Source organism: Pangasianodon hypophthalmus, chromosome 24, assembly GCF_027358585.1.
Source record: "Pangasianodon hypophthalmus isolate fPanHyp1 chromosome 24, fPanHyp1.pri, whole genome shotgun sequence".
Classification (NCBI taxonomy): domain Eukaryota; kingdom Metazoa; phylum Chordata; class Actinopteri; order Siluriformes; family Pangasiidae; genus Pangasianodon; species Pangasianodon hypophthalmus.
In genome coordinates this window covers 17,379,366-17,523,544 of record NC_069733.1, presented here as the reverse complement: position 1 = coordinate 17,523,544, position 144,179 = coordinate 17,379,366, and the positions used below count along the sequence as shown (strand labels likewise).

The 144,179-nt window shown below is 38.3% G+C and overlaps 2 protein-coding genes across 3 annotated transcripts; one reads left to right on the top strand and one right to left on the bottom strand.

Annotated features, from left to right (window-relative positions):
• Positions 1 to 87,332: 87,332 nt before the first annotated feature.
• On the top strand, positions 87,333 to 100,017 carry tbx1 (T-box transcription factor 1). 2 transcript variants are annotated; one of them, XM_026931488.3, is made up of 8 exons: positions 87,333 to 87,918; positions 89,526 to 89,982; positions 93,385 to 93,486; positions 94,448 to 94,619; positions 95,384 to 95,539; positions 97,152 to 97,219; positions 97,646 to 97,746; positions 99,006 to 100,017. In XM_026931488.3, the coding sequence occupies exons 1-8, from the start codon at positions 87,777 to 87,779 to the stop codon at positions 99,383 to 99,385; spliced, it is 1,578 nt and encodes a 525-aa protein (XP_026787289.1). In that variant the 5' UTR covers positions 87,333 to 87,776; the 3' UTR covers positions 99,386 to 100,017. The 2 variants fall into 2 exon arrangements, with proteins under 2 accessions (XP_026787289.1, XP_026787290.1); XM_026931489.3 differs by having other exon boundaries at positions 87,334 to 87,918; positions 89,577 to 89,982.
• Positions 100,018 to 104,833: 4,816 nt separating this feature from the next.
• On the bottom strand, positions 104,834 to 143,207 carry gnb1l (guanine nucleotide binding protein (G protein), beta polypeptide 1-like). The gene is made up of 8 exons (XM_026931272.3): positions 143,067 to 143,207; positions 140,817 to 140,893; positions 128,743 to 128,898; positions 127,896 to 128,021; positions 127,630 to 127,792; positions 125,119 to 125,211; positions 116,988 to 117,197; positions 104,834 to 106,380 (listed from the first exon to the last, which is right to left on the bottom strand). Exons 3-8 carry the CDS (start codon positions 128,850 to 128,852, stop codon positions 106,114 to 106,116), a joined length of 969 nt encoding a protein of 322 aa, XP_026787073.3. The 5' UTR covers positions 128,853 to 128,898; positions 140,817 to 140,893; positions 143,067 to 143,207; the 3' UTR covers positions 104,834 to 106,113.
• Between the last annotated feature and the right edge of the window lie 972 nt (positions 143,208 to 144,179).

Below are 144,179 nucleotides of genomic sequence, written 5' to 3'. Positions count from 1 at the left end.
GAGGTTTGTTCATCTATTCACACTAGGTAATTCATATATCAGCTCTTTTTTTTTTTTTTTTTATAAAAATCCTGTTAACATCAGTGTGATGGTGTGTGCTGGTGAATGCTGATGTTTGCCGACAAACATTGCCGATGATGTTGGTTTAGTCATTGTATAAGGACCTTCAAAAGGCCCTCAGCACTTCTGGTGTTGAGGGAGAAGCAGGAGTGAAGAGATGAGTCATTAGCGGTAGCTTTTGCTAAGACTTAGGAACATGGTTGAAGGGGAATACCTGTCATTGCCACAGGCTTGACTCGGCAAGAGTGAGTTTGAGTGTGTGGGTGTCAAACAAATTGGGGCAAATCAGCGCAATGACAGACGAAGCGCTGTGATAGCATTTTTTGTTGAAAAACAAGAGGAAGAGTTTTTTAATGAGGATTTAAAGCAGGAAGCAATTTTACTCCTACCCTCTGGCTTTCTTAAACTATTTTGATGTGTAATTTATATATGTGATTTTGAGTAGGTTTAAGATGTAATAAAAAAGAGAAGCAAATAGATATTGCACCAGTCTAATAAGATATAGTACATGCCCTAATACTACAGTTACACTACATTGTATATTTTTGTATTAATTTCCACAAACAGAAGTGGCATGATGTGGTAAAATCATTATTCACAATAACTTCTTGCAACTTCTTTTTAGTCTCCAGGACTCAATGCAGAGTGTTTTTTTTTTCCAAACTCATGATGTAATTATGAACCATTACATGGATTGAGAACCACTGAGATAACACTATCAACTAGTAGTGGGATTGAGAACCACATCAACTGAGATAACATCATCAACTGATACTGGGACTGAGAACCACTGGGATAACCCTATTAACCACTTCTAGGATTGAGAACCACTGGGATAACACTGCTAACAAATAGTGACATGGATAACACTACCAGTACTGGGAATGAGAACTACTGGGATGATGGTATCAACTGGTAATGGGATTGAGAATCGCTGGAATACCAATATGCCCAAAAGTGATGGAATGAGTTTTTATTTTATCCTGACTCAACCAGGGCGGTAACTAGACTTAGACTGGATGAGCTGGAAGCAGTGTAGGCCCTCTGGGATGTACAGACCACAGGCCTCACAGCTTGTGACAGGTGTCTTTCAAATATACAGCTCTAGACAAGAAGGTATTCCCTTGGGGATTCATAACAGGATCTTATTACATGCCTCTATCCTCAACATCTCTTTGAAAGTGATGCAGAGGTCATACATTACAGCTTGTAAATGACAATTAGGAAATTCTGTTCACTATCACATGATGTATCAAAATATTGTCCATATAACCATATAATCTGTTGGTGGTTCTAAAACCTTTTTGTCCCAGGAAGAAAGGAAGGAAGACATAGCTGCTGAGTTCTTCTTGACCTCCAAACATCCAGCTCCCATTAAAAAGTCCTGAAGTCCTTGTAGGCCTCCCAAATCATCATCCTCTCCCTGACCCAGACAGTTGACATCCAGGGACAGATGCATTTGTTCCTGCCCCTCTCTGCACCTGTGAGGCCCTGAAACCAAATCTCTAAGTCCAGTCATGTGCCACCCGAGTTTATAATATGGCTATCTACTTCTGGCTGCACCGAGTTGCCCTGGAGACCAAATGTTTTGAAGCGGCACTTTTATTTTCCAGCTGGAGCTGCATCAGTAAGAAGCATTCAGATCCATCGGCCATGCTGCAGCGGGAGGCCCTGCCAGCTGCTACATACATAGACTTTTTGGTGTATTTGCACTTTTACTTTCTCCTTTATACTCCTTAGTTTCATGCTGGTTTTTTTTTTTACTCTTCCTTTTTTTTATTTTTCCCTCACAGACTCTTCTTACTCCACACCTTTTTCATGATTTTTCCCTGCCTTGGACAGTGTCTTCTTCCCCTACCACATTAACTTTCTTTTCCTCATTTTTTTCACTCCATCACTCTACCAGACCCATGCCATACCCATCCATCTCAATGTCTGCCCAGTGGTAAGCTGCAGCCGGGCCTGTGTTCTGTGGCTAACCAGAGAGATGATTGATCTCAGCTGAGAAGCAACTGGCTGTATTAACCGCTGGGATGTGTGATAAAAGGCTGATGCTTTGCTGCCTGGCTCAGCTAGAGGCCCAGCGGTGGGGATGAGCCTACTGAAAGCTTTAGTCCAACCCTGCTGGGCTTAAAAACAGACAAGGCCGATCTCCAGGAGAGCTTCAAAGGCCTGTGTGGACAAATTATGATGACGAATCACAGAGAAGTTAACCGAAACAGTATCAATCCTATCCATCATGGCACAGCAGGGATAACGATGGGAGAAGGCTTGCATGAGGTTTTTGTGTGATCTTGCTCCTTTGCAAAGGAAATATGAAATATGACTCGAGATCACAGCACAGCCACCACCGCACAGCCACCAGCTTGCCTCAAATCATAACATCCTGTTTATATTGTTAAGAAAAAATAAACAGTTTTAAAGGTCATAGCTGGGTTTTAATGAATTGCAGCTTTCAAATGCATTCCAATGCTTTGAGATTTGATTTAGTACTATGAGTTCCAATGGTAAACTACTCTCTGAGAATAGTTTTTCTATTTAAAATATTACTTTTCAGTCTGCAACAGAAGAAGTGTGAAACCCTGGAGGGGAAGGGGGGGAGGGGGCAGAGAAGAATTGTAAAAAAAGGGGGTTCCCCACAAAGATGAAGGGGGGAAGGGTCATAAAAAGAGGGTTCCCCACAAAGCCAAGAGGAGAAAGAAGACAAAAATTGGAATATACTCTGTAGAGCAAAGCAGATGAGGTCAGAGGTAAATGAATCCCTCCATTAATGGAGATATGAGAGAAAGCAGCTGTTGGTGGAGCCCATGGCAGGTCACAGCTGTGTGGGAGACTAGGACTGTGCTAGGTCATAACCAGGATAACCTAGCCCATTTACAACCAGCAAAAAATAGGTGGTGGCATAGATTGAACCAAGGAAAAAGGGAGCCAAACAGGGTCAGAACCTAGGCAGAACCTGGGCATAAAAATGACATTGGACCAACATTGGCAGCCGACATTGCCTCAAAAGAATAGACTTTGGCTCAATATTGGTCAAATGTCAGTTTGCTATCTGGGTAAAATCAGTGCTTAAAAAAAAGTTGAATCATCACTAGACAAGAACCAGAACTCATCTAGGTTTGAATCATGTCTTACATTGGACTAGACTTGTTTCACCGTGGGTTCAAACAATAGTGATGTGGATCAGCAATAATAAAGTTACAAGAAGATTGAACTGGACCATCTTGTAACTGGGTCAGAACCAAGATTGAACCATGAATGAGCCTCGCTTTACTGGTTCTAGCCAGTTTTACAACTCCAACCTTCCTACCCCACGACTAGTACAGTAACAGGGGCCTTTATTTCTTTTCTTCTGAGGAATGCAGGAGGGAAAAAGAATCAAAGTTGTGAAGACATTCACTTTGCATTCAGCACTACCAGACCCTTATAAAGGAGAAGGAATAGAGGCAGCTTGTCTGACACTGGCCTGACCCGATTCATAGTGGCACTGTATGTCAGAAACAATGCCAGACTCTCGGTCAATCTTCCACAAAGCTATAGAATCAGATATTCTCATGGGCCATTACACCGATTTGCTTGCTGTGTAAAACGTGTACACATCTCATAACGTGTCCATGTCCAGTAAGTCTCGGAAAACTCAATACACCAAGGTGTCAGTTTGCCTCATGAAAGTTCACCATGCGTCATGCAGCAAGCGTCCAACAGCAGCACCACTGAGAGAAACATTACAGATTTCTTACAGCTAGCAGGGGGGTCTAACACGGGTGGAGCACCCCAGATCATGTTCCTGCACAAGGCTGGGGTGACGAAAGCAGACAGAACATCAAGCTTTTTACAGCTATTTAATGCCAGTGTGGCATGTGAGTGTGTATGCTGGCACCAGAGACTTTTTATTTCCTTCTTATCAAACCTCATTGCTAATGTCAGTGTGCAGACAATGCTTCCTATTTTGTTTAAACGTATTGCCTATTTTCAGTTTTATTTGTGTAACATGTTAAACAATAGATAGTATCATAAAGCTTTTTTGCAGAAATGTACGTGTAAATTTAGCTCCGTATTGAGCAAGCCAGAGGTGGCAGTGAAATGACACAAGGATTAACCAGAGATTAACCAGACTCAAACAGGAACCCATCCTCTTCTGAGTGACACTGGATAGTGAAATCATTAGAGTATACAGGTGTAGAAGAATAAAGACATACAATACTGATTGTGTTGAAAAGATGAAGGGATTACTGCACTGCATTGACTGCTGGTGATTTCTGTCTATTACTGTCTATTACTGACTACTTGTTCATTTTTACTTGATTAAGTTCCTTACTCCAGTCTTTCTTAATTTTCACTTCTTGTTTGCGTTTTTATTTAATGGCTGATGAATACATTGATACTTTGGAAACGTGATATTTTTAGACAAGGTTATCATACCTGTGGTAGCCGAGTGAGATTGGGGGAGTCTTGAAAAAAACTGCAAATTTTCAATAATGCAAGGGCCTTTCATTTTAAGCAAGTACCTCAACAAGAGACAAAATGAACAATTGTGCAAAAAAAACTACCATGCCAACACTAGAAACCACTTGCAAGTTCCCAAACTGTTTGGGGAAAAAAGTGGATCACAATATTTCAGTGCTAGTTCAAGGACCCCACGAACAGGGAAGACAGAAGCTGCTGAACAAAAAAGTAAAACCTTAAAAAGTGTCGTGGACATCAGGAGAAAGATTTACAGTGATATTGAGCTTGCACTTGTATTAGCTATATCTCTGTCACACAATTTCAACGCAGAGTATGAAAACTGAAATCTACTTGTAGCCAACCATACCACTAATGAAACACTTCAGTCGTGAGAACCAAGTCGCTCTACCGGATTCATTCCAAACCTTAAAGCCAGTGTGTCAGGGCATCAGCAGCAGCGAGCTGGAGTCCTGGTTCAGCATGTCAGAGCCAACAGTACACGCCTTTATGCGAACTGACAGCTTCCTCCCCTTTCTTCAGTCAGGGCCTTGATTTTTCAAGCACTCTTCCTAACTCATGACAGATGACAAATTGCCAATAACCCTTTTCAAACTCAGTCCCAACTAAAATAAGAGGAGATTCTTCTTAAGTGTATAATCCTGTTACTATCAAACCTCACACACATATCATAGACTGGCAGAATCCCCTATATGACTTCATATCCTGTCCTTCATCAGAACACAAACACTGCACAACAGTAAGACAGTGTAATCGCTTCCTCCTTCGCAAAATAAGGGCGGAATGAAGACTAATGCATGTCCCAGGTTTAAAAGAGTGTGCACTGTACTACCAGGTGATGACACGAACAGCAGGTACCAACAGTGTTCCAGATTGAAAGTGATGATATATGGGAGCGTTTGACATTATTACTAACCTGACAACTTCTGCTAAAGGGTCTAGTGGATCTAATGTTGTTACAAGTCCTGGAAGTGCTCTGAGGGGCTGCCAGTTTAGCGGTACAAGTGGCCCACTTTGGTGGGACAGAACAGATAATCAGGTAAAAGTGGTCTGCTAAAAATGGCCCTCATTTATTGCACTGGATACGAATGGTTTTATTCATGAATTGTTTTCAGGAGTTTTACACAGGAAAGGTGGTATTCAGGTAGTGAAAATCCAGGTAGCCTACCCTATGAGATTTTACGTTAAATTCCATTTAAAGAGACTCACTAATGTGAACCTCGTTTGAGTGCCTTCATATTGTATAATTGTCAATAGTTACTGCGGATATACGGATAATATACGGATCATCAAGTTTCAAACTTTTTTATTTCAGTTCATACAAATTTAGTGAAGTCGTTTCATATTAATGACTTGAAAGAAAGCGATTCAAAACAAATCCTAAATTTAAGACAAATAAGATGAGCCATTCAGTTAGGACAAAAGTAATGGCACCTTATAAAAGGAAGAAGAGTTAGTGTGTGTCTATGTTAGCTGATGCGCTGCAATGGCTAAGCTGCATTACTGGAAGATTTATCTCACACCACGTTAAGGAGGCACTTTTTTCACCATTTAGTCATGATTTTATTTAGCTCTCTGTGAGCTCTCTGTTCTGGAGCTTTGCAGATGTGGCTAAATGTAAATGTGCAAATGTAAATTACCCTTGGTAATTTATGAATGATCGGCATTCATCAACAAAATCAGCAAAGCTTTTAGAAATATGGCAGGAATGTTTAGTTCAATTTGGCCTAATGAAACATTTATGCACAATTTTACCAAAAGATAAATGTAACTAAAGATAACTGAAGTGCAATGTGTCTACTTTATGTCTAGGATTGATAAGTTAGAATGAATGCATACATTTCAGGGTGCACAATCACAATTTTCTTTCAGTTGATACATTATGATGGATCGCCAACTTGCTCTTCTCTCTCAATCTGAGCTTCTCAAGTGACATTTCTCAACAGGTAACATAAACCAGTTTCTCTCCCTGTCTATCTCTCTCCTTCTCTCCCTCCTTCTGTCTCAGCAGGAATTCTCACTTCTCCTCTCTAATCCTTCTCTCCTGTGTGCCTCTTGCAGTTTATGACAGCGACCTGACAGCCCTAAGCCCTGTCAAAATACCAGCCAACTTCAGTCCAATGCACACACACACACACACACACACACACACACACACACACATGCACGCTTGGCCAGCCGTGGAACCCTGCCAGCAGACACCCAACCGGGTGATGACGGGACATGCTGTTTTATGAGTTTTCAATAGAGTGACTGATGGAGCTTACTGAATCAATTCAGGCTGCTCTGAAAGAGAGAGAGTAAGATGGGGAGAGAGAGCGAGAGAGAGAGACGAAAAGAGAGAGATATACAGATGGTATGTAATTGTGTGTGGTATGTATGAAACAAGCTGCGTTCCAAGAGCAGGATTTGAGTTATGTTTAATGTTATGAAACAAGAAAGCAAAAGATTAAAGCTATACTCAAGGCTTTGACTGAAGTTGCTGGAAAATATGAGAGCATCTTTGATTTATTCGTTCTGAATGCATTTCAGACTCCCCCTTTTGTATGTCAAAATCCAGGCAGCTTTTCTTTTTCTTTCGCCCTCTAACAGGTGCTGTGACTTCAAAAGCAATGTGACATACTGTAAAAGTTATAGGTTTATTTCTGCATTAGTCAATTTATGATGGTTTTTGCAGTAGGCGTGTTAGTCCAGCAATTACGGTCATTAAAATGGCATTAAAATATCAATGAAAATGTAACCAGAAATTTGGACTGTCATAGTGTCCAGATAACCTATGTAAAATACGCACAAAACCTACAGACTGCCTTTGGAGGTCAATAATTAATATCTAAATATAAAATTATTAAATAAATTATAGTATAAATACACTTCTACATTACTAAAAATTACTTTATTATTTTACTATATTACTATTATTATTTTTAGAATTACTTTGTAATACCTATTTTTTTTATTTTTTGAAATAAAAACTCTAACCGTCATTACGATATTTCATTATTTCTATCTTCACAATAACCGTGTCTTTTGGAAATATTTTTGGTGTCGTATTTAAAACGAATGAACAAGATAAATGTCTTATTAGCTCAGTAGCTTAAATGACTGTATCTATTGATCATGACATAAACATGACACCAGTACTGAAAAAAAAAAACATACATTTCCACCTATATCTGTCTGAATAACTGGATAATTCAAGCCATTATATTAACATGATTATAAGGAGATCATTTTGATGTTTTCTTTTTATTTAAATAGCGTATGAGTCTAAAGATGTTTTTTTTTAAATGCTCTGTTGCTTATGTTTCTTTTTGTTGCATCTATCAGCATGTTTCACTCATGAAATGATCTGCTTTATCTTTTTATCACTCACTCACTTCTTTTGGGCTTTAAGGCAAGTAAAAGAGCTGGTCTAATAGCATCTGAAAAACTTGTTCCCCGAGAGCGCTACACAAGAAAAACCTGTTGACCTCAAAGGCATGAACTGCATGCAGACAATTTCAGTAATCTGATTACATCGCCTACAAAATCAGCTTGACGATTTACTTAATATACATCAGGAATATGGATAATTTTCCTGTCCATTAACATGTTTTGAACTCAACCTGCTAACTTGGAGTACAACCAAAGTGAATGAAAAGGTTTTAATATTGATATTTATTCCACAGTGCTCCTGAGTTCTTGATTCAGAAGGTGTTCATTCATTTTCTATAACATCAGGTTTTCAGGACATTACACCTCCCTGCCAGCAGAGGTCCCTCTCCCCTGAGCACTGAACTCCTTCACAAGCACTTCCTGTTTACAGTGTATAAAGTGAACACAAACTCACAATCATTGTGAAGTCTTGCCACCTCTCAAGTGCATGTAGGTTCTGAGGATCTTGTCTTTTTCATTGCTCATTGTTTGTGCTTCATGCTTGATCGTGTTTTGACCACTACCCTCTCTACGGCTTTGAGTTTTGGATTGTGTATTGGACTGTCACCTGATAAAACCTCCATCACATGGATCCTCAAACCTCTCCCGAGGCTCGTCTGTTATAAATAACTCATTCATGTGGACTTGTATGGCAGACATGTCACATAAACAGATTTTTTTAAAAGTACGGTCATTGACATGGTGGAAGGAGTCTCCAGTGTCAGCGATTTGTAACATTCAGAGGTTTCAATCAGAGGTTCCCGTTCTCACTTGTTATAGATACTAGAACATATAAAATTGTTCCTCTCTCTCTTTTAAGGTTAAAAAGACAACAAAAAAGCAGCTTGTCATATTACTGAGAAACCACAAAGTGTTAACTCCCCTGTCCTGGAGATGTCAGAAAACATAAAGCTACAGCTTTACCTCTGTCTGTTACAAAGCATTGACACTGGAGACTCCTTCCATAAACATTAAATAAACATCACCTTTCAGAACACTTCACCATATCTACGACTGCACACAATTTTTAAGACACGATAATTTACTACAACTATTTTCTTTGACTCCGAACGTTGTTTGAATGCACTGTTATACATATTATCCACAAATTATTTCCAATTTTTTACTGCTATAAATAATCTTATAGTGAGTCTAATATATATAATAAAAGATCCCTGTCCATTTGGGATTACATTAAGGACATAAAAAATAATAAATAGCAAGATAAGATTGCATTCTCTCTACTGAAAGGTCATGAAAAATGAGCAGATCTGTCCCAAGTGATGGTGCCATTATTCATGTGGAAAAGCTTTGCGGCTTAGCTGGCAAACATGCTAACATGGCCTAGATTTAGCGAGTACAGTCTGTCTGTGTTTATTTACAGAGCAAGCGGCTGCCAAGGATTCGAGAATCCTGAAGCGGTACTTTCAAATAGCCATCGATCTCAGGTGTGCTGACCTGAAAACGGCAACTTTGATTTGGCAGTGAAAAAAAATCCTTCACATCGCAGTGTGTGATTAAGAAAACGCAGTAATGTCAAGAACCGAGAGTAAACAAGGTCAGTTTTCCCCTCCATCACTTCTTTGGGCATCAAAACCTCCAGCTTTCTGAGTTCTCTGGGTTTTTTATGGTGTTCTTATCCTGCAGTTACATATTTGTGTAAAAGGTGAAAGAGCTGTGTGGTGAGAGACAGCATGCAGGCCCGGATGATGAATGGAAGGATGGAAGATTGGAAATGGTCTGGAAAACTGGTGCAGGTACGGCCTGTGGAACCACCTTACCATACATACACCCCCTGAGTTCTGTAGCACGTTCATAAATTCCAAACATGACGAACAACACAGCCCATTTTATCCACTTTATAAACAAGTCAATTCTGTTGGATTTTTCAAAACGAAAGTTTATAGCTGTGTCCAAAATGGCGTCCTATTCCCCATTCACTACAATGTTTATGTAGATTTGAGGTATTCTCTACTTTTCTGCTGGAATTCGTTGATGGGAAACTAACAAACTGAAATGCATTATGGGATTTCACAAGTTCACTGTGGATAGATGGATAGTGGTTTCAGACAAACTCATAACTAGGCATGTGATGATAGTAATTTACACCTGATAGTGTGATATTCAACATACTATTGGTATCATGCAAGCTTTAAAATTGCAACAATTTCAATACTGAAATTTAACTTTAATTTTAATTTAGCTAGCATTATTTAACTAGCTGCGTAGTTAAAAGTTAGCCTGATGTTCAAAGTAAAAGCTAATTCTTTTTAAAAACCAGCATTTCTGGTCTAAACAGAACAAAAACTACTCCAGTGTGTATAACAGATGTATGATGTTTGCTGAGGGTGAATGATGGAAAAATTGCTGAATAATGAGATCCTGTTGAAAATCTGACTACATACTATACTAATGTACTGTATATGCTGTACATCTATTATATTGTTTATTTAATTATATCTTTACACGTATTCAATGGACCTATTCCATCTCATGGATTTCCTCTGAAAATTTGTCCAAAATAAGAGTCTTTATTAAGTAAACAGCTGTCTCTATGCTTCCTTTCAAATGATGTTTGTAAAATATACTGCTATGTAGTATGAAATTGAATTCAATTTCAATGTATTATTACTTTTTTATATTTGTGAGTTTATATGCGATATGTAATGTGATATTCATTACAATACAGGGTCGTCTATGGACCTTATGAATTCTTCTCAGCGCTTCCATGACTAAGTTTTAAGAAGTTAGCTCCTGGTATTCAAAAGTATTTTTATGTCTGCACTCAAAGAACTTTCCTTCATGTAAGTGTGTGTATAAATGTGTACCTGACATCCGTCCACCTGGTTCAGCTGAAGATTACAGTGTGAGTGTGAGGGAAAACAGCTACTTAATGCTGAAAGAGGATGTACAGTAAGTGTACAGGTGTGGGAGAACATATACACAGCTAGAATATAAATCCTAACACAGGAGATGGAACTGAAGGATGATCTCTACCACTATACAAACACAAACCTGTCCCATGGTTGTTGTTTTTTTTATGGTGAAAGATAAAGCCAGGACGCCCCCCGTACACTCAGAGAAATTCCCCTCTGCCTTAACGTACAGGAGATTAGCCATAATCTCTCATTACTTAAGGTTGGGTGTGGAGGATTCAATGCTAGGTGTCTTAAAAAATCAAATTCCACTGTCAGACCGGATTAGGGAGCATATTGCTCACGGATTTCCATCTGAAGGCCGACATGCCCGCGTCCGCTTCGGGGACAACCGTAAAAAAGCTTTCACACAGCCTTTAAAAAGATCTTACTGTCAACAACACTCACAAAGACAAAAAAAATGAGGCCGTACTGTCCCCGAGCCTCAACTAGCTGGCTGAGGAATGAAGATTAGCTTAAATAGACAGATAAATGTTCAAGCTGGATCCAATATTAAACCTTCCACATGCAAATATGGAAAACATCAGGAGTGAGTTTCTCTGAGGCTTTTAAGCCTTTTTAGATCAGTGTATCTGTGTGGATCTTTGGTTCAGTCCTGCAGTCACCATGCACCAAGATTCCACTAGTTTATTTACATTTATACCAAATATGCTAACTTTTTCTATCTCTAAATCTCTTTCTCCAGGCGGTGGTAAGGCAGTTTTTTGCATAATTCGCAAACCCGTGCTGCTCAAGTGGTTAAAGCAATAAAAACAGAGTTGCTAGGCAACTGGGAAATATGGGCGCCAGGCATAAACTAGCTAAAGGCTAGGAGTAATGACTTGCATAGCCAACACGTAGCTGCTAAACTGTAATGAGAAAGCACAGTGTCAGTGGAAATGAGACACAACCATCAGGAAGGTCGACATTTACCTCAGATGTGCTGACAAATTACTCAGAAAAGACTTAGTTCTAATAAAACTACACTTAACATCAACCACTACCTGAACTTTTATGGCTTCAGCCATTTTCAGAAGTGTCAACATTGCTTACTCTGTAAACTCATAACTGTCAGAAAAGTAGTATTGGTGACAGGCAAATATCCAACAACATCCATATAGCAGTAAATACAGTGCATGTAGAATAAACCACTCCAGGGAGTGCTGTTACAATGCAAATAATCAACGACGTGTGGTGGGATGGTGGGATGAAGCGGAGTTACCAGCCTGACGGTAATTTTCTCCAATAACCACATGTCCCCGAGTGTTTTATTCCTCTTATGCCACAGCAAATTGCCACAGATGACTGTGTATTTAATGTGTATTACCCTAATTAAAAATACTTAACTGCTTCTATATCTTTTACTGCTTTTATCTACAGTATATCTGTTAATATATCTATATCTGTTAATAGATCTACAAAGTTTCAAGTTTTCCATTTGTATTTTTTATTTTATTATCAAGGTTTTTTAATTAAACCTACTATAAAGCTTTTGAACTATATAACCTAATTATTAATACATTGTATAAAATGTATTTTAAACTTTATGCAACAATTATTCATGAATTAATCATTACTCTTTAATTAGTAAACTGCTTATTACATGCTTATAATCAGTTTATTAACAGGTCTAAATTAAACGTTATCAGAACAGCTTTACCTCGGGCTGTTACAAAGCGCTGACACTGGAGACTCCTTCCAAAAATGCTATAAACAAAGAAGAACGTACAGAAAGCATCATCATATGGATTATTAGAATGTTTTATTTTACTTGTAAATGTGGACTTTTATCATAAAAACAATGAACACACGAGCACATGACCATAAGAAACATAAAATTGGTGACTGGCAAATAGTCAGTATCATCAATATAGTTGTATATACATATGTAAAGAATAAAGCACACAAGTGTTTTATTTGCTAAATAACAGATAATTGATAAGAATTAAATTGTACACGTGTCCATTATATAAGACTTCCTGGATTGGTTGTTGCCGTAGAAACTTTAACATATTAGAACGAGCACTTTAACTTAAACTTATGACTTGCAGCTGCACTACTGTCAGAGCTGCTGTTATAGACAATGAATCAGTCGAGATCGGTCAGATGTATAAAACGTTATTCGATTGTGTGTGTCCATTTCACGTAGTTGATGTGACATACATTTACGGCAGGATATCTGGGAACACAGCACCAGAAACCTCTTAGCTGTATGACGATTTTATCAATTGAAAAATCAAATATAAACTCATTAACGGAGCTTTATGATGAATCCTGTGTATGGGTGAAGGATATCAGCCCCTCAGCCGCTCTCACTGGCCGCTCTGAGAGATGGAGTGCAGAGCACGCCGATAGTGTTGACGTTTTAGACTTTAAAAATGATGAGCTGATACCCCAAGAGCTCCAGGCGAATAAAAAAGTCATTAATAAGCCAGTGATAAAATGTCGAGCTGAGGCTCAGCAGATGCTCTGGCACCTCTCAAACCCACATTTCAGTCAAGAACTAATGCTGTTTAGAGGTGACTCAGAGGTCAGGGCTCTCGACGTTCTGACTTCTGGTTGATTTCACAATTCAGAACTGACCGTAAATGATAAAAGTTCTGGAAGTATGCAAAAACGATATGTGATTTTTATGTGATTTTTTTTTTTTTGGTAGACAACTGGCTCAAATATGGAAATATAGAAATATAGCTATTGAGAGAAATAAATGACTAAGTAATCAGTGCTCTAGTTTTGCTTGACCATAATCAGTGTTTATACAGATATATTAATATCAATACAAGACTGGACTAATGTATCCAGTTTAACAAACAGTTACTTGATGAAATTTTGGTCTATAGTGGGTCAGATACAGAAAATATCAATTGTCAATGTCAGTGTGATTTTTCAAAAAATATGAGTGCAATGTTGAAAACATGCCAGTAAAGTGGTATTGTAACCCTGTATGGTCTCCATGGTACCAAAAATAGTATTTTCCTTACTTCAAGCATTCGATCACAACCTGTAGATGTCATCAATTTTCTGCAACAGGATGGCTCAGTGCTATTACATTCTCAATTCTGATTGGTCAGAAGGTGTTGATTCTGCTCATTTTCTATAATGTCATGGCTCAGACACTTTCTGTACATTATCATTTCTGTTGTAACAGCTTACACAGGGACTTATATGGCAGACACTCCACATAATCTAAGCCTAATAATAAACAGATTAAAAAACGTGCTGTTACTTAACAACATGTGCATTATCGTTGAAATTTCCTGCACAGAGACATTTATTAGCATTTATGGAAGGAGTCTCCAGTGTTAAAACATGGTATACGAGGAATAAATCATTTCGGGATGTGCTGTTATAGGAAAATCAACAACTTCAATGTGGTAACAGTAACCCCGCTTCATCACAGCACCACGCTGTTGATTCCTTTCCTGTAACACCATGACATGGAATGTTTTATTCATTACATATTTCGTAAGAAACTCCACAGAGATGCTGTGTGGCAAATGAGAGCTAATTTTATTTCTTTCAGCACAAAAACAGTGAATATGATGGACTGAGATTTGGACAGTGGACTGAATTCCAGGTTTAGCACAGTAAATTAGGAGACAAACTAATATTTCAGAGATTCTGTAGGTCCAGGATGGAGAATCAACAGCAGTCTAAATTCTTGCGCAGACGTGCGACTGTGTCAATATTAGTGTGAACTAGTGAACGTCAATAAATCCCATTTTATTAAGGATAATTGCTGTTTGCTTCGAGTATAGTCTGCTTTTATATTCTCAACCACCAAAGAAATGTTCCTCGAAGGTAATCTTTTCTCATTCCAGCTTTTTCTCAGAGCGTAAAATGGAGAGAGAAAAAAAACCCCACAAGGTTTGGATTTACTAAGGAGAATCTTAAAAAAAAGAAATGTTTAAAATAAAAATAAATAATTATCACCAACAATAACATGCATTAGGTTTATATTATCATGAGTTCCACAACTTCTCTAAACTTTACCGCTTTAGAATTTGTAAATATTTTAATAGGGTGCATAACAGTGGTTTCTCTGGATTTCTTTGTTTTCAGTCTAAACACTCGATGTGGAGTCTGAGAGATGACCAGGTTTGGGTCTGAAACAGTTTACCAGAGGTCAAGCTGCCCTCGTGCCAACCTTTAGACCATTAAGAGCTTTTTAAGGAGCTGATAAGAGCAGAGCTGCAGTCAAAGCTAAGAAGAGAGCGATAGTCTCAAGATATTGGGACTTGGATGAACGCATGTCAAAGCTAATGGGCTCAGAAACGTGTGTCTATGCTATGAAGTTGTGGAGAAGAGAAGGAGGAGATGGACATCTGGGTAATACCTCATCACTCTTCATCACTTTATCTGAAACTGATGCGGTTAGAGGAAATGGCCTACAGAGCAAAGACACTGTGTTTAAAGGGATACACAGAGGTGCCAACATTTATGGTTTAGCCGTAGCTTTTCTGTTTATTGAGTCCTTGCTATGGCAATACTACACTTTTCAGGTTTTTCCTCTAAAACTGTATAAAACAAATAAAATAAGCTCCACTCTTCTGGGAAGGCTTTCCACTAGATGTTGGAGCGTGGCTGTGGGGATTTGTGTTCATTCAGCTACAAGAGCATTAGTGAGATCAGACACTGATGTTGGGATGTTGAGGTCTGGGGTTCAGTCGGTGTTCCAGTTCATCCCAAAGGTGTTCAGTGGGGTTGAGGTCAGGGCTCTGTGCAGGACACTCGAGTTCTTCCACTCCAACCTTCACACACCATGTCTTCATGGAGCTCGCTTTGTGCACAGGGGCATCGTCATGCTGGAACTTCTTATGAGTGGCATTAATCATGGTTCATGAATTGTGCAATTCATACAATCATGGAGGTTACATATGAGTTGATAAGAATATTTGTAACTGAAGATTAAGGTCTAATATTAAATATTTATTCATTATTGTGTGTAAGAATGTAAAAAGGGTTGCAGATGCTGCTGTTGATCCTGTGTTCCTCACAAAACTAGGTGAGAGCTCACGCCTAGACCACTGAACCACTGGTGCCATCAGAGACCAGAGCTTACATAGAGACGTTTATCCTCCACATCACACCACATGCAGACAAAGAAGTGTGTTTATTTGAAAGAGTAAAAAAAAAACCTCTTTACTTGTAACAGTTTTAGTTTCACCTGCCAAGCCTCAAACATCACACTGACACATTTAGGCTACACACTTACCTGTCCACTGAGCCACCACAGGTATGGTGAGATATGGATGAATAAAGGTAGTAGGGTGTCAAGCTTGGTGCATGTCTTATTCATGATACAGGCTTTAAAAAAGAGTGTGTTCTGTATGAGGCTTCATGGCTCTGTAAGAATGTGTTCACCTCCCATCTCTGAGGTTGCTGGTTCAAATCTGGCCTTTTGTCTTTTTCCCTTGGGGTTCAAGTCTGGTTTTGAATGATAAATATGCAACAAAACAAAACAAAAAAAAAAACAGCAGCAAAAGGAAGCTCGCACCTTTGTGTTAACACCAGTGGTTCAGTAGGTATGGCAGTGTGTGTGAGATGGTGTGGCGCTGATGCTCAGGGTTCAAGTCCCAAATGGTTGTGTAAAGCAAGGTCTTGAGCCTGTGTGAAGAAATACTGGGTTATGCTAATGTGGATTAAAATTTATTTTAATTTTGAAATTTAGTATAGTATGTAAATATGGTCGATAGAGAGTATAGTAAATAAATGTAATAAAACATGATAGTATAGTAAATATATGTGATGTGATAGTTGGGGGAGAATGAAAAAGGTAGTATATATATATGAAATTAGGGGTAAAGGGAGGAAGAAGAAGAGATATATATATATATATATATATATATATATATATATATATATATATATATATATATATATATATATAGCCCAAAGCAGCATAACACCTCCTTTCACCTCCCCCAGAGCCCCAGGTGGGACAGTCTGGACTTTCTCTCTCTTTCACTTTCTCTGCCAGATTTATTGCCCCACCTGGTTCCAGCACCATGGGCTCACCCGCAGGCAGTCTCAATCCTGTGTGCCCTGCAGTGACAGCTGAGACCTCACCTCCAGACCACTGAGCCACTGGTGCCTTCAGACTACACAGCTTTTTTTAGGAGGTTTATCTTTCACTTCACGGCCAAATATGAGTAACTAGAAAGAAAATGCACACCTTTACATTACTCACCTGAGTGAAGCCTTGAACCAGGAACTTCATATGGAGCTGCATGTGTACCTGCCCACTGAGCCACCAGGAACTTCAGAGAAGTGGCTTTATCTTTCATTTTACATCAACAAGCCATATTATAAAAGTTGAGGCGCCACCTGTAACAAGTCTCAAACCAGGATCTTCACACTAACACACCTGCTTACCTGCAGACTGAGCCACTGCTACTGTCAGGCAGCATTGTTTTTTTTTTTAAGGGGGTTTAGCTTTTACTGTACATCTGCTACAAAAAGTTATGAGTGCTTATAAAGAAAACTACCTTTTTGCCATTGAAGGCCCATCTGAACTAAACCTTACACCATGAGAAACCTCTTCACCTGCACAGTGAGCCTCCAGAGCAGAGTGCGTGCACACACACACTCACACACACACACACACACACACACTGTTTTAGTGATGTTTATCCTTCTCTTATGTCCGTGTGTATCCTTCTCTTCTCTTCTGTTTATAGAATTATATATTGGCTTGGCTGTAAACTTCCCCCTCTGTGGTGTGATCTTAAAGGTTTGACACTGTGGAGTTCAGAAGCAACACCAGAAAGGGCTGAAAAATATACTCTAACAGGGTGCAAGCATGGTGGTGCAGTGGGTTGTGTCATCAGTTTACAGGTCAAGGGACCTTGGTTCAAGTCTGTGCTTAGATCTGGACCAGGATGGTGTGTTGAATGGAATGGAAAAGTCACATGCATGACCATGACCTAAGGGTGTGGCTTATTTGATTCACTCTGATCTCAGACCTTAATTCAATCACTTTTGTTTTGTTAGCTATATTTCCTCTTATTAATGTTGTTTTATTATTAAAACATCACCTGTAAGCTTTTTTCTGAATTGATTAGGCTTTTATTTTAACTACAGCATGTCACCATACAACAAATCAATCAAAGAGTGACATTGACTGTGGGAGGAAATTGTACTTTTTCATTTCTTTGTCATTTCTTTCAGAAAACAGAAAACATAAACTCTGTCCTCTCTCATTTCAGGAAACTTACTGACTGACTGTTACAAAGCACTGACACTGGAGACTCTTTCCATTAAAGTGAAATAAACATCTATTCACAAAAAAAACCTTCATCACATCAATGATTATCTGTTTATTAGGTTTAGGTTATGTAGAGTCCCTGTAAATGTGCTGTTACTATAGAAACGATAACATATTAGAACAAGCACATTCATATACTGTAGATTTATAATTTATGGTACAGCCAAGACTATTGTCAGAATTTAAAATTATATAAAATCAATCCGCACCTTCTGACCAATCAGATTTGAGAATTCAACCACGCTGCTGTAAGCCTAAAGGGAATATCATCATTATTTAAAAGAAATTTTTTTAAAAAATCAAACCTAAAAAATTATGGAGTAGATGGAGGTGGCCTTTATGATGGATTTGGCTCCAGAGAGAGAGAGAGAGAGAGAGAGAGACTGTGTGTGTGTGTGTGTGTGTGTGTGTGTGTGTGTGTGTGTGTGTGTGTGTGTGTCTGCAGCGTTGCAACACTGAATCCCCACCACATCTAGCGTACATGATATCTCCATAACAAATCCCATTTGAATCAAAAGTATTTTCCTAAAAGACAGGGAAGTTTTAAAAGTTGGAGTACGTGCAAAATTTAAAACAACACTTCAGGAATGATTCATGGAATTGCACCAGCCTGATCTCACTACGAATTATTTTCATAAAAAATAATATCGCCTTTTATTCCATATTAAATTCCAATTCGGATTATATCAGGTGATAAAGTGGTCATTGGATACTTATTCACTTGCACTCCTTCCATAAATCACACACACACATACACACACACACACACGCACTGAGAGATTACAGTAAGATATTACAGTAAGAAAGAGTGTGTCAGCGAGCAGATGTGTGTTGGTTTTGTCTACTGTTAACCTCAGGAGAGATATTTCTCACAGTAATGGCGGGTGGAGGGGGTTTTGTTTGGGGTTGGAGGAAGACCACCTGGAGCAGCGCCATAACTCAGGAACTTTCCATTTTTAAACCACCTCGAGGGACAAGAGAGAGAGAGAGAGAGAGAGAGAGAGAGAGAGAGAATATGTATGAGAAAGCCAGTTACAAGTGTTTGATGTAGATAAAGGCTTTACATGGAGAAGTAGATGGAGGTCGTACATAGATGAATAGGTGGAGGGTTGAATTTCTGTATATGTACAGGTAGATGGAGAAGTCGATGGAGGTTGTAGATGGAGGCAGCAGACAAAGAAGTAATTGTAGGCTGGAGGTAAAGAATTAGATAGTGAAGTAGTTGGAGGTTGTAGATGGAGGCTGTAGATAGTAAAGTTGACAGAAGTTGTAGATGGAGATTGTAGACAGAGGTGTAGACAACGAAGTTAATGGAGATTGTAGATGGATAAGTCGATGGAGATTGTAGATGGAGGCTGTAGATGGAGGCTGTAGATAGAGACAGAGTAAAGTTGATGGAACCATTACATAGTGGCTGTAGATGGAGAAGTAAATAGAGGCTGTAGATGAAGGATTGGATATTGAAGAAGGTGGAGAAGTAAATGGAGACTGTTGGTACAGAATTACATTAGTGCTTTATCTAGAAGTAGAAGTGAAGTGAAGTAGATGGATTCTGTAGATGGAGGTTGTAGGAAGAGAAGTTGATGGATCTATGAATAGAGGCTGTGCATTAATTGGACGTTGTTTTAGGTGTAGAAGTAGATGGAGGCTCTAGATACAGAATTACATGAATGCAGTATACAGCGAAGTAGATGGAGAAGTTTATGGAGATTGTAGATGAAGGCTGTAAAAGAGAAGTAGATGGAGATTATAGGCAGAGGTATAGAAAGAGGTGTAGACAGAAAAGTTAATGGAGGTTGTAGATGGAGAAGTAGATAGATCCAGAACACCTTTAGTACCAAGTGGGTGTTGATGGAGAAGTAAATAGATGCTGTAGATAAAGAATTGGATGTTGATGTAGAGGCAGTAGATGGAGGTTGTTGGTAGAGGTTATAGATGGAGGTTATAAAAAGCCTTGCTGAAACCAAACATAATGAACGCTATGCTAATTGCAGTAGCAGAACCAGCTTTACCAGTGTGTTATTCCTAGTCAAATAGCATAGCAATGAACAGACTAGCAGAATGTGTGTCTTTCTGTCTGTGTGGTGTGTTTAATTGCTTTTTTTAAACGTATGCCAAAATATCAAACCTGTAAGAGACAGTTTTGCCCCCTGGGCAGATCTCTCTCTCTCTCTCTCTCTCTCTCTCTCTCTATCTATCTCTCTCTCTCTCTCTGTGTCTCACTAGAATTTCAACTGAAAGCAAAAACACGTGTTGTTTTTGTCCATTTCTCTCTACCTTGCACCACTTAACCAAGTGTCAGTTTAACGTGGTGTGTTTCAGTAGTCCTGAAAATCTCGAGCTGTAAAACTCTTTAACTGATCTGTAAACATTTAGAGAGACCAAGTGGAGTCTCACATTAAATCAGTAGCGCTCAATAAGCGTCCCGGCTCCGGAAACACGCAGCTAGATCCCAAACGAGCCAAAAAACCAGCGCTTTGTCTTCTGTTTCAATGTTGTGAGTGTATTTCTTTACAGGCAAAGCCACAACAGACATGATCTGGCATCCAGTTAGAGAAACAAAACCCTGCTGTTATTTTTAAACACTGGGCGGTCTGTGTGTGTGTGTGTGTGTTTTACAACATGGGCCTCAACGCCAGACAAAACAAAACAGCCGCTGGTCCCACCCTCCCTCCCACGTCCTGCATCTCAAGGACAGAAAGATGAAAAGATGACACAAACACCGGGACATGCAGCCTGCGGCAGGGAGAGGAAAAATACCGAGCTCGCAGGTGAGAACACTGAAAGAAAAAAATGAAGACAATACAAAGGATGGTGGTCTCTGCCATCGTTATCTTTCAGTTATGTCCCACCACCAACACGAATGTGAGCATCAGACCCCCTGGGCTTCAAAAGACAGCGAAGAAGAGATGAGTTAAATCCCAAACTGGCAACCCGATACTGGTATTAATCACAGGCTGAGGTTGGAACCTCCCTCAATTACACAACGTCATTTATCTTCTGCCACGGTGGCCATTTGTCAGACTAGAACTCAGGGTTGCCAGATTGGGCAGGTTGCTGAGTTCAGACAGGAAGTTGTCCTTAACTGGCTAGTTCATATTTAAAGGAAGGCACAATTTTCCACTTGGCCACAATCACATCAAGATCTTGAGACTTGTGAATATCATTCAGGACATAGACACAGAGTTACGAGAAAGCTGGAAGTTATGTAAAGAATAAAAGGTGTCATGCTGTTATAGGAAAATAATCAACAACGGGGTGTTGTGAGGAAGCACATCTCGAAGTGTTTTACTTCTCTTATACCACAGCAATTTGCCAACACTAAATAGATAAAAAGTCATTTTTTATCTATTTATAGCTACGTTTAATGTTGCGGAACATCCATGAAACAAGTTCCTGTTTTCACTTGCGTTATAGCAGCTATAAACAGTCGTTCCCTCATCAGCCTCTCTTTTTCCTCTCTTAAACCTAATAAGACAAAATAAAAAACACAGCTTGTCATGTTACCGAAGTATAAACTCCAGTTACAAAGCACTGACACTGGAGACTCCTTCCATAAAAGTTAAATAAATGTCTCCTTACAGAAAACCTCGACATATCAATGATTACACAGTTTTTTTTTATATATTCTGTTTATGTATAGCTTCCACTTTGTCCCTGTGAATGAGCTGTTATTATAAAAACGATAACGTATTAGGACGAGAGCATTAATATAATATAAACTTGTGATTTGCAGCTGCACTACAGTCAGAGCTGCTGTACAGTAGATTAATCAACATCATCTGACCAATCAGAATCCAGAATACAACAGCGTTGTGGGGTAGTGGATATAAGGTTATGTGAGAGTGACCAGAGAGCCAGCGTTGGGCTTTTGAGCAAGACTTGTATTCAAGCAAAATGAATGAATCTAAAGTAAATCCACGTTTCCTTAAACACACTCTCAGTCCAGTGGCACTGCTGAAATAGTCATCCTTCCACTCATTACTGCTACTGGGCTTGGAGTAATTACACCGGCGGATGCACAGCATTTCGGAAGACGTCTATTAGCAGCCATCAGCCACTCTAAACCTTACCATCACACCCTTATCTCCATCCTGCATTCAGCTCTCAGAGAGACGAGCCGTCACACACCAAGCCTGCCACTTCTGCCTTTCATTAAACACTAAATAAAGGGCCGTTTGCAGGTTTGCAGCCTGCCATTGTCCCAAACGCCTTTTGTTTTCATGATCTCATCACATGTTTAGAGTAGAGAAGGAAGTAAAGGATGTCAGAGACAGCAAGATAGAGAAAAAGAAAGAGAACCAGAGTGAGGGAGGTACCATAAACAGAGAAAGAGAGACAGCAAGAGAGAGAGAGAGACACACAGATAGGGAGAGAGACAGAGTGGGAGAGAGAAAGACAGATAGGGAGAGAGACACAGAGAGAGAGAGAGACAGTGAGAGAGAGAGACAGTGAGAGAGAGAGAGAGAGAGAGATACACACAGATAGGGAGAGAGACAGAGTGAGAGAGAGAGAGACACAGATAGGGAGAGAGACACAGAGAGAGAGAGAGAGAGAGAGAGAGAGAGACAGATAGGGAGAGAGACACAGAGAGAGAGAGAGAGAGACAGAGAGAAAGAGAGAGAGAGAGAGAGACAGCGAGAAAGCTATAAATATCTCTTTCACTTCAGAGCGGAGCGGCACAAGACTCAGAGAGGTGATGACAGGTGTCAGGTTTCCAGTGAGGATGTCTTTTATCAACAGGTGTGAGGATGAGAATGAAGATATGAGGAGAGATAATGCGGCTGCTATGAGCCATACTGGAGCTGACAGACAGGAGAGACAGAGAGAGAGAGAGAGAGAGAGAGAATTTACTTTTTACTTTTATTTATGTTTATTGATTAATTGATTGATTGATTGATTTTCAGAGACTGACGATTAATAATAACAACAATAATAAAAATTGCAATAATATAAATAAATAAAATTAATTAGAATAAGTAAATTTTACAAATTTTACTTTATGTTTATTTTATATCTTCTGCTTTGTTTACATATTTTACTATATGTTTATGTATTTTACTTCATTTTTGTGCTTGACAATGTATTTTACTTCATCGTTACATACTTTACTTCATGTTTATGTATTTTATTTTATTACTTTAGAACTTTTATTCTATGTATTTTACTTTATACTTACTTTACATATTTTACTTTTATGTTTATGTACTTTATGTTCAGATTATGTTCTCTGTAGCTGGGCTTCTAGTTTTTCTACAAAATTTACCAATGGAAATTATGGCTAGCTAGCTAGCTTAGCTAACTGAAAGTCAGAACCTTTCCGACTTTTGTATTTAAAATAAAAACCTCTAGTCTACTTTTGATGTTGTTTCAAATAGTTACAGGTAAATTTGTTCACATTGGCAATTCCCCAGCTGATAGGCTCAAGAACACGTCTGGGATTTTAACCATTCCTCATATTTTACTTTTGGAGTTGGCACTGGAACAAACAAAAATGTGCTGCAAAATCCACCATGGTTCCTCTCAGAGTTCCTTCCTCGTGTTATCTTGTGAAGCTTTTCCTTATCACTGTAGTCATTAGCGATCTGAGCCAGGAAGTGGACTTATGTAAATGCCTTGGATATGCTAACGTAAGTAGCGTTTAAGTTCTAGTCCATTGTTTTCCCAGACAATAGGTCAATAGTTTATTTAATTATTTTATTTTTGTTTTTTTGTTAAAAATGACTTGGAAGTGCGATAATAGGGAGGTGGGTGCAGCGTATACATTATTGATGGCATTTTTTAATCCACTATCAGCTTTAATCTTTACTCTTTTTATGGACACGGCACTGAAGCATGGCCAAACACACAATCAACAGGCGTCATAACACAATTACAGAAGAGACTTATTGTGTTCCGCTTGGCACTGAAATGTGTCTGTGGGGACAGTGGAAGTCTGGCATACTGTAAAATCTATTGTGCCTATAGAGCTGCTAGCATTTCACTTGAAGTCGAGCGCCTGAGGGTTTCTGTAGCTTCTGTTTCATCTGTTAGTGAACATGTGTGTTATTCAAAATAACGACGAGTTAATCTGCTAAGTACGATAGCTGTTTTTATTGCATCCTTTCATTTATTTAATACACAATAATGGTGTTGTGTGTTTTCTTGTTCTTGTTGTGTTTGCTGTTGTTTTAGCTGTTTAGCTGTGTCCATGCTAATACAGTGCGACGAATGGTTATTTATTTATTTTTTAAAGAAAGCTCATTTAGTGTTTCCTTTTAAGTGAGCTGCAAATTTAATAACACTCCGTGTCATGCTGTTATAGGAAAATAATCAATGGCAGTTACTGTTGCCACACTGAAGTTGATTATTTAGCTAATAACAGGATGTATGAAGTGTTTTATTCTTCTTATACCACAGCAATTTGCCAGCAATTTCAATTTGTTATTAATTAAAGAACAACATGTAATTAATTTTTATCCATTTATAGTTACATTTAATGTTGTGGAATGTCTATGTATCAAGTTAGCTCCTGTTCTCACTTACGTTATAGCAGACATAAAAAGTTGTTCCCCACATTACTAGAAGATTTAGTGCACGTCACATTTAGGAGGAGCTTTTTCACCTTTTAGTCACCATTTTGTCATTTTCAGCTCTCAGTGAGCTTTGCCTTTTATGGGAATATGAATCTAAATGTAAATTTGGTTATTTATTGCTGTCTTCATTGCTATGAAGAAAATCAGCGAATTATTGTAAATCTGGTTGGAATTTTTAGTTTGACCAAAAAAAATTTACACACAAGTTTTCTAAAACTTTAGGGTTGTTTGTTACTGCTGAAAGCTAAAAGTAAGATTGCAGCATGTCTTTAAAGTCTGAGGAGCAGCTTTAGCATTTTCCTTTGAATTTGAGTGCACTGTGACCCAAACATCCGTCTCTAAGAAGCAGCTGGGAATAAGAGCCACCTGTCACTGAACTCCAAAACAAGCATCTCCATCATCCAGGAGCAGATCCATCTGGAGTAAAGACTGCTTGGCCTGAAGGAGAAGGTTCACCTAAATCTCTGTGGTGATCCCGTGCCCTGCTTCCATCAGTGTTGTGGCTGGGAAGGCCAAACGTTCTCAGAGGACTGACACAATGTTGATAAGTGATATCAAGCAACAATGATTTCAGCCCAATAGTGCAGCACCATATGTTCTACCACATGTTTGGAAGCCATAATAAGGAAGTAAAGGGAATGTTTGGGTGCACACTGGGTCCAGTTTTGGCTCGAGTTCTCCTTTTAGGTCTGTCATGCCGTAGCAGCTGCTGACAGTCAGGTTAGATGGAACAAGGGCAATAGAGGCTATGATCTGTGGGGCAAGAGTTGGTAAGGTGATGAGTGACGGGTTCAGGATGAAGGGGTGAAGAACTGCCAGAACAATTTATCCAAGTTGAGAGTTACTTGCTCAAAGGCTCAAATTTGGCTTTCGGGAAATTATGGGCTTTGATTTTACAACCTTTCACGACCTTTACAGTTGGTCAGTGATTTGAGAAATGAAGCAAAGGATACCATGTGAGGCCAGCTTCCTCTGCTTCCTCTGCTTTCCCCAGTTTTATCTCCTGACATGACTGAAACAATAGAGCTCAGTTCCTCGTTAGGGGTTCATTGGATAGTTAAGTTCTTTGCTTCATAAATTGAGAACACTTTCTAAAGAAGGAAGTAAATGGAATGTTTGGGTGCACTCTGGCTCCAGTTTTGGCTGGAGTTTACATTTCAGTTCTCGCTCGGGTTCTTCAGAGATCAGGCAGCAGCTGCTGACAGTCAGGTTAGATGGGACAAGGGCAATAGAGGCTGTGATCTGTAGGGCAAGAGTTGGTAAGGTGATGAGTGAGGGGTTAGGGATGGAGCTCCTGCTGCTCATTAGCACCCAGCTGCTGGTGAGAAGAAAAACAGAATTGGGATGAAGATTTGCCAGAACAATTTATCCAAGTTACTTGCTCAAAAGCTCAAATTTGGCTTTCTGGAAGTTGTGGGATTTGATCTCACAACCTTTCATGACATTTACATTTACCCAGCGATTTGATAAATAAAGCCGTGCAAGGCCAGACTCCACCTACTTCCTCTGTTGTCCCCAGTTTTATCTCCTGACCAGTGAATCCCTCCATGAAGTTACCCCTCGCGCCTCGTCTGTCTTCAGGAGTGCGGGAGGACAGGAAGGGGATGAGTAGGGATTACAGAGATAAGGCAGGATAGAGGGAACAACAAAAGGCGAGAGAAAGAAGACCACCGGTGGCTTGTTGCTCATGAACGACGCTTTTTCTCTGATGTTCTGATTAATGGCCAAAGTGCTTCCTGAGTTGCGGCTGCCGCAATTAATAACAGCGTAATGTGGTGATTATCACGGGTGACGGGACCTCACGCTAACACTCACCATCCTGTGCTGAAAGAAAACGTCCCAGCAGGAGAGATAGCGCAGGAGGGGACAAAGCATGTTCCTCAGAGGTTCTTTGGATAGTTAGGTTCCTAAATGGAGAATGATTTCTAACTATCCGAAAAAAGAAGAAGTTTGGGTATAAATTTCTTCTTCAAATTCGAGCCACTGTTGTAGGGTTCCACAAAAAAAGATTTAACCGTTCCCCAGAGGAACCAACTGAAGAACCCTTTTAGGGTCCTAGAACTATAACAATTACAAGCTCTGTATTATTTATGATTAGCTGACAACTATATTTTGTTCATGAAACAAAATTATTAATTTATTTTTTCTTTAAACTAAAATGTCTGTCTTATTCACCATTAATTGACAACACCATGTCCCAATGAACCTTTTACGCAACATCAGATTTAATCATGAAAAATCTTTCCCATATAATACATACCGTATATTGCAGTATAGCACAGGATAACTTTATTATTCTGTACAGAATACATGCAAGGGGCCAGTAAAAAAAAAGCATTAAGCATTTTTAATATGTTCTTTTGTTTCCATATTGTAGTTTTGCATGTTGACCTGAAACCATTCGCACTGAGAACAGCGTGCCTTTTCTGGACGTTTCAGTAAAAGCTGACGAATGCTCTGAACTCATGATGAGCTTCCTGTCACAGCAGGACTTAAGCCTGAATCAAGGACAGGTCACAGAGCTCAGAAGCGAGGTGTTGAGAACATTATTACACATTACGACTCTCGAGGTAATATAGAGGAAATATCACCATCCTGCTAAAACAACAACACGATAGCAAGTCAGTGATGTCATTACAGCCGGTCATTCCGTTCAGTACTGGCGTCAGAACACACATCTACAGTATATACAGTGTTCTAGACCAATTTAATGAGGTAAACAATAATAAAGTTAATGCGCATATCAGTCTCTAAATACACATTCACACTAGCAAAAGAGACATGGTGACAAGCGAGTTCATTTCTTTGTAAGTGTGCGACGAGAAGCCTCAATTTCACGGAAAAGCAGCATTTTTTTCAGCTTTATGGAAATCAGTTATCATGCTGTAAAGCTACAAATCCAAACTATTGGCTTGAATGATTCCTTGCAAAAATCATATGGAGCGTGTGGTCCGACGTTTCTTCAGTTCCCTGCTCACAATTTTAGTTCCTACCTGCATTTAGTTCCCATTTACTGTTTGAGGCACACAAACGGAAGGGTGGTTTCACCTTATCCTGTCATATATGAAGTAGCATTAAGTGTGTATAGAGGAAGTAGCAGAGATCGATGGTGCCTCTGGTGAGTGTACATAGCTAGTGGCTAGTAGCCTAGCATGTAATTTCTCTCAACGGAAAAAATAAACCCTTGACAGAAGGTACACACCCACAAGTGACAAGAGTAGCGCTCGATATACAAATCTAATGTGAAAATATTAATCACTTCTAGCATATAACCCCACCATCAGTCTTTAGGCCACGCCTCCTTCTTGTATCTGATGCTAGTATAGCATGACAGCAAACTCTGTGGTGAGAAGCAAAATAATTCAGCTTCAAGACAGAGGTTCACTGCAAAAAATAACATCTTAGCAAGTGACACTTTCTTGAATATAGTCAAGTTTATTTTGTATTTCCTATTATAAGATTATACTAAACCAGATTTTATAGGATAAGGTTCCTATTTCTAGACATTTTTATTCATTTCAAGCTTTAAATTGTCTAAATTTATTGGCAGATCATTTTGTTTCTGTAAGTCAAAAACGTAAAAAAAAGCAAATTCAGACAGCAAACACGTCATGTCTGAGACATTACGGTACATTTGGGAGAAAATTTGTGCACATTTTGTTTTGGCTAATTCTTCTACGGTAGATCATCACACCCGTATACTTACAAGGGAAAAAAAATAATTAACACCAGAGAATGTGGGTACAGTGTGTGTTTATACCAAAACGGCAGAGAGACGAAGAGAAGAGAAAGACACACACACACACACACACGTATACACTCATGACTCATATTTCAATCCTCCAGGTCGAGTCAAATGTATATCGCAAATTCAGATCAGGCTCCACGTCAACACTGTTTACAGAAATTTGATTTATGATTCCACCATTTTTTCTTCTTCCTCCTGCTGAAGGCGGGGCGTTTGCAGAATGCTTTTCTCTCCAGCAGCAGGCTCGCATTCATCACACTCATTAATCTGGGCGTTCGTTTATGAGGAATTATGAATTACATGCGTGGGCTCCGTCAATCTCTGGCGTTTTAATCACTACGTTGAGAGAGAAATACATTAAACACTCGATGCATGTTGGAAATTCGTCTGTTACTCTCTTTATCTCACTTCCTTTATCCAGCTCTCCTCCTCCGTGTACACTCACTCATCAATATATCCAAGGTTAAATCCACTGAAATGCATTTAACTAAAGATAAATCACACTTTCAACCCTTCCTGCTGTTCCACAATAATTCAGCTTGCTATATGAATTACTTAATAGTGCTTTATACTACAGCTCTCTTGAATTCTCGATTCTGATTGGTCAGAAGGTTATTGTTTCTATAGCAACAGCTTGCACAGGGACTTGTACAGCGGACTATTGAAAAAACGAACATGTGTAGTCGTTGATATGATATGGTGAAGTTCTGTAAGGAGATGGTTTTGGAAGGAGTCTCCAGTGTCAGTCTTTGTAACAGTCAGAGGTGCAGCTGTAACTTTACGACATCTTCAGGACAGAGGAGTTTACGCTTTAAGGTTTCTCTGGAACATGCCAAAGTGTCTTATTAATTTCAAGAGAAAGGAAGAACAGAGGGTGGTGAGGGAACGACTGTTTATAGCTGCTATAATGTAATATATACATGTGTAACTATAAATGGATACAATGCATCGTGTGTCGTTCTTTAATATATCGTTGGCAAATTGCTGTGGTATAAGAGAAATAAAACACTTCAGGACATGCTGGTATAGGAAAATAATCAGCTTTGTGGTGATAATTGAAACATAGATAGACTACTTGGCGGCCATGTTGGTTTTTTGTCTGTGCTGTAAAGTGATTGGCTGTCTCTACGGATATGGACATTAATTCAAACATAACAAAAATGTTGTTCATTGCCTTGAAGTTAATTATGACTCAGTTTTATTGGAAAAAAGATCTTATTTTCTGAATTTCTAATTACTCAGATACTTTCTTCATTTAAATATGTAAACACTGGAAAAGTCACATCACATGCAAATGAGTGTGTGATGTCATCTGGAGACATCCTGTACTGGTATTTTAATACTTTAAATAAAAATGTTTATTGTGAATTTATGAAGCGATTCTTAAACTTGTGAACTAAATTACGAGGGGAGGAAGACACGCTTCGAAAGCGCCATTTGTCTCAGAAGTGTTTTTATTTTTTAATGGAAGGCAACCTGCAGTGAGTGAAAGTGAACAGAAAGCTCCTGTCAGCTGGTCATGTCGTGCTGAGCAGCTCACTTTTTTTTGGACAGGAATCCTGGCCCCTCGCTTTAAACGGCCGCCCAAAATAAACTGTCCCGCTCGTCTAATCCGTACAGTCCGATAAAAACCACATGAGCCATCTGCGAGCTGAAACCACATGAAGCAAAAAAGGCCAATGTGAGCCAGATAGGGCGCATTCGAACATTTGGAACACGGCAGCCGCCCTTTTAAACAAGGAAAAAAACTAAAACAGGGGAAAAAAGAGGGGAAGGGACCACCCCGAGACCTCGGCGTGGCACAAGACGGATGGATGAGTGGAGCTCACCGCATCATAGGAAAATAGATCCGGTTACAGAGATACACGAAATAATTCAATCATGTGATACCCGCGGGGTTTCTCTTTCCTCTGCGAGAAAACATTCAGTTTCCCAAACATCCCAGGAATTTGGAAAAGGAAAAGAGAGAAAGACAGAGAAAGAAAGTAAACAAGAGCAAGGAGAAAAATTTACATTCGCTTTAACACTGATTTAAAAGTGAAGGCCGAGGAGAGAGAGAAGAATTGAAAGAGAGGAATGAAAAGGAGAACAGCAGTGCGTGCAAAAAAGTGTCATAATGGTGGAAAAATGGCTGACACACACACACACACACACATACACACACACACACCTGCAACTATGCACAAGCTTGATTATAATCTGTCATATGGACTTTATATAGTAAATACAAGTAAATCCAGAAATATTGGCACCCTTTAAGAAACCGGGCAAAAATAACTATATATAAAATAAACTGTTATTTTCCCCCAAACATCTGAAGAAAATACTGTACATTCCTTTGTTCTAATAAAATATATTCTCATAAGACCTTTGAAACATGATTATCAAACATGAACATGTGGTGGCAAAATTAATTATTATTACTATTATATAATAAATCAGTTATTATTATTATTATTATTATTATTATTATTATTATTATTATTATTATTGCGGTGCTAATTATTTTGAGTCCAGCTTTCTAAAGAAATAAAAGTTGTACAGTACATAAGAAAATGTTTCAAAAAATAAAAAAATAAAAAAAATGAAGGTACAGTTTGCCCAGTCCACATGTCAGTTTGCAGGATTCTGAGGTCACTCTCTCTCTCTCTCTCTCTCTCTCTCTCCCTGTGTGTGTGTGTGTGTGTATTTACTGGAAGACTATGGGATCATTATGCGATGTTTATCAGCACCAGACCGTGTGCAGGTCAGATGTGTGCACTGAAACATACCAACCTGACAAATCATCTGATCAAAGTGTGTTAAAGAGAGAGAGAGAGAGAGAGAGAGAGTAGAAAGAGACAGAGAGATAGAGAGACAGAGAGAGAGAGACAGACAGACAGAGAGAGAGAGAGAGAGAGAGAGAGGCAGACAGAGAGAGAGGTGATACCAGCATGCTGGCAGTGTGAAGTGGAGATATATTTAACATGCTGAGTGAAAAGTAAACATGGTATCAGAGCTTCATGCTCACACACACACACACACACACACACAAGCATCATCTCAATTCCATGAACAGTGCATGATGAGGAAATTGGGAAATAATTATTTTGCAGAACAGTAGGCAGTAGCAAAGGGGGCGTGGCCTCTGTACCTGTCAGTCTCAGTCAAGGGGGTGTGGCCTCTGTACATTTCTTGTTCCCTTTAATTAACATGAATCACATGAGGAAATATAGCTACTGACAATTGATCCTAAAAATAAATTATTTAACACAAATTTTAAGTGCACACTAAATGCTAAGGAGGTTTAGTCATGTATAAAATCTAACCTCCATAATTTAAAAATAAAATTTAATAAAACTGATAAAATTATCTTCTTACATGAGCACCATAATCTACGCCCATGCTTCAGAGAATAAGGATTAATTCAGCTAATAATAAAGAAATCAAAACACATCATTTTATAGAGTTTGGGCTCGAAAAGCAGGTCCAGATGGCACGAAACACACACACACACACACACACTTGCTTCCTTGCAGGATGGATCTAGTCTGGGGCACAGGGCAGTGAGGACACTGATACATCACAGTAAGAGGCTGTCTGATGTTTTACACACACACACACACACACACACACACACACATACACACACACACACACACAGACAGAAGCAGCTGTAGTGAGTGGCTGTGATGGAATCCAGATGGACTGAGACTCAAAAGTTCATTAAAGATGAAGTAGTGCAGAATTTCAGCCTCATTTTGTGTGTGTGTGTGTGTGTGTGTGTGTCTGCTGCATCTTAAGGTCAAGTTGGAAAAGCACATTATAAATTAGGGTGTAAACCTTTGACATGATCTGCAGCTCGGTGGAATTTGAGAGACTTCGCACCTTGTTCCACCTTCCTTAAGCGGCTGTGATTTTACACACACACACACACACACACACACACACATAAGGAACAGCTGCATGGTGGTAGATCAGAAATATGTTTAGAACAGATCCAGAGATGTTCATTTAGACCTGATTCACATGAATCACGCACTCATACGTAACACTGACATATGAATGGGAGATGTTCATCAGGGATTACTGGCTCGTAAAGAGTGTGTGTTTGTTGTGTCTATATCTGCAGTGTTTATAAGTTTGTCTCAAACTTCTCTGACGCTCGGCAGGTTAGAAAAATAGCGGCTTTCACTTTAATGTGATGGATTGCAAAATAGAGAACTTCTGCAGTTTCAGTCCAAACAGCCTTTAATCAAACGTGTCACAAGGTTTCCGGGAGTTTACGAGTCATCCCGATGAAGAAGTTTATCAAACACACACACACACACACACACACACACAGTTGCACTGACTTTTAAAGAGGAGGCAGACACAAACGAAAACACAGCTAAATGTTAGCTAGTGTTCTTATTAGAACATCACCTACTTTATGAGACATCCCATAGAACTTAGCCATTATTTTGTTTATTTATTTATTTTATTTATTTTATTTATTACGTCTTTATACAGTTGTTGAGTCGAATGACTATCTAGCGAAAAGACTAATGCTCTCTTCAACATAGCTCGACATCTCGTTTTTTTCTGTCTGCAAAATGTGCTGTATGCTAGCAGCTTAGCTTCGCCCCGTGTCCTGTAAAGACAAAGTTAATATCTAACGAGAGTGTTCAAGTGCTACACACTTCGAGGTCGTCCTGACACTAAGGCACTTTTGGGAAATGTGTCCTCATCTGTCATGAGAAAGGACCTTAATGTTTTCGAAAGGTTCAAAGGTCAAATGCTTTGGGCACTTCGGGACAGTTATATCAGCACCAAGTGACCTCTGGTGTGACCTTTCTGCAGGCGAGAGATAGAAGAAACTGCAGAATCTTTGCTAGCTCTACAACAAAAAGTCTACAGCAATTAATTTACACACTTGCTGATGTTAGCATGCGACTAACTGAAGGATATGTAGCATAAAGCGCAAAGTAGGGATGTATCCGAAACTAAATAAATATTCGGAATAAACAGGTAATGTGGTCTAAATGAATAAAAATACAGATGTGAAAAAAAAACAAGAAGGTTGTGCAAATGGGAGGTTTTTACTTTTTCCCTCCCATTTCCTCCCTAATTTGGTCTTGGTCAATTCCCACCCACCAGCCAGCTCTTCCCTCTCACATGACAGCTCCCAACCAGAGAGGGTGAAGGATAACACGTGCTTCCTCTGAGATACGTCAAGCTACATACATGCTGCATCACAGGGCAGTGGAACACACTCAGAGGAGAGCGCTATCTGCCCTCTTCCACATACATGAGCTCACAGATACCTATGATTGGCTAGTGTCGCTGTGATTGACAGGGGAAAGACAGTATGCCCCTCCCACCCAGAGAGCACAGCCAACTGTTAGCGTCAGATACGAAGCTCAAATGAAAAGTTTATTCATAACATGAACGTTCGCCGGTCCTCAGTAGCTGGTTAAATTACAGTACTAGTTTGTTTCTATTTTCAGAGATAGCACCAATCAGAAATTCAGAAATGATCACTAGCAGGTAATTGGTCTAGTTGAGAGCAGTTAGGAGTTCGATTGGTGAGGCGCGGAGAATTCACACGAGAAACCATGCTGACAGTGCCAGTATTTCTACCTCTGTTTTTTTTTTTTTTTTTGTTACGGGGACATAGTGGAAGTTTCCAGTGTAGGCCACGCCCACTTTGGGTTATAATTTGAATGGAGATACAGATACTGATACAGATACAGAGGTTCAGATATGATGGTAGTATGATAGTATGCAACATCTTGACCGCAAATGCATGCCATTTCACAGTGGATACTTGTTACTAAAGTTTAAGCTAATAAATCATGTTTGTTTGTTTATTTATTTATTTATTTATTTATTGGCATTTTTAGTACTTCTGGATTTGTTTTCATTTTGAGTATCTAACTGTAAGTATCTGTTCAGTGTTTATGACTTCTGTATAAAAGTAGGCCACAAAAACAAACCACAAACAGAGAGGGAATGCAGTGGCACAGAGCCAGATATGAGGAATGCACCCCTCCTTCTCTCTCTCTCTCTCTCTCTCTCTCTCTCTCTCTCTCTCTGTCTGACTTCCTGACACTCCCTCTCCAGGTGCTGATGGACAGCTTGCTCGTTTCATTGCCATCATTTGTACACCAGCTTGTTTTTTTTTTTCTTTTTATGCAAAAACTGGCATCTTACCAAGTGAAAATATCTTGAATATAGTCGAATTTATCTAGAATTTTCTATTATAAGATTACTATAAACCAAATGTACGATTATTAAACCTATTTTAAGACTTTTTTACTCATGCAAAAGCTTTACATTTTATAATTCTATTGGCAGATAATTTTGCTTCTTTCTAGAAATAAATGATAAAAATGAGCAAAATTATCTGCCAATAGAACAAGACTATTTGATGCTTGAAATTTAAAAAAAAAGTCTAGAGTTAGGTTTAATAATCTTATATTTGGTTTGTGGTAATCTTACAGTTGGAAATACTAGATAAATCTGACTATATTCAAGATATTTTCAGTTGCTAAGATGTCATTTTTAGTGCTGCCTAGCACTTAATCATTTGTCAGTTGGTATTTACAAGAAACTCACACATTCACACACACACACACACACACACACACACACACCTGTGTGGCAGTAAACACAATTATCGGCCATTTGGATGAAAACATGTTTCAGGAGTAGTAGCATTAATTTTTGTCCAACGTCTCACCCATATATACCACAACACAGATGAATTTGTGATGAACAGCAGCTCTGACAGGAGTTCCACTGCAAATCACAGGTTTTTATTAATGCACTCGTTCTAATACGTTTCTATAGTAACAGCTCATTGAGAGGGACTGGCATAGCAAACGCTCCACATGAACGGATAAAAAACGAGTGTAATCGTTAATAGGGTGAAGGTTTCTGTAAGGAGACTTTTATTTAACATTTATGGAATGAGTCTTCAGTGTCAGCCTTTTGTAACAGTCAGAAAGTTTTCTGGTCTTCAGGACAGATGAGTGTATGTTTTTTGCATTTCTTGGGAACGTAACAAGCTGTTAAAGTGAGGAGTATTTATAGCTGCTGCAGTATAACGTAACTGAGAACAGGAACTGACTTGCTTCTTGGATGTTCCACAATATTAAATGTAACTATAAACAGATAAAAAGTACAATGCGTCATTCTTTAATTAATTAAAAGGTATACTGGAAAATTGTTACAGCGTCAGAGGAATAAAACACGTCGGGACGTGCTGTGATAGGAAAGTAATGAACTTTGGGGTGGTAACAGTAACTCTGCTTTGTGTTGTTGATTATTTTCCAATAACAGCCCAACACTGACTGCTTTATTTTTTACTTAACCAGTAGCGAGGGTGTAAAATGGGATGTTCAGGTTCCCATTTAATGCCAAGCTTGAGCAGTTTAGGGTTTAAAGGATTTGAACTCCTGCCCTTCCAGCCTCCAGTAAAGCTTCCAGTGCACTAATTGCATGATTGCAGGTTCAGTGTCAGTGAGGCTTTGCATTGAGGAGTGGCAGGTTCTCGAGAACTCTTTCATGATTCTGATGCATGCAGGGTCGCACTCTTTGCCAAAACCATCACCCGTTAAAAAAAAACAGATCAGACACACATGACTAAACATTCCTTTTTGTTACTCTTTATTGTTGTTTTATCAAATGTCACTGCAGAGCCTCGTACCTCATGGAACCAATAAATCAAAGGTAAACAGGTAAATCAGCTTCACGCCTGGTGACTTGGCATCCTGACCCACTGAGCCAGATCCAGAACATTCACCCAGAAATGGCGTAACGTTAAACTCAGCTCCGAGTATACACTCACAGTCAGCGCCTTTCATCCTGCGCAGAGATTTAAACACAGGTACAGCAGCTATGTCGAGCATGCGACGCCTGTGCATGCAGCAGCCCGCGACTGTTAATGGTCTTTTAAACTTTCCTCATATGAGGCAAACTCTAGAAAACAAACTTTGATGATCGACTTAAAAGGTCATTAAGCACAAATATGCAGGACAGATGGCTGAAACGAGAGAGAAAGCGCTGGAGCTGTTAGCTTTTTTCTCTTTTCTTGGGTCTTTTCCAGCCAGGCTGTAATGCTAAACTTCTGGAGTGAGTGAGAGAGAGAGAGAGAGAGAGAGAGAGAGACCGCAGCATTCAGGATAAGCCTTCGAAAAATCCCACCCTACATGTTGTCAAAGCATGAGGAATTTATTACAAATGTTAGTCAGCTGCAGCTCCTTTTTTTATCCTGAGCAACTACAGATGAGAGAGAGGGAGAGAGAGAGGGAGAGGGAGAGAGAGAGATTATTTCCCTCCATTCTGCTTCATCTGTCTACTTCTAGGACACACGCTAGGTTATTTTCACTTAAGAAGTACAATTTACCGGTCTGCTGCGGTGATATATAAATTATAATAAATTCAAATAAAAATACATACATATTTTATTTATTACTTTTTATTATTTATTTAATGTGATATTTAAATAGTAAATTTATTTATTTATTTATTTATTAGTTAATACAACAACCAATTGAGTTTCATTTTATATAATGCTAGGTTAAGTTTTTTCTCCTGATCTTTGTTATTGTTGTTGTTAATAATAATAATAATAATAATAATAATAATAATAATAACTAAATAATCCTTTATTTATTTGTTGGTTTTTTTGTTTGTAGCAAAATACTAAAATAAAAATAATTAATTGAAATTTGTGTTAATTATAATAAATAGTATATAATATAAAAATGAATAATAAAAAATCTGTAATGCTGATATTTTTTCGCAAGGGCATGTGTATGTTGATTAACACCAAATAGCCGTAAAAGACCAAGCACATTTGCAGCACATCGATATTTAGCCACACCCACAAAGATCCATAAAAGGCAATGCTTACAGAGAAAACAACAAAATGGCAACTAAATGGTGAAATGGCTTCCTAAGCTCTGTTGCACTAAATCTTCCAGTAATATGGCTCGGCCATTGCAGTGTGTCAGTTACCATTAATAAATCTTAATGTTAATAAATTAATAAATTTAGTACCATTAATAAATTTTAATGTTATTTGTTTGTTTGTTTGTTGTTACTGCTAATGCCCTTTGACACTGATTTACTCTATGCTTGGATTTTAGCTTCACTTAAAAGTCACTTTGGCTTAAAGCATGTGCTAAGTGAATAAATGTAAACATTAAGAGGAACAGGGTGTAAAGGCTGATTAGCCTGCTAATGTGCTAATGCTAATAGTCAGTGAACTGATTAATTGGACAGGTGTTTATTTCTTGCTCATTCAGAACCCATAAGAACACATTTTCAGGAACTGGAATAGCCTAATTTACATCCTGAACCTGATCTCAGACCAATAAGAAACTGTATTACTGTCACTTTAATCTAAACAGATTAATCATCACATACCGGTGATGTTAGCAAAAGTGTAAACAATCTAAACACGTCTGGTGCTATGTTAGTTTTAGCTAGGGAGAAACAACAATATTTTATTATGAAAATAAATAGAAATAATTAACTGGAAGGAAATTTTTACATTTTTTAGACCACAAATTTAACATTTTTTGTCTTTTAAACTGTTTGGTCTTGTTAGCCGCTAGTAACAAACATCTGTCAACCAAGAGACACAACTAGCTACATATCTATACTGGATGGATGTAGATTAAAAAAATGAAATGTAGCATTTATAAGCAATATGTGAAGCTAAAAATGTTTAATTCATTACAATATACTTTATTTAAAACCCACCTGAATAGTGGAAAATACAGTTAGTCAAACTAGCTAGTCTTGCTAATTTCTTAGGAAATGATATTTTCATTGTGTGTTCCCAGGTGTTTGTAGGTAGCTAAAGTAGACATTGTGACTGAATCAGCCAATCAATCATCAACCATTTCCACCTTCTTCTCCAGATTTACACACGAGAAGTTGATCCTTTCGAGATAATTCTCATCACACCGGTATTCTGAGAAGTCTATGATTAGGTAAGACGCAGCTGGAGAAATAAGGAGGAAAATTAGTGGCCAGGTGCAGTTGAGGACAAGACGTTCAGTACAAGTCCCACCTGAGGGAACATCAAGATAACAACACACATCACAAAACGACCAACAAAACAGTCGAAATATATACAACTTATACAATATATATATGGAATGTTGGAATTTCTACGCAGCAGACATTAGAACAGCTGCAAAGTGTACAAATCTGGTTTAATTATGATATTGTAGCATTAAAGCCAGGTGTTAGCAGGGATTAGTGGCAAGCATTGTCTGCGTTAGAGCGCTGATTATCAGGCTCGCCCTGCATTCAGTAGTGCTGTTCACTGCTGGGAAGAACTGCTGAGGAGTGCTCCTCTTACCTGCCAGGTATGTGGCACTCAGCCAGGTGTGTCAATCAGACAGGTGAGCTGATTGCGCAGTGCACCAGCGCTTTCATTAGCTTTGGCAAAGAAGTGCGCTGTGTCACGCTGCCAAGTCTGACTTCTGCGTGACGGGAAGAGCACTGTAAATCTCAGCGCACCTAAATAAATCCGGAGTCTTCGTGATTAAACACACCGGCTCGAACTCGCACCTACAGTCAGGGGTTGTCCTTGTGCTTTTTGACAGAATCCAAAACAACAAGTTTGGGCTCAAATCTCGGTCAAGCAGTCTCCAAAACAAACCAGAGAACGATTAATTAACATTTTTTCTCAAATAAAAGGAACAGGAGTCTACCAAAAAAAAAAAAAAAAAGCAATCCATCTTGAGCAACTGTCGTGTCAGGCATTTAGCTCACGGCGAGGTTGACTCAGCTTCAGACATAAATCACAGCCACGACTACAGACACTGCCACTCACACTTTGTTTCAGAGAACAAATTCCAAACCAAGCATCAATTCATTATACAACAGTCGAGGAAGCAAAAGCATAAGTGAGCTTAAAATGCAAATCCCTTAAATGCAAATCAGAATAACTGGGAGAGAAATCAGTGCAAAACACGTGATAACAAAAACACCTCAGTCTGCGGTAATTAAATTCAACCTGCGGAAAAATGTAGTGTGTAGTGTGTAATGTGTGGCGTGTAACATGTAGTGTGTAATGTGTAGTGTGTAAGGTGTAGTGTGTAGTCTGCAATGTGTAGTGTGTAAGGTGTAGTGTGTAGTGTGTAAGGTGTAGTGTGTAATGTGTAATTTGCAGTGTATAACGTATAGTGTGTAGTGTGTAATGTGTAGTCTGTAATGTGCAGTGTGTAACGTATAGTATGTAATGTGTAGTCTGTAAGGTGTAGTGTGTAATGTGTAGTGTGTAACATGTAGTGTGTAGTGTGTAGTGTGTAAGGTGTAGTGTGTAGTCTGCAATGTGTAGTGTGTAAGGTGTAGTGTGTAGTGTGTAAGGTGTAGTGTGTAATGTGTAATGTGCAGTGTATAACGTATAGTGTGTAGTGTGTAATGTGTAGTCTGTAATGTGCAGTGTGTAACGTATAGTATGTAATGTGTAGTCTGTAAGGTGTAGTGTGTAATGTGTAGTGTGTAGTCTGCAATGTGTATTGCGTAGTGTGTAAGGTGTAGTGTGTAGTCTGCAATGTGTATTGCGTAGTGTGTAAGGTGTAGTGTGTATTGTCTAGTGGGTAGCGGGTAGTGGGTAGTATGTAATGTGTAATGTGTAGTGTGTAAGGTGTAGTGGGTAGTGTGTAATGTGTAGTGTGTAGTGGGTAGTGTGTAATGTGTAGTGTGTAATGTATAGTGGGTAGTGTGTAATGTGTAGTGTGTAGTCTGCAATGTGTATTGCGTAGTGTGTAAGGTGTAGTGTGTAGTGGGTAGTGTGTAATGTGTAGTGTGTAATGTATAGTGGGTAGTGTGTAATGTGTAGTGAGTAGTGTGTATTGTGTAGTGGGTAGTGTGTAGTGGGTAGTGTGTAGTGGGTAGTGTGTAGTGTGTAATGTGTAGTGCGTAGTGGGTAGTGTGTAATGTGTATTGTGTAGTGAGTAGTGTGTAATGTGTAGTGTGTAGTGTAGTGAGTATTGTGTAGTGGGTAGTGTGTAATGTGTAGTGTGTAATGTATAGTGGGTAGTGTGTAATGTGTAGTGAGTAGTGTGTATTGTGTAGTGGGTAGTGTGTAGTGGGTAGTGTGTAATGTGTAATGTGTAGTGCGTAGTGGGTAGTGTGTAATGTGTAGGGTGTAGTGAGTAGTGTGTAATGTGTAGTGTGTAGTGGGTAGTGTGTAATGTATAGTGGGTAGTGTGTAATGTGTAGTGTGTAGTGTGTAATGTGTAGTGTGTAGTGTGTAAGGTGTAGTGGGTAGTGTGTAATGTGTAGTGTGTAGTGGGTAGTGTGTAATGTGTAGTGTGTAATGTATAGTGGGTAGTGTGTAATGTGTAGTGAGTAGTGTGTATTGTGTAGTGGGTAGTGTGTAGTGGGTATTGTGTAGTGTGTAATGTGTAGTGCGTAGTGGGTAGTGTGCAGTGGGTAATGTGTATTGTGTAGTGAGTAGTGTGTAATGTGTAGTGTGTAGTGTAGTGAGTATTGTGTAGTGGGTAGTGTGTAATGTGTAGTGTGTAATGTATAGTGGGTAGTGTGTAATGTGTAGTGTGTATTGTGTAGTGGGTAGTGTGTAATGTGTAGTGTGTATTGTGTAGTGTGTAATGTGTAATGTGTAGTGTGTAATGTATAGTGGGTAGTGTGTAATGTGTAGTGTGTATTGTGTAGTGGGTAGTGTGTAATGTGTAGTGTGTAATGTATAGTGGGTAGTGTGTAGTGTAGTGAGTATTGTGTAGTGTGTACTGTGTAATGTGTCGTGTGTAATGTGTAGTGTGTAGTGTGTAGTGTAGTGAGTATTGTGTAGTGTGTAATGTGTAGTGTGTAGTGTGTAACATGTACTGTGTAATGTGTAGTGTATAATGTGTAGCGTGTAATGTGTAGCGTGTAATGTGTAGTGTGTAATGTGTAGTGTGTAATGTGTAATGTGTAGTGAGTATTGTGTAGTGAGTACTTTGTAGTGTGTAATGTGTAATGTGTAGTGAGTATTGTGTAGTGTGTACTGTGTAATGTGTAGTGTGTAGTGTAGTGAGTATTGTGTAGTGTGTAATGTGTAGTGTGTAATGTGTAATGTGTAGTGTAATGTGTAGTGTGTAATGTGTAGTGTGTAGTGGGTAGTGTGTAATGTGTAGTGTAATGTGTAGTGTGTAATGTGTAGTGTGTAGTGTAGTGAGTATTGTGTAGTGTGTAATGTGTAATGTGTAGTGTGTAGTGGGTAGTGTGTAGTGTGTAATGTGTAATGTGTAGTGAGTATTGTGTAGTGTAGTGAGTATTGTGTAATGTGTAGTGAGTATTGTGTAGTGAGTATTGTGTAATGTGTAGTGTGTAGTGTAGTGAGTAGTGTGTAATGTGTAGTGTGTAGTGTAGTGAGTATTGTGTAGTGTGTAATGTGTAATGTGTAGTGTGTAGTGGGTAGTGTGTAGTGTGTAATGTGTAATGTGTAGTGAGTATTGTGTAGTGTAGTGAGTATTGTGTAATGTGTAGTGAGTATTGTGTAGTGAGTATTGTGTAGTGAGTATTGTGTAATGTGTAGTGTGTAGTGTAGTGAGTAGTGTGTAATGTGTAGTGTGTAGTGTAGTGAGTATTGTGTAATGTGTAGTGTGTATTGTGTAGTGAGTATTGTGTAGTGAGTATTGTGTAATGTGTAGTGTGTAGTGTAGTGAGTAGTGTGTAATGTGTAGTGTGTAGTGTAGTGAGTATTGTGTAATGTGTATTGAGTATTGTGTAGTGTGTAATGTGTAATGTGTAGTGTGTAATGTGTAGTGAGTATTGTGTAATGTGTAATGTGTAGTGTGTAATGTGTAGTGTGTAGTGAGTATTGTGTAATGTGTAGTGTAGTGAGTATTGTGTAATGTGTAGTGTGTAATGTGTAGTGTGTAGTGTGTAGTGTAGTGAGTATTGTGTAATGTGTAGTGAGTATTGTGTAGTGTGTAATGTGTAGTGTGTAGTGTGTAATGTGTAATGTGTAGTGTAGTGTGTATTGTGTAGTGTAGTGTGTATTGTGTAATGTGTAGTGTAGTGTGTATTGTGTAATGTGTAGTGTGTAATGTGTAGTGTGTAGTGTAGTGAGTATTGTGTAGTGTGTAATGTGTAGTGTGTAATGTGTAATGTGTAGTGTAGTGTGTAGTGTGTAATGTGTAATGTGTAGTGTAGTGTGTATTGTGTAATGTGTAGTGTGTAATGTGTAGTGTGTAGTGTAGTGAGTATTGTGTAGTGTGTAATGTGTAGTGTGTAGTGTGTAATGTGTAATGTGTAGTGTAGTGTGTATTGTGTAATGTGTAATGTGTAGTGTGTAGTGTAGTGAGTATTGTGTAGTGTGTAATGTGTAGTGTGTAGTGTGTAATGTGTAATGTGTAGTGTAGTGTGTATTGTGTAATGTGTAGTGTGTAATGTGTAGTGTGTAGTGTAGTGAGCATTGTGTAGTGTAGTGTGTAGTGTGTAATGTGTAATGTGTAGTGTAGTGTGTATTGTGTAATGTGTAGTGTATAGTGTGTAATGTGTAATGTGTAGTGTAGTGTGTATTGTGTAATGTGTAGTGTGTAATGTGTAGTGTGTAGTGTAGTGAGCATTGTGTAGTGTAGTGTGTAGTGTGTAATGTGTAATGTGTAGTGTAGTGTGTATTGTGTAATGTGTAGTGTATAGTGTGTAATGTGTAATGTGTAGTGTAGTGTGTATTGTGTAATGTGTAGTGTGTAATGTGTAGTGTGTAGTGTGTAGTGTGTAATGTGTAATGTGTAGTGTGTATTGTGTAGTGTGTAATGTGTAATGTGTAGTGTAGTGTGTATTGTGTAATGTGTAGTGTGTATTGTGTAGTGTGTAATGTGTAGTGTGTAGTGTAGTGAGTATTGTGTAGTGTGTAATGTGTAGTGTGCTTTTCCACACTCGAGTCCGCACCCAGGATTAATTCCGGGCTTCGTTAGGGGCGGGGCTTATAATGCCAGGTTTGCATTCATGTTTAAGAATTCCTACTGAACTGGAAAGATGGATCGTGTGCACAATTCCATACGTCACACAGATTTGCAAAATGGTCAGCACTAGTTTCAGCAGTTTGCTGCTGTTTATTATTTACTTTAGTACCAACAATCAAACAGTGAACACAGTGTTTCCCTGTTGGATTGGATTCCCCTGTTGGATTGGATTCCCCTGTTGGATTGGATTCCCCTGTTGGATTTTATTGGATAAGATTTTTAGCCACGCAGATGGCAAAAAATTGTAATTGATGGCAAGGTGTTCTTGTACAAGAGGAATAAAACACTTGAGGACGTGCTGTTGTTTGAAAATAATCAGCTTCTGGTTGGTAACAGTAACTTCGCTTCATCACTCCAGTCTGCCGCTGATTATTTTCCTGTAACAGCACGATACGGAGTGTTTTCTTCTTTACCTTTCACCCAGCCTTTAATTGTTATGTAAAGGTTGGTTTGTGTCAGAGTCAATATAGTGCCTTATACTGTAAAATCTGATTTGTTTATATTACATCACACAGTAAGGTGAAATGCTTAGATGATTAATGAACAATGCAGAGATTGGGAAATTCCTTTCACTCCTCAGCTGAAGCAAAACACGAGTGAGAAACAAAAAGCTCATCAAAGCTATTGGAGACGAAATCGAAGGCGGAGAACGATGAAAACCGTAGTGATTTCAGGCGCTCGCTGTCGTCCCGCTGGGGTTCATCTCCGAGCACAACGGCTACGGCCTGGAATGTTTTAATTGGCACGCTCGACAGATCTGAAAGGAGCTGCCATGCCACACTCATTCCACAACTGACTTACACAATCCTCTCAACCTATGCACACACACACATGCGATACCTATCGGCTTACGTTTATGAAAGGTGTCGCGGCGGGAGAACAATGGGCCCTTCCTGTCAGACAGCGTGCCTGCGTGATGGCTCTGCTCAGACAAATGACACGGCAGAAGCCAGAGAAATGTCACTCACTGGTATTTACATAATCACCTGCCATTTCTGGCGAAGTGTAGTGTGTGTGTGTGTGTGTGTGTGTGTGTGTGTGTGTGCACGCTGTAATCTGATCTCTTCTAGTCAGACCTGAACATAGTGCTCAAATGAACTACTGTTTCCCTCAACCCATCCCCCTAACATACCACACACACACACACACACACACACACACACACACACACTGTAAACCGTATTTTGCTGCTGTGCACAGTTACAGTCAGCACCTTGAAGGTGATTACTTTCCTATAAAAGCATGTCCCGAAGTCTTTTATTCCTCTTGTACCACAGCAATTTGCCAGTGCTAACGATTTTTAATTTATTAACGAACAACACATCGTACTTTTTATCATACTGTTAGTTCCTGTTCTCACTTACATTATAGCAGCTAGAAACAGTCGTTCTCTCACAAGAAGTCTTTTTTTCTCTCGCTAGAAGTTGGTAAGACAAAAAATGCAGTTTGTCAGAAGACTATAAGTTACAGCTTTACCTCTGACTGTTACAAAGCGCTGACACTGGAGACTCCTTCCATAAATGTTACATAAACACCTCTAAGTCCCTGTGAATGAGCTGTTACTATAGAAACGATAATGTATTAGAACAACTGCATTACTATAATCCTGCATTACTGTCAGAGCTGCTGTTCTAGAAAATTAATCAACACCTTCTGACCAATCAGGATGGAGAATTTATCGAGAGCAGTGCTAGTTTCACTTGATAAGGTGTCTTAACTTTTTGTCTTAACTTCAAGAGAGAGATATAAAGAGATGCTGATGAGGGAAGAACTGTAAATCAAATCTAATCCAAAGTTGTAATCATGGCAAGTTGCTGTGGTATAAGAGGAATAAAACCTGCTGAAATGTGCTGGTTTATAGAAAATAATCAACTTCATGGTGAAAACAGTAACTCTGCTTCATCACACCCGCTCGATGTTGATTATTTTCCTGGAACTGCATGACACGGAGTGTTTTATTTCCTAGCACACTGGTTGCCGTCGTCTCTCTCTCCTGTGGCCGTCTCTGTAAATTAGCCAGCTCTCTGTCCAAACACACTTTCACTCTAATGTTTCCTGGACCAACAAATTAACGCCCCTGTGTGAGAGGCTGAGCCTGACCGCAGCCTCAGGCTATGCCTGTGTGTTATTGAGCCAAGTTTGGAATTAAAGCCGTGCTACACTAATCTCTGAGTTCGCTTACAAAACAGCCTCCAAGAATTCACACTTCACATTTAGCTGATCTTTATCAGTTAGAGCGATGGAAAGAAAAAAACATGACATGGCTTTTCCATTTTCTCTGGAAGGAGAAATAGAAGATGGTTTGAAGTGTGTGTGTGTGTTAAAACTCTTGTCATACTGAGTGCATATGCATGCACACACACACACACACACACACACACACACACACACACTGTGCAGATAACTGTAGATAGCACAGATGACAGGTGTGTGGTTACACACATGCTCTTTCCAGCTCAGTTAAGCTGCTATTAATGACTCACTCAGGCTTTTATTATACTGTAGAACATAAGAAAGTCTCATCTCTAACGCTTTGTAGTTTATCAGCCAATTTCCCAAATGTAGTAGCCAATTTTCACTAACCAACAATACATCAATACACCAACAACCAACCATCATTTTTCCCCATTTTCTCCCCAGTTTGGTCACACCAGCCGGCTCTCACCTGTCACATGACAGCTAACAAGTGCTTCCTCTGAGACACATGAAGTCAGCCGGCCTTATCTTTTCAAACTGCGTCATTCGTGTTGCGTCACACGCTCAGACAAAAGCGCTATCCACCCTCTTCCACATACACAAGCAAGACAGATTGAGCTTATGATTGGCTAGTGTTGCTGTGATTGACAGGGGAGAGAAAGCATGCCCCTCCCACTCAGACAGCACAGCCAATTGTGCTTCCCTGGACTCCTGAACATGGATGTCTGTGTCATTGCCAGGATTCGAATTCGTGATCTAGTGGTGATTGGAACTACGATCATTATTTAAGACTATCCAAATGGTGCCACAGAAAATCTTTTGCTTTTACTCTATGACTGAGAGATCATGAGTTTGATCAAGCCAGTGTAATTAGCCAATCATGTGTCATGTCATGTATACAGATGTTCTGCTGTCCTGTGACTTATAAATGATGTGCCAGAGGTTTCAGGTGTCTCGGAGGAAGCATGTGTAATTCAGTGCTCACACCAGAAGTGATTTTTTTTTACATCAAATCACCGTACACTGGTCTTCACCGTCTTTAGTTTGCTGCCAGTTGCTGTGGATTTAATGATAGCTACTGTGATCCTCTACCACGGCAAACTGCTTCAAAATATGCTGAAACAGGAAAATAATCAACTTCTGGGTGTAGTAACTCTGCTTTATCACACCACCTTATCACTGATTAGTTTCCTATACCAGCATGTAGTGAAGTGTTTTATTCCTTATGTTAAACAGTCCAGTAATCCAATTTGACACATTATCACACATGACCATGAACAATAATTCAGAGTGAACACGCTGCATTACGGAGTTCATGGTAATAAAGTCTTACCTTCCACATGTGCTGTGTGACCGGTGGATGGAGCGATGACCTTCCCAGGATCAGGGGGATCCTACGTTTGATTAGCATGCAGTCCAAAACCGAGCATCTCTGGTCCACCCAAGATCCACAGCTGCGTTCAAGAGATCACTCATGCAAAAAAAAAAAAAAAAAGAGGGAAAAGAAATGTCATGAGGAAATTTAGCCACGACGGCTCAGCGGATTACAAGCCAAGTTGTGATGAATGTGGGAGCTCTGCTTGACTGTTAGTGATGTCATCGTGCACACATTTGTGTAACCAAGGGTACGGTAAACACCAAGAACCAAAGACTCATGTGGTAACTGGTAGAAATGTGATGATTTATTTGATTCATATGCAGGAATGTTACAAAACCGTGTTATTTTTGGTGAATGTTTGTGAAAGAGGGAGATCATTTATCACCAAGCTCTCTGGTGGGCTTTGGAGTCACATGGGACCAGAAAACATAAAAGTGGGCATCATTTCTGGAGGGAAAAAAAATGTGTGTGTGTATGTGTGTGTGTGTGTGTGTGTGTGTCTAGGATTTGGCTCGACGTCAGGCGTGAATTCAGCTCCAGTCAAGAGAAGATACCTGCAATTTGTCATCCATATAAAATACCACTCCTGATCCATCCACTTTCCTTCCTGCAGGCGTCCTTACCTCGCTTTTCCCTTACAATTACCTCCCTCCAATCGACTCGCTTTTTACAAGCTGACAAGAAGCTGGAACGTTCTGAGGCAACGTGTAATCCTTTCCGACTGCATCGCTTTCATATCGCTCGCTCGCAGCAGAAAGAGGCCAGAGGGCCGTACATTATTCACTTGCTGCTCCAGTTTGGACATGAGCCAAAAAAGTTGGTTTTTTTTATCCTATATGTGTATGTTGTAGCTTAGCCTCACCCACACACACACACGCACACACACACACACACACACAAACCCTTGATTACATGCACACACGGATTTCTTCACTTGACAGACATTTTTATGCATAAAGTTCACAAACAAATCATTTTTGAACGAATCATTAAAGTGAGTCATTTACGTGTTGAGTCGTTCTCTCTTCATTCAATTTTTAAACATTTATGACTGCACAAACATCTAGGCCTCATTTGTTCATACAGTGTTACAATTGTATGTACAGAGAACCATAAACAGCAACAAGTTAAATTCAATTCATTTCAATTAAACAGCAATGCACCAATTCAACTTTTTTCTGTAAAAATGTCTCTTTCTGACTTTCATTATGCTTTTTTTTTTTTTTTTTTACCAAATTTTTGATGCATTCCCTAACCCCATAGTAAAACATTTGCAGGTTACATGTCCTGATTATATTTTTGAACAAGAAACTCGTCTGTCATCTGTACATCCTGAAGCACTAAAAATACCAGAATATATCACAAAGAATTATGAAATATAGAAATTTTAAATAAATTTTTAAAAAGAAATTTCTTTTAACCATTTTATAAACATGTACGCAGGCACAGACAAGAAATGATTTAGTTTTATATCTGTTATGAACAGAAATGGATTATTTTAAAAATATCATTTCAGTAGTAATGCAAATTTATGTGCTAATGCAGAATCTTTTAAGAGTCAGAATGACTCCTCAGAATGAATCACCTGAGGAAACAGAATTGCTCATTCATTTTGCTTCACGATGGCAGATTTTAATCCATTTGCTTTGTACACCAGCCAGCACTATCTTATTATAGCACACTTTTGTCGTGGTAATGTTGACAGAGTGTGCGTTGAGCTTTGTACACTCTTCGACTCTTTGTCGTAGTTTGATTCTGAGTCGTGAACAGGCGTGACTCACGTGTTGGTTCAGCGTTCGAGATGCTCGACTGAATTTCTAATACACGTTTTTCAGCAGCGTTGCTTGGGTTTGAATGCGGCAGGCTGCAGCCGGATTCGCTGCGCGTGAAAATGATAAATGAGGCGACGTTTGCAGATTAGTTGAGTACACTACAGGTAGATTTGTCACCAGTAATCCTGCAGGAAGTTTGCTCTTGTTGTGTAATGCTAGAATTCCTGACAAGCTACGATTCTTACTAGACGAGAACTTCATTACCTGAAAGGAAAAGCTATATAGTATTTCAAAATCTATTTCTAGAATATATGCAAATATTTGAGAAAAGATATACTTTCCCTTATATTTAAGAATATGATGGAATAAATAACATTTATTCCATTCTCAAATCCAATCAAAAGGTGTTGATTAATTTTCTATAACAGCAGCACTGACGTTATCATTTCTACAGTATACACACACTACAGACACTCGACATAATCTAAGAGGAGAAGAGTGTTGATATGACTGAACCATATAATCAGTGATATAGTGATGTTTTCTTTAAGGTGACGTTTATTTAACGTTAATGGAAGGAGTCTCCAGTGTCAGATGTAAAGCTGTAACTTTTGCGTGTTCTCGGAAACATGACAAGCTGCGTTTTTTTTTTTCTCTGATTAAGTTGAAAAGAGGCTGGTAAAGAGAAACATCTGCTTACAGCTGTAACATAAGCACATCACTGAACCTAACTACAAACGGATTTAAAAAGAACATGATATTAATTTATAAATTAAAAATTGTAATCGCTGACAAATTGCAAACAAAACACTGTGGGACGTGCAGTTATGGGAAAATAATCGTCTTTAGGGTTGTAACAGTAACTCCGCTTCATCACAACACCCTGCTGTTGATTATTTTCCTCTAACAGCATGATGCGAAGTGTTTTATTCCTCACAGCGAGCTTTTTATTTCAAGCGCACATTTCATTCAGCGAAAAGGAATGCCAGTGGACAAGTTTTGCATTTCTGTTTTTCTGCAGCAGAGATAGATAGAGAGAGAGAGAGAGAGAGAGAGAGAGAGAGAGAGAATGAGAGAATGACAGAGTAGGGAGCTCTGGGACGGCGATTAGCACTGCTGGGGTTCAGGGAGTTTCAATAAACACATCGACTGCGCTGAGAGAAAAGCATGCACGAGTGAGAGAGAGTGAGAGAGAGAGAGAGAGAGAGAGAGAGAAGCATGTGCGACACACTGCACTGAGAGCCAAAGATAGAGAGCGAGAGAGAGAGAGAGAGAGAGAGAGAGAGAGTGTGAGAGTTATAGAGAGAGAGAGAGAGAGAGAGAGAGAGAGAAGCATGTGCGACACACTGAGAGCCAAAGATAGAGAGCGAGAGAGAGAGAGAGAGAGAGAGAGAGAGTGTGAGAGTTATAGAGAGAGAGAGAGAGAGAGAGAGAGAGAGGCATGTGCGACACACTGAGAGCCAAAGATAGAGAGCGAGAGAGAGAGAGAGAGAGAGAGAGAGAGAAGCATGTGTGACACACTGAGAGCCAAAGATAGAGAGCGAGCGAGAGCGAAAGAGAGAGAGAGAGAGAGAGAGAGAAGGAATTGTTGAGAATAGAGAGCATGGGAATATCTTAGGGAGACAGATGAAACATATTTATCAATGCCAGGAAAATGGCTGATACACTCTGTCACAGAGATTTGGCTCGCAATCATCAACGTGTGTTTAACAGAATCATATTTTATCACACAGGAGAATGTCTTACTTAATGCTACAGAGTTTGTTTATAGAAGTAATAGAGAGAGAGAGAGAGAGAGAGAGAGAGAGAGAGAGCACATTTTAGACAAATACCACAAATATTACAATAATGACAGTGTAATTTTAATAACACACTGTTGTTTCTTAGTAAAAACCCATCTGAGATAAATGTTATCATTGCTGATGGCTTTGTCTCGTTTCCAGTCATTCTGCCTTCACGTTGTTGTAAAGAAAGACTGAACAGCTAGCTAAATTGTTTAATTGTAAATTGCCTTTTAGAGTCATTTGCTAGTTTACACTTAGCGTCCATGTTTCCCAGTTGCCAAGCACTTTAACCACTTAAATGTCTTCTGTTTTTGAAGCACAAATTTACACATTTTAAAGTATTTTATTGATTACATCATTATTCTAGATCTCTGTTGTTCTGGATTCTGATTGGTCAGAATTCTGATATGTTGATTAATTTTCAGCAGACACTCCATGTAATCATTTTTTTTTTTTGTGTGTGTGTAATTGTTTGTAATGGTGAAGTTTTCTGTAAGGACATGTTTATTTAACATTTACGGAAGGAGTCTCCAGTGTCAATGGTAAAGTCATGGGAAAGTAACTATGTGTAAATATACTGTAACTATAAATGGATAAATAAATAAAAATTGGAATAAAAAAAGAGGAATAAAAGACTTTAGGACATGCTGTTATTGGAAAAAATCAACTTTGGGGTGGTAAAGGTAACTCTGTTTAATCACACCACAACATTGTTGATTATTTTCCTGTAACAGCACGACATGAAGTGTTTTATTCCTCACATCAGACATTCCTGCAAGAGCTGACCATCCCAAATGGAGAAAACCGTTAATAAAGTGGATTTCGGCTTCTCTCTGACTGAATAACGGCGGATTTAGGGGATCTTCAGGTCAAAGGTCATACACGTGCATTCGCCCCACACTCAAAGTCCCATAATCCACCTGGAGTGATCAGGTACGCTGTGTTTGGACAGCTTGGACAGGCCGCGAGGGCTCGTTTTAGTCCATCCAGAGAACCAGAATAAAAAAAAATCACCACATCTGAAGGAATTAATATCATGTTATGTTTTAACACAAAAATCACACAGGACAGATTGCACAATTCATTGTATTTTAATTCTGAGCTCAATTGTTTTTGGCTTTCTAAACCTATCAAACATAATCAAATGTCATATTGTTGAACTTGGATAAAGGTAATAAAGAAAATTACCAAAAAATTAGCACATTAACTTTCTTTTACTTTAATAAATAAAAGAAAGGAAATGACTTGTTCAAATTGGCATGCTCATCTTAGCTAACATGTAACAGTAACAACATAACGTTTAATTTTGAGTTCTACTTTGTTGGTCATTGTTATATATATATATAACTTGAACATATATATATGTATTTATATATAATATATATATATATATATATATATATATATATATATATATTTTTTTTTTTGTTCCTAAACTGGAAAAATAATATATAAATAATGATATAATTTTGTAATTTCAAAGTGGAGCAAATTAGAGACATTAACGGGCAGTGCTGCAGGACATACTGACCAAACAAACTGACAAAAAGAAAGAAAGAAAAAGAAAAGAATTGTAATGGACATTTCTCTTGGACTGCAGAGTGGATGACTATGTTGAGAAACTTTGGGCCTCGTCATCGGGGATCGGCACTAATGGCCTCCGGAGGAATTCGCTCGTAAAGTGATATCGCAATTAGGGATTATTGTCTTTGCATAAATTTGGAAAGGGAGCGGACGAGGGGAGCTCCCTCAGGAGGGAGGGGAACAGACGGGGGTTTATAAGAGGCAGCCAGGCCAAGGAAACAGACTTAAACACACACACACACACACACACACACACACACACTTGTCCGGCCCTTCCTCAACCTCGGGACCACCTATCAGGGAGCGACTGAGACCGGTGTCACTTTTCTGAGAGCCCCTAATTCGACACACACCCTCTAAACACTCTAATCTGAGAGTGTGTGATTCCACACACACACACTTTCTCTTTCAGAAGTGTGTAATGTAGACTCCATACTCACATATACACAAGTGAGGACACATTCTTAGAAATATGAATAAGATGTATAAAAGCAAATAAGTAAAGAATAAAACAGTGTGTGTCATGCTGTTGTAAGAAAATAATCAATGACGAGGTGGTGTAATGAAGTGGAGTTACTGATATCATGCCAAAGTTGATCATTTTTCTATAACAGAATGGCTCAAAGTGAATTATGTCTCTTATACCACAGCAATTTTTTTTTATTAATTTAAGAATGACAAGTTGTACTTTTCAGAAATCAGAATTACTAGCTATGCTAGCATCAGGAGACATTGCTAGTGCTAGTTCTACAGTAATGGATGCTAGCTTCACCCCTGAAAACAGTCAGCACTGTACATCGTCATGGTGGATCAAATATATTTTCATAAAGATTGAATACTGAAAATAGCTTAAAATAAAAGCAAATTCTAACTTTGGTGGATAATTTCAGCATTAGCATTAGCATTAGCAACACTAGCATGTTTGTTCAAGTCTTTCCTTTAAACATAAAGTCTAGCTGTTAATATAATGATATTACATTTTTATCCATGACGCCCACTTCTATCCAGACATGTAGATAAACAGACACACAGACACACACACACCTGAAGTTGCATATCTGTGGCTCGACTCCAGGAAACAGGATTTTAATAGAGTGTGTTTGTATTGTACAGTGCACGTCTGAACATGAATCCAGTCAGAAGCTTGCTTCCATTCATGAGAAGAAAAAGACGAGCCCTCTTCAGCCATCCCTCATCGGGAAAAATGTAAAAAGTATATTTTAAAAAGTGCATTTATGTTGAAACACATCAGACATTCGAGTCATCTGGGAGCTGTACTTGTTAATGCTAGGTGTGTTGAACGCACTCTTCTTAGTGTTTTTCTCTTCAAAGGCTCCCTGGCTCTCATACAGTACATGAGGAGGCGACTGAAGCATTTCACACACACACACACACACACACACACACACACACACACCTGATTTACCGTTGCACGTTACACTGTAAAAACGGCAAAGATTCATGAGCTATTAGCTAGCCATCTGCTAAACGATGTTGAAATTATGTCCTACAACTCGGTCGTAAATCACTTTTCTCACTCTCTCATGCGTAGGAACGCATACTGTTTCATACATACACACACACACACACACACACACACAGTCTCACATTGTTGCTTTAAATGATCAGTAATTTATGGAGGGCTGTAGTTTAAGCTGACAGGGGCACGCTGTACACTAAACACTGCAGTCAGAGAAAGAGCCAAACTCATAAATCAAAGCTGGAGTGGACCCAAACATGTATCTTACACACATATGCACACGCGCACACACACCCACACACACACACACACACACACACACACACACTAAAACTCACCAGTCTGGCCTGCTAATTGCACCAGTAAGGTTAACAGACAAGCACTAACTAGCATAAAACTAGCCTAGCCTATATCCAATAGTCTAGCCTAGCTATCTATGAACATACTAGCAAGGCATTAGCTTTAGCATTGCTAGCTAAGTTATGAGGTGTTTAGCTAGCTAGCTTATAGCCATTAGCGAGTTAGTTTATATTCTCCAGTGGCAATTGGGTAGCATAGCTACATTTCAAAGCAAGTAGGTTATAATTAATTCGGAAGGTGTTGATTAATTTTCTATAACAGTAGCTCTGACAATAGTGCAGCAACAAATCAGGTTTGTATTAATGCGCTCGTGCTAATACGTTATTGTTTCTATAGTAACAGTTCATTCACAGAGACTTGTATGGCAGATGCTCCATATAATTAAAACTAACATACACAACATACACATGGGTAATCATTGATATAGTGAAGTTTCCTGTAAGGGGGTGTTTATGTAACATTAATGGAAGGAGTCTCCAGTGTCAGCGCTTTGTAACAGCCAGAGGTAAAGCTGTAACTTTAAGTTTTCCGACATCTTCAGGACAGAGGAGTTTACAATTTGTGGTTTCTCAGTAACATCACAAGGTATAAGTGGTATAAGAGGAATAAACACTTTGGAACATGTTATTATTGGAAAGTAATCAACACCTGGGTGGTAACTGTGATTACACCACACTGTCATTGATTAGTTTCCTCAAATCACTTCCATCAAATTATCCTCCATCTTGTCTTTTGAATAAAAACAAGGTAAAAGACTCAAGAAATTACCTAGGTGCTAATAAGTTAATAAGTTAGCCTAATAAGCTAATAAGTTAGCCTGTTTGCAATAATTTTATTTTGTGTCATAGCCTGTTCATAATGCTTGTTAATTACCTAGCCTATTTACTACAATGTTAGCTTGTGTTTTAGTCTGTTGACTATATAGCTAGTTAATGATAATAAATATAGTCCTAGCTAGCTTGTGCTTTATCCTTTTTAGTACAATGCTAGCTTGTGTTTCTATGTTGACTATTATGCTAGTTAATTAGTTAGCTTGTTGACTATGATGCTAGGTATTAATTTAGCCTGTTTATAATGCTGGTTAATGAGCTTGTTTACTATAATGCTAGTTTTTGTTTAGCCTACAATGCTAGTTGGTGTATTATTACATTTAGCTTGATTACTGTAGTTCCTGGATTAGCTTGTTTAACACTAGTTCCAGATAGTGTCTTGGTGTAATGCCAGATTATTTAATACCCCATTTTATTGAATGGTTTGATATGTTTAGCTTCCCCAGTGAAAATTCCTTCATGTAACACTAGCTAGTAGCTATATTCAATACCTTGCTGTATGTAATAGCTTCATTAGCTTGATAGCTATTTCCTAACATACTCTGATGAGGCTGGAACAGTTCAAGAGAAGGGGATACGGCAGTCAGCACTGCTTGAACAAAATGGCCGCCAGGGTTTATGTTCACTTTGTTTATAACAGTGACAGACAGTGTGTTTATTTACATAGCCCTGATTTTGGATCTCTGAGAGGACCGGAAGCGTAATGTGTTTTCTGCTTACTGGTATGGTGATGTCATGAGTGCATGGGATCATGGGATTGGCCTGGAGGACTGCCGGCGGCTCCGATGCCAAATGCGGGGTCAGTGATGGATGAGACGTCGGCTGTGGCTCTAATGATCATTCTGGAAAAGTAACAAGATGAATTCAGCAGTTATAACTCTTAATTACTGCGTTTTCCTGCGAAATTCTCAGCTGACTGAAGATCCATTAATCATACGGCCTTATGGAGTATTGCAAATGATTTGATTTGTAAACTTGGTGAACGTGTGTGTGCGTGTGTGTGTGACTCAAATCTTCTGACTCCTACGCTGTGTGTGGGTGTGTGTGAAGGCTGTAGGTGTTTATTAAAGTTATGGAGTCGTGTTTCACTTTCAGACATTTCAGAGAACACACACGCGCACACACACACACACACACACACACACGCACGCACGCACAACAGACTCTTATAGAAGTCTCATAATCCTGCTGAGAAATTCAGGCAGCTGCTACTAAGCACACAAAAAAACGTGTGTGTCACAGTGTGTGTGTGTGTGTGTGTGTTTCAGAGTGTGTGCAGCTGCAAGACGAACACCTGCAGTTTGAATAATATCTCATTCTTAGCTTTCCTAAATTAAAAGTGATGTTAGCGTGTATCTTTATGTCAATGTCTCTTCTATATCTCTATTTGGAGCTGGACTTCTGTGAGATTTCATCAGTCCTGCACACTGTCGCTCTGTCTCACACACACACACACACACACACACACACACACACACAGCACTTCTCAGTCCAGAAAGTCTTAACTAATATTCCACATTTCAGAATATTAGATGTCAGATCTAAGAAGTTTTGACTCGCTAGAAAAGATAAACTATAGACAAAGAACAGCTGAAGCTGCTAACTAAGCAAACGATTACGCACCTGTCTCTGCTAGAAGAAAAAGGTGTACTATCATGCCACATTTGTATTTTAGCCTGTTTACTATAATGCTAGTTCATATTTTAGCCTGTTTACTATAATGCTATTTCATATTTTGGCCTGTTTACTATAATGCTATTTCATATTTTGGCCTGTTCACTATAATGCTGGTTCATATTTTAGCTTGTTTTCTCTAATGCTATTTCATATTTTAGCCTGTTTTCTATAATGCTATTTCATATTTTAGCCTGTTTTCTCTAATGCTATTTCATATTTTAGCCTGTTTACTATAATGCTGGTTCATATTTTAGCCTGTTTTCTATAATGCTATTTCATATTTTGGTCTGTTTACTATAATGCTGGTTCATATTTTAGCTTGTTTTCTATAATAGTAGTTCATATTTTAGCCTGTTTTTTTATTATGCTAACTTGTGTTTTAGCCTGTTTGTTATTATGCTATTTCATATTTTAGCCTGTTTTGTATCATGCTAGTTCATATTTTAGCCTGTTTTTTTATCATGCTAGTTCATATTTTAGCCTGTTTAATATAATGGTCATTTGTGTTTTAGCCTGATTAATATAATGCTAGTTTGTGTTTTAGCCTGTTTTCTATCATGCTAGTTCATATTTACACATGTTGACAAAATGGTAATTGGTGATTTAGACAGTATACTAGCTGATTTGATTGCTGTAATGCCAATTTGTACTCTAACATGCTTAATACAATGCTAGCTACTGCTTTTCCACCATTGCTATAGTTTGTGTTTTAGCATGTTTACTATAATGCTAGTCTGTGTTTTTAGCTTGTTTTCTATAAGGCTAATTTGTGTTTTAATCTGTCTTACATTTTAGTTTATATTTTAGCCTGTTTACTATGATACTAATCTGTGTTTTTGTCTACTCACTAAAATTCTCTTTTGTGTATTAGCCTGTATAATATAATGCTACATTATGTTTTAGCCTGTTTAATATGCTGATAGTTCATATTTTAGTTTGTATTTTATTTTACTATAATGTATTAATTAGCCTGGTTAGCTTTAACACTAGTTTGTACATTTTCTGGATTTTCTGGAGAACTGTAAATATGAATTTTTTAAAATTGGTTTTGACATAGTATGTTTATGAAACATTTTATTTACATGTTTATACCTGTGATTAAAGAAAATGAGATGGATGACAGCATGACCTGGACTCGAGCAGAAAAAACAAACAGGTCCTTGGTATAAGGGTAGCAGTGTTGTGCCTGGAGAAATCTTGTTTTAAAAGGTGAAGAAGACGAGTTTGGAGGCATTCGTGGCAGGGTTAAAAGAGGACAACATGAAACGCCCATTCGTCAAAGTGCGCTTGAGATAATATGGATATTTTTTCTGTCCAATCGCTTTGCAGCTCACTGCATGAGGACCCGGAAATGTCGGCTGGTAAAGTTGTATTAAATAATGTGAGCAGGTCAGTATTTTCAATGATCGCTAGCTCAAACAGTAAACATTTTTACTTCACAGTTCATTGCGAGTTTCACATCATCCTACGCCATCCTCCTATTGTTGACTTTCAGACAAGTTTTTATCATCGACCATCTTTGGTCATGACATCAGTGAGCATGTACATTACAAGTTCAAAGCCCGCCTCAAAGCTCTCAACTCATGACTAAAGTATTCTTTTTATAGCATGTGTGATTTTTTGTATGCGAAATCAGGCCAAAAATCATACAGTGTAAAGGATCCATATCCTGGAAGCAGAGAACATGTCAAAACTTTTAATTTCAACTAAATTGGCAGCTTTGTTTGCCAAGCATGCTGGCGTTAAGTGATCAATTGCTTAAAGCCAGCCAATAACCCATAAAACTTTTTTTTTCCCTTTATCACTTAAACCTCTTGACCGTACAGACATAAAAATGTCTTAATGTGGAGACAGGATGTAGATTGGGGCAAGATTCTTATCGCCAGTAATTGAGCGTCTGGCTGTGTCCCAATAACTGAAACCTCTCGTCATTACGAAGATTACGCTGATTGAAGCTGGAAGGCTTCAAATGGAGTCTTTGTCATCAACAGCTCATTTGCGGTATTAAGCAGGACAAAGTGAGGAAGCGCTTTTTGGATTGTGATGAGAAAAAAACAAAACATATTACCGAAGCTTATATTTATAATCTTCCAAACAAGTTTTTTCCCGGGTGTTCCTGTAAGGACAGCATTCTACACCTCCCACTGTAGCGCTCGCTCTCTCTCTCGCCCGACAAACCGCTTATTAGTGGCACATAAATCATCTTCCTCTGTACAGACCTCCCATGTCATATTTCACAATCTGAACCACACACACACACTCACACAGCAGACACACCGGATGTAGCCAGAGGGGTCTTCAGCACAAAATTACAGCCATGACGGCACAGACAGCACCATCTTCACTATCTTACGCCTCCTCACCTGACACTTATACAACTCTACACTGTCCATTGTGTAATAACAGTCACACACGACAGCTAGCATGAGCTGAAGGAAGAGCGGTGCAGAGCGTGCGCCTAAACACACACTTCCACGTTGCTAAAGGCTGAAAATGTGATTTAGAAAACAATTTATATTGAGTGAAGTCAATAAGGGAAGTGATATATGTGCACCCTTGACCACTTGTAAATCACTCACACTCGTGGGGAGACACACACACACACACACACACAGAGAGAGAGGCAATTTGGTCACATTGAAAAAAAAAACAGTCTGTAAAAACAAGCTAAATCAATTGAATAATTTTAGCTTGGTTTTAAAGAGCTAATTTTCATGATAATTAATACTTTTTAGATCTTATCTATAATGCTTGTTAATAATTTAGCTAGTTTACTAGAATGCTAGTTAATATTTTAACATGTTTACTATAACGCTATAGTTTAGGAGTGATTTTAGTCTGTTTACTATGATGTGTTGTAAGCTGTTTTCTATAAAGCTAGCTCATATGTTAGCTTGTTTATTATAATGCTAGTTTACATTTTTTGCTGGTTTTCTCTAATGGTAGCTCATATTTCACAAATAAGTTTACTATAATGCTAGTTCACAAATACGTTTCCTATAATGCTAGTTCACAAATAAGTTTACTATAATGCTAGTTTTCATTGTAATCTGTTTTCAGTAATGCTAGTTCATATTTTAGCCTCTTTACTGCTAGTTTATAGTGTAATCTATTTACTATAATGCTAGTTTATATTTTAGTCTGTTTACTGTATTGCTAGTACATATTTTTGCCTGTTAGCTATAATGCCATTTTACTGTGAACTTTACTACCATTCATTCTTCTTCTTTAACTGCTTTGTCTTCATTTACTATAATGCTAGTTCATATTTTAGCCTGTTTGATATAATTCCAGTTCAATGATTAGCACAAGCTGGTGGGTTTTATTTACTAGGGTAACTAGCACACCGAAAAGATGCTGAGTTTTGAGTATTGTCATGTTTTAGAGAATATAAACTAATTTTCCTACAATTCTATGACTAAATGAATTCAAAGAAATCAAGTGACATGCACACCTAGTTTATATCACTATTGCCAACTGCCAGGACAGTTATAGTTTCCACCTCCCAATATTACATCCTGTTCTGTGCTATTCATAATAATTAATGATTCATAATCACACAAGCTCTTACATCATGTGCCGTGAGTTCAGAGAAACATCCACACCCACATAAACACCCTGCTGAGATGCTTTTCTCTCAGAGAACCACCAACCAGAGAAATTCAAAACCCCCTGGACTTTTAAAGACATCTCGTAGATTTTTTTTGTTTCTTCTCGAGCCTGGAGAGGGGGCATTTATGAGGACTGGGGTCACTGAGCTCACACAGTGCTTCACTCAGTGAAATATATGGGAAGACCATGAAATCCCAGAGTTTAGACAGTGTGGTATGGTATTGAGGAGTGTGTGTGTCTGGGAGAAAGGGTGTGGAGCAGGTAATTGTCCTAACCCAGTTTGTAAATTTATAAAATCATCTTGACTGCTAGAGAGAATGTTCAAAGTGATGCTCGCTTTATCATTTTTACAACAATCTTTGTGCTGTAATGCTTTTGAGAAACACAGACCTGATTCAACTGTGTTCATAAGGGTTTTTTTTGCTGTCTATCAAAAGACTAGATATTTTCATATCTAGTATGCCAAAACACGTGGAAAAGGCTGTCTAGTTTGTTGAAACCATAAGTGAACGTTTTGGCCTTGGCACAGTGTGTTACGTTTGCTGGAAGTCAAACACTTGAGAGCATAATCTTCGCAGTGAAGCATGGTGATGATAGCGTCATATGGTGGGGATGCTTTTTATCAGCAGGGACTGGGAAAATAGTCATTCCTGAAAGAAAACCTGTTCTTCTAGGGGGGATGGTGAATATATGAAAATATGTACTAGCAGTCATGCAAGGTGAGCTCTTTTTATACAAGCTTTTGAACTGTGCTCACAACATTAACTCTATATCTTACTGGATGAATGTATGTATTTGCATGATTAGTCCATTTCTTTCTTTCATTTATTGATCCATTTTTTAAATATATTTCTGTTGATATGTGTGATAATACAAGACCTTAGATTACATTACATTACATTCATTTTTTTTTAAATGTAAAGCACATTGTAAGAAAGATATATAAACACTCTTACAGTATCTATCTATCTATCTATCTATCTATCTATTTGTCTGTTTGTCTATCTCTTAATTGAACTCAGTATTTTTGACTGTGGCATGGCTGTTGGTGCCAGTCAGGCTGGTTTGAGTATTTCAGAAACTGCTGATCTCGTGGGATTTTTCACACACAGCAGTTTACACAAAATTGTGCCAAAAACGAAAAACATCCAGTGAACGGCAATATTGCAGATGGAACTGGTTCAAGGCTCAAATAGCCACTCTTTACAACCGTGGTGAGCAGAAAAGCATCTCAGAACACATCACATGTTGAACCTTGAGGCGGAAGGGCTACAACAGCAGAAGACCACGTCAGGTTCCACTTCAGACAAGAACAGGAATCTGAGGCTATCATGAGCACAGACTCACCCAAACTGGGCTGAAAAACCCAGTATATGAATAATTTCAAAAGCTTTGAGTGTGAACCCCAACCCTCATCCAAAACTTAACCATTAAAACCTTTCCACACCACATTGATCACATGAATATCTTTCATTCATGAAACCATCTCTCATATTCTCCTAAAATACTAACACACATAATCTTCTGACTGACAGCGGTGATGTTTTACGGTTTGTCCTTGACACAAATTTGTCACTCCACCTTTTTTCATGACCTCATTCCTGTAAAAATCAGCCTCACTCTTTATAAATCCTACGGATTCTCTCTGACACCACCTTGGCGAGCAGATATGATTTATTGCTGCTGCTGTGAGGGATGATCAGTGTAGGCATCATGTACGGAGCATGTAAGAAGCCTCCGACGAGTCCCAGCCGTCACATGTCGCAAAAAAAATGACATCTGGATCCGCTACTATTTCACAGCGGAATTGAGAAGCGCTGCTCGATTCCACGCTGAAACTGTAGCAGATCACAGCGGCAGCAATAAATCAGATTTTACACACTGCTCTCAACAGAAAAGGCAGAAAGCCAATGAAATTCCACTGCAGAAATGATATAGATACTGTATAAAGCTCTGAAAGAAAGGGTTTAGTTATTTATTTTCCTATAACAGCTCATCTCATAGCAATTTGCCAACAGTTGCAATTTTTTATTAATTAAAAAAACAATGTGTCATATGTTTTATCCATTTATAGTTGCATTTATTGTTGTGAAACATGAAAAATTTGATTCCATACATTGTACATTATAGCAACAGTCGTTCCATCACCAGGAATTCATAAACTCGTTCCTTTCTCTTAGTCTGTATTAAAGCACTTAAGCAGCTAGTTAGCTCGCTATACGTTATCAAAATACGTCAGCTACCACTTTTTAGCCTGGTCAGTTTCCAGGCAACCAAAACACACACTGGAGCGTTCACTTGCCCAGAATGAATTCAGCTCATGAATTTATCGTTTGTCCACCCCCGATTAAAAAACTCCCACATGTATTATGTAATGTAGCCATTATGTAATGTTCGGATCTTGAAACAGTGGAAGCTGGCCGAAAAAAGTTTGTCTGTTTCTTGAGCTTTCTCCAGCTTTGTGTTGGCGGAAATGGAAAAGAGGTAAGAGATGAGAACCCTGAAAGACGAAACACGAAAACACCTGAGCCTCAGAGCATCAGAAGGAGAAACAGAAAGCGAGAGAGAATGCAAAAGTTATCAATATTGTAGTCAGAAAATGGAGTTTCTCCTACAGAGCTGAAGATTAGTGGCTCCCAGTGAGTCCCAAGTCTGGGTGGGCTACGCTAACGCCTCCCTCAGGTCCCATTCACCACAAAAAAAGAGAGAAAGAGAGAGAGAGAGAGAGAGAGAGAGAGAGAGTCACCATGCTGTAACTGACCACTACTTTCTCTCCATCTCTCACAAACACACACACATTCCTCATCACTGCCTCTCTCATTATTGGGGGAAATTTACAGGGTCATTTATTTAACTGGGGTTTGAATGACATCGGTTCTGCTTGAGCTGCTCTAGTGCAAACTCCAGGACTATGTGGGCCTGAGAAAACACGAGCGAGAATAAATCAGCCGAAGCAGAGAGAGAGAGAGAGTTTGTAACTTAGCGATGGTTCTACCAGCAGCAGAAAAAGCAGTGTGTGTGTGTGTGTGTGTGTTATGGACTACAGGAATGTGTAAGTGAAGAAGAGGAAGCACATTACACAGCAGGGTTGACCAAACGCCACAGGCACCAAGAACCCCCAACACACACACACACACACACACACACACGCCAGAACCCTTTTATAGGAATTATACCTTACAGCATGTATACAGACCCACAGCTGAGAGAGAGAGAGAGAGAGAGAGAGAGAGGACGACCACCCACTGACTTCTCGACTGGGAAAAGAGTGATATGACCCTGAGGAGTACCGAGGGGTTCCACAGAAACATGGCCACCAGTAGAGGGAGCACTGCTTACTTACACATACACACACTCATGAAAAAAAATCTTTCTCTGTAACCCTTTTCACTTCATGTTCCATCAAGAGTACATATTTCATACCTTTAGTTGGAGAACGAGAGTGAGATGAGAGTGAGATGGTGTAGTCCACCTGTAAAACCTCGAGGTTGTTCCTCTGGGGATCCCTTTAGATTTAATGGTTCTACATAGATAGGGATATTGTTCTACATAGAACCATTTAAAGGTTCTCCCAGATGGTCAACAGAAGAACCCCTAATTTAAACAAAAACTTACATTTTTAAAAATAGTCTACCTTTAGTTGGAGATCCCTTAAAAGTTTTGCATAGATAGAGACATAGTTCTACATCGAACCTTTAAAGGTTCTCCCAGATGGTCAACTGAAGAGCTCTTAATGTAAATAAAACCTTTAATAATAATCAAAAAAAGTGTACATTGAGGTGGAGAATGTGAGTTGTGAGGACATTTTAAGGACCTTGAGGTGGAGAATGTGAGTTAGAGGACATTTTAAGGACCTTTAGAACCCTTCAGCGTTCTTCAGTTGTTCCTCTGTGGAATCCCCTAATGGTTCTACAGAGATAGGGATGGACAAAGGAAGTCAATTTTTTAAGAGTGTACCTTTAGTTGGAGAGCCTGATTTAGATGATGTAATCAACCTTTAAAACTTCAAGGAACTTCCGAACCCTTAAGGGTTCTTTGGATGTTCCTCTGGGGGAAACTTCAGAGGTTCTACATAGATAGTGATAGGGTTATACATAGAACCATTTAAGGGTTAGGGTCTCTCTCTCTCTCTCTCTCTAGATACACAAAGATGTAAAAATGGGACTTAAAGAGGTACGGAGAACACAGGATAGACACTGGATTATAGAGAAGGAATTTATCCCTTCAGGCTGCTTAGCACACACATACAGACACACACACATATACACACACACAGACAAACACCTGGACTGACACGCTGGTAGCGTAAGTGCATTAACACACACATGAGATTTTCATGGACGAAAATTGGGGAACCTGGGGAAACATAACCAGAGCTAAATAAAATGTGCCGTGACGTTCCTGAATGATATGTAGGTTACTCACTTCAGTATCAGTATCGGAAAAAAGCATACTCATATTAGTACTTGGTCTGAAAAAAAAATGCTAGTTTCAAGACAATCTAAAATAACCTCAATCTTCAGTTTGTTTTTCTCATTCGCTTTCATTCCCAACAATTTTTACACATACACGGCACATGTCCTGTTCCTGACCCCCTCACAAAGTCATTAATCTGCAAAGCTTTTTCCTACTTTCTCCTCTCTCATCCATCCATCCATCCATACACCCCCTCAGGGGTAGTTTCCTCCTCGGAGTGCCCCCCTGCCGCTCTGGGTCAACATCTCCCTCTTCCTGTTCCCCCCTGAGGTTCTGCCATCCTCTACTGTATCACACCACACCCTGATAGGTTATTAAAGATCCCTTATTTATTCACAGTAGGGATCGTGAGCAGGGAAAGCAGGAGGTCAGTGCTGGGATTTGAGCCAGTGACCTCCATGTTTAGGGTTTTCATAGTGGGATTAGAACCAAATTAGATGCTAAATGATGTGCATTAGCTGGCTACATTCGTTAGCTTAGATGAGTAGGGTGGAGTTTTTGTTTTTATTGCATCAGAATCCTTCGACTGATAGCAACTGATCATCAACAACAATGTACTATAACATAAGAGCTGTTATTTTCACTTCTCCTCGTCTGTAGACTTTTTTTCTCGCCCTAGCCCGCGTTTTTTGCTAGCGATGCTGACTCCTCATGCTGAGTTTTATGTTTAAGATGTTTTATCAGGTTAGTTGTATTGTAGGATGATGCTGTAGTTCCTCCTCTTGATATTTTCGCATATCTGCTTTTCTTTGATTGCCGTTATTTATCATGAAATTATGTCCAGACCAAACAATTCTTTGTATCGACAGCAAAATCCAAAAAAAATCTTCCAAAGTAAAGTCGGCTTTTATAGTCGATAACTTTCACAGGATTTGAGCCAAAATCTTCTCCATTAATACTGCAGTTAGAACCAGGAACCTTTGTGTTCAAATTGTAACCTTCTAATTAACATCCTAACCAATAACTTTAATAGTGGGTTCATGTTGTGTCAAAATGACAGTAATTACTAAACCCTGAGATTCTGCTCTGCTCCAGCTGCTCATCTCCTCTGGCGTGAAGATGAGGCGTTACTACTAAACACTCGTTCCCTCTCCAGCCTCTCTTTCTTCTCCTTCTTGAAGTTAATAAGACAAAAACGCAGCTGAGAAACCACAAATCATAAAAACTGGCATTTTTAAAAAATCCTTGTGTAAGCTGTTGCTATAGAAACAATAACGTAACAGAACAATGCATTAATATAAACCAGCTGCATTACTGTCAGAGCTGCTGTGATAGAAAATAAATCTGACCAATCAGAATCCAGAATTCAACGATGTGCTATAAAATGTAGATTGATCAGTCTTTGCTGTATTTCTAACTCCTTTAAGAGCTGAGTAAAGTTATTCAGAACTAACATTCTCAGTGTTCCTTTCTAACGCTTTAGAGATCTTGTACAAAGGCTTTTTTGTGCGAATGTTCATATTGCACTCATAAGAACACTCATAACTTGAGGTCTAAGCTCCCAGGTGCTCGTGAGAATGGTCATGTGTTTAATCCCTCGTCTCTGCTGCTCTCTATAAATAAACTTTCATTACTTCATGTGTTGTACTCGGGCAAGTCACACACAGTCACACAAACACGCATGAACGCTCGTAACACCGAACACAGGCAACCATATGTCGATGCCGCACACACAGCTGGTACGGGTTGGGCACACACACACACACACTCACACACACACACACACACTCACACACAGCTTTCCCGTATACACCCAGGGAGGTCTGTTTGTCTTCCTCTCGGAGAAGAAGGAATAATCTCCAAAGCCGCTGAATCAAAGAGCTAAATCTGAGGCAACACGATGCCTCGCACACGCCAAGCTCCATCCCACAGAGAGGAAGAGAAAGAAGAAAGAGAAAATTTACAATCCTTAAGGGTTCTCTGATTTCCCTTCTGTGGGGAATCCATAAAGGGTCTATGTAGAACCTTTCAACAGAGTGTTTCCCTAAAAGAAGGGCTTTCTAGTAGAACCTTTTAGGAGGCTAATAACCCTTAATTAACCAATGAACCCTTAGAACTCTTAGAATAACCCTGGAAGGAGTCTCCAGTGTCAGCACCTTGTAAAAGTCAGAGGTAAAGCTGTAACTGTACGTTTTATGACATCTTCAGGACAGAGGAGTTTACACTTTGCGTTTTATGGGTAACACGACAAGCTGCATATTTTTGTTTTATTATCTGAGAGAACGACTGCTTATAGCTGCTATAACGTAAATAATGACAGTGGACCTTCCACAACATGAAACATAATTATAAACAGATAAAAGGTGAAACGTGTTGTTCAAAAATTACCATAATACCGTTACTGATTATTTTCCTATAACAGCACACCCCATCATGTTTTATTTCTTATATAGAGAAGTTCTCCATGATCCTTAGAACAAAGAATTGATGCTGTTCTAAAAGCAAATCATCACATCAAATGGATTTGTTTTTTTATTTAGATTACTTATAGATTATAGAATATTTAATTATCTTTTATTTTGAAGTAGTTTGAGAAACATTTACATTTACACATGAAATTCTGTGGGTCAGAAACATGAAAAGAACAGAATCAACACTAAAGTGAAATTTTCAAACACATGCACCAAGAAAAACACTACCATAATGTGGATCGGACTTAAGGTGAACAGTTGTGATGTGAAAAAAAAAGAAAGAAAATAATTTGTGCATTTATGACATTTATTCGCATTGGGTGAGTTGTGAGTATGTCTTAATCTTAATCTTAATCTTAATCTTACACATTCTGGTTTAAAGGAGCAAGTATAAATGTAGGATTTTGATGATGACCACATGGTTACCTTTGAGTCAGGACCAGCGAGAGAGAGAAAGAGAGAGAGAGAGAGATGGAGGTGTAAAAATAAAAGAAGAAGTGAAGGAAGGAAAGAGAGGAGAAGAAAGAAAACACAACACAACACACATTCCTCTCTGAGCTGGATGATCTGCAGACACACCGCTGAGCGCTGGCTAATTTGCATCAGCAAACATTCCGTGAAACGCCTTCAAAGCAGCGAAGAACGTGTGTGTGTGTGTGTGTGTGTGTGTGTGTGTGTTCGTTTTGATCATATATTTTTAATGCAAATGTAAGACTGTGTATCTTGGCACGCATAGTTTAGCGTGAGCCGGCCTGCTACTCAGTATATGTGTGTGTGTGTGTGAGTGTTTTTATGTAAATGCCTGCTAACCACTCTGCCACCCAGGTCGCCATGACATCTAAGGTGTGTGTGAAAGTTGAAGAACCCTAGAGTGGAGAGAGTGTGTGTGATGGGACACCCGATACAGAGTCCGACTGACGGCCGCTCTCTGATGCTCACCGCCCCATAACTCACCGTAAACACAACCTTGAACCAAAGGGCTGCGAGCAAACAGTTAAAAAAGTGTGCGTTTGTTCTCCAGGTCTCAGGTCTCATGACACTCATGGGGGTTGCCATTCATGCCCAGGAAATCCTCCAGACGACAATCGTGTTCCTTAGAATAGTAACGAAACTGATTTGAAACAAAGCAACATGGCTATCTGAATGAACGAACAGAGAGAAACGATATGAGACAAAAGAAAAACTGATTACAACATGAACTGATGACAAAACCTTCACGCCCTTATGTTACAAAAGGTCAAATCTAGAACCCTTAAGGATTCTTGAGGTTTGTCATGATGAAGAACCATTAAAGGTTCCACGTAGACCTCTGCAGCAGGTTATCTCTAACCCTGGATCCAAATAGGAACCTCCAACCTGAAACCTGAAACACATATGTATGAATACGTTTAGATTGAAATTTTTGTGATGCGTTTAGTGATTCTGGTGTTAATTTGTTGGATGGTGCTGTATTTTCGTTATTCTGTGAAAAGTTAGTGGTAGAAGTCACAATTTTCCAGCAACGTACAACGTCATATTAAAGAGAAATTCAAAGTAGAAGTAGTGGAGACGTTGGTGCGAATGCTGGACTCGAACTCCCAGAATGCAATGCAGCTGTATGATGCAGTTGCTCTGAGTTAAGGCAGAAAGTCGGCTTGGCTAGTTAGCAAGGTACCTAACCTTTTTTTTTTTTTTTTTTTACACAATTACATTTGTTTTTTTGTAGATTCAGAAATGACATATAATGTTTTGTATGTTGTATATGATGCATTTAAAATGATGGTATAGTATGATTTTGTATGTCAGGGGATTTCCTTTTGAAACAGGAAGTCAGAGTCACGGTGTGTTGAACTGCTTGACTGATTAACAGCCAATAGCATTCGAGATAAGCCACACACCCCTGCCGAAGCTAAACAAACTTAACAGTATCTTAGACAGCTAGCTAAACATGGAGAACAGCTAAAACCTTCTTTTCAACTGTGGAGGATTTCTAACCTTCAAAAAACCGCCAAATCGCCCAAATTCCACCCTCGTCTAAATGAATAAACTCCAAATAAACGATAGACGGAAAAGAGAACAGCATGCAGAAAGACGCACTGCCAAAAACACAACCATGTTTGCTACTAATGCACTGCTTCTGCACAGCAAGACACGCCCCCAGGGGCGGGACATATATATGTTCTAGAGAGCATTTGATTGGACAAACACAAGACTAGTACAGGAAGAATCATCAAAAAATGGCAACTGTATTCCCAGAACCTAATAAATGATAAAATTAAAACAAGAATATGTCCAAAACTAATTTTGGAGAGGGTTAAGTCAACTCTCTAGATGTCATCCTCATACACTGATTTTTCAGTTGATGATGTTAATGCCATGTTCATGTTTTTCTCTCAGTCTAACATATTTTGAGTGTAAAATAATAATTCCTGGTTTGTTTCGTTATCACTGACCCGTTCCCGTCTCTTAATGGCGTTACACTGCCAAGCCACACAGGGGAGCTGCGGCTGTTTGGAAAACCTGCAGAAAATACCAACACACACACACACACACAGGGCAGTCTGTCTGTCCACACACACATGCAATGTCATCCACGGAGAAATGAACAAATACTTTTGATTCATGGCTCAGGAGTGACCACAAACCGCAGGTGAAATCAAGGCTCATGTGTGAGGATTTTATCAGTAAATGTGGACGAAATAAAACACGCCTATTGACATTTAGCTAGTGGGCAGATGATTTTTATCCATGAGAATTCAAGAAGCTGAGAATGATACAAAGTGCAAGACTGCTGTAGGAAAAACGTGGAAAGACACGAATACACACAAACATGGTACACACACTCGTCATAAAAACAGTCAAACTATGAAACCATGCCCAGATTTATTTTTTACCCATTTTTCCTCAAAATCACGTGACTGATCTCAATCTCTTCCATTGCATCACCGCTATTACCAAGGTGAGAGTGAGAGATCTAACACATGTCCTCTGAAGATAGCAGCTACACCTTTCAGAAGAGTTTGAAACCTTTCTGAACTCACTTGGTTGGGGAAACCTTTCTTAAAAATCAAAATTTTTTTCACATACAATTTTATCTCAAGTTTGTATAAATGTTGGGGAAATGGTGAAACTTGGACTGGAAACTCTTGGACTGTACCACCATTGGGATTCAAATTTACATCTTTCTGACGTCGCATCATACAGTGAAACCCGGCATCGTGATACAAAAATACACACTAACAGCAGTAATAGAGTAATATATAAGTAACTGAGAGGAACGCTAGAACACACAAGATCTAACCACCTGGCAGCAGAGGACACTCGGAGACAAACACATACACAAACATGTAAACATATACCAGTAGTTATGTCTGGAAATCACTAGAGCTTGAGAATTTTAGTAGATTCTGTTATGAGGGAAAAGCCGTATTCATCTGATGTTGTGAGGAAAAAATCGTTAAGCTCATCATGTGACTGGTGAGAAATGGCAGACATTTTGGACAAGGTGAACATCTATTCTATCATTCAATCTGTTGAGGCACGTATAACTCATTCGTCCTCCTTCCTTCCTTTGCTGAATGGTAGGGTCCACATCTGTCCACAATCGTCCAATCAGGGCTTGCAACTACCCAGCTGCATACACACATACACAGATAAGATACAGAGGCGTGCACAGCATGCATGAACAGATACACACACATACACACAGTTTCTGTTCTTTTGTAGATATGCACATCTCACATCAGGTCAAAGTATTGTATTCATCTTATAGCACAGCAATTTGCTATTACAATATTGTATTTATTAAAGAATGACACAGCATACTTTTATCCATTTATAGTTACATTTAACAACAAGTTAGTTCTTGGAATCACTTATGTTATAACAGCTAGGAACATTAATTCCCTCACTTTCACATGTAAGACAAAAGAAACGGCAAAACACCTCTGTGCTGACGCTGGAGACTCCTTCCATAAATGTTAAATAAACATCTCCACCCATTAATATGGCTGCAACAAACAAACCAGCAACGTATTGCCTGGTCGAGTAAGTAAACAGCAGTATTACTTTATCAAGCTTTATAAACAGAAACAAACATTTGTGGTGACATTATATGTGAGCTAGTGAACTGTTTATCCTAGATAGCTACTTAGATAGATAGCATTAGCTAGACTTACCTGCAGGCTAAGGTGTAAATCCGTGGTTGTATTTTCAGAGATATTTGATCTGACAGGTGCTGTACATAGATTAAATTGCTATCACATTAACGAATGAGTATTAACTAGCTTTTAACTAGCTATTAACTAGCTATTTTTTTCCTAAACTTACCTTTTCATGTAATGCATACTAGCTAGGTACTAACTAAGTAAACTAGTAGCTAATCAGTCATTGTTGACAGGCACTACTATCTATCTCGGGCGATCAGCGTTTTTTGGAATGGAGTAAAATCGAATATCTTTGCGCAACACACTGAAGGCATATTAATACCGATCTGGAATTCCACAATCTTTTGGTCATAAAAATGTGACGTCACATGAAACAGATGTACTTCAATCTGCTTTCTGACAGCCAGCAACATTAATAATGTCAAATGCAAAAATATTTGTACATGCATCATGACATATGTTGTTAAGTTTTATTAGATTTCATTCGACACAACACATCGTAGATCACTCAACACTAAGCATGAACGTATTGATATATTGAGCAATAAAACACATTCCCTTCATCTGCTCTGCAACAACGTCTCACAATGCAACATACAACACATGCAGGAACACGTCCCGATAAATATCATTACAGACCACAGATGCAACCCAAACACAGTGTTTTTCTGTCTGCCTCTCATTTACCTCTTTGTTTTCCCATTCTCTTTCCTTTCTTGCTTTCATTTCTTACTTTTCTATCCCTCAACGCCATGTTTTTCTTCTCTTCGGTCACATGGGAGGATTTGCTCCATATTTCAAAGTGAGGATGGGTGTAGAAGGTGCTGAGAATGTGTGTGTGTGTGTGTTTAAGAGGGAGAGAGAGAGAGAGAGAGAGAGAGAATATTGCATGTTGACACAAATCACAAATCGTCTGACAAGAAAAAATAAAAAGAATCACACTTTCTCCTGAGAAAGTTTCAGAAAGATGACGTAGTGCACAAGGGCACCCGTTTCAGAACCTGCGAATGTTTACAACAAGAATTTTAAAAATTCATTTTAAATAAGTTTAAAATGAGATGTGAATTAATTTAACTACATTCACAAATGTATTATTCAACAGGAAAAGGTGTAAAAAATTAATTTAGTGTATGTTACATGAATTACGTTTATACTGTTATGAATAAATAAAACAAACATTAAATAGTTGTAAATTTATACTGGTAGAACTTAATATACTTTTTACTGAGATGAATTCATTTTAAAAAATATTTCAACTCACCCATGTATCAATTTTTAAAATTAGCTGTACAAGTTTTCATGTTACAATTGTAACAAATTCAGTTTTTAACTTATCTAAAAACTGTTTCAAATTAAAGCAGGTTTAAAAACATGAGTTTATACTTTGCATATTGATTTTCTAAATTTTGTCAAATAATTATGGATGTTAGTGTAGATATTATTTAATTAATGTACATGATATATAAGCAAATAATTAACATACAAATATTATACAAATGTTTTTTTAACAACCTTAAGGTTTAATATACTACTTTAACATTATAAACATTTTATTATAAAAATCTATTTATTTATTTTACATGGTAAAGTCTGTTTTATATTTCAGGTTTACTTTTAGTGTAATTACACAAAATTATTTACGAAGGGAATGCTAGGCATTTACTAACATTTAAATGTTTTTATTTTGATATGTTGTATGAAAGTACCTTGTACTATTATTTCTTGAATTCACTGCAGTTGTAACTGTTTTGCCCTTAAAATTATACCATTTTTACTTTTAGACATTTATATAATTATACATTTTTATCTTTGATTTTTAAATTTCTGTTTATTTAAAGGAAGATGCAAGATGTACTGTGATAAGATTTATGTCCTGCATGTTCAGCGATGCTTGTGGTTTTGTACATGGTTTCAGGCAGGCACACACACACACACACACACACACACACACACACCTGGTGTGTTGCATCACTTGCTGGTGCAGTCGAGTGAAATTCCATTGAGCTTACTCATGTATCACTTTATATGCAAATTGACGTTAGCGTCAGAAAAGTAAACAGCAGGACAGGTCTTACACCGGGACAGAAAAAGTACAGCCAAAAATATGCATACAGTTTTCTCCTAAGTATAATCAGTCAACCAAGACATGTTCAGCATTTGAAGCTTTGCACCAAAGGCTAATGTAGCTAACAAGTAAAGGAAGCTTATTGCTAGCAGTTTGTGGAGTTGTAGCTACCTTTGCGGAAACACACAGTCATGTACAAACATACACAAAAGAATGTCACAGAGCTAAAAACAGTCGTAGCTCTGAATTCTTTAAACTGAATCACTTCCTTTCTCAGCGCAAAGTTTACCACAGTCGCATGTTAAAAGTGATTTAAATGCTAATATAGTTCAATCTGATTTCCATATTCTATTTACTAAACTGTTTATGTACAAATGCTTTACATTAACTCCCCCAAACTGTGTGTGTTAACTACATTAGCCTTGTAGCTCCAGTGCAAAACTAAAGAAGGAAGCTTCTGACACCAAGCATGTCTCAGTTGATTGGCTGATTTAAAGAGTTAAAGGGGAACTTTGGGCTATCTTTTTTTTTTTTTTTTTTTTTTTTTTGCCAACTGTTCATTTCAGTAATGAGTCTCAAATAAGAACAAGACAAATGGTGGACATGTTGGACATGATGGACATCGTTCTCTTCAATTTTAATGTCTAAAGGTCAACTTTTGTGTATAACTCATCCATCCTCACTTCCCACCCATGTCCTTTGCTGAAAGGTGGGGTCCAAATCTGTCTACAATCGTCCAATCAGGGCCTGCAATTAGCCAACTGCACACACACACACACACACACACACACACACACATAGTCACACACACATACACACACACATTGAGTGTTTCTATAATTCTGGACGTGCTCAAGAGGAACCTACACACACTTGCACATACAAACATTTACACCTTTACAGTTTACAATGAGCGATTGTGAAGAACCAATGTGCAATTGCGTTACTGTCAGAGCTGCTGTAACAGAAAATTAATCAACACCTTCTGACCAATCAGAAGTGAGAATTCAACAATGCTGCCCCACCCCCAATGCTAACTAACTATCTTTAACCTTTGTAGCTTTTTTATACAAATGAAGTCATGCAAATTCTCATGAATCATAATGTAGATAACTTTTGGGAAAAGATCAATGAATTAAACTGAATACTGAGTTGATTACTAAGCTAGACAACTTAACTACACTTATTATTATTATTATTATTATTATTATTATTATTATACATTTTTAAAGGCAGTGTAGACCATAAGGAAACAAGCCGGCTTATAATTTAGCTACAAACAGCTGCCAAGTCTAATTAATTGAAATGTTACAAATTCAAAAATGATTCAAATTAGCGTTGGGGGCGTGGTTAGGGGTGGAGTTAATTGTTTTAATATTTTCTGGCAGGTTCATTTATATTAAATTGAGCAAATCCAAACCCACAGACTTCATTCAATCAATTACAAATTTTTCATATCATCAGAATGGGAACTGTGTGGGGATGAACGAGTTTGTTTATCTGTTTGGCTCAGAGAGTCTTTTCTTTTCCCACAATGCACCTTGGCTTGACATTGGAAACCGGAGTGATGCTACAAGACAGAGGAAAAAAACATGACCCCTGACATGATCATTGCGTGCATCCGTGCGTTCACACATAGCCATTTATAGTCATCTCTGAAGCTTCCCTGATTGCGTTAGTGCTTTAAAAACTCGATGGCATCTAAGGATGGACTTCCCATCATCCACCCATCCGCTAAACTTCCCGTTCTTTACCAGGACAGGACCGGAAGATGATGCGAAACTAAACACACAACTATAAATAATTTTGCTCACAGCCTGTGTAGTGCGTTTCTATTCTAATGAAATGTTTCAGAGAGTCGGGAACGTTGGCGTTCCAGAGGCCGGGGCTCAGTTTGACCATCCAGGGGGCACACAGGGGGGTCGCTAAATGAAACAAGTTAGCCATTTCCTGTGGAAGACCACCTCGCTGCCGAGTCCGTCCCACAGCGGGTGTGTTAACTAATGTGGTGAAAAGTTAACAGTTTCCCTTTATGGAGGAAAGGCGAGGGAACGCCGGCGAGCACAGACACGCCAATGTTGGGACTTTTTTCAAATTCACAAGATAGGTCATTTATCTGGTGTTTTTGAAAAATAATGTAAGTGAAATGTAATAAGGAGCAAATTTTTTTTTTATTTGCTGAAGTGCAGGAACTGAAACATCAACTGATTTTGGTGTTTGCCCGAGAATGTCAGGTCAATTTTGATAAATCACTAAATTTAGGTTCTTTAAAGAGGGCAGGAGGGAAGGAAAGAGATGAGCTGAGGGCAGGGACATCCTGGGGATATATATATATATATATATATAAAAGAATTATAGTCAAAGGTAGTGGTGGGCGATATAACAGAAATATCATATCACAATACTTTTCTACGATACGCAATATGTATCATGATAATCATTCAGTGCACATAAGTAGTGTGGAAAAACTTTGGTGGAAAAATAAAATTCTGTAAAAATCTTTTTTGCAATTTTAGTAAAGGAAACTTATAGCTAGCAGTTTGTGGAGTTGTAGCTACCTTTGTGGAAACACACTGTCATCTATAAACATACACAAAAGAACGTCACAGAGATAAAAAACGGTCAAATGAATTCCTGAAAGTGAATCACTTCCTTTCGCAGCACAAAGTTTACCACAATCACATGTTAAAAGTGATTGAGATGCTAATATAGTTTCCATATATTTCCAGCTGATTTCCATATTTTATTTCTAAACTGTTTATATAAAATCCTTCAGTTCTAATCCAAATTCTAACATCAAATCAACTGCTTCCAATCAGAATTTGTGATTATTTTTTTATAGTCATAAAAGATATCACAATGCTTCTCAGATATCTCAGAAAAATGTGTTATGAGATTACTAATCACAATATCGATATTATATCATCACACTGCCCAGCCCTAGTCAAAGGTATCCGGGAAGCAGTTTTCCTCTAAACACGTCCAGGAAAGCACACAAACACGTTGATCATACTGTCGTTGTGAGGACCTTCCGCTGAAATGATTATTAACACAACTGATTAATGCTATGCGGCACTTAAATATAACATTTAACCCTAACCTCAGCAACAAAAGAAAAGCTTTAGTTTTTGTTTCCTTTTTTTAATATAAAATCTGCAGTTTTTGTTAAAAACAAAATAATAATTTTCCTTGTGGGGACTAGCCAAATGTCCTCATAAGATCAAACGTGTCAGATATTATTAAGCTCGTGTGGAGCTTTACCTGGTCCCCACACATATTTTCACTTATATTTGATCTCTGACTCAGGCAAGCAGGCATCAGGTCCTGGTTCAAAGTTCTTTAAAGCCACATGTTTAATGAAAAAGGGGGAAATGAACAATAGAAAAGAGGAGGAAATGGGTGAGAGAGACTGAGAGTGTGTTTGAGAGAGAGAGATTGAGAGTGTGAATCCCTAAGACTCCAATCCCATCGTGAAGGAGCGTTCGAGGTTTTCAGGACAGTGACTCAACTTTAAAACACATTTTGACTCCTGAACCTGGATGGAGTAAAAGAAAGCAGAGCCACTGACAGATTTATAATGTGCTTGGCTTCTGTGCTCATGTTTAATAGCAGGCTCAGGATGTATTATAGAGCAGACGGAGAAAAGGCCTTAATTAATTTGAGAGATCAGCGCTGCCCCGTTTCCATATCGTGGCTTTTTTCGTGGCAGGAATGCCAGCTATTCAGGATCTGACCAATCAGAGAGCAGCAGAGGCCCAGGTGATGATGGGCTTGGGGCTTCTGCTCCGATAGGAAAAGGATACTTTTCAAAAGCTAAAAGCTTTTTCCCAGCTTTAAAACAAAGCAGGGTGGGAGAGAGCAGAGAACAGAGCTGACTCTTTCTTTCTTTTCTTTTCTTTTTTTTTTTTTTGCCCTCATCTGTGCTTTCAGGACATTCCACACTGAGAAATTTGTTTAATGAGAACCGCTTTACAGCCATCTGGACCTTTAGACATGCTCAAGGATGTGCTGGTCACGTTTATCATTTTTCTACCGTAAGAAACATTTTAAAAACAGCTTCAACATCCATCATTCTGGGTTATCATGAGGAACCAGGAACCTTACTGTCTACATTAAATTAACTTCAATTAAAGTAGTCACGAAGAAGCACTACCTGCCATCACTTATAGTCACAATCTTGAAAAAAAAGTGACAAAAGCTTTTTTTTTCTTTTCTTTCTAAACAATGTCAATATTCAATATTATTATTAGTTTTGTATTTAAAAAGAAACCTTTTATAGATGGTTTGTTAATTTTTTTATTATACAATACACTGAAGAATTATTTCTCATTACAAATAAAAACCACTGTGTTGAAAAAACTTTGTTGGAACTATGTTGGAAAAAAATATCACATCAACAACAAAAACATTTAAAGAACCATCATACAATTAAAAATAAAAAGATTCGGTCTGGCAGCAAAGTTGCTAGTAGTAGAAAAAAAATATATATATATTCATTTCTCTCTATTAATGTAATTGTAATAAACTGCAACTTTAAAACTGATTATTTAATATTTTAATATTGAATATTTCATCAGTGCAGCTGATGCTGCATATTAGTCTGTAATTTTATTTTTAGCTCACTGTATTTAAAAAGACAACAAAAAACTTTTATAAAAACATTCATGTACACTGATTTTTCTAACATTTCACACTTAAAATTTAGCATTTTAAAAATATATCATTTCACTGAGACCAGATTGAATTTTTTCCCATTTAAAACTGGAAATAAACAGAAAGTTTTAGAAAGGAAGTGTTCACTATGTTGAATATTTAATACTGAATTTCAGCACGAATTTCTTGCTAAACTTTAGTATGACATTGATCATGCTCCTTTGTACAAAAGTTCAGATTTTTTTCCACGAGTTTTATCTCTTCCACTAAAGCACATGTTCAGATGAGACTCTGGTGGATTTGATGCCAGATCGAGTGTCATTAATGCAAAAGTGGAATGAACCAAATACAAAGAAACTCATGAAGAAATTAGTGTGAACATTTCTAAGGTTCTACTTTTCTACTCAAGTTGTTGCTGATAATATAATTTTTAATGAAAGACTTTGCATTAAATTATAAAAGAATGCAGATTAGAAGCAGGAAGTGTTCTCTGAATGTATACATGTTTAAGATATATATATTGGTATCAGATCAATTTAAAATGGTGGATCAGATCTCAGAGAAAAAAGTATGAATATAAACGGAAAAGCTTCTTCTGGAACTGGAAGTCTTTAAATATAAAGAGACTTGATCTACATGTTTTGGTTAGGATTAGTTTTTATATGTAATTATACTGTTACTATATAACAGTTAACAGCCTATATTTGCAATCTAAGTGATTTTTGTGTGAAAGAGTTTAACTGAAAAGAGGATTTTAAAAAAAGGTAAGTTGTGTTTGTAGCTATGTATTTTTCATTTTTGTCATTTTTAAAGTACTGGAGTTAAAAAGACCTTTTAAAAAAACTCCATCAGGTATTCATATCAGCTGATACTCAAGGTTTCAGTATTGGCATTAGTATTGGAAAGGAAAAAGTGGCATTGTGCTCTCTCTAATAAATATCTAATAACAATTGTTTTGCAGCTGCTGCATTTCTAAATAAAAATACAGTGCGGTTAATCCTTACATACAGGTTTACACTAGAGACGTCCACTCACACACATCTGATATCCCCTGCATCTGCTTGTAGAGGATGCACACACACACACACACATACACACACACACATTCAGTAGTTTTTGGCTCTGACAGCATGATTTTTTGGTGTTTGGTGGCCTTGTTTTTGGGGGAGGAACCTGCTGATTGCTCCAGATGGCAGCTGTCACGGCTGTATTTGTTAACTCAGGAGAGACATGCGGAGAGAAAACCTTCCTCTGCTCAAATAAACAAACACAGGAGGCCGAGGTGGCCGAGATCTCCAACCAGGAGCCTTAATCAGGGCCCTTCTCTTTTTCCGTCTTTCAGCCTCTTCTCAGAGACGGAGGAGTTCTCTGAGAGAGACACAAAAGCCTCCTGTGTCCCTTTTCATTTCATGATGTGCATATGACCAGCTTCAATATTATCTATAACATTATCTATATTATCAATATATCTTACTTACAATTATTTTACAAGGAGACTATTCACATCTGTTAAACATCAGGAACTACATCTGGGCTAACTCTGGCTCATTTACAGTACTGTTTATTAATTGGCATTGTCCCCGACAAATAAATTAGTAAAAAAAAAAACAAAAAAAAAAACATCTGTATCATGATTACACAATTAAATCACCAAAAGCACAGAAAATGATTAATAACAGACAAGAAAGAAGGTGTTCCTGGGGTTCAGTGACACAAATTATATTATAATTCATATAAATATCCAGAGATTGGTTATGTGAAGTGCATCTGTTTTTATTTATAACAAACTGAATAGTAAAATTATTGTCAGTTTTAGGGCATCAAATGGTAGAGTGTGGAATATAAATGATCACACACTGATTTGAATTTTCTGTAGTGTATTTTTTTATATATATTTAAAAATAGAAATGCAGTGGAATGACAGTTTTTTTTGTCATGTATGTTTTATATTATTTCTATTACACATACTGAGGAATATAGAGCTTCTATAATTTTGATAAAGAAAAAAATCTTATCAGTGTTACCTTATCAAATGTTTATGTGCCTTAAAATGCTGAATTTAGTTTAATGTTAAATCTCAGACAAAGAAATTTTGTGAAATATTTACGAATGATTTTGAATCTGAAGTGATAAAAGAGGAATAAATAATGATAAAGATTTTTTTTAAAAAAAACATATGAATAAATAAAGCGCGTTGATTTCAGCTCCACTGAAATCTTTCTGACCTTCAAAGTGAAGCCCAAAATTAATGACTAATTCTGTGTGTGTCATCGGGGTGTGTGTTGAGTTCAGGGTAAATGTGTGTGTGTAGATGGAAAAACATTTTCACACTCATTGTGCTCGAGCTTCATTGTGTCGGATTGTCCTGAACTCAAATGACCAAAATAATAATCATTAAAAAAAAATGTTCAGTTCAACAAAAACGGATTTTTCTTTTCGAGCCAAAACGGAAGTGTGTTTACTGTAAATGTTTCCCCATTTCGTGTCCTTGCTTATTGTCACATTTTTCCCGTTTCTCAGACAGAAAGAGACAGAAAGCCCCAGAAGAGTCGCAAATTTTTCTCTCTCATTGTTTCACTGAAAAAAAAAGTTTAAACTAAGTTTAAACTAAACCGTAAAACATACCATGCAGCGCGTGCATTAAATAATCATTATTACTGATTACATTATTAATAATTACCTTCTAAATAACCCTGTGATGAACCATGCACGTGCACACTGAAATAAATGCATAAAGAATAGTTCAACTAACGCTCAAAAAAATAATCTTTAATTCAGTATAGCACATTGTATTAAATAAATGAAGATTATTATTATTAGTAGTAATATTTCGATTAAATGGACAAAAGAATTAAAAAAGCTAACACATATTGTTCTCTCCTCTAATTTAATTAAATATTTTCGGAACTGAATTTCAGATTTAATCCAAAAAAAAAAAAAAAGGTAGAATCGAGATATATCTTAAAGAATGCAAGCATTTAGGTTAAAATATAACTTTTTTTCTTAAACAGCAGTCTCTTTAGGTTTTCTCCGCCACTACATGAAATCAACATGGGTGGGGTGTTATGGAAAGCCAAATGGGTCATGATCACCCCAAACATGCCTCTCAGGCAGAAGCAGCACACAAGCAGTGAGAGCTGAGACTGTCTGACCCACTAGATTGGAGAGTTAGCACAATCAGACATAACTCCTGCGTCTGCTTTCCCTCGCTAGCTTGCGAGAAAGCGTATGTTAAAAACTATAGATATACAGTATATTGGAAGCGAAGAGTGACATTAGGACCGCCCACTTTACATCTAAAAGTCACTAATAATTCATACTTTATACTTCGACATTTGCTCACAAGACCAACATGAACCTGCATCTACAAACATGCCACAGCTTTTTTTTTGTTATTTCAGTTCAAAGCAACAAGCTCTAGTATGAAGTGTATCCATCCACGTATCTCTTCCGAATGTACAAACGATTGTCTCACACACACTGGCTAAAATCTGAGAAATAGCTTGAGATGTTTAAACACATTTTTAAACATTGTAAACATTTTTCTCTGGTTTTTTTCTTTTATTCAATGAAATGTCAAGTTTTGTGGTGTATAAGTTATAAGTCTATCCCGGGAACACTGGGCATGAGGTGGGAATACACCAAGGAATGAACACCAGTCCATTTCAGGGCACTACACACACACACACACACACACACAAACTTTGTTGTTATTTAAAAATAGAAATCCTTTTATTCAAATTAGTATTGAAAATATTTTCCTTAATTTATTTGTTGTGTTTTTGAACGATTTATGTATTCATTCATTTGTTTATTAAATCAGCATAATTAATTATACAGGGGGTTCCATACAGCATCATAGGGTTAATGTATATTTTTATATTTTCATATCCAAAAAAAAAAATCATAGGAATTTGTGGATTGAGAAAAATGAGCAAGTCATGTAAACAAAAGCTTTTGTTTTGCCATTTTTAAGATTATTTTTCTCCTATGATGCTGGAGGATAAACTGGTTCTCTGGTTGATAAACTGCGTCTCAATTCGCCTACAATCCGTCCTGAATAGTATCCGAGATTAGAATTAGTGTGTCCCAGATCGCAGTATATTGAAATGAGTCTCCCAAAGGTACCCGGATGGTCTACTATTTCCAGTCGATTTTCGAAGTGTAGAACTGCGGACACTTTTTCAGTTAATATTACCCACAACTCCTTTGTATGACGGAGGAGGAGTTTTGTGACGAATTCATGGACGCATTTTACAGAGATGTAAATGAAATGTGTAAAAATACATCAGGGGAATGGTAAATTAAATGATATAGTATAAATCATATAAGGAATAATGAATGAAGAAAAGCTGCAATGCGATGAGGAGGTTGTTTACGGTGACGGTGTGTGCGTTACATGATGTGTTACTGTGTCCCAGTACTTGCATTTTGCTCTTTTGCTACATGTTCAAAAGTTATGCACTTTTTCTTCACAAAAACAGTACACGCTTTTAGTGCATGGTGTAAGTAGGTGAATTGAGACGCAGTGGTTTATGGACCTTTTGGCTTTCCATAAAGAGCCTCCGCGAGCAGCTGCTCAGCAAAACCCGGACTGTCAGCGGTCAACTGCTCCCTTCCTGAGGGTCTGATTCCGGGGATTTGGGCTAATATTTAGATAGGATAGAGTTTTATATACGCGGTCCCCACTGCCTCACTCACACACACACACACACTCACACACAAACACACACACACACACACTGATATACGGATGCTGAAATCACCTCCGCGTGCTCCTCTGACACTCTGTGATTTATTATCTGCTAATTGATCTCACACTCTCATTAGCACCTGACTGTTTTCTCTCCCTCTCCGGGATTTGCTCAAAATGCAAAAATAGAATAAAATAGAGAAGTTTAATAAAGACAGCGGCTCTAGAGCAAGGTCAAGTGTTTCATAAAAATATTCGGATGCGTAAAAATCTCCAGATTGGCTAATCAATCAATAAATATTACTAATTAATAATTATTTCTGAAACACTGAACAGGAAAATGTTTCAGCACCGATTTAGATATTTATAATGCTATTTAATTTAGTACTATAGTAATGTTAGTCATTATTTTATCTTGTTTAAAACAGTTTTCAATTTAAGTTACAGAATTATTATTGTTATTATTAGTATTATTATTATTATTATTATTATCATCTGATCTATTCGAGTCAAGTGCAAAGCCAAACCAGTGTGTGGCCGGCAGTGAACACACACACGGGTGGATATCAGGACTGTCCTACACACACACACACACACACGCACAGACAGAGAGAGATGAGTATTAGATGTCTCATTAGAACAACAAAGTTGTTGCTATTACAAACCGAGACAGGAACACAAAAGGGCAAAAACAGTGCGCACGCACACACACACACACACCAGATCACATCACATGGCTTCTTATTATAATTCGAGAAATAATAACAGAAGTTTAGTGTAGTTTACTCTTCAGTAAATGTCAGTGTTGCCATGTTGTGCCGTTTTCATCCTCTGTTAAGTTAGAAATAACATCCGTTTGGGTTGAAGGATATAATTCCAAAATTCTGTATTTGATTATTTCTTATTTTTAGCGTGAATCAAGCTGAAAACCGTTACAGCAACATGGCAACCCGAAAGTGCAGCTTTTTTTAGTTCAGCATCATTATTTGGTGAAATGTTGCAAATGTAAAGAAAAAAGGCTAAAAGGGCTCTAAATTGTTTTATCTGTTTGAGTATAAATGGGAAATGTGGAGAAATTAAAATGTCTTCACTGTGATTCAGGTGAATAAAACAATAAAAACATTTGTCAATGAAGCTGAATAATTATAATTAAATCAACCCTTCTTTTAAAAAAGGACGGGAAATTAAACTGATTACTGTCCAGGGTACAAATGTTTTACAATATTAATAATAATAATAATAATAATAATAATAATATCCAGGCTATATAATTATGTAATTATATATTCTGTAAACAGTCATAAGATGTTTTGAAAATCTGAATTTGCAGGACTATACAATGATTTTTAGAAATTGTTAAATGTGTTTTAAAACGTATCTGAAGTGTTAAAGTGTAACCAGCTCGTGCAGTGTAACAAACTAAGGAAATAAATCAGTGTTCAATAATATATAAAGCAAAAGAGCAAAGTAACAAATGGGTTTCGGGTCAGTGAGCTTTTCACCATCCTGCAATACACAAAAGCAGACAAACTGATCTACAGCGAGCATGAAAATGAGAAAATATGTGTGAGTCATTTTATTTTCCAAACTGTATAAAAATCTGTGGAGTAAAATATCCATAACCACGAGGCAGGAAAAACAAAATGGCTGCAGTAACACTGTACTAGAAGGTTATAACGTGTGTGTGTGTGTGTGTTGAACTTGTGCATGTCCACTTGTGTGTGTATCTAGACGAGGTGCGTTGTTTGGATGCACTCAGCAGAGTGTGTGTATGGATTATGGAAGTGATTTCCGGAGCAGATTTTTTTCTCAGCAGTTAGAATGCCTCTGAGGAGCAGAACAACAGGAAGTAGAATAATGTAGCTGCACGCGCAGCGACTCTAACATAAAGCTCATAATGAATGATCCGATTAAAACAGTGCAAATGAGTGAAACCAGCTCCAGGGCATTTGTGCATTAGATCAGATCTTAATCAGACAGTGTGTACAGAGTGTAAGTTGTGCTAATGATGGGCTTTTAAAATGGTAACTGCACAAAAAGGAGAAAAAATTTCCACCATGTAGAAACATATATTAGTAGCTGATGAAGTTAATAATGCATGATGACGTCAGAAATATAGTACAAATTAGCAAAACGAGTTCAGTGTGAATCGGATGGCTACTGCACCAGAGGGCTGAACACCAGGCAGGATCTTTCATTTCTACAAAATATTTCTGCTCATCTTCTAACCTGCAAGAAAGAGTGAATATTGCAGTGAAGAGATGAAAAACTACTCAGAAAGTCTAACGAGTGAGAGCTTTTCGGTCGTGTTTGATACGAATGTCCTCCTAAAACACGTCTAAGTCTGACATTATCTCTAACTCTTAACTGTTCCTAACTTCATCCTGCTAGATTTACTCGATTATTATAACGTTTTTCCTACATAATTCCTGCAGCACTTGCAATAGTGTGCTGAGCTTTTCCGCGTTTTCAGTTGCTGAATGCTGAATTTGCACAAAAAAGCAAAAAAGCAAAAAAAAAAAAACAGTCCTACATCATCTACAAAACAAAACGGAAGTGCATTTCGATGACTTCTATCTTACTCATGTTTTTATTAGGCTAAGAGAATAAAAAAAAAAATCTTGCAGTCTTCTATGATTAAAAAAAAACACTCACAATATTGCACACCTTCACGCCTAAATGCATTCCTATCTCTCTTGCTCTTGTGTGTGTGTGTGTGTGTTTAACAGAGCTCTGTATTTTGTCTGTTATCACCTGTGTGTTTACAAAGGAGCTTCCGACTTGGCAATGATGAAGCGAATCAGATAAAGACGAGAGAGAAAAACCCGGGACATGATCTGAGTTTACTCCGGAATTATGTTGCTCAGAAAACAAGGATTTAAAAAAAAAAAACCTCCTGATATCATCAGTAAATCAGAAGAATATATATGTATCCAAAATACAGGCGGTACTCTTATTATTCTTATTACTAATACAATAGAATTATCTGTTAAATTATTATTTTATTTTATTATTTTATATTATTTTATTAATTATTAAATTATTTATTATTTATGCGACAAAAAATAATGTTAGTACAAGGAAAGAGAAAACAAGAGACGCTGAGAAAACACTGAAGATTTAAATAAGTAAGTAAATAAATAAATAAATAAGACAGAAAGGAAATGTGATACTAGTACCCAAATATAAGACGGAAATAAAGCAAAAACAAATGCAGAGAATAAAGTATGTTGTGTTTTTTGTTGTCAGTGATATTTTGATATTTTGATATTAAAATATTGTGTGCATATTAACTACAGATAATATGAATTATATAGTTATTATTGTGTTACTCTTTTCTTCATGTCCTAAAGTCCTGGAATGTCCAATATTTTAGATTGTATGTCCTTGTGTCAAGTCAAATTCAATACCATGATGATTTTTTTTTTTTTTTTTGGTCCAAGCGATATTTTACTATGAAAGTATTTAAATCCCAACATCATTAATGGCCGTCTCTCTCTCTCTCTCTCTCTCTCTCTCTAAAAACAACAGCAGCTCATGGAGCGGGTTTATTTAGGACTTTTCGAGAGGAGGAGATGCTGATAAAACCCGCAGTGAGTTAAGCTGGAAGGGAAACAGTGTCTCATCCCATCAGAGTCCTGCTGCCTCTCTGCTCAGAGCCCTCAGAGGTGGAAACGAGAGCCAAATCCGGTGCCTGTCGCAGCAGCTCGAGCAAAACACACCGACTTTTAGTTGTCATTCATTAATGATGGAGCTCGAGAAGGCGATAAGCAGCTCGATACAGTAGAGCGGATTAGAAAAGGGGTCAAGTAGCAAGGCCAAAGAAAACCAGCTTCAAGTACCATGTTCCAGCTGTGTTTCACTTCTGCTCAGCGTGTCCGGATCATGCTGCTGGTTCTGCATTGGCTTACATGTCATTCTCCCTGCTCTTACACGTCCTGTGGGTCCTAAATGCAGGGATTTCTCAGGTCCTTTAGCAGCTTCCAGTGCTGTAGCTTCTCATGTCCTCTCTCAAGTCCTGCTATTCTCTGTTTTTGCACTGCATGCAATTTCCAAATACTGCATATCATGCAATTTGTCCTACATTCATTATTTTCCTTAAAGTTATCATTTTTGTTTGCTTTTGTTTGTTTGTTTGTTTGTTTGTTTTGCATGTCGTCATTGTCTCAAGGTCCAAATTTCGGCTATTCATATTTCAGGAGAAAATAAATACTAATAGTAGTTGTAATGAAATTAAGCCTATAGTGCACAAAAATTCCAAAGAAACGTTTTGGATAAAATTAATTCAAGAAAAGCAAGAAATTGCTATTTCACCTCCAGAAGCTCTTGATGAAGGACTTTTGTTCCAAAGTCTACGGGAAACTGGCTACGTGTAATTTTAAATAAACTACAACTTCATTTCAGTTTTATCTCAAATTAAAAAAAACAACATTATTATTACTGAAGTGCGCTGCATGTACTTCCGGTTTCTTCCTCAGAATTGTGTACATTTACGTAATAAATGGCTCAGAAATCACGTGCACGGAATCAGGATTGTGTGAGTTCACGTACTATATGACAGGTTTGTCATCTCTAGCGTTAGTTTTCTGCACTCCATTTTTCACTGCAGTGATCAGTACACCCTCTGCATTCCATCTGAAAGGTGCAATAATTAATAATTAATCATTAATCATGAATCATTTACAGTACAAGTGCAGCCTTTCCATTCACACACACTGACACGCTGCTGTTCAAATAAAACATCCCAATGCAAAAGCATGCACTGTCTTTTTTTACTTTCTTTAGTAGGCGTGGAGCTTTCAGTCTGACACACACACACACACACACACACACACACTGTCTGCAGTAGTTTCTCCTGCAGGCACACATCGAGCCAGGACTCTTCCATGGTGGGGGTAAGTTCGCCTTTAAAAAGCAGAAAGAAAACGCTCCTTTTTTCCTTGGTCGGGATGAGCAATGTTGTTTTCATATACGACAGGAGACATGTCGGGACACAGTCTTTTAATCGGGGCGTTTAAAACAAGTCGAGCTGACAAGCAGACCATGTGTGGCTGAACTGGAAATGGCTTGGCTTTGAAAAAAAAAAAAAAAAAAAAAAAAAAAAAAAAAAAAAAACACCGCAAACGAAACAGCGAAACTTTCTTTCTTCAGCTGATCTCCCTGTTCTCTGGCCTGGAAAAGAGGGAAAACTGGGAATAGCGGGAGTCTGGAAAAACGTTGGTCTTATCCTATAGACCTATAGGATTTGTCTCCTATGGACGAAGGCAGTCCTCTTTCTCCAAAAGCAAACGCTTTCAGTATCGACTCTCTGATTTCAGCAGCAGGAAACGCGACTTTTGCCAAACACGGATCCTTTACTACCATGCACTACAGCACGGTGACCAGGGAAATGGAAGGTAAGAGAGAGAGAGAGAGGGAGAGAGAGAAATAATCATCTTGCGTTGCGTTTTTTTTTCTCAGCGGCGAGGGCTCGCGCAGACGCTCGTGCCCGTCGTTCAGACATTTCCACATTTCTACATTTCTTGCTGCACACTGCAGGCATGCACATGCAGATAAAACGCTGAAGCGTGTGGCTTCAGAGCAGTAAGTCTGAAGAAGACTCAGATTTAATCAGAAATAATTGCGTAAAAGTTAAAAAAAAAGAAAAAAACGCGTGGGTGCAAAGGCATGCAAAAAGAACAGAAAGTGAAATTTTACAAAATGACACATGCAAAAGTTGCAGATTAGGCTGCACGACATGTTGCTGAATAAACATAAAAATAAATAAAATTAATATGCAAAAAAATAGTACATTATATTAGTCTTCAAACGTGTGTGCGAATTTTATTTATTTTATTTTTTATGCATAAACCCAAATTTACCACAACTCAAACTCCAACTTATGGCTGAATATGATATCTTGGGATTACCCTTAAAAATAATTTAAATTAAAAAAAAAAAAAAACATTAAAAATGAACATTGCAGCAGTAAGACCACGACTTGTAGCATTTCTGTGGAAAATAAATTATATGAAGGGAAAAAAGGACAAAGAAGCACATGAGATTTTGGACCTTTTGAAATGTATGTTAGTTTTGTTTACAAGTTTACTGTCTAAATTAAACCTGTCCCTCATGTCCATTTAACCTGCAATACACTAACCGGAGCAGGAAGATGAAAAGCACGAGAATGCATCTTCATTCAGAAATAAGCAATCTGTAAAATGCACAACAAGTGAAAAAAAAAAAAAAGTTGGGTGAGTCAGTGACAGTCAGGAAAAAAAGGTAAAGGAGAGGAGAGTATACCTTGCAGTGCCTTATCTAAATAGAAACAAGAACCGGGGATTTGCGTGCGTGCGCGTGCAAGCGTGTGTGTGTGTGTGTGTGTGTGTGTGCGTGTGTGTGTGTGTGTGTGTGGTGAAGGGGAGGCCCTATGGGGAGAAGATAAGAGAGAAGTAAGTCTGGATTTCGCATTAGCATACAGGCAGGAGAAGAAGGAGAGGCAGATTGGAGGAGTTGCAGAGAGAAAAACACACAACAACAACAGCACGAGCTCTGAACTCGTGATCACCGACACGACGCGTTTTTACCACAGACTGGATGGCTTTATATTATTAAGGCTTTATATTTTCCCCGGTCTGAACGTTTCACACCGCGAAGCGTGTTAGCAGAGAACAGTTTTTGCTTTTTTTGCCGCTTCGGGAAATATATTTACACGCGCGAGCTTGATTATTTTTCTTAAAACATTTCTTCTATTTTATTTTATTTTATTTTATTTTATTTCCTATTAACACATTTGCGGATTTTCTGACTTCTCATCCAATGTCAAAACTAATTTGAGAATATTCATCCCGGACTGTGTAAAATATCCGAGTGTGCGTTTTTTTTTTTTTTTTTCTGCGTTTGCTTTTGAAACCCTACATAGCAGTGCTAAAAAAAAAAAAAAAAGAAAAGAAAAAAAGAAAAAAAGAATTTTTTTTTGTTTTTAATTTTTTGTTGCTTTCTGCGTTTTTGGGAATGATTTCAGCCATCTCGAGCCCGTGGCTGACGCAGCTCTCCCATTTTTGCGATGTTGCAGCCTTCACCACGAGCAGCCTGAACAGCCTGAACGCGCCGGGCAGCTACCATCCTCATCCTCCCCATCCTCATTCCCACCATCCTCATCCTCACCACCTCTCTCCTTCACCCGGGGATCCCTACAGCAGCCAGCATGAAGGCCACTTCGAGTCGTGCCCTTCTGCCCCACAGGCCGCTTGTTACCCGCCGTACTCGGGCTCCGAGGCAGCGCAGGGCGACCCGAGCACCACCAGCTGCTCCTCTTCCTCCTCATCCTCATCTTCCTCCTCTTCTTCCTCAACGCCGAATAAGTCTCTGGTGAAGAAGAACCCCAAAGTGGCCAACATCAGCGTGCAGCTGGAGATGAAGGCGCTCTGGGACGAGTTTAATCAGCTCGGAACAGAAATGATCGTCACCAAGGCCGGGAGGTGAGTACCTCAGCGCTGCACTGAAACCCGCGGGTTAACACACTTCCGGGGTTGAGCACCAGCCTGCTGACCACTTACCAGCAGGGAAACAGTTCCAGCATGTAGGTAGCGTTGAATTAACATGTCTAAAGTGTCGAATTAACACATGCGGCGTTGTTCTGATTTGAAATCATGCTGAAATACTGGGCTGAATTAACACCTGCGATGTTAAATTAACACTCATGAACATGAACTCCAGCTGTAGAGTTATATAACACTGAGCCGATAGTCAAATACTGCCAATAACTGAATTAACTCTCAATATGCAGAGTGTTAAATTCACTAGTACAGTGGCACACTGAAGCATTTATTAACACATAATACTAGCACAGTGGTACATAACACTGGACTATTTATTAACTCTTAACACTTATACAGTAGAAGTATTTATAAGCTATTACTAGCAGTACAGTGGTACAGAGAAGCGTGGATTAACTTCTAATACTAATACAGTGGAACTTTACAGTATTTATTAACTTTTAAAACTAGTACAGTGGTGCACTGGAGTATTTATTAACTATTAACACTTATACAGTAGAAGCACTGACTAACTCTCAGTAGTAGTACAGTGGTACAGTGAAGTATTTATTAAGCTTTAAAATTAGTACAGTAGTACAGTGGAGTATTTATTAACTATTAATGCTTATACAGTAGAAATACTGACTAACTCTTAACAGCAGTACAGTAGTACAGTGGCGTATTTATTAACTATTAATACTAGTACAGTGAAGTATTTATTAACCCTTAAGCAGCATTAACCCCTACACCGGTAAACTCTGTTCTGTTTTATTAACACTAGGGATTTGTCTCGCTAAAAGTGCTGCACATTAATTATTAAGGTTTTCTGTTTGACGATATTAATGTGGGTGTTTATGAAAATCACCAGGAAACAGATTAACTACTATTTTTACTGCACAGTCTGCAAACTAATAAACACTGAGCTGAAGTGTTAAATATTTTGTATAACTCTATAACTAATAACTCTATTTTGCCAGCAATGCACAAGCCTGCAAAACTGTAATGTAGTGTGTGTGTGTGTGTGCGCGCGCGCGTGCGCGCGTTAGCGCGTGTACCCTGATATAAGATAGGATAAAATGTATAATAGTGTCTTATACACTGTTAGAATATTCAAAGGATGTTTAGCACAAGCTTAAAAAAACTACAAATCATCACTAATAATAATTTACCACACGATGCTAGGAGCTGACTCATGGAAAAACGAGCCCTATCCCAGTATGATACATTTTTAAATTCATTATTATGATGTTAATATTACGTTTAACGTCGCATTACATAACAGTACTAATAATATAAATAAAGGCTCTCGTTCATTTTCATGTAATTGATTCAGATAGCTTGTAAGTAATATCAGGTATAGACTCAAGAGAAATAATAATATTAATAATATTAATAAAATACAGTGGAGATAAGTAGCTTGTGATTTGAAACATTCTTTGTTTTTGTTTTTTTAACCTAAATATTCAGTTAATTATAGAATTACTGGACAAAAGAGGAAAATCTGTTAGAAAGACAAAATGCCAGTGAAGCTGAAGCTGTTTTCGCCTTCAAGCTAACTGAGAGAACGAAACGTTTCGGATAGTTCACTCCAAAAATAAAAGAAAAAAGAAAGAGACAGAGAGAGAAAGGGAAAGAGAGCCCTCAGAAAACAAGTATGCTCACAAAACTTTGCTGAAATACGATGTTGAGATAAGAGCAGACGGCGGGTATGATTTCACTGCACTAAAAATGATCAGCAGGAAAATAGTTCACGTTTTTTCTTTTTTTTTTCTGTTTTTTTTTTTTTTTTTTTAACATTAAGGTATTTCAAAACATAATGTGGAAATGACTGTTTTGTTTTCGAGTCAGGGGAAAGGAAAAAAAACATTAATACATCACATGCAACATTATTAATGTGAAGGTTATAACCGCAAAATGCTTTTTTTTAAATTACATTTTTATATTTTACTATAATTTTGCCTTCAAGATTTCAGAGTGTTAATCAAATAACACAATAATAATCTATATGCTTTTTAAGCATGAAGTTTAAAATTAAAACAGTATCTGGAATGATTTAACATTTAATAATAATAATAATAATAATAATAATACTGTTACTCACAGGATAGTGGTCTGTAGATCTTCACAGGGCCTGGAGAAGCTATAAGCAGTGCATTGGGCGTTAAATGGCGTTTTGATTATCTATATTGATCAGGAGGGGACAGTAATATTTAAAATATAATAAAAATGATAAAACGAGCCTCAGTGCAGAGATAAACATTTCATACTGAAAGACCTTACAGACCGTGCTCACTGTTACTCATCTTCTTAAATAGTTATGGGTGAATTAATAGCGAATTCATTTCTGTTTGCACGCGCAAAATCCTCTTCTCAAGCCAGATTCTGGTTCTGGTTACATGATTATTGTCTATTACATTTATTGGATTTGCACTATAACTCCTTATGTTCCATGTGGGATATGCCAAGAAACACAGATGAGGGAAAAGAGATTTTATTAGCGTTGCAGTGGGATTATTTTGCATGCTTGTCCAGTGTGTGCAGGGTAATCTGTCACTCCCAAAACTTTCCCAACATCAGATCCTCGAGAAAGCACTTTCAGAGCTACTTTAGCCTCACCTGAGCACAACTGCACCTCTGAATACACTCTGATGTTAATGGAGCGACGAGCTGGAGGATCACTTTCACTCCCAAACAGCAGGGAAAAAAATCCGCACTGATTTATTTACTTATAGGCCAAATTTGTGGCTAGAGGGAAGGAGATGGTGGGAGAGTGAAAGACACAAAAGAGGGAAGAAATAGAGTGACATTAAATACCAAATACATAACAAAAATATGTTTAAAAAAAAGGATTTCTATGCGCCTCAAAGCAGAAAATATAAGTCGGGTATTGTTTCATTCTGCAATGGAAAAATACCAGGGCGAAATTAAATACTACTCTATATCAAATATTTAAAAAAAAAAAAAAAAAAAAAAAAAAAAAAAAAAAAACACAGCTTTTTCGGCCAAATCCAATCAATACTCTGTACATTTTACAGTATGGATGAAAAAATACATCTATATATACATAATAAAACACCAGTAATTTTAGTTTATACACCCCAATGTAAATATTACAATATTACTACTGGGAAAAAAAAAAAAATATATATATATATATATATATATATATATATATATATATATATATATATATATATATATATATAAAAGGTTTAGAGCGGAAATAAATGCAATACACTGGTAAATGTTGTTGATCCATATTACTGAATATCTCAATTACTGTTCTCTTAATAAAATATTCTAACAAAGTGTTGTTTACTTTTGTTTACTTTTCCTCTTTTCCAGACGAATGTTTCCTACTTTCCAAGTGAAAATATTTGGGATGGACCCAATGGCTGACTACATGCTTTTAATGGATTTCCTACCAGTCGATGATAAACGGTATCGGTAAGTTGCCCGACAATTCGCGCATTCTCTTAAAAGAAAGTAAAACTGCCTATAAAATAATCTGGCGCATAAACATGTAAGAGACAACTGTCTACAGTTCATTTTAAAGTCTGATGTGATTACCGGTGGAGCTGGAAACAAAAAAACCACTGCTACCCATATTTCTGAGCTGAATCAGATTGTGTAGGTTTAATGTCGGCTCCGTCAGTCTATGCAGTACTTCTTATCTCTTCTTATTTCGCCTGTAATCCTCCTGTCTGCTAGTGACTAAAATGCGATGCTGCAGTCTGTCTGCATATGGGATATGTGGATATGGATGATTCAAATGTCCACTTAATCAGCTGGAATACATCGAATCCTATTTGTCGGATCGTCACTGAATAATTACAGAACGCAACAAAGCATTAAGCTATTGTTCAGAAGCTATTAGGTCCCAAATGTACTTTTTTTTTTCATACATACATTTTGCAGCCTTTTGCACAATATTGCACCGATTAATAAATGATATGTTGTGCAGCACTAATACCGCTCTCAGCCCGGGAGCCACGATGCTATTTTTAGAACCTGAGGCCAAATCATACTTTAATCATGACTTTAATATACTCCAGTGTTTCATCCCAGGTGCAGACTTCCTTCGAATCACAAACAGTCTGCTGTACATATTTAGCAGGCAATTTAAAAGAGCTTGAAAGCAAATATATTAAGAAGGCAGATAGAGAATACAGAACTCAGATGAAATACTAGAGTATATTTAAAAATCTAGAGTATACTAAAATCTAGAGTATATTAAAAAATGAAGTTTAATATTGTTATAACTGTTGTTACCTACTGTATATATGTAAGTCCGTCTATAAGCCTATAAACATAGTAAGAATTATTTGAATGTATAAGCACTTGGCCACTGTGATGCTCATCTCTCTCTCTCTCTCTCTCTCTCTCTCTCTCTCTCTCTGGATTAAAGCTATGCGTTCCACAGCTCCTCGTGGCTGGTGGCCGGTAAAGCTGACCCCGCGACCCCGGGCAGAGTTCACTATCACCCCGACTCTCCCGCTAAAGGAGCTCAGTGGATGAAACAAATCGTCTCCTTCGACAAGCTTAAACTCACCAACAATCTACTGGATGATAATGGACATGTGAGGATATTTGTTTCTAAATCTTCAAAAAACATTCAGTAGTCTGCATATAGGCTATCGGATACGCTTAGGCTTTCATATTATATTATATTATATTATATTATATTATATTATATTATATTATATGACAATGCTTAAAATATAATATGGATCACCTGTATTTTTAATGCAAGAAGCTTTTAATCAATTACATATTAAGGACTGCTTTATAATACAGACTAACATTTTTCACAAAGATAGAGAAAGAAAGGTGGTATTTCATGACAAGAAAAAAAATAAAAAAGTCAGAAGCAGAAGTCGTTTTAAAATAAAATCCAAAAAACTGCACCACGGCCACGTTTGGTACCTTTAAGCAAGTTGCATCCAGCTGTAAAATGCTATCATTTGTGTGTGTGTGTGTGTGTGTGTGTGCGTGTGTGTACGCAAATACGGCCACTGCGTCACTCTACAGCTGCAAATAAACATTAAAGCCTTTGCGATTGGCCGAGACGCTCAGGACGCTTGTAGTGATTGGTTGATTGGATCATTAGCATAATGCATAATTAATTAGGATATTGTCGGGAAATGCCAGCGCGGCAGGTATTCAGTGTATTATTACTATTATTATTATTATTAGTAGTAGTAGTAGTAGTAGTAGTAGTATTGTTTAGGGATTTTTTTTAGCGGTTTGTTAAGTATATGTATTTTCGTATTTGTATTTATATTTATTTTTATTTCTTATGATCCATCGGATTTCTAACCCCTCTGTTTGTCCCTTCCTGCAGATCATCCTGAACTCCATGCACAGATATCAGCCCAGGTTTCATGTCGTCTACGTCGACCCACGCAAGGACAGTGAGAAGTACGCAGAGGAGAACTATAAGACGTTTGTTTTCGAGGAGACCCGCTTCACAGCAGTCACAGCCTACCAGAACCACAGGGTAGGAACTCACTCACCCGCTGATTTATCACCAGGTCCTTCTAGCACGCCCATGTGACAAGCAGGGCTCTTGTGTTGGAAGGCAAGTAAACTGAAATGCTGGTTTATTTGTTTTGCTCAAAAATAACCACAGTTCAATCCTCAACGCGGGGCTTAAGGCGGCTTTTAGGCCTGAAGGAAACCATTTCTGTGGCGAGGACTGTTTCTGAAATTGGCTTACTGCTAAATTCATATTGCAGAATCAACACATGAGAATGTGTAGGAATAGTGCATGAAATGAGCTAGACCTGCAGAAACTTTGCTGGTTCATCAAATCAGTGGCGTTGGTCTAAAATTAAAATAGAAAGATAAGCAAGATGAGCAAAAACAGACCATTTATTTTGTATTTTATTTATGATTTCTGTTTGAGGCATCTATATATACTTGATGTTATTGTGCACAGTTCTCTTTTAAATGCGCACTATAAGCTAAATCAAGGTGACTTGACTTTATAAACCTAAATAAATTTACTTATTTATACATTTATATCGATAAAAAAACGAATGCTTGCATGTAGTTTTTTAAACTCTGGACTATGGGTATGATTGTGTAAAATATTTCACGCGACAGTGCAACACTTTGACTAGCTGCTAACTTAAACTATCGAAACAGTTAGCATAAAAATTCAAATATCTCGCGCAGATGTCTAGTGTATGTGCTGAATGAAGGGGTTTTCCCCCTCACCACTGTCATATCAGTGAAGTTAGGGCGCAGCTGGTGTGTCTTTTTTTTTCTCTCTCTCTCTCTCTCTCTCTCTCTCTCTCTCTCTCTGTCTTTCTTTCCTCCTTCTTTTCCTGCTCTGTCTTCTATCAGTTTGACCTCGCGCGCTTTTAACGTGCTGCTCCGGAATGTCGCGCGCGCACATCTAGTGCTTAGCGTTAATGCTAGCTAGTTTGATTAAAGATTAATAATTTCTTTGATTAAAGAAAATATTAAATATTTTAAATTATTTGTTAGGGGAAAAAAAACCCTACAAGACTCGTTATGTTTCTTTGAAAAAAAAAAAAAAAGCTGAGAGAAGAAAACACCTAAACTGATATTTAGTCTAGGGAATGAAATTAGCAGTCTTGTTAGCATTTTGTTAGCAAAACAAAATCCAGTGAAAAGTAAAGCAAGCAGCAGTTTCTGTGATGGTGGAATGAGACAGCAGGGGTATAATGATAACATGGAGGCTGTAATATAACATGATTTACGATACCCCATAAACAATGAAGACTTTTGAAACATAAGATGGATCACTAGCTCCATCAAGATGCAGTTTTATGCTAAATCTCAGCATCCAAAATAAAAAAAACAGTTTGAATTTAAAAAACTAGTGTGATAAAGTGTAATGTTTGGAGCTCACTTATTTCACTAGTTATTTCTTATTTTCAGAAAACTATTAGACCTATTAATGAATTCTGGTTAATTCTCTGAGTTTTCTTGGCATTACTAAATTCACAACAAAATATTAAAGCTAATTTATGCATCCAACTTTTACTACTACTACTACTAATAATAATAATAATAATAGTAATAATAATAATAAAAATAATGTGCTATCTAACCTTTCCCCCCTACATTTTATTTGGCAGATAACACAGCTAAAAATTGCCAGTAATCCATTTGCAAAGGGATTTAGAGACTGTGATCCTGAAGACTGGTAAGTATTGACAATAACTTCAAAAACCAAATTATTTGTAGATATTTTAAGAAATATCAAATATATTAATTTCTGTATCTATATCTAAGGCTGTGTAACATCTGTTAATATGATTTGAGGATGATCAAAAAAAAAAAAAAAGGTAACACTTATGATACTGCAACAAGGTATTTATGTTACTAGCTGTATATTAACAAAGAACTTGAATACTGGGAAACACACGTATAATAAACAGCACTGTAAAGAAAAGGAAACTGTAAAGACTAATGTTGCCAGTAAGTGTTAACATGACCCAGTATTCAGATATTTAGCTTTTGTGAAGGTTTGAATGTGGAATGTATAAGCAGATGTATGAGTACAGTTATAAACACATACAGTTATTTAATTGTGTGTTTATTCTACTGACTGCTTTGTGTTCATTTTCAGGCCCAGGAATCACAGGCCAGGCTCGCTGCCAATAATCAGTGCTTTCGCTCGGACAAGGAACCCAATGTCTTCTCCCCCGCAGCAGAACGGTACAGAGAAAGGTAGCTATGAACCATCTAAATCTGTTCAAATGAGTTTACAGTTGGGGTGTTTTAAAAAAATAAAATGAATATAGATTGAGATAACATGCTTGATCGGTACACATTTCATGACTAACCCTTCTGTGCAATTTCCAAGTCTTGCTGTTTATTGCTACGCCATGTACATGTGCAAGAACTCTGAATATTCAGTTGCTACCTGAATACAAACATATGTCCTGCAAATGCATGCTGCAGCAATAATAGACACCACCACCCCTGAAAAGCCATTACTGTGATTTGGCATCAGAGCACACCAGCATCAGACATAGTGGTGACATTTTATTTCTGAAAAATACATTCCACAGGGCCAAACACTTAATATTTTCAGTTGGCAGATTGCAGACCTCAATACACAGAAGTTTGAACAGCTGCATGCCCAGAGGACATGCGCCGCACAGACCAAAAACATCCTCCCTGCCATTTTCCCCCCTCGCATACTCGGGCTCTGTGGAACAGCGATTTCCTGAGCGCATTAGCCTGTTTGGCAGATGAGACCTATAACTTACCTTGCCTCACAGCACACTTCATTTCCCAACAGCAAACCCAATTGTACTAAAACATTTCCATTGGAGTGACGGCTGAAGCGCTCGAAGCCACTGTGATTTTCCTGAGATACACTGTTAATGTTAATGTCACTGTTAATAATCTGCTGACCTCTGGGTTGCACAGTTGTACAATTATACAGACCCTGATTTATAAAAAATTATAAACACTAAGCATGTGCTGATCATATGGATGTGCAATGCCACAATATTCAACATTTCATCATAGTGTTACGCCATCATTACAGTTCTGTTCCATAAAACTGTACTGTTCCTTGTTGTTGGTGTGGTACCCTTAAGTCTACTCCTTTTTCCCTTTAGTATGTATCTTTTTCCTACAAAGGTGTATGTAGTGTAAATTTAAACCTTACCCTAAAAGGTAATAACTGCCCAATTATGTACCTTAAACCATTTTTAAAGGTACATTATATCCACATTTCCAGTTGAAAGGTAGACATTAAAGGTACAAAAAGAGTAGCAACAAGGAAAGATACAGTTTAGTACTCTTTTTCTCTGAGAGTACCAACGTATCAGTTTAAAAAATTATGTTAAACTATATTAAATTAGCTGCCTAGTCATACTTATTTTTCCTGTTATGAAATTAAATATTGGCACATACACAGTGGACACTTAATCTAACAATAAGATTTTAACAAGCTGTTCTCACTCTTTCCACAGAGGACAGCAGGAGAGATTACGACCGTGACCCCAACGGCACACCCATCCATGCTGACCCAGCCCACCAGCTGATGTCCCGTGTGCTCAGCCCCGCCCTGCCGGTGCCGGGCGGCCTCCATGCCGTCCCCCTCACCTCCGGACCTCGTAGTCCGCCTCATGAACTGCGTATCGACGGGCACCAGGCTGCGGACACGCTGCACCATCACCCCTACAAATACCCCAGCACCTATGAACACTACCTAGGGGCAAAAACCAGGGCGACTCCGTACCCTTTACCCAGCATCCGGGGTCACACTTACCCCCCTCACATGAACCCAGCCACAGCCAACATGTACTCAACCGGCAGTGCGCCACCGAATTATGACTACGGGCCGAGATAATGACTCACAACAACAAAGACAAATCAAAGACACCTCGAGACACACGGTCGCGTTCTCTGTCATATACACACCTACAATTCTCCATGTCCAAAGCTTGGGTTGAGTTTTGGAAAGAGATGGATGAACGGCCATATTTATTAAACGGAGAAATGTATTTACGGAAAAACCTGAAAGGCCTGGTGGAATGGAGGTCAGCTCCCATTTGCCCTGGTGACTTTTACACTATCAGATTTTTAAAAGGGCGAAAGAGGATCTGAAGACTACAGTATAGACGCCAGCACAATAAGAAGTAATGCATTATTGCGGACTGGAATTGATATTTTGTGTTGGATGCACTTTTTTTGCTTTTAAAAAAAGCCATAAGTTATATATTCTTGAGCCCATCGAGCTTCTAGGTAGGCAGGACGTTTGCATGTTGCTCTGATCTGAAGGTGTTGAGACGCCTTGGGATATTTTATGTTTTTTTTTGTTGTTCCTGATTGAGTTACTATCCATTGAAACACTAGGCCATCTTAAGCAACTTGGAGAAGCTTGTACCATGGCACTGACTTACTGCGGTTCAAAGTAAATTTGGACAGAATGACCTAGCTGAATCTGTAAAATAAGCATTAAATGTTTTACTTTCAACATCATTTTCCATTACCTTGTTCAGTCCTTGTCAGATTTCCCCAAGGGCTTTATCTAATTACAGCCCAGGGGGCAAAAGGCTCCTTTGCTCTACGTGTGTGTGTCTAAACATGATTAATACATGTTTGATTTGGAAAGGTAGCGCTGAAACGTTAACATGTTCATGATTTCATTTTCATTACACTGCAAACCAAATGCATAAAAATTATAGCTGGTTCATTCAACAAAAACATAAAGTTCACCTCACACATAGGGAGAGAGAAGAGGAAGGTGGGAGGGAGAGAGACAGGACCGCAGAGTTATTCCGGACAGCAAATCCGGAGTCGTCTGGCAAACAGTGGCTTGACAATTTAACACAATTCATACTTGCAAAGGCATCAAAGAGACACGTCAGTCCACCTGCGCCGTGCAGGCCGCCACACGCGCGTGTTTACATTTTTCAAACATAGATTCTACACCGGTTCCTTGGGCAAAACAAGAATTTGCACATCACCGACTGGATATGAAAATCTTTTGATCTATTATGAAGAAACTTGAATTTAAAAAAAACAAACAAAAAAAAAAAACAAGACAAAAAAAAAACAGCAGCACCAAAGATAACATCAGATGTTTCATGGTTTTGTTTTTCATTTTGTAAAGAATAACATGCTTCAACCGTTTGGTAGTACATCTGAATCCCTTCAGGCTTATGGACAGGTGCTATAAAACATAATATGTAGCAGTATATACACCTATGAAATATTTATTATAATATAATAAAAGCATCATGAAATGTAGAAAAAATGTCATGATGATGATGATGCTACATAATAATCTGTAACAACATTTATATAGAAATTATTAAAACATACAAATATCTAGGAAAATCGTTTGCAATAAAATTTAATGTTCAGGCCTAAGATCTATTCTTAGGAGCAAATATCAAAAATAAATAACCTAAAAAAATAAAATCAAATATAAAAAAAGACAAAATGATTTTCACAAGGCAGAACATGAGCCATTACCACATCCTGATTTAACTCTATTTTTGCATCTCACTTTTCCTCCCATTTTTTCCACAAAGTGCCTGTCGGAGAGGAAAACAAGCTGTGACCTCTGACACCTAATGACTTTCTGCCGTGTCAAAGGTTAAACAATGTTTCCAGCAATTTGGGTGACGACTAATTGCTCGTATAATTTTTTTTTTTTGCTTCAGGTAACACTTTCATAGGAAAGAAAAGAAGAAAAAAAAACCTCCAGGTTGTGTAAACTGACAGACATACAGACAGAAAGACAGAGAGAGAGAGAAGCAGTAAGACCTACAAGGGATTATGATTCATGAGGAAAAAAGACAGGTCTAAAAAAACGACACACTTATTAGAACAGCAGTAATTTAAGAAGAGTAATATATTTACTGTGTTAACTGTGATGTAAGGTTAATGTCACTGTAACATACATCTTAATAAGTGTTATAGTACATTAGAGTGTATTATAATGCAGCTCTATAGCTTGTGTTATTATGGTCAGAGTTAGTCATGAACAGCTCCTCCTGGGTTTTATCAGAGGGCAGGAAGGGGCAGTCTGGAGCACCGGGACTCCCGGGAATGATTCTGCCCCGTGAGGACACCGGGCAGTGGCACTCTTCCTCACAGCTGTGTTTGTTCTTGATGCAAGCACAGAGCTAGCAGGTGAGCACACACACACACACACACACACAGAGTGCATATATCTATATGAGCCACATGGATACTTCCGCGAGCTGTCTTTGATGGGCAAAAAATAAGCGCACAGGACACCAGTTACCCCACCGGAAAAGTGGTGGGATAAGCACGGAAAAAAAAGAAAAAAAAAAAGACACCACGTCAACATCTGGGTAATAATTACTTCCAGCTGACTACATGATAGACCTACTTTAAAAGCTACAGACGAAGAATTTTAAAAATATAACTAGTCGCATTGTTAGTAGGCTAATTATTAATTATTAATTAATTAATTGTTGAAAATTTAATAATAATAATAATAATAATAATAATAATAATAATAATACCTAACGGTGTAGCAATAACTTCTATAACTACGATTTACAGATTAAATCTGGGATTATTTCTACTTTTAGAAATCACTAAATCACGGTTACAAACAGAATTAAAAAATTAAATCAATATTTATTGCGATTAAACCGCCGCAAAATGGTTTAAAAGCTTTTCAGCAGATTGTTTCTCCCCCGACAATAAAAATTATTTTCTCCCCGACAATAAAAATCTTTGATCTCAGCTGCTTTTATAAAATGCCAAACTGAAGTAAATAACAAGTTAGTACTATGGTTATATCCACCAATATATTTCAAGTTAATTAAAGTTATTAAATAAGAATAGCATAATTTGTCAATAAAAAAAGGAAAGTTTGTTTCTCAATTTATTAATTCACTATAAAAAAATCTATTACCTCCTAATTTATACAGTTAAAAGATCAGCAATCTGTGATTTCTGCAGATTAGTATGGAAATGTCGTGAAATGCCTATGAAGCCAAAACTAATAAACAATGTTTAGCTTGTAAACAGTTTTGTTTCTTTAATCTAAAATGATCTAGAAGCATGTGAGTCTCTTACAGATAAAGATGGTGATGATGATGATGATGATGATTATTATTATTATTATAAACACTTTTAGACAGAATTAAACAGGCTCTAAATCTGATCGGACACATTTAGAAGAACGTAATGAGGAGTTTCACAGACTAAAGGCTTTGTGAATCACATTTTCCGTTTTCTCTCTTATTTTACGCCACATTAGCCATCGCTGACGGACATTTTGTGCCGAACATGACACATAATAACATGTCATAACACATAATAGCACATAATAACACGTCATAACACATAACAGCACATAATAACACGTCAAAACACATAACAACACATCACCAAGACGACGGTGATACATACATTATATATATATTTTTTTAACTGGGATTCGTGGAGACACAAGCTGGGATTTGTGAGGTGTAAAATTAGCTTGGGGGTCATGAAAGTGCTCATCTCTTCCCCCTGTCTAACCCTCAGCAGCCCTGAACACAATACCCAGTTTGTCCTGTACTGCTAATGGAGGCTTGCTGAAGTGGGAGGACAATAGAGGAATGACCTCTGTGACCTCAGGAGCTGAAGTGTTAGCACTATGCACGGCAGGTACTTGTTGCCAGAGGCATTTATTGACTTCTTGAATGACTACACTGTTAAAAAGCACTTATTAATAATGTCAAAATAAAACGCGGCTAGTAATGATGTACTGTTTTGATACAGGCTTTACTCTCAGATGAGGACTGTTCCATGGAAAAGTGTTTTGTACCTAAAGATACCTTAATAATTTAAGAAACAAAATATGTCCTCTTATTGATACCACCCCAACGACCTTTATTTCCCAGAGTTCTTTATTATTATTATTATTATTATTATTATTATTATTATTATTATTTCTAAGCAGAAGTTCCAAAACTTCAGAGTTGCAGTGTAAAACAAACTCATTATATTCCAAACACTTTTTTTTTAAATTATTATTATTTTATTAAAATTGCAGGTAGGTTGAGATTGTCATTGTGTATACTTGCTTTTAAACGTGGTTGAGCTTTCTAATGACTAAAATAACCTTTAAGAAAAAAGAAGTGCGACTAGAACAGTCCATTTAAACCAGTAACCAGTCAAGTATTGTAATATTAAACAGTAGTGGATAGTAGTTCACGATGATTTTCATTTATAAAAAAAAAAAAAAAAACTTTATGAAAACCAGTGTACATCGACTAGACACTAACTCTAGGTAGTACATTGGTTTAATAAGATTGTTTTCAGACAAAAACAAAATGATGCACTATAAAGGCAATAAAGTACAGTTTGAGAGTGGTGGCGCCTTCGCGCATGCGCATGAACACCGGCGATGTGATTTATTACAGACAGATAGCGGAAGGCTTTGTTGGGTGGATTCAAAGTCTACAGGAGAAGGAGGTAGGAAACCATTATCATTTCGGGGGGGAGTCGCGGCCAGAGGTCACGGACGAAACTTCGAAAGGATGTCCAGAGATGACAAGGACCGACTTAGTGAAGGTCCATAGTGAATTGAAGTGGTTTTGTCTTGCACCTTCCTCCGGCCGGCGACTCGCCCGCTGTTATTTTTCCTCTACAAGAAACCCCCCGTCTTCTTCCGGTACAGTCTGATGGGATATTCCAAACTGCGCGCGAGGGTTTGATGTTTTCCCGCCACCTCGTCTGAGGGAAGAGGCGCGTGAATCCCCGCGTGACTTTAAAAAAAAAAAAAAAAAAAAAAAAAAAACACCTTGAACTTGAACTATTATTAATTTTATAGTTGCTTGAATGCTGCATGTGAAGTAAATGATGGCATTTGAATGACAGTAAAGCGAGATTTAAAAAAAAAAAAAAAAAGTCACAGGAAATTTAGTTTGTGGAGGGAAAATTTAGATAATGGCGGAAAAAAATGCTTTGGTGTTCCCTGCACTCTCAGAAATAAAGGTAGTGGGTTGGTGCCATCAGTGGTACATGTTCTGCATGTTTTGTACCTTTAGTATGCATGTTTAAATTTAAAAAATAAGTTAAGGTACATAATTAGACCTTAAAGACCACTGATGTACCTCGAAACCTTTCCTAAAAGCTAATTAAAGATACACCACATACAGCTTCCTAGATAAAGGTATAAATGTATAAAGGTATAAACCACCCTAGTGACAATGAAAAGTACTGTATGGTACCTTTATTTCTGAGTGTGTGTTCATGAAGGAGTAATAGCTATCCTAAATATAGCCCTGGTGAATTTGTGAAAGAACAGCACACAGTAAAATAAAAACAAAACTCATTTATTTCAAAAACAAGTTGATTAATCTTTCACACTCTCACTCATGAATTAGAACAGATTTCAGTGTAATAAAACACAGTAACACAATCAGTGTCACAATTCATTTGCCCGCTTCAACAGATTTTTTTCTTGGCTAAGCAGCCCCAATGAATCTTGCTAACAAACAGGCCTGTCCGTGCGCTACTGATTAACTCAGTGTGATGAATGCAGGCAGGGTCAGTCCACAGGGCAGCGTTTAAGCTCGCCACCGGTTTCTAAGAAAACAAGCCGTGAATTATGCACAGCCACTCAGGTGCGACCTGCGAGTGCAAATACAAATCTATCGAAGCAGGAAAGCAAACAGTGTAGAGGGAAAACGGTTCAGCTTTGCGGCTGACAATATAACAGATTAAAACACAGCCAGTTTGTGTTTGTGTGGTATTAAGTTGACCATGCTTGATGAATTGAAACAAAACGTTTGACCTTTTGAGCTTTAAGCTTGGTAAAGACGGCTAATGAATTACCTGACAAGAGATTGTTCTTTTCAGGATGCCACTTGATGTAGAAGTGTTTCAGCAGTAATGCTGTATGCTAGCTCCCAAAACACATCAACCCAACATTCTTTATTAAACACTAACATTTTCCACTACACACCACTCAGATGTCATTCGGCTTGGCTTACGTTCCAGTAAAAGAACTGCCAAGCTTAATGAACCCGTGTGAATGGTGAAGAACATTCAAGATGTTTTCCAACATTCACATACAGGTATGACAAGACCAACCCAACATTTGGGTTTGATGGTGTTTGGTGAAGGATGCTCAGTCACTGTGTTCTGGGATTTAGATCAGGCCTGGAGTGCAGAGCAGATGGAGACTTGTGTTAACTTCAATAGCCACAGATAAACACAAAGAAATGGGAGCCATGCTGGAACACATGGCTTGAATTAATAGGCATATGGTCTCTGGGTTTTCTGAAAGTATTCTTAAAGACTCACTCCATTCACGTCTCAGTTATTTAATTGATTATTACTGATTGTTCATCCTTCTGGCTGGAAGTACAGGGCTGCACAAGAACCCCAGTCATAAAATCCATCATCGTGCTTTGTGTGTTTCTGTGTGCCAAGCTCAAACTTTTAAGCCTGTTCAAAACCCACTTTTCTTGTAATGCGATGCAAGTTAGCAAGAACCTTTCGAGAGGGAGAAACTGCTAATATGCTTCATTGTAACCTTAATATTCATACATTAGAATTCTGCACCCTAGGAAGTGAAGACGGTTAATTCGTAACTCAGCTCTCTGTGTAAATAGACCAGAGACTGATGCGCTGATCCTTCGATCCTGCTGCCATCAAACGTTTCGAAGGCTCCAGATGGTCAGAGAAGGCCACACTGTGAACCAAATCTTTGTGGTGCTGCAGGACAGCAAGTGGCTTCAACCTCTTCCAGCTGAAAATCCGCACACTTCCGTCCCAGCCAGCTGCTGCTACGATCTTACCATCACCACGGACACATAGATGGGCCACTCCAGGATTGGTCAATGGCACAGAGTCCTGAATCTGTGGAGCCACAAGGAAGGAGCTCAAGGTTAGCTGGGATGTTTTGGCTGGTTACAAACAATCACAACGGCCAAATTGGAAGAGCAGGCTTGAACTGTACTTGTATGCCATGGTAACACTGTGGTTAAGGTTCTGTCTTAGTAACAGGAAGTTTCAAATGTTAGGACTTCCAGAGAATCACTGTTGGGTATTTGAGCAACCTTCAACCCTGAATTTCTTAGTCTTGTGCGGGGACTGGATTTGTTGTCACAGTACTTTGCTTCGATAAAAACATAGACCAAATGTGGAAGTCACAGAGTAGTGACCAACTTCTTCGTTGACACCAGAAACAAAGGGGTAAAATGGAGAGTACCTTAGAATCACTTGAAGCTATGTCTATGTCTTGCTAGTGTTCCTGCTAGAACGTAAACAATTTAAAGAAACAAAGTAAACTATTCTCGATGGCTGTTATTTTCAAGTCTTGATCCAGCCCTTGTGCAGCCTGCCAAGATTGTACAAATGGCTAATTAGCCCATTACTTGTTAGAATAAATTAGGAATAGAAACTCCTCTGTCACAAACTAATGTATGAAATACACCCTTAATCTTTGCTTTCACACAAAATCTAAATGAATCAAGCCTCGCCCGGGTCAATCGGTCTTGGATAGCGAAGAGGAATTACTATTTAATTTTGTGACTAGTAAACAAGTGAGACAAATGAGCTTGTTGTTTAGTGATTCGAATTACTGTGTATTCACAGGCATTAAAAAAAAAAAAAAAAAAAAAAAAAAAAAACCCTGAACAAAGCTAAGATCTGTGACCAGATCCACCAATCAGCTGATGCGATGACAGACTCCCAAAAGACCTGGCAGAGGAAATCTGCACACGACTCCAGCGATTCACTCATCACCCGCTAAACATTGAAACGTTTCTCCTATGACTATTTGGTTTGGAGTAAGAAGCAAAAAAGGCTTGGCTAAACTGTCTTTGACGGACAGAATGTGCAAAAGAGCAAAAGAAAAAGCTAAGCTATTTTGCTGAAAGCTTTCATTGGGAAGTTCTGTATTTCTTTAAGTGTTGCCTTTGACAGTAAAAGCCGTGGGCAGCGGCGTAGGGGACCCAATAAATAAGGGGAAGAAATGGCCGCCTGCTAAACGTTACCGATCTACAGAGCCTCTGTGATCTACGGCGGCTCGGAGACCAGATAAATCTCCATAATGGGCAGCACTGTGACATATTGTAAAGTATTACAGCGAGATCATTATCTTCACTCGCTCTCTGGTGCAAAGACACGAAGGTACGTGCTGCACGAACGGCCACATGCCGTATGCTCTACACGTGTGTGTATTATTGAGTGAGCAGACGTAAGTCTTCGTCTGTGTAAGTGCATGCATCTGTTTAAGCATGACCTCTTCCCATGCACACCAATCTGTGCAACTATAATGTGTAGATCTGTATTTATTATATACACATATATGTGTGTGTTTGTAGTCATTGGCAAGAGACACTGTATAAGTAAATAATTCTGTGTGTGTGTGTGTGTGTATTTGTAGCAAGACTGCATGTATTTGTGTACACAAATATATACAGTATGTGTGTTTATATGTATGCATATGTGTGGTACATAATAGTGTAAACACAAATAGTGTATTCCCTATTAAGCAAGTAGGGATGTGTGTGTGCGTGTGTGTGTGCGCAAATAAATACACATGTAGCAATACTGCAGGTTTTTTGTGTGTGTGTTGAGCAAAAGTACATACTGTGTGTAATTATAATGAATATATTTTTGAATGTATACATGTGCATGTGTGCTTGCATGCCTGTGTGTGTTTTGCGTCTCAACGAGAGGCATCTGGTCTCGATGCTGGAATCAAACGGCCGAGCGTAAAATCGACTTCATAAGCATTGTCCGGAGAGACTGATGGACTCGTCTGTGTTTGGAGACAGTGAAGGATTTGTCAGCGTGCTCGTGCTCCTGCTTGCAAAATCAGAGCCATTCGGGCGTGCATGTGGAAGATATAAAGCAGCCAGGTATTCCCAAAGCGAGAGAGGAGAGGAATGCACTGGCAAAAGCACTGTATGTCAGAAACGCTAGCAAATATCACTTTAATGCATGGGTTAAAAAAAAAAAAAAAGGGACAGCTCAGATAAATGGTAATACAGGCTCAGGATCCAAAGTCCATGATTCAAAAATACAAATTCCTAACCATTTCTAAGCAGGGTTTTAAGCGTAGACAACAGAATAGTTTGTTTTAGCACTGTGGTTTGGTTTTTAGCAGTATTAACATTTTGCATTTCATAAAAATAAAGATAAGGCATAGTTAAATTTTCAGAACATAAACATAATGTTACCACAATTGGTGTGTTTAATCATCATTAACTCTGAGCAATTTTATAGAAATTCATGTTAAGCATTAGTTAAGCTTATGCATATACGTGAGGTTTAGTAATTTATATACTTTCACATACGCATACAATTTGTATAAAATGTTCAGAATTGCCACAGTTACAGTTAAGGGTGAGTTTTGCTGGTGTTAGTGTTTAACAATTAAACAAAATTCACAAAAGCCAAGTCTAACACTGTGGATGAGTATTAGCAGTCTTAGCACTTAACAACTTTCAGAAATAAGACAACCAGAAAATTGTGAATAATTAATGTTACTACTAGTGTTAGCACAATTCTTAGAAACTGGCATAATCTAGCCTGTATGAGTGGTAATGGTTAGGTTTAAGTGGCCTTAGTACTTACAAATTCATAGGAATTCAGAGAAACAATTCTAAACTGTACTAAATATGTATGTGCAAAAGTCTTAGGCACCCTTTTTTTTTTTTTTTTTTAGTACAAACTTTGTTATAGATTTTTATTTTCTGACTTCTACATTATTGATTCAGTACAAAAACATTTCAGATTCCAAACATTAGTTTCCAGCACAAAATTAAATGTTAGAGAAAAATGTTTGTATGTCAGTAAAGAAAGCAGCAGATTCCATAAGAGACACTTTTCAGACAAAAACATAATGAAGGCTGCTGGGTTTCGCTGCAGAAATAAGAAGCGAGTCGACAGTCAAAGTCTCCAGAAGAACTGTGGCTGCTTCTGCAAGATGCTCAGTAACACTTCCAGCTCATTTCCTTATAAAACTGCACCTGAGACTACTGTTTTTTTTTGTTTTTTTTTTAAAGTGAAGGATCGTCAAAACAAATATTGACTTTGTTTCATTTATTACTGTTTACTGCTCTTTATAGTATTTTTTTAATGTAGAAACATTTAGTTTCATTATTTTTGAAGGCGTCTTTGCTCTACAGCATTTCTTTGCATGTGCCTAAGACTTTTGCACAGAACTGTATATATAAACCAACCCGAAATGTTCAGAAGTTAATATTACCACTATGGGTGGGGTATTAGTTATTGTGAAATTTCCCTTTCTCCTTAACTCCCATAAGAAAATCCAAAGAACCCTGGGTTCCTACACCATCTGGATGGCCTGTTCAAGAACAGAAGTCAATTTACAATTCGTAGAAATGAATAATACCATAATCAGGGAATTAATAATTACCACAATAGCGTAATTTTAGAAGTCTTAGCATTTAGCAGTTCATTTAAATTCACATAAGCTAACCTGAAATGTTTAGAACTTGTTACCATTATGGGTGGTCATTAGTTATTATTAAATTTCCCTTTCTCCTTAATTCCCACACAAAAATATCCAAAGAAACTTGACCTTGGTCACAGGGGCTCCTACAGCATCGGGTTGGCCTGATCAAGAACGGAACTCAATCAGGGATTGCGAAACATTGAGATCTGAGGAGCAACTTTCTCCCACGGACGAGAGGAGGAGGAGAGCGGGTGTGCAAGAAGGAGAGAGAGATGGATCGCTCCGCACTAAAGCTGGTATGCTTAGCTCTAAATGGTCCATCTGGTCCAAATTACTGCGCTGATAATGATGGGTTAATGTGCCTATCTGTGTTTGTTTTCCTTCCCGTAGTTTGTGTCAGGGAAATACATCCAGTTCATTAAGAGAACATACCAGGATGATAAAAAGATCACAAGAAAATAAATAAAATAAAAAGGAGAGACTTGCAGAAAGGTGGGGAAAAGAGAGATTACCCTCCCATTTAATTTCACTGTGTAAACATCCATTTAGTTTTTCCTCTTTTCATCAGAGATGCACCTGGATTTTGGACACCATAATAATCTAAATAAGCATAAAATATCATATCTACAAAAAACATGCTGAAGATTCTGATCAGAAAACTACTGATTAGACAAAAAACAAAAACGAAAAAAAGCAAGGAGAATTGGAAAAAGTTAATAAGTTCCTTTAAGTGTCCAATAAGTGTCCTGCTTTCCTTGCATCACTACCTGCGTCCCTTGTGTCAGTAACTGTTCGATGTCTCCTGTGTCAGTACTCAATCTACGCCTCCACCGTGGTACCTGATTTGCGTACCCCGATTCACTATCTGATTTGTGCCCCTTGTTATTACCGTCCAATCAGCATCACCATGTCATTATTTGATCTGCATCCTATGTATCAGAAACATATAGAAAAAATAGAAAGATTACCCCAACTGTGTTCATCTGCGGCTTCACTACCTGAAATACACCCCCATGTGTTTTTACCCAATCTACGTCCCCTGTTTTGGTACGTAATCCATGCCCCTTAGTCGGTACCAGTGTGCATACCCCAATTCACTACCCGTTTGACATCTCATGTGTTATCATCCAACCTGCGTCCCCACATTAGTACCTGATCTGCACTTTGTTTGTCAGTTCTCAACTTGAGCCCCTATTAACATAGGAACAGTTCCATCTCTGTGTTTCCTCATGTTTGTACCCAATCGGCATACCTGATCTCTGGCCCCATGTGTTATTATCCAGTCTTTGTCCTCCAGTGTGATAGCTAACTGGCATTCTGTGTTGATACTCATTCTACAGTCCCCTGTGTTGTCACCTCATCTGTGTACATCCGATGTGTGCTACCCCACATTGGTACCTGACCTGCTTTGCAAGGACAGCAACAGACGTCTACTAACCCACACTGGTACCTAACCTTAGCTTGCAAGTACAGCACTCAGTGTGTGGTACACAACAGTGGTACCCAACCTGAACTTTGATGAATTAGTACCTAACCTTGGTACATGACCTCAGCTCCCAAGGACAGCACTTGATATGCGTTACCCAACATTGGTACCTGACCTCAGCTAGCAAGGACAGGACCTGATGAGTATTACCCCACACTGATACCCAACCTGAGCTTGCAAGGACAGCACCCAGTGTGTTACCCCTACTTTGGTATCCAACCTGTGCTTGCAAGGACAGCAACCAATGTGTGTTACCCTAAACTGCAATCTGACGTGCGCTTGCAAGTATAGCACACAATCTGTTACCCCACATTGGTACCCAACCTGTACTTGCAGCAACAGCATCCTATGTGTGTGTTACCCCACATTGGTATCTGACCTGAGCTTCCAAGAACAGTACCCGATGAGTGTTACCACACATTGGTACCTGACTTGCTCTCACAAAGACGTATCACGTCCAAACTCATTACAGATCCAGGAGCCACCTCAACTCCACTTCCTGTAAAAACATTCAGTCATTCTAACTCACCCATCTTCACCTAACAACACCTGTTTCCGGGTTAGCTCCATTTCATCCAGCGTATTCAAACCTCTTAGCCACCTCTTATCTTTGCCATTTCCATGTGTGCATCTCCAAGTGTTATTTTCTGTTTGCTTTTATGAGTTTTTGACCTTTTGCTTCATCTTCTGGACTACAAGTTTGTTTATCCTATATTGTTCTGGAAATCTGATCGATCAACCTCTGTGTGTTTCATGTTTGTTTGCTGATTTGGATTTGTTAATATCCTTACATCCAACCTCTTTCTGCTTCCTGACAATTGGGTTTTTGGTTTAGTGTGGCCTGAAATTTAGCTTTGTTTTTCCCTAGAAATTTTTGTCCACATTGGTGTATATCTGCTTGTATAAGTGCTAGATGGTAGATGATTTTGAAACATGGACCCAAGAGCAATTACATTGTCCAAAGATGGAAAACTCACCAATTGTTTCATCTCATTAATAAAAGCTGTTTAGCTCTCATTAATTAAAGCCTTTCTCCGGGGAGACATGGCTCGAACGATAGAAAAATTTCTGCAATGAAGTTCCAACTCTTTTATACATCACTCTTTAAGATCCATCATTCATAGTGTTGCCCAAGTATTTCTTCCAAGCTGGGTTGAACACAAGTATGTAATATTAATCTCTTTCTAGCACACAAACACACTCATACACACATGCACACTTGCCAAAAACTCCATCTCCTGTCTCAACCTTGGATTCCCAGCTGAGTCCCGAGACGTTTTCGCGAATGTGCAATAGCCAATAAAAATGCTCACTACAGTGCATTCTTGGCACAGGTGTGATGGTTTGTTTGGGGGAAAAAAAAGGCTATCCACGTTTGGGCACAGCTGGATGACTTCACGCTGACACACTGAAACAACTCATCATCACTTTGACAGAAAGCAGCATGTCCGTCTGCAGGGGGGAAACACACACCGCTTATTCAGAAACACAGTGCCGCGCACACTGCCGCAAAACCTGTGATTAAAGCCTCCTGACACCTGGCTGCCAAAATCCCAGCTTCTTACACACACATAAGACACGTAAAAAATGATGAGTACATCGGCGCGGTGAGCAAAAACAACCTCATTAACGAGGAAAGCGTCATCCTGATTATTCCTGCAGCTGACATGTGAGTGTATGTGCTTAGGACATTTTCATTTACTTCCATAATATTTTCTTACACTATACTACTACTACTTTCTGTATTACTAGTATTTTACCATTTTTTGATATAATTATTAACAACAACAATAATGATTGTTGAGGAAGAAATTGGTTATTGCTGTTATAAACACTTAAATTAATAAATATGAATACTTGAATAAAGTACCTTATATTATAAGTATAATACAAGTTAAGGTGATTATTATGATTATGATTTTTGTTACTATTATGAAACTAAATGTTACTATTTCTAAGCAGAATTTAATATTTCTAATATTAATCTATGAAGCTTGTTCTAAGGTTAACATTTATTTTATTAAATTACATTTTTAATTTGTAAATTTTCAAATGATGAAGTTAGTCTATAATAATCACATGAAACTTTTCATAAATAAAACTATTATTAGCGTAGGTAGCCAGAATATAAAATGACATTATTATTATTATTATTATTATTATTATTATAATACTAAAGGTTACGGATGTATTCATGCATACAGCACCTCATGTTTAACATACAGCTCAGAAAGCTTTACAGACTCATGAAGGGCTTTATGGAGGTTGCTGTATTTGGAGACTGGGACTGATGGGGCTGATATGATTGGGGTCAAAGGTCAATAGCGTGCCACATTCTGGAAAATCAGGGCCGACCATGTGACGAGGGGCGGGGGGTTGGGGTCCATCTACGAGTCTCTCTCAAATAGCATACAGACGGATACGGCTTATTTAGTCCTCTAATCTCACTCACTAACACACACGCACACGCACACACACACACACACACACACACACACACACAAAATTCCCTGCATTCACACATGCACACGGGCAAGGTGATATGCATGCGCCATTACTCTTAGTCAACCCCATGTCTCTCTCTCTCTCTCACACACACACACACACACACACACACACACACACACACAAAACCGCTTTCCATTCCAGACATTAAACACCACAGGGAGTGTGTATTGGCCAAAAGGTCGAATCGCTATTTATCTGCCTCCGATAAGAGCCGCTTCCCAGTCCATCACTTCCAACAAAGTCTTGACAGCACACACACACACACACACACACACACACACACGGCACTGGCTTCCATCAGAAGCAGTTTTAAACCAATAAGAAGGGGGGAAAAAAAGAGAAAGGTCAATATGTACTAGCTGTTCAAATACACATGAATTATTCATATAAAGTCATATAAAGTTTCCTGTATTCTGTTATTTTATCTAAAATGGTGTAACTGGACCAAACTATTTCTTTAAGGCGAGTGTGTGATGATTAAGGCATGCATTTTACACAGTGCTAAACTGGTAGCTATAGGCTTCCATTCCCCGTGTGCTATATTAGCCTCAAAGAAGAAAACCTCAGATAGCAAATGAAGTAGTGAAGAAGTGATGTTCTTTTACTTAAAAAGGCCATTTTAAAAAATTGTAATGCGTTATTTAATTTAGCATTTCTTTAATTTCATTTGTTTACTTACTGAAAGCAGTTTAAGTCTTTGTACCTTTAATTTCAAAAAGGGCCAAAAATAAATAGGGTTTATTCTTTCTAAAAAGATTAAACTAAAGAGTGTCCCAAAAGTCTCCATACATAGGAGACTTAGCAAAATGTCTTCCAAAATTTTTCAGACTTAGTTTATGTTATATAGATTTTTTTTCAGACAGAGTTTAAGAATGCCTTTGACAAAAGAAGGGACACCCTGTAAAGTAATACTGACATGTGAAGATACAGAAACATGAGATGAATATTTAATATCAACACGTCTACTGGCACACTCATGGCGCATGTGCTGATATTAAAGTTTCATACTGAGATATCATTTCACGGGTAAAATTGTTTTTTACGGGTGCCATTAAAAAAATATTAGAATATAATAAATCATGATAAAATTAGGGCTGCTTTCAGTCATAATTACGCTGATGTCATCATTTGATGTAATAATAACTGCTCAACATTTTCATGACAATGCTAATATGATGAAGGGAATAAAAGACTTGGTGTCCGAAAATAATCAGTGATGGGGTGGTGTGATGAAGCTGAGTCACTGTCCCCACCCCAAAGTTCGTTCTTTTCCAATAACAACATGTTCTTAAATGTTTTAATGCTCTTATACCAGAGTGTTGCACTACGCTATCTGTTTGTAGTTACATGTAATGTATTTCAGACGTTCTACAACAAGTTAGTTCCTGTTCTTATTTACGTTAGAGCAGCTATCAGCAGTCTTTCCCTCACCAGCCTCTCTTTATCAGTTAATAAGACAAAACTTGTCATATTATTGAGAAACTGTAAAAGCGTAAACTCCTCTGTCCTGAAGATGTCAAAAAAAGTTACAGCTTTACATCTGACTGTTACAAAGCGCTGACACTGGAGACTCCTTCCATTAATGTTAATATAAAAAAATCTCCTTAAAAGAAAACTTCACAAAAACAAAGTGGTGTTTTTTGATCTGTTGATGTGGAGCATCCACTGTACAAATCCCTGTGAATGAGCTGTTACTATAGAAACAATAACGTATTAGAACAAACACGTTAATATAAACCTGTGATTTGAATTACAGAGTCGTGCTGTCATAGAAAATTAATCATCACCTCCTGACTACACAGATCTGAGAATTCGACTACGTTGTGGTATTAATAATATTAACACTGTCATACATTTTAATTTATTACCTATATTGATGATGAACATTAAAGATGAAATGACAGAATTTAGATTTGTCTCTTCAGGGCCTCGTTCCAATTCGCCCCGTTTAGCCTTTATTGCTGCCTCCCACTGAGAACTACTGCTACAGTTTTATTGCAGATGTGTTTTGGGTTTGGTTTGCAGCCTGTTCAGGTTTGATGCTTTTATTACCTCTCACGGGCAATTTATCAGCAGGACAGAGAGAGAGAGAGAGAGAGAGAGAGAGAGAGAGAGCGCTACATCGACAGAGATGTACATACAGAGAGACAAAATGAGAGAATGTGAGTGTATGAGAGAGAGAGAGAGAGAGGCAGCCACCCGTCAGATACCCCGGCGCTACAGCCACACAAAAACACTTCTGTGGGAAGAGTTCGCAGCGGCTGTCTGGACGTCACACTGTGCTGCACTTTGGCGTAATTTAAAAGCCCCTGCTGACTCTTTTTCCCAGCTCCCTCTGTGCTCGCCTCCAAAAATCGCCTTTTAAATCACAGCTCTCTTCTCTCCCCCCCCCCCCAAAGCCAGCAAAGTAAACCCAACCTCCCGTGCAGCTCTATTTTCAGAAATATTGAATAAGCACTTTCGCAGTATTTTGGTAGATACGTTTTTTTTTGTTTTTTTTTTTTTTGCATGACGCTATAAATAATACCAGAGGGTTTGCAAATATTTCTAATCCGTCCGTTCAAGTGTAAAAGGCGCTGGAAAGAACAACAAGAGCAGGAGTGTATATCAGTCTGGAGTATTTTTTTACAAATTTCTTTTAAACATTTTCTTTCCAGATAAAGTTTAGGGCTGTGACCGATATACCACTGCCACGGTACATCACGATCTTCTGAAACAGTCAAGAGGCGGGGCAATATGGCAAAAAATATCATATACTGTATGTATGTAAATACATCATATTTACAGTTGAGTTACTTTTTAATAAATAAATAAACAAACAAATAAACAGTCCTCCCCAAAACCAATAAATAAATAAATGAACAAATAAATACTGTAAGTAAATGCACATACAAAAGCAATAAGACCAAAGCAAATGATAGACCCATTTCTGCTTGAAGAATCCTTTAAAGAACAGTTCTATCCAGAACCAGCGATCCAGTAAAAAAGGCTTCTTTCTGTGGGTGTGTGTAATAAGTGGATATGTACTGTGTGTATATGAACCTGAAGGTTTTGCTGGCCATCAAGCATCCAGGAGCAGAGGATGTTGTCCGAGGAACCAGAGATGCCTTTTTGCTTGCCAACGTCAAAGTCCAGACACATGGCAGGTTCAGGATGGACCTTCAGGCAGCTGACAGGACGTCTATAGGACACGTCCCAAATCACAAGAGAACCATCTTCATAACCGGCACACAGCAGAGGACCAGCATCTGTCTAGAGAAAGAGAGAGAGAGAGAAAGAGTAAAACAGGAGTGCGTGTATGAGTATTAGAGTAAAACAGGAGTGAGTGCGTGTATGAGTATTAGAGTAAAACAGGAGTGCGTGTATGAGTATTAGAGTAAAACAGGAGTGTGTGTATGAGTATTAGAGTGAAACAGGAGTGTGTGTGTGAGTATTAGAGTGAAACAGGAGTGTGTGTACGAGTATTAGAGTAAAACAGGAGTGTGTGTACGAGTATTAGAGTAAAACAGGAGTGTGTGTGTATGAGTATTACAGTAAAACAGGAGTGTGTGTATGAGTATTAGAGTAAAACAGGAGTGTGTGTACGAGTATTAGAGTAAAACAGGAGTGTGTGTATGAGTATTAGAGTAAAACAGGAGTGTGTGTACGAGTATTAGAGTAAAACAGGAGTGAGTGCGTGTACGAGTATTAGACTAAAACAGGAGTGCGTGTGTGAGTATTAGACTAAAACAGGAGTGTGTGAGTATTAGAGTAAAACAGGAGTGTGTGTGTATTAGAGTAAAACAGGAGTGTGTGTGTATGAGTATTACAGTAAAACAGGAGTGTGTGTGTATGAGTATTAGAGTAAAACAGGAGTGTGTGTATGAGTATTACAGTAAAACAGGAGTATGAGGAAAGGTTATCTGGCTGTTAGAGCTCAGTAGAGTCGCTACATTAATCAACTGCTGCTGCTGTCGACCAGTTACAGGCCTCATCACATGACTCCTCATCTGTATCCCCCCATAAACACCACACTGGAGCTACATCATACATATCTCCCACACACACACACACACACACACACACACACACACACACACACACACACACACACACACACAAACATGTAGGATATCCTTACCATCCCTGAGTACTCTTAGCTCCTAAACAAGCCACTACGTTATTTCATTTACGTTCAAATCTTTAAATATTGTGCACAGTTTACATAATTGTTATTATATTTTGTTTATTTATCTCAATTTAAAAAAAAAAATCAGTGACCTTGATGAAATAATGACGCTAGTTTCTACTATGCTACTAACAGGTCTGAATAAAAAAATTAATAAAAACAATTCTAAACATACCTGTGGGACTCGATTATCTAATTCCTGCTGCTACAAGTAGTCAACTTCAACAATTCCTAAAATCCTACAGTCTGATGTACCACGAAAAATAAAATGCATTGCATCACCTTGCTTGTTGACTTTTATACCTATAATAAATTATTTTTATTAAATGTAAATGTACTATCCAATAAAAATACTAAAATTTTAACTTAATTTCCTAGAAATTACAAAGTCAAATTACAAATATTATTGCACTTATTTATTTCTCATTTACTTTGAATACAAAAATGCTCTAAAATGTATAAAAATAAACCAATTACATTATTTAACAAAAATTACACAAAGTGTTAATGGTCTAAAATATTATTACATACATAGAAAAATATACCAAAAAAGTTTTGGAACTGAATGGAAAAAAAAAGTTAAGGCATTAAACTAAATTAAATCTACGAAAGCTCAATTTATCAAATAATATACAAACAAAAAAAACAAAAAAACAAACATAACAAAATAACTATAATACTTGCATTATTTTCATTAACTAGAAGCAAAAAGAATGAGACATAAAATCAGTTATAGTCGATTGATTAATTCTACATTGCATCATTTTCCACACAAACTTGCACAAAAGTAAAATGAACTGAATTTTGTAGAAATTTAAAAACAGTATGCACACTCATACACACAACACACACACACACACACACACACACACACAAAATTACTTGCATTTTTTTGATATAATACTAAAACCTTAGCCGATATTTTTCACCATAAGGTTAATAAGATTTCACACTCGTTCTTCTCTATATCCTCTGTTAGACCACCACGCTCAGTCCCACACACACACACACACACACACACACACACACACACACACACACACACACACTTACACTTTACAGATACACTGTGTGACCTGCGCTATGTCTCAGCTCCGTTATCGGACAGGAGAAAACACTCGTGCTGAGCCGCTACATGCAGCAGGTCCTCTCATAAATCAACACAACGGATAACAGCACACAGATAAAAGCACATACAGCTATAACTCACTGCCGAGCTGCAGGCCTTCTGTCTGCACAGATTTACAACCGAGTGTGCCCCACACACACACACACGCACACGCACACACACGTCAAATATGAACACACACTATATGTAACAGTTATCTGTATCTAATACACACACACACAACTGTCAAATATGAACACATACTATATGTAATAGTTAACTGTATCTAAAACGCACGCGCATACACACACACACAACCATCAAATATGAACACATACTATATGTAATAGTTAACTGTATCTAATATGCACGTACGCACACACACACAACCATCAAATATGAACACACACTACATGTAATAGTTAATTGTATCTAATACGCGCGCACACGTACAGACACACACAAAACTGTCAAATATGAACGCACACTATAAGTAATAGTTATCTGTATCTAATAAGCACGCACACACACACACACACACACACACATGAACAGACACATAATATGCAGTAGTACTCTTTGTCTAACACAGACACAAAATACTGTCACACATGAATATACACACATTGAAACTCATTTATTAATCTTTTAGTAAAGTTGTGTGTAAATGCTTGCCTAAGCCAAACCAAACTAAAATTTACAAAAGGATTTACAAACATAAAACCAGATTTACAAATGTTTTGCAACCGCTGATTTTCTTCGTAATCAGGTGTATATGTTCACCTGTAAAGCGCAAAAACGCGTTCCCGACACATCGCATTTGAACGTAGTGACACCCATAAAACTGCACAAGAGTTCAAGCGCAGAGGGCTGGAAACATGAAAATGAACGATGAGAGAAAAGGCATAAAGGCAGAAGTAGAAGTTATTGTGACTCACTTCTACACCAATAAAAAGTGGTGGAACAGCACCTGAAAAGGTCAAAATGACAGAAAAGTAGGTGTGAATTAAGTCAAGTGACAAGAAAATGGTGTGACATGAAAATGGAGGAGGAAGAAAATGATCTACACTGCACCGAGGTGATCATGGACACTGAGCACATCGCACAGCGAAACTGCTGTTTTAAAAGTGTGTTCAGTGTCTTGGCCAATGCGCTGGATCTAAAGTGTTGCACAGGGTTAAAAGAAGATGCCATGCGGATGGCAAACAGAACCAGAAGATGGCACACAGAACTTCCACAGATGGAACACAGAAAATCATACTGGTCTTTAAACATCCTTTCCCTGGCTAAATGTTCCACCAGCTGAGGCGTTTGTTTACGGCTTACGGCTCTGCGCAGACGGATCGACTCATCCTCCGTTTATACAGCGCCGGTTCTTTTGTCATAATTAAATGATTAGTTTTATTCGTCTTAACTTATGGGTTTGTGTTGGCTCGCTTTCTTTATTTTTCATATTGCTATTTAATTAATGCCAATAATATAAATGACTGGGTTTCACTAAATGCTCTGGATGATTCTCTTAGTCCCTGACCTAGTGAACTAGCATGCAGAAGTGTTTTTGATCCAGACTCCAAATCTCTTCTATAAGTGGATAAAGGTGTCTACTAAGCATGAGCGTAATAAAAATAAGCAATTTATCCTCGACAGTATATTCCAAATAAAAAAGTACAGTAATCCATGCAAATTATATGATTTGAAGTCGATCAAGTCGAGGTTTACGTTAGTTAGTTTTCTTATGCATAAAAATTTACACACACTCCGGAGCACGAGTAGGATACCAATGTTTTTTCCCCAAAATTACGGAATTTTCATGAATACCAAATATCTTGTCTAAAAGCTCTTACAAGCCATTTATGAATAAATCCTTTCATATTTGGATTGATAAATGGGTCTCAATATGTAACAGTCATCTATATCTAAAACACACACATATAATTAATAATAATGCTGCTTGTTGACTAGCACTCTCGCTGGACTTTTGCCGCCATCATTTTCTGAACTTATTAGCCATAGTTTGCTAAACTACCACGTTCGGTCCTAATGTTTTTAATTTTGGGAGGACTTTTATTCCACACCGGCAAAGAAAATCCCAAGGCTGAAGTCCAGCATGCCTGCTTGCTACTTTAGTTTCTGTATTATACACATGCGACTGTTCTACATAGTCCTCGTTCTCTTTTTTTCTTTTGGCCCCTCTGCTCTCCATCCACACTTCCACAAAGCCGAGGACGCGCTACAAATCATCCGCGTGTAGTGTACCCTCCATCCTCAAAACACTGGCAATGAAAAATCCCTTCCATATGTGAACAGGCCAAAACGTGGGGATTCATTTCTCTCTCCCTCTGAAAGGTCATCCTCTCGGGCGATGGTATATTTCTCTTTTTCCTCCGTGGCTAAACAAATTATAGACAGAATCACGAGTCGCATATAAACATATCCCTCGTGGGCGTGACATAAAAAACAAAACAAGTGGAAATCAGTGCGCGAGCCTCACAGACAGTTGTTAAGTGTTCGCGTCTGTTGCCCTCTGGCCCATGCACTTCAGCCAAGTGTGGGAGCTCCCTGATTGATGATGTCACAGGTCAGAGGTCACAGAACCCTGGGTAGACGCCTAATTCATTATCTCCTCTGCGGCCTGGCCTGCGCAAGAGCTCCTGAGTGGGATTACGGCACGAGCCGGAGGAGAAGATTCATCATCCAACAGCTGCTTCAGAGCCAGGAACCCACGAAGAAGAGGAGAGGAAAAGGGAGGACTGGAGACAAGACAATGAGAGAGAGGACAGGGGACGAGAAGAGATGTGAGATAAGTAACAGAGAAATACAGAAGTGAGGGAAGTTAATCAGAGAAGGATTGGTGAGGTGAGAAGTGAAGGGAGAGATAAGGAGAGGAGAATAAGGGGAGAGAATGATAGAAGAGAGGAGTAGACAGGAAGGAAAAAGGGAGAGCAACAAGTGACATGGCAAGAGTGGGTTTTAAGCTGAGATTTTCTCAATTCTACGACAGTTCTACAGTAACTAATACAAATGACTGTCTCCAGTAAATTCTTCAGACCAATCCAACAATCCGTGTAGTTTCGCCAGTTCTCTACTTTCACACAAATGGAAGAAAACTTAGAACAATGTTTTACCATTTTATTACAATTTACATCACCTTTTTTATATAAAAGCAGCTCTGACAGTTGTTATAACATAAAAGACAGGGTTATATTAATGCTCTTGTTCTAATATGTTGTTGTTTTTACAGTAACAGTTCATACACACGGACTTGTACGCTGGATGTATGGACATATGGTGAAGTTTTCTGTTAGGAGACATTTACGTAACATTAATGGAAGGAGTCTCCAGTGTCAGCACTTTGTAACAAGTCTTCAGGACAGAGGAGTTTATGTGTTCTGGTTTCTTGGTAAACTGACAAGCTGGGTTTTTTTTTGTCTTATTAACTTCAAGACAGAAATGTGGAACAACTAGTTGAATGACTAGTGAAGGAATGACTGTTTATAGCTGCTATAATGCAAGTAAGAACAGGAACTAATTTGTTTTGCGGATGTTCCACAACATTATATGTAACTACAAACGGTTTAAAAGCACTGCTTGCTTGTGTAAACATAACAGAGTAACATAGTCTATGTAGATGAGAACAAACGGGTTCTTTGGTTATAATTAGAACCTTTAAAAATGAAACCCTTACAGGATTCTACACTGATCCCTTACTGGTTCCCGTACAGTGTTGAGCCGAAGGAGCAGGAGCTTTTTTCAACAGTGCACAAAGTACTACAGTTTTTAGCTTCAGGTGTCCTCTTTCTATAGTTAAAAAAAGTGCAATGTACAGGATGTCTCATGCTCAAGAAAGTTCCATTATATGGTGACATAAATACAGCCCTTGGTGATGGAAGTAGAGGAACTGACGTCACGGTTTCATCAGGCGCCGAGTAGAGATGGATATCTGTACTGAAACATTTCCTCTACACCAGTGCACCCTCTCTCAGTGTGCTGAAAACCTGACATATCACACCATCACACCAAGTCTCAGAGCTCCTGCAACCATGTGCTGGCACTGCCTCCCGTCAGCCAATCACACAGCAGCGCTGCCAGGCAGAGAGAAAAACCCAAAGCATGAAAAAGAAAAGAAAACTGAGGGTGTTACTAAATATAGCGTTAAATCTGTCCAATAGTTACGCTCACAGAGCTTAAAGAACAACAAGCAATCTGTTTCAGCTCTACCACCAACAACATGGAGGCTCCATCACAACCTGTGTGTGTGTAAGAATGTTGAGTGTTGTGTGTGTGTGTGTGTGTGTGTGTGTGTGTGTGTGTGTGTGTTTGCATCTAAAGCAGGGGGATGATGGTGAGGATAAAAAGACAGCCTCTGGGTGACTGACAGACTGGAGAACTGACCACAAAATGTCATGACACTGACACACACACGTCACTATTTATTGCTCTCTCTCCTACACACACTCAGGCACTCACACACACACACACACACACATTCACACACATTCACTTTTTTGCTCAGTTTCCTTCTGGTATCTCTCTCTCCCTCACTTAATAGCTCCACCCATATTAGTATAACGTGTATTATTAACAAAAGCCCCGCCTTTATCAACAAAATCCCATATAATCCCTTATTAATATAAGCCCTGCCCTCATTAACAAAAGCTCCACCCATAATAACTTAAACCCTGACCATATTAACAGAAGCCCCACCCACATTTATATAAGTCCTATTCTTATTAACAAAAGCCCTAGCAATAATAACATAAGCCCCACCCTTATTACTAAAAGCTCCACCTTCTAAAATCCAAACAGGAACATCAAGTCACAAAATGCCACAGATAATTCAATAAAAAGACAAAATTTATTCCAGAAACCTTTCAGATAAGTTTCCTTGTTTAAGTAGTAATGATGATGCTAATAATGATTATTATTATTATTATTATTTCACTTATAATTGTTTGCTTATTGCATTTATTATAAACATAACTAATGTGTAACGAACAAGATCTTTAATATCCTCAACAATAACTAAATGACTTTATAACTAAGCTAATTGTTTTACTAATATTTATATATGAACTTGATGAGCAATAAGGTAAAAAATAATAAATATATTTCCATGTTTAAAACAAAATACCTTTTCGATATCACCATGATATTGTGAAACATCACGAGAGATGTCTCTCCTGTTGGGATTCTACTAAAACACAGTGTGTGTGAAGATTATCGGCCACATTAATATGTGATGAATATCCTAATATATCAGCACAACTGTACACAGCCCAATGACGCTTCGGAAAGATAATCTTAAAGTCATACAGGCAACCAAAGTCAAATGGGATATAGGGGGAAAAAAAATAAAGAATTGCAAGCCAGCGAGCTATACCTGCCAAACAACCCGGCTCTCGTGCTCACTTCTCACACTCGGCTGGAAAAGCCATAAATATTACAAGAAGAGATATTAATTAAGCATGAAACTGCATGGCTTTTTTAATGAGTGGGCCAAATACGAGCTCTTGGCTGCAAAACAGCTTCAATGGTTGATTTATAGCAGAGAGCCACTACGATTCCAACAACTGTAATCATTGGACTAAAGATGAGACTAAAAAAAAAGTCAAGGAAGCACAGTTCAGGACACAGCAGCATCGTAAATCATTCACTGCTGATCCACTAGTCTACCGGATAATACTAATGATGGCGAGGAAAAACAGTGAAAGGAGCTTTTTTAAACAATAGTTCAGCCAAAATTGACATTTTCACAATCATTATCCCAAATGTTGCTGATTAGTCAAGACATGTTTAGTGTGTGAAATTTGCATCTTAATTTTGTCCTGAAGCTAAGAGGCTAATCTTGATAACAAGTAAGGAAAGTGTATAGAAATTGCATAACTATGTGATCTTACCTGCCACATCTTCATGCACATCAGCATGCCGTGTTTATCGTCTGGGATTAAAGAGCAGGTCAGCGTCCGACTCGCCAACTCCATCACCTTTATCTACAGGACGAGAGGAAGGAGGAAACTTACACTGCTGTATGAATGCAGAACAGAGTGACTACAGTTTGGGTCAAAGCAGCTAAAAATGCTTTTGACATGTCCCAACATTTTGAAGAGAATATTCTAGCAACTAATATAACTGTAGCTTGTAAATATTTACATAAAAAATTAAAATAGCCACATCATTAAGTCAGTAAGTAAGGAATAACGGCCGTGTCACACTTTTACAGAAAATCAATCAATGACAAGTTGGCGTGATGAAGCGGAGTTACTGTAAAACCACAGAGTTGATTAGTTTCCTATATGAGCATGTCGTAAGGTGTTTTATTTCTCTTACACCACTGCAATTTGTCAGCAATTATGTTTTTGTAAAATGATTAAGAAACAATACATCAAACTTTTTATCCATTTTGAGTTACATTTAGCGATGTGGAACAAGCTGGTTCTTGTTATCATTTACATTATAGTAGTTATACACAATCATTCCCTCACCAGCATCTCTTTTATTCTCTCTGCTGACAAAAAAAAACAAAAAAAAAAAACACAGCTTGTCATGTTACTGAGAAACGTGTGTAAACTCCTCTGTCCTGAAGATGTCGGAAAACTTGCTGACTATTACAAAGCACTGACACTGGAGGCTCCTTCCTTAAATGTTAAATAAACAGCTCCTTACAGAAAACTTCAGATTACTACAGAAACAATATACAATAAATAATAATTTTCTGCTACAGAAAATTAATCAACCTCTGATCAGTCATATTCAAGAATTTAGCAGTGCTTTGGTGTACATTTGGTGTCTCAGCGTGACTTTTTCTGACTTGTGTGTGGGAAAAGTGGTGCATAAAACACCTGACATTCGTTATTACAACCAGAGAGGCCTATAATTCCCATAAAGTTACATACTGCAACTTTAAAAAAGCTTAATAAATCAAACATCCCCACTGTCTAATTGTTGTTAGATTTTTGTTTTTGTTGCTGCTGAGACATTTTTGCGCTGTGGATAAAATGAGCATGTTCGCCAAAAGCCTGTGTTGTTTTCTGCTTCAAGTCTTGACTTGATATTTTGGCTCTAAACAGAAGCGAATGAGTTGTAAGACACCACAGTAGAAGAATAAGCCTTTTTTTCCTGTACAGCCATGTTACAACAACTGTTAGATTGTTGTATGTAAGCCACAGGCTAAAATCTTATGCCATTAGCCATATGGTTTATAATCAGCCCAAGATAACCTGTGATTACAGTCAGTGTGTACTACCACACAAACACACACACACACACACGGCACAGCTTTAGGCACATAGGCATGCACATATATTTCCCACCTACAGATATACACTCTGATTAGAGCCACAAGCCATAATGACCAGCGTGAGTGAATGAGTGAAGGGTCGAGGCCAACGCTTCAGGGGCGGCCATGACGGTCGTGATACATCCTCGTTAAGAGCTCGATTAAACGGCTCTTAGTTAAAGCCAATTCATATTTTAACAGGTTAGCACATCTGGAGCGGCGTTTCCCTCCGCTTTCTAAACAAAGAGAGCTTTAAGACGAGAGCTCATCCCCTCAGGTGAGAGAGTTAGAGAGAATAAAGAGTGAGGATAGAGAAAAAGAGAGAGGGATTACAAGCCTCAGATACTCCACACTCTACAAGGAGGAAAGGTAAAAAAGGTGTAAAGGTTTTTTCCTTTAAGCAGATATTTTATTAAAGGAGAACTTCACCAAATATTATGCAAAAAGTGTTTTGACTTTAAAAATCGCTGATGGCCAGATTTAATTTACATCTCCTTTTTATTTTCTCTTGGTTTAGGCAAAATGACTTGCAAAATTGTATGACTCAGTTCATGCAAAAATATGCAAATATGCAAACGTTATTTTACCTGTAATTTTTATTTCAACTTGGACAAACCACTCATGGCACCTGACCTAGAGTTAAACTAAATTAATTTTGTTAAATTTAAGTTCTCTGTATAATAGTAGCAATGTCAGGCCTAGAGAAATCATGTTTTAAAAGGAAGAGAAGATGATCGCACTATACAAAGAGCCAGGCATGTAGGCTGGTAATGTTATATTAATTAATGTGGACGTTTTATATTAATTAACATTTACGTTTTGCTACTACCGAATTTGTAGCTGTTCCATGAGTTTTGCGTTCTCCTATTGGTGGCTTTTAGACGAGCATTGCAGCTACGCTCACACTCTGAAACTTTAATAAAAAAAATTTCACACTGCCAGAAATTTATTGACGACTGCCTTTGCTCGCAGTGGCACTGAATCGTCCATCAGGGGGCGTCACATTGCCCTTTCTAAGACCACCAATTTCAACTCACGACCACAAGTAGATAACAAAGTGCTTGATGACATAATTGCAAACAAATGTAATACATTTTTTGGTATAGGTATAAGAGTCACTGTTCATGCTCACCTCCTCCATGTTTTCCGCTGGAAGTGCGAGCAGGGTTTTACTTCCATCAGCCTCCAGAAGACAACATTGGCAGAACCCGACGCTTCCTGTGTGCAACGAATGTGCTACTGTTCTGCGACCCTCGTGCAAATCCCACAAACACACTCGCATATCCCGACCATGACTGAATACACAAAAAATGGAGAAGCACCTCACTTCAAATAGCCCCTTACCTGAAATGTACTACAATGCATTAAACTGAGTTAGGGGGAGTGGTCCTGTCCTACCTGAGGAAGGTGTTTGTGGAGCGAACGGTGCTGACCCAGATAACCGAAGCTCCAGAATGACCGTCTAAAATGCTCTCAGCTCGTCGGGTGTTCAGGTTCCACACGTGGACTAAACCTTTTCCTGTTCTGGAGCACCGAAAAAAGGTAATAGCATTAAGATTGAAAACAGAGATATTAATCACAAGATACACTATCTAGTTTTGTAATTGTTACATCAAATCTGACTTACAGTCAACTGTTGGAGGCACTCCTAGAGAGATATTATTAAAGAGCATTTAAAGCTCTATGATATTCTCAGGTATGTGCATGTGAATGTTGTCTTTAATTCAAACTGCAGCTTATTCAGTTGGGTTCAAATCCAGACACTTGGATGCTGATTACGAAACACTCATTTTGTGTCCTAGAATTATTTTTCTGCTAATTTGGATACATGTTCGGGGTCATTATCTTGTTGAAAGATTCATCAGCAGTCAAGTCGCAACCTCCTGGCAGAAGCAACCAGGTTTTGGGCTAAAATATCCTGATACATAGCAAAGCCACTGGACCAGAAACCAACTGCAAAACAACCTCAAAGTATCCCTGCAGTATCTGTGATAAACCATTGTATTTTACAGTGTGTTTGGTGGAACTGCCTGTTTTTGGGAAGTTCTCAATTTCTGGCAAATCTCAAGGATGTACATGGACACAGTCACAAGTTCCACACACTCGCCTCTATGCATTGAAATGAATTCCCCCCAAAATGCTTATAAAGTGTAAGGTGGCTTTAATAAACTTTTTAGTACACATTTTTAAGAACTTGTCCACCTGTCCAACATGTCAGTCCGGTAAGTGATTGACAGACACTCACCCTGAGTAGAGCAGAGGAAGTCCCGCCTCAGCGCAGTGAAAGTGGAGTGTGTTAACAGAGGCAGCCGATCCCCTCAGAGTAAACACAGGGTCTGGGGGAGGACGAGCCATCGTCAGGTCCAAACCTCCACGAAGCAGCGCATGCAGAGCTTGCAAACTACAATACAAAAAAAAAAAAAATCCCATCACATTCTTTCAGGACCTTTCCATATAATAAGCACACAGCCCAGAAGATGAATGCATTATAACACACATACAGAGGAAGGTCGAGTTACGGTTCAATCTCCTGATTAATACAGAAAAGGAGAAATAAAAAAAATAAATAAAATCAGTCATTTACAATTCGAAATATTAGCACCAGAAGTGCTCGCTCATCCATTCCCCATTAATACAGCTTTAACGAGTTGTTACATTTGTCTTCATCTGCGCTTACACAAACAAACCGGAGCAGTTTAGCTTTTAAATTGCCTTTTTTCCTGTGCAGAAAAGGTAGCCTGTTCTGATTGCTAATCATTTAAGCATTTTTAAACAGGACTGGCTTAGTGCCTGAGGATTCAGACAAAACTGTAAATAAAAATAAAGCCAGCCAGGGTTTAAGGAGGAAGAAAGCTGTACGGGCCTTTTTCTTTTGCCTTCTACGTGCTAACAGCTCTTACCCAATGTGTCATGAATCACAGTGCGAGACAACTTAATTACTGTAAACAGGCCGAGACTCTACCTTTGTGACCAGCGGCACTTTTCACAGCCAATCACAACACTAATGCAGACGGAAAGCGTGTGTCAAAAAAACAACAGCACATCTGCTCGCGAATTTTCTTTTTGTGATGGCTTGTAAAGAAATTAAGTGGACCTGGCATGAGGCACGAGTGAAAAAAAGGAGAAAGAACAAAGACAGAGACAGAATGGTAGCTTTCTTCTTGAGTGGCATCCAATATAGGCGAGATTTTAGATACAGATCAGGAAAGTTAATGAAGATCCCTCTTTGTGGCGTCTGATTCTCGATCACCCTTGGCCCTGTCCCTGAAACCGGAGCCGCTGCTATTTCGCTGGCGCTCATTTCGGGAGGTTAGTGGTTAAATTGTGCGTGTTAACCTGTCAAGCGGAGCCTACTTTCTGCTCTACCTTCCTAATTAAGAGCCAAGCACTCCAGCATTCTCCTATATCCTACCTGCTACTACCCGGTACTTCAGCATGAGACTTCTGTACATGCTTCAGTATTATTTCCCTTATGAGGACCAGAATTTTTGTCCCCAACACACATTCAGTTCTCATAAAGAAATAAATATGAAGACAGCCACACACTTGCATTGTGCACTTGTTGAGACCATATGGTTTCAAAGACCATATGTACAGACTTCTGAAGTCAGACAAACCAAATAGTACAAACTCCTAACATGTTTCAATGTATTTCATTCATATAAGGATCCCACAATGCCTTTGATACCCATAAGGGAGGTAAAGAGATTAATTAAAACACACACACACAGATTCTATTGTATTGTGGTACTTGTATGGCCTGCATGGTCTCAATCACATTATCATGGCAAAATACACACACCTTAGAAGTTACACACAAATAGGTTTAGATAAATTAATCCCAATTACAGCTTCATCCACACATTCCAATACATTTCCCTTTATAAGGATTAGGGTTTTTGTCCCCAATAACTTTAATAATTTTTGTTCCAATGACATATTCTATCCCCATGTCGAGACTATTAAACTGACCGAGACACTTGTACTGCAGTACTTATGAAAATCACATGGTCTCATAGGTACAGTAATGTGGGGAGGAAAAAAAAAAAAAAAGAAAAAACCACAGTAAATACACCAAAGCTGAAACAGATGTAAAGTTTCTAAGTACAGTCTTCACTATAAATTTTAATGCATTTTCTTTATAGGGACGAAAATGTTCCTTTGGTCGCCACAAAGATAGTATGTGAACAGGATAAAGATGACATTAATAGATTAATTCAAACACACACACACACACACGTAACATGGTACTTATAGGGACCACCTTCTCAAAAGTTCTCTTCATGTATATTAAGGACCATGATTTTTACCCCCATCACATCTTTAGTCCCCATGAGGTGTGCATGTGTCTGAACACACACACAAATTTACACACTTACATGCAAAATACACCTCCGGAAACCAAAAGCCAAACTTACTAATAGGGTTCAGGATTTATGTGTGTTAATGAATTTGTATTCATTACTGTATGGGGACTTGTTTACACACAAACCACCATTGTGGGGACCAAAAAGGAGTAATGGATGCAACAATCCTGATCCTCATATGAGAAATGTAACACTAGTTTTAGCTTTGTGTGATTTGTGAGGTTGGCGTGCATGCGAGTGTGTGTGGGCGTTTTGTCATATTAATGAGTTTATGAGACTAAATAACGCAACTGTCGGTATAAGTTTGAATGAATCATTTTAAAGGGGACATGTTCACACACCAATTTTACAAGGACCTAAAATGTTGTAAAGACAAAAATAAGGGAAATGCCTTGAAAACTGTTAGTTCAGCTTTGGCCCATTTGGTGTGTGTGACCTCATGCATTACTGTGTTTATAAGAACACTGTGGTCTACAAGTACCACAATACAAGAATGTGTCTGTCTGTCTGTGTGTGTGTGTGTGTGTGTGTAGTCTGAAATTAGAAGCCATGATGATTGGAGTGCAACCTCTCTGGAGCCCGTTTAAGGATTCTGAGTGGGTTCAGAGACTTGGGGTGAAATTAAATCTCCCTTCCAGAGCGCGCTTTTTAGGTTAACTGAACACAACACTGCGTCATTCACACACTGTACAGATCCTCGCCTGCTGCTGCTTCAAAAAAAAAAAAAACCTTTTCTGATGTTTTCTTTGGCTGTGCCCGCACTCAAGTCGTTTGAAGTGCCATCGGCACTTCTCCTGTACTGAATCAAAAAAAGGGGGGAAAAAAAACCTGGCAACAGTTGCCTCATCTTTTTTTTCCCTTTTAGCATCCATTTGCCAAAGAGCTGAGCTTTGTGTCGAGGCGGCGGAGTGTGCGTGTTGCGAGAGGAGGGAGTTTGTATGACAGGGCGGATTTGGCTGGCTTTAAGGATGGATTAAGGCGCCCTTATTGTGTGGCTCCTGATACGCGGAGGCGCTGGAAAAAAGCATACACTCTATCAGCGAACACATCACAACTTTCTTCCAGGAGGATGGAAAAAAGAGAGAGAGAGAGAGAGAGAGAGCGAGAGAGATAAAATGAATGCTAAGATTAGCATGAGAGAGAATAAATAATAATGGTTAAAATAATGATTATTATTATTTTTACCAGATTGTTTTTCGATTCTCAAATCTGATTTCGAATAAATGCACTCATGCTAATACGTTATTGTTATCATAATAGCACCTAAACGGGTACGGAGGATGCTCCCATAACTTATACCTAATAATAAACAAATTTAGCAAACTTTTTCTGTGAGTTTTCTGTGAGGAGGCATTTATTTAACATTTGTGGAAGGAGTCTCCAGTGTCGGCAGTTTGTAACAGTCAGTTTTCCAGCGGGAGCGTCTTCAGGACGGAGAGGTTTGCGCTTTCTGGTTTCTCGGCAACGTGACAAGCTGCGTTTTTTCTTATTAAATTTAAGAGGGTGATTAAAAGAGAGGCTGGTGAGGGAACGACTGTTTACTGCTGCTATAAAGTAAGTGAGAACTAGTTTCATGGACGTTCCACAATATTCAAGTTAACTATAAATAAATAAAAACTATGATTTGTCCTATGTTAAATAATAAACACTTGTAATTGTTGGCAAATTTCTGCGGTACAAGAGGAATAAAACACTTTGGGATGTGCTGATATAGGAAAATAATTTACATCAGGGTGGTAACAGGAACTCTGCTTCATCACACCACCTCACTGTTAATTATTATTATGACATGAAGTGTTTTATTCCTAATGTTTTTTTCCATTTATCAAAGAATCATAAGGAAGAATATTGATTTCAATTCTAAGCAAAAATAAATAAATAAAATAATGATTCCTATTTCATCAGTAACCATGCAGCCACTATCTCTGTCACTGTAAGAAATTACCAAATCAAATTCCTTGTATGTGAATAATTTGTAACTATGCTTGTGTTTATTAATATTCAGTCAAGGTGACGAGGTGCTTGTCCTCAACATCGGTGAGACTTTAGTCTATTTCTGGAATGTGCTGCTCGCTCACGTCGCTCTCCTCAATCTCAGTAAGCCAGAGTCAGCAGTTTAAGGCTGCTTGTTTGCACAATAGTGCACTCGTGGTTATCAACTCAAACGAAGGAACACACACTGTGTACAAACCCCGAACTATCAAAACAAGCTCATGACAAGCTGTCACTCAATCTCGTTTTGGCAAAACCCTCCAATTGTTCACAAAAACGTGAAAAGGCCACAAAACAAACAAACGAGTGGCTGTGCAAGAAAGAAGCACAAAACCCCCCAAAAATGCTGCCTACATAGGAGTCAAAAAGAAATCTGTATTTAAAATATGTAGACCACAGAACTGAACTCTCGCAATCCGACTCCTGCACTTTCGCGGTAACAAGCCGCACAACCATGCAAACCGTTTAATTCCTTACATAACAATTAATATTTACCTGTCAGGTGCTGTTATTTATGTATCAAGGCAGAGGTATATTTTTATTATCAGTCTAAAGTTGTCTCTGATGTAATGTAACCATTGTACGCACAAAATATACGTAATTTAACCCTGACCTAACATTACTTTCACTTTATTTGCCGAAGCCAGTTGCACTCTTTGAAAAACACTTGCCGTAATAAACACTGGTCAATTTTCTGGACAACATATTTTTCAACTCTATAGGACACACCCCTAAATTCAGTCTGCTTAAAAACAAACAAACAAACAAATAAACAAACAAAACATACACATAACTTTATTCTATAATCCACAATGCCTGAGGCATTTTTATCTTACAAAACATTTTTGTTTTATGTAACGTGAAGTCGTCTAGCTTAGTTTTTATCCAATTACAGTTGCTGTAAATTAACACTACTATATTGTTTCCTAAACCTCTGCAAGAGTCCTGATCTTACTCCTTCTGCCATGCTGGGGAAATATCATGAAAATAGTAACGTGTGATCTCTAATATGATCATGCTCATTTTTGCATTGCATTTGAGCACTTTAAGCCAGTGTAATACTGTACTTTGTCACACTGCTTTAAAGCTTATGGAAGATCTAGCTTAAAATAGAGACATATGAGCAGAGTAACATTCTTCATCAGCAGGTTTTACAGGTATATATTTCTACAGAATCAAGCTGGAGACAACGCTGCCATGAAAAAAAAATCTGCCATGTACCCAAGTACCGTATCTGCTGGAGTAGCACGACTACCGCAAAAACCTTAACTGCACTCTCAGAAAAAGCTACTTAATTGGCGTAGTTCCTTCAAGATTTCTTCTTCTGTACCTTAAAGAAACATAACTGCAGAGATCATTTAGGTACTTTAAGGACCATCTTTGAGGTTATGTTCAGGAACAAAAATAAGCGAGGTTACAATTTGGCCACTAAATAAAACTAAATGGAACTAATCATCCAAATAGGACACGTAAAAGTATTTCTGTTGGCAGAAAGTGGACTCAGGCCCCTCCCCTCCACACAAAAGTGGTACAGTCCACTTCCCGCCAGTAGTATTAAGGGTAGAACTTATTCATCCCAGGGGGAAATGTAGGTCACCTTAACATCGTACAGGTTATTTATTTCTCATCAAAGTAAAATTAGTTTAACAGATTCTGCCACTTAATTCCTTAAATCCACTGTAATTATCTTTTATGCGGTTATAAAATTAATAATACCAGTCTAATGCCGGTAGGCTTTTCCCCGACAAATGGAGACACGCAGCCTCGACAAATTAAGCTCTCGGAATTACAAGGTTCTTTCCAACAATTCTATAGCAGACTGTAGCAACTTTTGAAAATATATTTAAGCAATATCTTAGTGTAAAACTTCTCACAATGGCATGCAAATAACTCATTTTTCTCATTACCTAATTTTTGACAAAAAAAAAAGTAGAGAACCCAATAACTCCAAAATCTGAAAGTGTAGTGTGGCATGTAGTGAAGGGAAAAAGTATAAATATAAAAATAAATTTAAAAATAAATGGGGGAAGTTAAATTAAACCCAGATTAATGGCTCTTACAGACCACTTCCTGAACACAGCAAATGGACGAGATTTATCAGAGAGAAAGTTTATAATATTAAGTCCAGGTTATTAGATGACATCACCTAATATTTTCTTTTTAAATAATTATAAACTGACTGAAACAGCTGATTTGATCTTAATTTTTTTTAAGTAATCTTTAAAATTGTAAAATGTTAAAATTTATATAGATTTTTGAAATATTTCCCCTTTTCAGTGTTAAATTTTTTATTTATTTATTTTTTTTTAAATATCAAACTTTTTTTAAGGCAGCACCACTGTATTGCTGTAATCTCTTCGAGAACCTCGAAGGATGTAATTTTAATCATTAAAGGTATAACTCTAATGTTTCAGTGGACATTCCACAAACCTGCTGGATCACAATCTGGAGAAGTTTTAATAACAATATCAATAATCTGCAGGTCTGTCCAAAGAGCCAGCAATTAAGCTTTCCATCATAAAGAAAGAAAGAAAGAAAGAAAAAAGACTAATAAAGTTCCACTCCTCCTATGTCTGTCCCATCTGATGGAGGATGGAGGGATGGTGTATGGAGCTAGCAGACGAAAAGAAAGCCAGCGAGGGAGTATTGAGGTTCTCTCCTCTCTATGTGGAACAGATAAGACAGCTCCAGTAATCTGACTCTAAGTCTGTGGATAAAGGCAGTTTGTCTCGTCTCAAGCCGTCTCTCAACACCTGCTTGGTAATTAGGCCCTAATTATGAGAGAGCCAGTTCCCTTCTTCCCTCTGTGCGTTATTAAATGAGGACGAGGCCTGCCAGCGAGGTATCTCTCAACACCGGCGAGGGGCTGGCGACCTTCAGATCAAACGCATGCTACCATCGCCCCCTTACAGCGGATCTGAGGGGGAGGAAGGGCGCTCGTTTTAACGTGGGTCTTCAAAAGATCATGGACGCATTCCTTCCCTCGTTCTGAGTCAGTATGGAGGGAGGGAACGTCGTCTCCTCGCCTGTCATACGCCGCCATTCATAAATAAGCCGCCCAGATCCAGGAGATTATGTAAAAGTAAAACGTAGTGGAGAAATTAATAAAGCTGAACATGTCCACTCCATGGCTACCGGTTTGGCGTCGTGCTCCATGCGGCTACCGGTTTGGCGTCGTGCTCCACGCGGCTACCGGTTTGGCGTCGTACTCCTCACGGGCTACCGGTTTGGCGACAGCTACCGGTTTGGCGTCGTGCTCCTCGCGGCTACCGGTTTGGCGCCGTACTCCTCGCGGCTACCGGTTTGGCGCCGTACTCCTCGCGGCTACCGGTTTGGCGTCGTACTCCTCGCGGCTACCGGTTTGGCGTCGTACTCCTCGCGGCTACCGGTTTGGCGTCGTACTCCTCACGGCTACCGGTTTGGTGACAGCTACCGGTTTGGCGTCGCACTCCTCATGGCTACCGGTTTGGCTTCGTACTCCACACGGCTACCGGTTTGGCGACGGCTACCGGTTTGGCTTCGTACTCCACACGGCTACCAGCTTGGCGACGGCTACCGGTTTGGCTTCATACTCCTCACGGCTACCGGTTTGGCGTCGTACTCCACACGGCTACTGGTTTGGCTTCGTACTCCACACGGCTACCGGTTTGGCGTCCTACACCACACGGCTACCGGTTTGGCGTCGTACACCACACGGCTACCGGTTTGGCGTCCTACACCACACGGCTACCGGTTTGGCGTCCTACACCACACGGCTACCGGTTTGGCGTCGTACTCCTCAGCTACCGGTTTGGCGTCGGTTTATAAAACAGTTTTATAAAATTCTACAGATGGCACGACACTACTTTTTCTTTTCTGATAGTGATACCAATACTGAAACCTTGAGTACCTTGTTTAAAAAATATTTTTAATTTTTTTTTTTTTTTTTTTTTTTTGACACACCTGACTTAAAAAATGCAGGAAACCTTCGGTCAAACTCTTTCACTTGCACGGCAAATATAATAAAGCATGAATATAAAGAAATCAATCCTAACAAAAAATACAATCAAGTCTCTTCACATTTCCACATTTCTAAACATTTCCACTGGTTACAGGATCGGATTCAATTAAATCATTTTTTTCTCCACCAGTTTTTGCTGGTTTCGGCCTGCTACTGATCCTGTGCACCAGATCAGAGGCATCTCTGTAAAACAGCAGAATGAATGTGTATTTTTTAAAAAAATCGGAACTTTATCATCATCTGAATCCACCTTTAAAGTTGAGGCCACGCCTCCTTTCTGAGTCTGACGCCTGTGGAAACTGACACCAAACTGAAGGGATTCGACTGTTTGTAGCTCTGTGACATCATTTTATCCACTTTTATACAAAGCAGCATTTCATACAGACTCCGAAACCACAAATACGTCTGTCTGAGAAACTGAACATCACCACCTCTCTTTTGAGTTTACACAAGCATGTGAAATAGACGTGCGGTTCCTAAAGCCTGATGCTGAACTAGTAGCTGTGAGATTGTCTTACACATTAGCTGCATGAGCCTTGTAGCTTTAGTACTGATCTAAAGAAAGAAACACATCCTGGATAATCGACTCCATTCCACTCCACTCACTCCATCCAAAATGAGTTCCACTGCTGCAACAGAAAGTGAGAATATAATAAAAATAATTACAGAACGGTTAAAAAAAAAAGTCAGCAGCAAGATGAGTGCCTCAGCTGATAATATCTAAAAGGTATTAATCTCCAGAATCATAAAATCTCAAAGACCAATCAGTTAAAAGGTGTATAAAGGTCAGAGGTGAACTCACATGTCGCTTTTTGCATAAATAAAGAAGTGATGAGTACCAACATATGCTTCTGTGTATTTCTGGACGATATGGAACGTATTTCAGTAGTGTCTGGTAAAGGTGTTTTTTTTTTTTCTTTTTCTAAAATCTGTATTGGTGTTTATTTTTGATAAAATCTTTTTGTAATGAAATATACAGTACATTTTATTTTTTGAAAGTAAAGCTTACTGTAAGTGATTAATCCTTCACGTCAAAAAAGTCAAATTTAAAAAAATCATGACTAAATAAAAGTTGTAATAAAAAACATCAGTGGGGAGCTGAGTGCTGCAAGGTTAGGGGTTTTTCCCTCCTTGTTTAGTTACTGTGGATCAAAAATTTCTTTTAGAAGAAGAAATGAGAATAAATTGTGGACAGATAAAGATACGAACTTTGCACTTGTGCATGTTTAAAAAGGGAAGAGTGCATCACAGATCTGCGTATTAATGAGTAGATAGATAAATCAATAGACAGATTTTGTGATTCAGTATAATCATAAGCATTTAATTAATTAATAAATTAAATTAAAATGTGTAAAATATTCAGAAGCGAGTTAAAACAACTTCCTAAATGAGGGGTACCATTAAAAAACACAAAATGATCACAAGCAGCTTTTGTGCTTGATGTCTAATGTAGGACTGGACGATATGATAACCTGATATCAATACTGCTACACAGTAACATGATAAGACAGTCGTCTGGTAACTGAGCATGTGTGAAAAGCTATTTTGGTGCAAATTGTTTAATTTTTCCTGCTTTTCTTCCGTACTTTAATTTTTGTAAACTTTTTTTTTTCCCCCATAATGTGGGTGCTTTGTTTGGCGATAAACCTCAGCAAAACTAAATATTATGATATTTAAATATCACGATAACCCCTAACCCCTATCACAACCCTGATGTAATGCATTAAATAAACCAAACCCCCTCCAAAAAATCTATGAATTGTGGATAAATTTTATATCTTAAAAAAAATATCTTAAAAAAAAAAAAAAGTGCAGTGATGAGTGATGCTGCTAAAGTGCCTCTTCTGCATGGTAAGAAAAAGAATGAAAGCATGCTCAGTATAAATATATAAACGTAAATATAGGGTTTTGGAGGGAGCGATAGAATAAAAGATGGATAAAGGTCAATGGTGATGGTGATGTGTCGTTCTCGGAGCTGCAGCTGGTGTTCCTGCCCTTCCTAATGAGATCATACCTCAGCTCTCAGGCATTCCTTCATTCTTCTCTTTATCGAAACACGCTTATCTTGTGTTTCCTCTCTCATTCTCGCTCGGTGGCCGTTTCCACTCGACTATGGGAGGGAAGAAGGGTGTGTGTGTGTGTGTGTGTGTGTGTGTGTGTGTGTGTGTGTGTGTTTGTGTAACGCGCAACACTGATAGGCTGTTTAGACCCCACTTCACCTGTTTGAAAAAACAAATAAGGTCAAATCCTCGAGTGGAGGAAACAAACATGGAGGATGGAGACGCAGCGCTATTATAAAGTCAAGTTAAACAAACAGAGCAGGAAGTGAGACGGACACACACCCTATATTGTAAGGGTCTGAATGCTGGTGTGTGTGGACTGGAAAAACATCTCTGCGGTAGACAGATGGAGTGAAGTGCCCACACACACCCCCGTCAGTCAGGGGGAAGAGTCTGCATTGTTCCTGCCAATGGCGTGAATGCAGTGCCAAGGCTGGACGAGATAAGGCCTGTGTGTGTGTGTGTGTGTGTTGATTGAACACTTTGTCACTGATTTAAGAGGTCTTAGTGACCGTGGCTAACAAAGGGAGCAGCAGGTAGTGTGCTCTTATCTGTTAGCATTGTCACCCGTTTCCTTCCCCAGGTGTGTTCAGGGGCGGACTGATGAGGACAAGCGATTGTCCACTCCATCACACACACACACTCGCACGTGCACACAAACAGTGAACGAGCTGGAGAGATTCACAGCTCAGATGTGAGATGATGTTCACAGGACAGTCATAGGCTGGACACTACAAAACCCTGGGCTTCATGGAAGAGTGGGTGACTCAGTTGGAGACTCAGCAAACATGGGGATAAAATGTTCTCTGGTCCGAAGAACAAAACTGAAATTTTTGGCCTTGGCACAAAGAGCTACCAAATCCAACACTACCCCCCCCTCCCCCCGTGAAGCATGGTGGTGGTAGTATGATGCTGAGCGTTACCTTTGACCTCACTGACGCTTATCTGACTAATCCTGTCTTTACCCGGTCACTGACTTTTAGTCGTGGTTGCTTCCTTATCATTATTTTTTAAATAACGTATGTAAATGGTGATATGTTTTTATATGCAAACCCTGATTGGTACTATTTTTGGTCTTCATGATGCTATTTGTTTAGGTATGGTGTCTAACAGACTCTGAATTCTTCCATGAACATGTGTTTTTATGTATACTGAGACATTTTAATTGCACACCGGCCGACTCCTTTCAATTAACCATGTGACTTCTGATAGCAACTGGTTACACCAGAACTAATTTATGTGTTTCACAGCAACAGGGTGGAGGTGAATACTTATGTAATGACACACACATATATATATATATATATATATATATATATATATATATATATATATATATATATATATATATAATGTTTTGTATTTGTAAATAATTTTACAAGTTATATTGATTTTTCTTCTCAGTTCACTCTTATGGGTTGTTTTCTGTAGATTCATGACAACTGAGTTGGCCAACTAAGTCCATTTCAGTTCCAGGTTATAACGCTACAAATTGTTGAAAAGGGGGGTATATACTTATGCAAGACAATGTAAGCATATGATTTGAGTTACATAAACAGCAGATCTATGTTTTGCAGTCCTGTTTTATCTGTTCTGCTCATTAACATTCACTTCATGAAGTTTAATAAGTGTGTTAGTGAACAGGAAGTGCTAAAAAAAAAAACAGAAGAGGAGGAGGAGGAGGACTGAGGAACACTGATGAAGACTAATTTTAAAGGCTTAAATTAGCTTGCTATTACTGAAATATTGGTTCGTAAAATAACACACACTTAGGACAGCTGAATGAAAAGCAGAATAAGATGCAAGCAACACTTTAGAGATCAGTTAAAACAATGCAAGAATGAAAGTCCTTATTATTTCCTCTGAATAAAAATAGCTATTGATAAAATCCCGAGTCTACCTCAGTCAGTGTAATACCAGTGTGATGTTCAGCCAATCAGCAGCGAGGATCCTCGTAACCTTCCCACCTTCCAGAACCTGCACCAGGAAACATGTAAGTAAAATCAATCAGCGCTAATCCTCTTCACACAGATAGCATTTCCCAAGAAAACCACAAGACACAAGAACAATTACTTTCCTCTAGTGTTACCTCTCAATGCAATCAATCAAACACTGTGTAACCAGCAGCTCACAACTAATTACACACATATGACCGGTTTGTAGTAGAAATATTCTTCAATAACTTCTCCACCCTTTGCCTTCTTTTATATCTTGGTATAAATATGCTGTCAGTGCTAAGCCACCTGTGTTTCAAAGATAAAAAAACACATCAATATAAGGTTTGATTTCTGATATCTGATTTTTTTGCTCGACAAATGTCTAAAATGGCTGATTTCTTTCTAGCCCAGACTGTAGATTCATGCAGTTCATCAGTGACAGTCGTGTCATCTGATTACACACAGTGACACACGCCCACTAGATTTGATCTCCAATTGTCCTGATACACTATATGGCCAAAAGTATGTGCACACCTGACCATCACACCCATACGTGTTTGTTGAACATCCCATTCCAGATTTATTCCCTCTTTGCTGCTATAATAAGCTCCACTCTTCTGGGAAGGTTCATTCAGCTATAAGAGCATTAGTGAGATCAGGCGCTGATGTTGGGTGAGGAGGTCTGGGGTGCAGTCGGTGTTCCAGTTCATCCCAAAGGTGTTCAGTGGGGTTGAGGTCAGGGCTCTGTGCAGGACACTCGAGTTCTTCCACTCCAACCTTCACACACCATGTCTTCATGGAGCTTGCTTTGTGCACAGGGGCATTGTCATGCTGGAACATGTTTGGGCCTCTTAGTTCCAGTGAAGGAAAATTGTAATGCAACATACAACTGTGTGCAGTGGTTAAAACCACTGACAGGTGAAGTGAATAACATTGATTATGTTGTTACAATGGCACCTTTTCAATGGGTGGGATGAACAGTCAGTTCTCGAAGTTGATGTGTTGGAAGCAGGAAAAAATGGGCAAGCGTAAGGATCTGAGTGACTTTGAAAAGGGCCAGATTGTGATGGCTAGACGACTGGGTCTGATCATCTCCAAAACAGCAGGTCTTGTGGGGTGTTCCCGGTATGCAGTGGTTAGTACCTACCAAGAGCGGTCCAAGGAAGGACAACCGGTGAACCGGCGACAGGGTCACGGGCACCCAAGGCTCACTGATGCGTGTGGGGAGCGAAGGCTAGCCCGTCTGCTCTGATCCCGCAGAAGATCAGCACATGTTATCAGCAGTGATTGAGAAGGCGCATGAGAAATACAGTCATGAACAAGGCAGATTATTTACTCGATCAGTGTTTTTCTCCAAAAAGTCTTTTGAGGAGAAACTAAAAGTAGATAGTAGATAAGCATACAACAGTTTAGTTTAAACACGGCATGAACGCAGTGGAGCATTATGGACTTGAAACGCTTGCCGATCTGCATTTAAGTGTGTGTAATAATTTGCCTCCCATTATTCTTATTATTACATTGATGATATAACACATTGCTCAACTCTACTACATTAACTGACAAGCTATTGACAGATTTAAGCTTTTAATTCTCGTGTCTAATACCACCAGCAGCCGTCACAGCTCTGAACAGCTTTTGGGTCCTCTCAGGTGAAATTTTCCTGTTCTTCTGGATCTCATGCACTGCCCTTTTTTTTTTTTTTTTAAATTAATCAGATCTGGAAAGAAAGTTTCATAAAATCTTTTGCTTTTTGGCTAGTTTCAAAAGTATTTTCTGCTGCTCTTGGTGTATGTTTAGATGTCATGATGCAGGATACTTAGAAAAAAATGAAAAATAAACTTTTGCACTTTCAACTTTATTGTCAAAGCCATTTTTTGGGTGATTATTTTATATTATAACGTTGTGTGAGAACTTGGCTTATAATACAGGAAGAAATCAAAGTGGGAATGAGTGAATCCCAAATGGAGAACAATTTCACATATAGACAACTACATAGTGAGCAGGGAGCCGTTTGGGATTCAACCCAAAACCGAGAAATAAATAACGCTGCATTCTCATTTCTCCTTTTCCACCGAGGACGAACAAAATCTCAGAACATTTTTATAAAATACAGACATGATTACGATGCTGTATCTTCCCTTATACAGGTACCGCTTTCAAAATACTTGAAAAACAAACACTGGCCAGCCTTAAATTTGAGAACCGGTACCAACCTGATACGGATTTGCCGCCGGTGACGTAATCAACACGCGACAGTGAGCCTCAAGGACCCCCTTTAGCGGAGCAATGACGCCCTCGATAGTGCCTGGGTTTTATTTCATCGCGTTTGTTTCTGCGAAGTATGAAACTAAGGATTTGTTATAGCTGTTTAACAATCAAATTCATTTCAAACCGATGTTATAGTTATAAAAATGCAAAAAAAAAAATACATCTAAACAATAAATTAAAAAGTGAATGTTGCATATACTGTAAATGATCCATATGCACAACTAAAACACTCCAGTTGTCAGCAGTCATAGTTATTATTCATCAGTCAATAATTACTATTCATACTAATACAATTTTAGTGACTATTTTAGTGACATTTAGTGACTTTGGAGCTTTGTCCCTAATTCTTCCCTTTCAGAAACTAACAAAAGCGGAGACATGAACCTGCTGAGCCCCTTGCAATGTCGAAACACTGAGTATCCTAAACAGACATGTCTTTTTTTCAATCTTTATCCTTTTTGGTCAAAATGAGAAAGAGAAGAGGAGGGGAGGGGGGAAAGCTCTTAATCCCCAGAACACACAGTGGCCTTTCATAGCTGCGGCAAGAGAGAGACCTTGTATTTGTCCATTCCTATCATGGACGAGGTTTCAGGCTCGGGGTCTAAGCGGAAAAAAGATTAGATGAAACCAGAGTGTTTTAAACCGCTTTGGATTAGCTTGGCTGATGGCTGCACCAACCCTTTCTCTCCAGGGCTCCTAAAATGAGACAGAACACTAGACAAGTTCACAGGTGCTGGGTGGGAGCGAGATTTAAGACAATACTTCATTGACTACATCATATCTGGGAAAAATGTTGACCGACAACACACTGACCAATCATACAGTGCCCGGTTATCTTTTTTTTAACAAGAAGAAGAAGGAGGAGTTGATAGCTATAATAGCAGGAAACTTCTGGAAATCTGGACATTTTTATTCATTACAACCATTACAAAACTACGAGGAACCAACAGATTTCCTTTTTTTTTTTTTTTTTTTTTTTTTTTTTTTGCAGCAGGATCATTTTAAAAGCCTTTAAAAATAATATTAAGCCCAGGACTGACAGAAGACAAAATGAGGGG

What these genes read in the sequence shown, in the direction of transcription:
- tbx1 (XM_026931488.3), top strand. Translation starts at nt 87,777, where the DNA reads ATGGACGAAGGCAGTCCTCTTTCTCCAAAAGCAAACGCTTTCAGTATC. An exon ending in ATCGTCACCAAGGCCGGGAG is followed by an intron (nt 89,983 to 93,384) that starts GTGAGTACCTCA and finishes CCTCTTTTCCAG; the next exon opens with ACGAATGTTTCCTACTTTCC. An exon ending in TACTGGATGATAATGGACAT is followed by an intron (nt 94,620 to 95,383) that starts GTGAGGATATTT and finishes CCCTTCCTGCAG; the next exon opens with ATCATCCTGAACTCCATGCA.
- gnb1l (XM_026931272.3), bottom strand. Translation starts at nt 128,852, where the DNA reads ATGGCTCGTCCTCCCCCAGACCCTGTGTTTACTCTGAGGGGATCGGCT. An exon ending in CTTCCTCTGCTCTACTCAGG is followed by an intron (nt 128,022 to 128,742) that starts GTGAGTGTCTGT and finishes TCGGTGCTCCAG; the next exon opens with AACAGGAAAAGGTTTAGTCC. An exon ending in ATGGCCAGCAAAACCTTCAG is followed by an intron (nt 106,381 to 116,987) that starts GTTCATATACAC and finishes GTGGCTCCACAG; the next exon opens with ATTCAGGACTCTGTGCCATT.